The sequence below is a fragment of the Ailuropoda melanoleuca genome, chromosome 6 (assembly GCF_002007445.2).
Source record: "Ailuropoda melanoleuca isolate Jingjing chromosome 6, ASM200744v2, whole genome shotgun sequence".
NCBI lineage: Eukaryota > Metazoa > Chordata > Mammalia > Carnivora > Ursidae > Ailuropoda > Ailuropoda melanoleuca.
Window position 1 is genome coordinate 36,414,299 of NC_048223.1, and position 144,179 is coordinate 36,558,477.

The 144,179-nt window shown below is 41.8% G+C and overlaps 1 protein-coding gene across 1 annotated transcript; it reads left to right on the forward strand.

Moving 5' to 3' along the window:
- The first annotated feature begins 14,733 nt into the window (after positions 1–14,733).
- SCN11A (sodium voltage-gated channel alpha subunit 11) lies at positions 14,734–102,027 on the forward strand. Its single transcript, XM_002930005.4, has 26 exons — positions 14,734–15,000; positions 18,194–18,312; positions 19,381–19,482; positions 33,970–34,098; positions 35,383–35,486; positions 39,953–40,126; positions 40,882–40,945; positions 45,499–45,640; positions 46,199–46,396; positions 47,230–47,403; positions 50,083–50,212; positions 51,259–51,497; positions 55,115–55,297; positions 57,307–57,675; positions 59,394–59,783; positions 69,883–69,996; positions 71,050–71,164; positions 73,207–73,361; positions 76,301–76,474; positions 81,751–81,852; positions 82,320–82,589; positions 83,275–83,328; positions 86,009–86,150; positions 91,610–91,710; positions 97,164–97,434; positions 100,814–102,027. The coding sequence occupies exons 1-26, from the start codon at positions 14,734–14,736 to the stop codon at positions 101,842–101,844; spliced, it is 5,313 nt and encodes a 1,770-aa protein (XP_002930051.1). The 3' UTR covers positions 101,845–102,027.
- The last annotated feature ends 42,152 nt before the right edge of the window (positions 102,028–144,179 follow it).

The following is a 144,179-nucleotide window of genomic DNA, read 5'->3' on the forward strand; positions in this document are numbered from 1 at the left end:
TTCAGTTCACCATTAACAGCCATCTAGTGTTTCCTTTGCCCTTTTAAATGAGTCTCTGTTCTGGTGCTCAGCTCTTCTGTGTATTCCATAAGCTTTTAGTGAGCCCTTCCCTCCCTCTCTTTCCCTCTCTCCCGCCCTCCTCCTGCTTTCCTCGAGCTCTGAAGCACAAGTGTTTTTCTGGAAGCAGCTGAACCATCTCTCATCTAGCTTCCTTCATTCCATTTATTAGGGAGCTTGAATGTTAATTTATGAGCATGAACTCCAGGCTGGGTGCTGATTGATGCAAGGGAAGAAAACACAGTCTTTGCCCTGGACCAGCCTTCAGCCAAACTGGGGTAACGAGGCTTATCCAACATGAAATGGTCAGAGGAGGAAGTGGGGGACAGTCGATGTCACCAAAGTAAGACCTTGCTATGAGAAAAGTTCCCTAGAGGAGAGGACTTCAGTTGAGTTCTGAATGTCAGCGTGGATTCAGGGAGGAGGTAGGGGAGAGGGCAATCCATGCAGGGGCCTAGCAGGAGCACAGGTGTGGATTTGGGCACAAGCCTCCAAATGACATGAGAGTAGGTAAGTAAGGCCAGGGAAGTGAGCCTTAGCCAGGCCAGTGCCACTCAGGGTGGCCATTTGTCTGCCTGCTTGCTGGTTTGTCTCCTCTTTGGGATTACCAAGTCTGTGAGCCTCCCTTTCTTAGCTTCGTGGTGTTTGGGGTGTGGGGACCCCAAAAATACAGAAGAAATCAGGTAGTGGCCCCAATGAAACTTTAGGTTTTCTGGATCTAATTTCTTTCACATCTCTGTTCTGCTGGGTTTTCTCTCTCTCTCTCTCTCTATATATATATGTATGTATGAGTGAGTGTGAATGTATACCCGGGCTCTCAGGGACTCTCATCAGACACTTGTGTTCTGGATTTGGGCCTGGAGTGGTAATAATAAAATTGGGGCAACAGGGGCTATAGCTTTGAGTCACTGAGGCTGTGAGACCCTCAGCCCCCCACAGGGACCCTGATAGCAGCTCTGTCCTCATGTTGAGGTCTGTTGGGCTCCCTGATGGTGCAAGAGGTACCCAAAGATGTGGAGGTCGGGAAGCCTGGGCCTTCAGAGGGGCCGAAGGAGAGCCACACAAGCCCTTTCTCTTGTGCAAGGTCCCAGGGTTCTGGGAATACATTAAGGTCCCATGGTCAGGGTGCGCCTACTGCCCACTGACCTGACCCCCTCTACAAAGAAAATTCATGCTGGGTGCTGTGGGGGAGTGGTCTCACTGGCCTTAAGGGGCAGAGATGCTGATAGGTTGGACTGGTCAGGGCATAGATAATTCCAGAGAGTGGAGAGGAACAGAGGGGGAGAAGATGCAGAGGGGCCCCAATGGTCTGACTCTCCAAACATCTAGGAACCTGTATATACATACTCACTTCCTGGTGTCTTTTAAGACTAAACTGTCTTAAAAATAAAGCCTCAAAAATTAATTAAAGTTTCTGGTATCCATTTTAATTTCTAAAATAAAGTGTAGGGGCGCCTGGGTGGTACAGTCGTTAAGCGTCTGCCTTCGGCTCAGGGCGTGATCCCAGAGTTCTGGGATCGAGCCCCACGTCAGGCCCCTCTGCTAAGAGCCTGCTTCTTCCTCTCCCACTCCCCCTGCTTGTGTTCCCTCTCTCGCTGGCTGTCTCTCTCTGTCGAATAAATAAATACAATCTTTAAAAAAATAAAATAAAGTGTAAAATTTATAGCAAACAAAATAAGACAGTGTTACCTTTAATTCCAAATTATGGCAATCCAATCAGGTGGAGACATACTTCTTTACTAAAATTTCTTTTGCAGAGAACATATTATTTATTTAAAAGAAATACTCAGATAAATTGCTTGAGATGGCAGATGAGACCCAAGGGCATGCATTTAAAAAAATACGGAGCATCTTTCAAACTGTTATGCTCAAGGCATGGAAAGAAATTTGCCTCATTCTTGAGAGGAAAGATGGTAGGAAATTGAAATGAATAAAAAGAATTGAGGGCCCAGTGGGGCTGGGAGGAAGGGCAAGAGAGATTCTTCCAGGGCCAGAAGCAAGGGATAGCAGGAGTGGGTCCAGAGGGGCAGACAGCTAACATCTGTGCTATAGATGAAAGGATACAACTCTTTAGATGGCCACTGATGGCCACAGGGTTCAAGTACTCCCAGAGGTTTTGGTCAGGCCAACTTATACGGAGGCAGCCAGAGGAGCTCCTGTGCCCAAGATTTTAAAGAGAACTGAATATCATCAAGTTTAGGTTTTGGTGTGAAGCACTTAACCTGAGGCCAGGTGCTGCAGAGGACGAGAGTCTTCTGACTCCCCCTGTGACACCCAGTCATTCTGTTTCTGAACTTGAGCCTCAGAAGACCTTGTTTCTCTTCTGTACACATTGTGGATTCATTTCCAGATGGCTTTAAATTTGCTCCAGAAATACCAACATCCATATTCTGCTCAGTCAGGAAAAAGCACAGAAAAAGCTGAAATGACAAAACAACTAGGGCATCATGAGGCAAACCTGCCTGAATTCTTCAGGGGATACTCGGCTGCAGCCCTGAGACCATCTTCAGCCTCTTGGGGATTAAGGGCTGCGGGAGAGGAGGGTTGAGGAGGGGGTTGAGCAAGACAGCTTCATACGTCAGATGTATTTTTTCCTGTCACTACAGCTCAACTCTCTTCCTCTATGTATTCTCTGAGGAGTGGCTGCAGAGGTCTGATATCAGACAGGCCACTGAGTGTTTGTTCAAAGCGCAGACCAGTTCCTCCTGTTTACAGGTTTGGGAGCTGTCTCTTTAAGACTTTTCCTTGCCTTTTTCCCTTCCCTTCCTCCTCAACAAGGGCAAACCCAGAAGAATGAAGCCAGGGTATATTGAGAAAATATTTGAAACCTATTAAGTGTGGCTACAAGTTTATTGTGATTCTTAAGTTAATTATATCCTTTTTGACTTCCAGCCAGTCCCTTCACTGGGCTTCCATATAGACTTGGCCACCTATCCCAGCCTCAGCCTGGCGGCATGCCTGTCTGCCTGCCTTGTTCTCTCCCTCCCTCCCTTCCTTCTTCCACCTATTCCCCTCTCCCTCCTATGAAAATAAGCTAGCAATCTACTGTAGCTACTACTTGCTGGAGCTTAAATGTGGTAGGGGCTGTGGTGGGTATAAAGAATTTGTAGTGTGTGTATTTGTATCTGTGGGGGTGGGGTGGTAAGGACACTGTAGCTAGTGGGCGACCACATATGTAAACACCGACTCTTACCACAACCACTTACATTTATTTTAGCTTGTACTCTACAGTTCACAAAGTGGTATAATCCCCTGACCATTTAAATCTCATAAATGCCGTGGACAGTAGGTGTTACTAGTGCCATTTCTGGATGAATAAAACCAAGATTTAGAGAAATTTTAAAAAGAGATCACATGGCTTTTAGGTGGCACGACAAGGTAGGATTCAAGTCCAGATCTTTTGATTCTCAAAGAACCATGAAGTTGTATCTTTGTATAATATTTAGGAGTGTACAAAGAGAAGATCATACATGTTGTCTCATTTAATCCTTAAAACATTGTGATGTTGGTGCTATCCCCATTTGGGGGTTCTTTAGAACTGCTCCTCCTGGATCAATCCTTAGGTTGGCAGTGGGAGCTGCCTGACCTCCAGCTCCCTGACCTCTGTTGATTTGTTCAGAGTCAGGGCCTGGAGCCAAGTGCGATGATTCAGGTCCTTCCCCAGGGATTTTGTATCCTAGAATAAAAGGGCTTTGCATTTAAACACAGTGGTTGAGAATGGCCATTTTCTTTCAGGTCCACTAGGACCAGAAAAAACTAGTGCACAGTAGGGAAAAGGAGCATAGAGGCTGGGGAACAGCAATAGAAACAGGAGGTGAAGAGAGACAGAGCTTCCTGAGTTTCCTGCAGGTCTTCAGTTTTTGGTTCTATTCCATGAGGGTCCACAGCATTTCTTGCCCGTGGATTCTGTGTGACACCTGTGATCCTTGCCAATAAAGTTCTTTTCTGCTTATGCTGTATACTAGGGTTAGGATTTTGTTACTTGCAACCAAAGACTCCTCAATATTACATATCAGAAATGCACGTCATATCAGCATACATATCAGAAAGTGGAAACACAGTGAACTAAATGCTAAATGCAGGTGCCAGGAATGAACTGTGGAAGTTAGAGGATGGAACAGTCTTCACTCTTCTGTTGCAAGAGACCTCAGGAGCTGGACATTGAAACCTTTGCTCAGTCTCTACATGTATGTGCAAGCCTTTGGCTGACCCCATGGCATCAGGGGAAGGCAGAATATACAGGAACCAGCTTTTAGGAGGTTTCTGAGTAGAGCAGCTGCTTTTGTTACCACTGCTACATTTCCTCAGACCACCTCTGACTTCAGCTAAATCAGTCGCGGCCAGTTAGTTCCTTTTGGTTGGTTTGCTCCCTCCATATTTTCCCACAAGCGTTCCATTCACTTTGGCTGCCACACTTGCTATGGTGTATGTCACTACCCTCAGCGTTATCCATGAACATTGTTTACTTGCATGGATGTCTTATTGTCAGTGAGATACCAGTAGTCATGCACATCCCAGAAACAGAAGACTTGGTGGTTATATATTATCAGAAGCTTAAGATTATGCCAGTGCCATACCTGTGACTCAATACAAGTTCAAGTTCAAACTCCTTAGTGGTGTTCAAGTGGTATGCAAGGCCATGCAAAACCTCCTCTTCTTTTGTGCCCCTCTCTCTTTGTCACCTCTCCATCCTCATAGAACCATTTGAGATTCTCTACACATGTCCTGTCCTTCCAGGCCTGTGTGTCCTTGCTCAGGTTTTTCCTGGAAAGTTCATCCCTACTTGCTCTGGATATTGAGTTCTTCTTCATTGTCTCAGCCTCAGCTCAAATCCTACTTCCTCTTCGAAGCCTTCCCAAAATGAGTTGCTCCTTGCTCCCTTCTGTGGAGACCTCTGTTTGCATCTTTCTTGCAGCTCCTTGATGCCCTCTTTGTTGCTTATAGTTCTTTGCACATCTTTCTTTCTCATGCAGCAGACTGCATGCTCCTTAAGGACTCAGGTCTTCTTTTGGTATTTTCAGATGTTCTGAATAGTGGAGATTCAATGTCACCTTTGCTAAATAAACAGGTGGATGCATGGTTGCTGCTAAAGCTGATGATCCTGACTTGGGCACTGATGTCGAAGCTGGTCAGCTTATCAGATGGCAAGACTGAGATCAGCAGGGTCTTGCTGCCTGCTAGCTCCCAAGAGAGGTGACAATGCTGAATGGCTCCAGGAATGTAAATGTGGGGCATCCTGACCCTGTGTTGATGTTAACATCCTCTTATTATGAGGACTCAACACAGGGATTCTGCTTCAGATTTCAAATGCATGTTTGCCTTCCCCAAGCTCTCCATAGGAGAAGTGAGTCCGGGGAAAGTCCTGAATGCAAACCCCATACTGCTCAGGTGGCCTGTGTTGGTGTGTTACTCCTTAGAAATCCTTACATTTGGAATCATTTGTATTTACCTTGAAGATGAAGCTAGGATGTTCTCTGAACCTTCAGAGTGGGAAGTCAGAAAATGACTTAATAGCTTAGGAAAATAATATTTGCAAAGAGTTTATGTTTAAAAAGGCCAGGACCTTTTAAGATAATGGATTTAGAGACCTCCTTTACCTCTTCAGACACACACGTTTTTATCCATACAAAAACGCTTATTTATTCTCTAAGTACTTCTCCTAGTCTTTGGTCTTCTGTTATTCTGAGAATCACTCTGAAATCAGACAGGGGTTTAGAATTTCTGATCACTGCTTTAAAAAGTCAGGGCATATACATTGTGCCAAGCCTGGTACTAATCCCATGTCTGTGATTTCAGTTTCTCTACATGGGATCTAGGTGTTGAGTCAGTTGGGGGAGAAAAGCAACCAGGCCTTTTCCCTCTTAAAAATGAAGATACTTATATCCAGTGTTTGCAGAGTGTTTTTATAACTATCATCACATTTGCTTCTTAAGACTAAGGAGGTTTGAAAGAATTATCCCATTTTATGTAAAGAAAATTAAGGCTCAGAGAAACTAAGTGCTTCATCCAACACCATGCAGCTTTAGTGGTAGAGCTGGGATTTATGCCCAGTTCTTTTGACTAGCGTTCAGTGCCACTTCTGGCAGGACCCAAATCTGCCTGTAATTCTACTCCAACACTCCTCTAAACACCTACTTCCTGCCTTCTGCCTCCACGTAAACACCCATCTTGCATTGTTTATCCCTGTTGGCTGTCAGCTAGCCTCTGGAAGGTGACAATGGCTGAAAATAGCTTATGGTGTGACATTTCCAAAGAGATCTAAGTTGTCCTTAGATCAAAAGCTAACTTGGGGGAGTTTGGGGTGTGAGGACAGATCCATTATGGAGTTGTTTTGGAGGCCAAGGGATTTTCTTGGCGTGCCTTATGACAACCACATAGGTGTTTTCATAGGTGGGAACCCTCAGTGTTGATGGCACAAGAAAAAAGAAAGGAGGAGCAGCTGACTGGGTGCCTTATGAACAATTTCACGTTGTGGGCCTTAGTACGTCCTGGGTAGGGTGAAACCCCAGAGTGCCCAGGTTAGGTGGCCTACAGACTCAGCTGCTTGCAGAAGCCCAGCATGGCTTTTCAGATAGACTCTTCGCTGTTCTCTCACCCACTTGGATGAGGCCAAAGAAAAAAAACAACCTGTTTCTTTATTAATGATGCTTTCTGTAGAGTTAGATTAAGCGCTGATTAAAGGCAGATGCTTCCAAAGTATAAATGTAAGTACCATCTCAGTCACTTCTCCGGTTACAGGGTTTCCTACACGAGTCTTTAAAATCACTTTGGCCGTGTTCCCATTTGCCTTCCTCACGCTCTCCACCCAGCTTCCGAGCCGCCCCTCCCAGAAGGACTCCAACTGCCAGGAGTAGGAGCTCAGACTCTGAGAGACTTGCTCTGTGGAGAGCTTTGAGAGGTGCCACGGGTGCTGCTGTCTGGAACCACCTTACCAAGGCAGGTAAGTCCTCTGGGCTGGGGGCAGTCCTATTCTTTTTTTGTTCTGTGCTTTCCAGGCTAGACCTGTCACTATGGAACGTGCTCTGTTTATTCCATCAGGATGGGGTACAGGCATTTTTTAATCATTTCCTGCTCAAATCCAAGTCAGGAACCAAGTACAAGATGCATGGCTCAGGAGATGGGGTCCATGGGGGTGGTTTTCCTCCTTTCAAGTGCTCTGAGAAGGCCTGGGGCCATGGGGACAGGAGCCGGCTACCTGGCCTGATAGGTGCTCCCAACACTGGACTTCATGTCAGGAATTGGGTTTTTCTAGAAAAGATATGTTTAAGTCTTATATCCTGAGACTATCATGCAAATCCTCCAAATAGTTTCTGAGTTCTGTGACCAATTAACTTAATCAGAAATTAATGTACACTTAAATTTTTTTTTTCTGAAGAGCTAATCAATCTGGGATTGATTTTGGATTGAGATCGATTGTGTCAAAATCTGTTCATGTTAATTTGTTTTCTGATTTTCTTATGAGATATTATTTTCTGTAACCCACATTAATGGACATGGCTTCTGTGTCACCAAAGATAAGATCTTGTTGTTTAGATCACTACCCAAAATGGACAAAGGGGCATCTTATAAGGTACATTACCATTGGCTGTCTGGGTTGGGTGGATGGGAGGGTGTCATGGTGGGGGTGGTGGAATGCCTGTGGGAGTGACAGGTGAATGAGGAGATGGCAGTGAGGCTGATGTCCTGGGAAGCATATCACACAGTGAGGGTGTCACAGACCCCGCCCAGCCCAGCTGGAATCTGTGTGGCTTTCTCCTCCTGACTCCCTTCTCTCACCTCCTTGAGATGTCTTAGCTTGGAGTATGAAGAACTAGGCAGGTAGGTGGATTACGTGGTGGTGATTACTTGGGATTGAGATTCTCTAGCACTTCCTTATGGGATCATAGGCAAGTATCTCAATTTCTCTGAACCCTCATGTTTTCTTCTGTAGAATGCGGATGATATAACAATATCCACTTTGTAGATTTCCTGGGAAGTTAAGAGAGATTATGAGAGATAAGCCATTTAAAGTATTTGACCCAGTGCTTAGCCCATAGTTTATAGCTCTTATTAACCTCAGTGTGGTATTTCAGGTTGTGTGGACCACATCGAAATGTTTTGGGTGTACACTTACAAATCTCTGGTGACTACCCCTACTGGTTAGGGTAAATTGTGAAGATCGGGTTGTCCAATTTGGCTTCTTACTGACAGAGAAAATTGAAGAGAAACACTAAGAAGACATAAGGTTAAAACCCCTGCCTCTTAAGAGAAGGCACAAATAATTCACCTCCATTCCAGATGAATATTTCCTTTCAGAAACCCCTGAAGGATAATATTTATCTCACGAGATTGTTCTAAGGATTAAATGAGATAATGTAATGTTAACACACTTAAATTTTACCTGAAACAGGGTAAATGCCATTAAATGATAGCTATCATTGTAAAAATGGTTGTGGTATCACATTAACTGAAAAGTTCATGAGGTAAAACTGCATATGCATGACAATGCCAGCTATGTAAATATATGGACATAAAGATTGCTGAAAAGAAATATACCAAAATGTGAAAACTGGCATGTGCTAGGTGACTTTGGTTTGTGGGTGATCATTTCCTTTTCTTGTTTTTTAAATTTTATTTAATGGATGATTCCATCAGCCAGGGCCTTGGCAGGAAACAGATGGCACATTCAAACCGGGCATTTTATTAAAAGGGATAAAGAAAGGGGGGTAATCAGAATGGGGAATGAAACATGAGAGACTATTGAGTATGAGTAACAAATTAGGGGCTTCAGGGGGGAGGGGGGTGGGGGAATGGGATGGACTGGTGATGGGTGGTGGGGAGGGCACGTATTGCATGGTGCGCTGGGTGTTACACGCAACTAATGGAGCATCGAACTTTACATCAGAATCCGGGGATGTACTGTAAGGTGACTAACATAATATAATAAAAAATCATTAAAAAAAAAAAGTCACACAGTTAAAAAAAATAAATAAAGGGATATTTTTTAAACGCAGGCAGAGTTCAGTAACAGGAACCAGTGAGGATGCAGTTTTCAGGTGTGGTGAAAATGGGGTGCCATTACACCCACATCTGAAGGGACCAGGAGAGGGAAGTTTTACAGAACTGAAGACAGCCCTGTGGATGGGTCACCTGGCAGGAGCTGTGGTGCATGGTTGCCACTGGGCAGAGAGGTGGGGAGGAAAACCCTGACCTCACTCTCCACCATTCTCTGGGTCTTCTGCTGGTGCCTCCCATCGGCCAAACCCAACCAGAAGCCAGAGTTCAGGGGATCCCACTGAGGCGTCCATGTGAATCAGCTGCATAGGCACTGAGAAGGGAGGAGAAAGATGGGGAGAAGTCTGGTGGGCAAACTGCAGATGTGGGGCACAAAGTTACGCAACTTTTATAATGACTGGTAGAGTCATGAATAAGAAACAAAAGCCCTTTGCTGCCCTCAGTGTTTTCACACATGCGCACACCTCCTGTTGTCCTCCCAGCTCAATGATTTCTGATTCTTCATTACCACTGTGACCTCTGGGCTCCCACAGTACCTAAAATTCCCCCTAGTGCAGCCACACCCACTGTATGGTTTCGTCCTCCATCCCTGACTCACCTAATTCCCCACATCATTGTAAGAACCTCAAGGGCTGGGATGGTGTTTTAAATTATTTTGCATTTTCAGGCCTAGTGCATGAATGAGTGAGCAATTGGAATTCAGATCTAATGCCTCTATAAGGCTTGTAGATTGGAAGTAAAGCCTGGAGCTACCTAATCTTTTTTTCTTAATGATTTTTTATTATATTATGTTAGACACCATACAGTACATCCCCGGCTTCCGATGTAAATCTCGATGATTCATTAGTTGCGTATAACACCCAGTGCACCATGCAATACATGCCCTCCTTACTACCCATCACCAGCCTATCCCATTCCCCCACCCCCCTCCCCTCTGAGGCCCCCAGTTTTAATCTTAACTGTAAGTGAATTCTCAAGGAATTTTGGGTCTCTGCTTAGGAAAGTGAAGCCTCAGCCTTTTCCCCTGGATGAGTGCTTGTTTTCCGTCTATTCAGCGAGAGTGAGCCTGCTGAGGGCCAGTCCTCAGAGGAGCAAGAACAGAGCCCTCTCTGATGGGCAACTCCCCACCTCCCCTGTAGGTCTAGTGCATTACCTCAGGGAGGTCTGGCAGGGCCTCCCCATGGGCCTCCCAGTCTCTGTGGTTTCCCATGTGAAATCGTAATTCACATGTCGCTGGCCTCCCGGTTTGGACAGAAAGTTGAGATTATGCTTCCTTCCTTTATGACTCAAGGAGATTTAGAGCCTGTCATTGTACCCGATATTTTGACTGTTTATGTTAAATCAGAGGATGTTTGGAGCCCTGGAAAGATTTTTACAGTCCTTTTGCAAATCTATAAAAGTAACACATGCACATAATTCAAACAACTCAGAAGGAAGAAATGCTGGGAAGGGTATCACACAAAAAATAAAATGTCCCCACCTTCGGCTGTATCCTCAGTCCCCCTTTCAGTGCTTCAGTGTTCCGGTCATTGTCTGGCTAACTCTAATTGATTCTCTTATGCTTCTATTTTTTGATTCATCAGGATTAAGTAGCAGTTATCGAATTGTCTCTGTGCAAGATGAGGAATTTAGTGTACTGACAGTAATCCTTCTACTGTCCCCGTGGTTCCTTCAGTTTCTGCTACTTAGTATATTTTTCATTTGGTCTTGCCCTTGAATACCTGCATAATTTTAAGGGTTAGACTTACACTCAATTGCTTGATCCATCAACCTTCCATAGAATGTTTTGATTCTCCAGGTGTTTAAGATGAGGAAATTGGTAGCTCTGAGCCTCCCTTTGTCTTTGCTTTCCAATTCTAGCTTGCAATAACATTTTATAACACTTATATCATTTGAATTCTATTCTGTAATTGTAATTGATTCTGCTTTTACTATAGGATGTTTGTTAAAATTAAAAACTGTATATAACTTTTATGGTACAATGATTTTGTAGCTTCTAGTCTCTAAAACCAAGTACCATATTTAGACCCAGAGAAAAGGTAATGGACTCTGATGTCAGTGACCTTCTGTTGCATGAGGAAGAATGTCCTAAGTGTCAAGATCAAGTGGACTTTCTTTTTTTCCTCCTCTATCAGCTGCTCAAGCCATTTAATTGGCTTCATACGTAAAACATGACTTTCCAAAGAGCCATTGTTTTGATGGAACTTCTAATTGCCTTTCTTTTTTACTTATTAGGAAACCAGTTGCTTAATCATATTTTTTGTTACAGAGAATTTACTTTATTCTCGAAGGGTTTTTCTTAGGGCTCTCTGACTTCTAATTTTAGTTGGCTCAATTGCTTCTTTTAGCTGATTGTAGTGCAGTTACCCTGGAATTTTTTTTTTTTCCACTCTTGGGTTAGGTATACTGTGTTTGGGGTTTCAAGCATCTGCCATTTTTTGGATTCTCTTTTCATTGTTTGGAAGCATATACTCAAATAATTTTTTTTTTGTAAAGAGTCATTCAGTGTCTGAAAAATTTGCCATCATACTTGATTATTAGTGAAGCTTGGGAAAGAATTGTACTTTAGCCAGTTTAATTCTTCAAACAATTTTCCGTGCAATGCAGTCTATTTCTGTACAGATAAAAATTTCAGAATCAAGTGTTTGAGGTAGAAGTTTTACAACAAACATTTAAATCATTCCAAATTTTACCAATTATACCATATTGATTTTTATTAATTTAATTAATTTTGCATGCACAGCCTCTATTTCTACAGTCCAATTTTCCTGAGTCTGCTTTTATTAAAAATATTTCATTCTTTCATCAGTTTTTTCAGTTATTAAGAAAATTTTACTGCATGTGATTTTATTTTGTCAGATTTATTTGAGTTGATAATTTTTATAAAGTCCTCTTATTCCAAGTTCAATTTTTGTAATTTCCAATATTAACTTTAACACGTGATTCTTTAGTTATTTCAGCATCTATAACAAATTTTAATGTGCATGGTTTCTGGGGTTTTCAATTTTATTTGTGTTACTTATTTCCATCAAGCCTCTTTTCTACTAGAAATTGAGTGAATATCCCCAGGGTCAGAACAACAGGGGCAGAGTGTCCAGTTTCTTCTTTAATAGTCTCCTTATCATGATAGAAGCCCTGCACTGGATTCCTTGCTATAACTTAGCATGAGGTCTAGTTTTTACCATCCAGGGGCTTTCTAGGCTCACCTAACATTTTCTAGGATCAATCACCTAACATTCATATGATGTTGACTGCAGAGGACTTCCCTGTCTCAAATGTCTTTCATGAGCTCTAGAACCAAATACAGTAAAGCCTCATTGTTTTCCACTTCATTTATACCAATTCAATCATATATGTTTATGAGAGAGAGGGGAGTGGAATGGAAGGGAAGAGGAGTGGAGGGGTGGGAAGAGAAAGAATAATTTAAGTAGTGTGGCCAATTCCATCATCCAGGCACCTCCATAAAGAGCTTGACCCTGAATGAATGGAACAGAATGCAGTGAATCTAGATTCCCTGTGTCATCTCAGCTGACATATGACTCAGAATATGCACATCACATTACCCTTAGTGTGTTTAAAGACACATACGTTACCTTTATCATGGCCCTTAACACAAACTGACCAATTTGTGGATTAACTGAAGAAAGGGTGCTCTGTTCTGGCACTGGAAGAAAAATTGTCCGTATTGACCTTGTTGGCCGCTGAGTTGGGATGCCTCTTCAGTATGGTGCCTTCCTGAGGGATTTTCAAGAGAAGTTTGATTGTTTTTTTTTCTTATATGCTTTTTTTTTTTCAGAGGCTAACATGTGTAAGCTATGATTGCTCTGTATTCAAATGCCTCCTGGTTTTCTCTGTTTGCGGGTTCCACAAACAACTTCGACCTCATCTGTTTTAAATTCGCTTTATTCCCTCAAAGCCTCTTCCTTCCCTAGTGCTGTCTGTCTGCATGAGCGGCACTGTGTTGACCCAGCTCCCAAGCCAGGAACCTCAGCTCCTTCCTGTCCCTCAAATTTCTCCCTCCCCATAAATCACTTGTTAAGACTATTAAGTGACTATCAGATCCAACCACTCCATTAAGTCATCCTTAGTGGTTGTGATTGTTGCAATAATCTCTGCAGTTCCAGGTCCTCACCTCCTTCAGCCCCTCGCCCCAAGTCCTATCCAGTCTCATCAGTAAGAGGGATATTTTTTAAAAACCTGATATTGTTACTCCTCTGTAACAACAACAACGAAAACAACAACCCACTCTTTAGCAACTCCCCATTACCCTCAGGGTGAAATCCATGATATTTACTAAGGATTATCGGGCCCCCCACGCTCTCTCAATGCTGACTGGAGCCTTATCTGGCCATTCCATCCCACAAAATCTCCATCCCTGGCAGACAGAACCTGTTGATGGACACCATGTTCTTTTTCATCCATGGGACCCTGTACATACTGTTTGTTTCTCTTACCACATTCTAATGTTGTCCTCCTTTTTTTCTTGTCTATGTCTTACATCCTCTTCAGGTCTCAACTGGGACATTAAAGCTTTGGCAGATCATCCCTGATTCCCCAAGACCAGTTAGACACCTATCTCATGCACAGACATAGCACCCTCTACTTCTTCCTATGTTAGCATCTGTCATACTCTGTTGTAATTTCCCGTCTTTTATCTGTCTTCACCACTACTGCACCAGGGCAGCATAATTTGTAGGACTAGGAGGAGGGGCTATTGTTTCTTCTCCATTAGTGCCTAGCCATGTTCCTAGAACAGACACTGAGTACATGGTTGCTGAATGAGCAAACCAATGCTATGTTAGATTACCCATTTTAATTCTCTGGAGTGCCTTGGGAATCAATATTAGATTGGCATTCAGGTATATAAGAAAGGAAGAGGATGCCTAGCATGGGGAGTAAAGGTACTGAGCACTACTGCATTTTCTCACAGACTATTTTTAAATTTCAGGTTGTAGAGGAAGTCATTGTAGAAAGGGCTGTCAGGGATAGGGGCCAGTACAGCTATTATCCCATGGCAGAATTACCCTATTAGCTTTGGCAAATCCTTTCTGCTTTCTTGGGGTCTCATTTCTGCCAGATCAGGGTCTCAGAAGTAAGAGACTTGGCATAGAATCATAGGTGTTAGTATAAATGTTTGCACCTATGTTTCTAGCCTTTTTGTTTCCATTCCATCACATTTGAAGAACTTTGCTGACCAAACAATGAGAAGACGCATGCACCTATAGTTTTGATTTTGCAACCCATAGCTATGTCCCACTTAATTCCCTATCCTTTCTGTTCCTGTTCACACTGTGGCCACTGGGCCACCATCTGCAGTCCCCACTTCAGTAGTTTGGCGGGTTCAGTCTTACTGTCTTGCTCAATGCTTTGGTCTCAGTTTTAGATACTGGGCTTCTTCTGCTCATTGTTCCTGAACTTAACTTGTCACTTATACCCAGGTCCTCCAGGAATGATGGCCTGCTTTGGTCTTCCCTGTGCCCAAAATTCCTGCTGTATCCACAATGGTGGTCACCTCTTCTGACCTGCTCCACAGCCCATGAGCTCCCAAGCCCCCTCACTTTACTTAATTCTTATAGCCCCCCATGACACATCCTTGGAGAGTGGAATTCCAGGGCAGGCTGTGTGATTTCTACCTCAGAGCTCTCTGAGGATCTACTGCTTATCTCTGTCTCAAGGATGAAGATGGATGACAGGTGCTACCCAGTGATCTTTCCAGATGAGCGGAATTTCCGTCCCTTCACTTCCGACACTCTGGCTGCAATTGAGAAGAGGATTGCCATCCAAAATGAGAAAAAGAAGTGCAAAGACCAGACAACAGCAGAACCCCAGCCTCGGCCTCAGCTTGACCTAAAGGTCTCCAGGAAGTTGCCCAAACTCTATGGTGACATTCCCCATGAGCTGATAGCAAGGCCCCTGGAAGACTTGGACCCATTCTACAGAAATCATAAGGTAATTGAATGGGGGTCTGGGGTGTTCTAACCATGCAGTTATAATGACTGTTACAAGAATTCCCAAACACTGATCTTGGAGTTTGCAGGGATGTCTGTCCTCCTTTGTTATCACCACTTGTTGTTGTCTTCATACTCCTGAAAACCTCTTTCAGCCCTCATTTTCTCTCTGTAATATATGTTTTGGCAAGGAAGAGGAGGACTAGGAGTAGCAGGAAGGTTAAAAGGAAAACAGAAAAAACATAAATGGTGTCATGGAAAGAGGACTGGACTAACAGAAAGATTGGGTGTAAGCCATGTAAGTGATTGGCTTTTTGACTTTGGATAAACCACTTCACTAATCCTCATTTTTCTGATCTGTAAAATGGGGATCATGCCAGCTTCCTATAATATGGACATGATATGGAAGCACTTTATAAACTGTAAAGCATTAGGCCTATATGAAAGATGAATATTTCAGTAATAAGAGTTTTCCTCAGAAAACTCCTCAACTATAGGCTTTTTAGGCTACTAAATGAGATTTTTCGAGGCCTGAGCCATAGACCAACATGACACATAATAGAAGTTCAATAAATGAAGTCAAAGAATATGGAATGAACTGGGCATATGGAGATTTTATGTAAATCCCATGCTAATATATGATAGGCTTGCTGTTTAACCTACCTGAAGGTAGTTCTTGTAGGGAAATTCTAGTAAATTTCCTTAAAGGGGCTTCTGAGTGAGGAAATGTGAGCTCTGGGCTCTTCTAATGGCTGTTTCAAAGACTGGGGCGATGAGGACAGTCCTCCCCCTTCAGGAAAAGCTCAGAAGACCTTACCATCATCATCTCACTGTGTGATCCAGCTGAGAATGGAAAACCTACCTCACCAGACTTAGTTCAGAGAGGAAGAAAATTTGGGAAGCAGTCCTAAAAATATGAGATACTGAGACCATTCTCTGCTGGCAACCATAAGAAATTGAACTCTCCAGAGAAATGTTGCCTGGTATGTTCTTGTATTGGGAAAGACCTAGAGTTACCAGGCCAGATGGGAACTGTGTGTATAGAGGAAAGTGGGGTGTGAGTGAGAAGAACAAGAAAGGAGCTGAGAGATGAGGGAACAAAAACACTCCAGTATTTCTCCTTCTTATGCCCCAGAATTCCAGGGCCTTCTTGGAGGCAGAGTTGTTAAATGTGAGCTGACTGCTGGAGGTCTTCTGCCTCAGGGCCGGAGTAGGCAGCAGCTTGGTGCGCTGCAAATAGTCCTGGAAGGATAGGTTCTGTTCTAGAATCATCTCTTCTCAGGCTGGGCTCTCCCTTTAAATCAGAAGACATGATACTTTTTTAGAGCTCTGCACACCCACGACCCCATGTGGTCGGTACTCTCAGTAGTCAGGTGAGATATATGTGGTAGTTAGCACTCGACCTCGAAGATGAGGAATCCAACGACTAGATGGGGAAGTGGATTAGGCCAGGCCAATCAACTGGTAAGGAATGGAGTTGTGACTCAAACCCAGGGGCTCCTTCTGTAGTCTAAAGCTACTTCCTATCTTTAGAAATTTCCATTTTGAAGAGCTACAGAGAAAGCGGTGGAGTCAGCAAGCAGACAGAAGGAGATGGTACCTATCATTTTAATAATTAAAACCCTGGTGAGTGTAGTTAAATACACCATTAGTTGAAATATTTAAGGCAGTCAGAGATGGCATTAATAAAATATCAAGGGGTAAAGAGGCCGAGCCATATCATGCCACCTATTAATCTGGGGTGACCCACCTCAAGGAGAGGTTTGCTCTCTGCCCTAAAATTGTCTTTCTATCCAAAGGAAGAGCCCAGAATCCCTAAAGTGGGTCTTGGGCTCCTGAGATCATAGCTTTCAAAGAACTCTGTGGCCCATTTCCTTTTGTTATAGAGGCAACAGAAAATATCCTACTCCATTTTTTCCTGCAGCCAGATGGCCAGCAGACAAGTAAGTTCCAACAACTCAACGAAGGACAGTTGATGGTTGGCAGTGACTGAAGTTCTGGTACCTCAGCTAAGGCAGCATCCACCTGCTATATTGGGCCTGGGTGACAAGGCCTGTCTTTTCTGTATAAGAGCATACTGGATTACATGTCAAGTAGTACTTTTGCAAATCTTAAAGGAGCAGAGACATGGGGAAAAAGGAATGACCCTCATTCTGTGAAGGCTTTTGTAACTAACAACCTTAGGGACATGCAAGGGAATAGCCAGATTATGGCTAAATGGAAAGAAGGAGGTCTGGGTGTTGATGTTAGAAGCCTGTGAGTGATGGGTTGTTGTCCAGTGTCTGCTTCATTCCCAAAGCCCAGGAAGACATACTAGGAAGAAATGGGTGCATGTAAGGTATTCTTCAGTGGAGCCCAGTGGGCATTTTGGATGGGACAACATATCATTTAGCAGATCTGTCTCAGGTTTGGCATCCCTAGACCTATCCAATAAAGGCCAGTAGGGCCTTCAGTAATTGTGACAGACATTCAAAAACACCCACATGCATTTCCAGATGCCTTCTGTAGGTCCTTTCCCACCAGTTGGGAATCACGGTCAGATTTGCCTGAATGTCTGTGGGGAGAATGGGAGAGCAAGTCTGGGAAACTTGATGACTTGTTGATGATCCTCAAGGTTAGAATTGATTGACAGACTATCTCATGTAGAACTGCTCAGGTACGACAATATGGACTCTCTAGGTTCTTGACTATTCTAAGATTTGTTATGAAGTTTTCATTTGTAATCAAAATAATTTAATCTGCTGAATGTGAATGTTCAACACTACTTCCATCTCTCCAAGTTCCCTTCTAGTTCTTATCTCCATAGATACATACCATGGAGTACAATATGAAGGGTTTTGTTCTCCCCAGTTACTAGTCTCCACCCTTGTTTATCTGCAGGGACTATATGCTCCATTTCTGGAGTCTCCAGAGTATTCCACTGGTTGAACAGTCCACAGCTCAGTACTTATCTTGGGACTCTGAGTGAGACCTAGGCCACATAGTAGAACTGTTGGTGTCCAGAACCACAGTGTAGGCTGATCAGAAAGCACCTCGGACTTCAGAATGACAGCAGTCCAATTAGAAACTGTCATGATCATAATAAGCCAAGTGACACCTCAGTCTGGTTCCACTGAATTTTTTCTAAATGAACTCATGATAAATATTGTTTTGTCACTACATGTAATTCTTGTTGTGTTTGTTTGTTTTTGCAGACATTTATGGTGTTGAACAAAAAGAGAACAATCTACCGCTTCAGTGCCAAGCGTGCCTTATTCATTTTGGGGCCTTTCAATCCAATCCGAAGTTTAGCCATCAAAATCTCGGTCCATTCATATCTTTTCATTGCATCTTTTACTAAGTCAAGGTCATGTGAAAAGTGCAAGAGCCCCAGATTGTTCACATACTTGTTGAGTGGAATTAGCTCATTCTTGGAACAAATACTGGCTGAGTGCCTATTGCTGCACAGCGGGGGCTGTGCTAGTGCTGTGTGTGAACAAGACTTGGCCCAGCTCTGGGATCCTGTGGCCTCAGAAGGAGATGGGCCCAAAAGGCAGGTGATTTCGTTAGTGAGATGGACAGTTTGGGAGTGGTAGCTGTGCTTTGAGGGCATCCAGGATGACTTCCTGGAGAAAGGAACATCTAAGTTGAGACCCAAACAAAGGTTGCAAACTGTCAACCTGTGTTCTGTATTTAGCTGCTAAATGTGTTGTATTGGACCTACACGGTGTTTAAAATTTTATGGAAACACCTATAATGTTAAAAGTCCAGATTTCCAGCATCTTTTGAAGATGGAACCTCTGTAAAGACTAGGCCTGCATTCCTACCTGGCAAAAATTGGTGTAGTGAGGAACCACTGCCTCTTTCAGAGGGGCTGTGCAAACTCTGCTTTACCACATCTTCACCCCTCTCTGTGACCCAGCATCCGCCCATTTCACCCACTTAAATTACTCCCCAGACTCTTAAGACTTTGAGCTTCCAACCTCAGTCTTAAAGAGTAAAGAGTAAAGACATTCCTGATGTGTGCAGCAGGTAGTGGAAACACTAGGCAGTTTTAGACTGGGAGAGGTGAGAAAGACATAGACTGGTAGACATAATGAAGTACTGGGGGCATGGGAAGGAATAACTATTCAGGTTGGATTCCCTAGAAGCAGAGCCTGAGATGGGGATTCTTATTTAAGTGATTTAGTTGAGGAGTGCTCTCTGGAGAAGGAAAGAGGGAAGCAGGATGGAGTGGTTCCTCAGGGGAGGGGACAGCTATGAGTTGTTCTTCGCCAACACTCACAGTAAGCAGACAGATGCACCTGCAGAAAAGGAGACCTGGAGGTATGCCCACAGCCTTCATTATGATTGATGACATGTGCCACCCTGTAGTGTACCTGCCTTAACAGACAGCAGTCACGTTGTTCAGTATGTTCATCATCTGCACCGTCATCATTAACTGTGTGTTCATGGCCTCTGCCTTCGGGAAGGAAAACAATAATATAGATACCGACAATGCTGAGTAAGTGTTTGTCCTGCCCTCGTCCATCCTAAGGTTTTAAACAAATATACCTAAAAGACTTATGATTACATCAAAGTTCAGATATACAGAGAAAGACAAACACCCATAATCCCAGTTTCCCAACACAAATGCTGGCAGAGTCAATTCTAGTTTTGTATACATATTTTTAATAATTGTTTTTTGAAGACATTTTAAAATACTAAACAGTACACATACAAATTTTATGTCTAGCTTTTAAGTGGTTTTCTTTGTGCTTAGATAGGCTTTATAGGAATCTACTTTTATGGTTATATAATATTTTATCAGGTGAATAAACCATAATTTACTTAACCATTCTAGTGTTTTACTACTACAAATATTGCAACAAGCAACATTTTTACATATAGCTACTTCTTAAAAATTACTATTTTCTTAAGATAGAGTCTTAGAAATGGGTTTACTGGATTGAAAGGTACATTTTAATGCTTGAAAAAATATATGGTGACAAAATATTTTCCAAAAAGTTTGGAAAATTGTTAATTTATAGAGTTGAAAATATTTACATTTCCTTAATTTCTGGATGGGTTGGACATTTTGGTTTTAGTTTGTGAATTCTGTATTCCCATCTTTGCCCATGTATCACTTTTGCTTTTATCCTGGTGAGTTTGAGTGAGTTCTTTGCATAATTAAAATATTAACTTTTTGTAATATTTAGTTGGTTATTCAGACATACAAGTTAATTTCTCAACTTAGAAAGTTCTATATATATATATTTTTTATTTTATTATATTATGTTAATCACCATACAGTACATCCCCAGATTCCGATGTAAAGTTTGATGCTTCATTAGTTGCGTATAACACCCAGTGCACCATGCAATACGTGCCCTCCTTACTACCCATCACCAGTCTATCCCATTCCCCCACCCCCTCCCCTCTGAAGTCTTCAGTTTGTTTCTCATAGTCCATAGTCTCTCATGTTTCATTCCCCCTTCTGATTACCCCCCTTTTCTTTATCCCTTTCTTCCCCTACCGATCATCCTAGTTCTTATGTTCCATAGATGAGAGAAATCATATGATAATTGTCTTTCTCTGCTTGACTTATTTCACTTAGCATTATCTCCTCCAGTGCCGTCCATGTTGCAGCAAATGTTGAGAATTCGTTCTTTCTGATAGCTGAGTAATATTCCATTGTATATATGGACCACAGCTTCTTAATCCAGTCATCTGTTGAAGGGCATCTCGGCTCCTTCCATGATTTGGCTATTGTGGACAATGCAGCTATGAACATTGGGGTGCATATGGCCCTTCTCTTTACTACGTCTGTATCTTTGGGGTAAACACCCAGTAGTGCAATGGCTGGGTCATAGGGTAGTTCAATTTTTAACTTTTTAAGGGACCTCCACACTGTTTTCCAGAGTGGCTGTACCAACTTGCATTCCCACCAACAATGTAGGAGGGATCCCCTTTCTCCACATCCTCTCCAACAATTGTTGTTTCTTGCCTTGTCTATCTTTGCCATTCTAACTGGCGTAAGGTGGTATCTCAGTGTGGTTTTGATTTGAATTTCCCTGATGGCTAATGATTTTGAACATTTTTTCATGTGTCTGTTAGCCATTTGTATGTCTTCATTGGAAAAGTGTCTGTTCATATCTTCTGCCCATTTTATGATTTGTTTATTTGTTTCTCGTGTATTGAGTTTGAGAAGTTCTTTGTAGATCTTGGATACCAGTCCTTTATCTGTGGTGTCCTTTGCAAATATATTCTCCCATTCCGTGGGCTGTCTCTTAGTTTTTTTGACTGTTTCCTTGGCTGTGCAGAAGCTCTTTATCCTGATAAAGTCCCATAAGTTCATTTTATCTTTTATTTCTCTTGCCTTTGGAGATGTGTCGTGAAAAAGGTTGCTCTGGCCGATGTCATAGAAGTTGTTGCCTATGTTCTCCTCTAGAATTTTGATGGATTCCTGTCTCACATTGAGGTCTTTCATCCATTTGGAGTTTATTTTTGTGTATGGTGTGAGAGAGTGGTCAAGTTTCATTCTTTTGCATGTAGCTGTCCAATTTTCCCAGCACCATTTATTGAAGAGACTGTCTTTTTTCCACCGGATGTTTTTTCCTGCTTTATCAAAGATTAGTTGCCCAAAGAGCCGAGGGTCCATTTCTGGGTTCTCTATTCTGTTCCATTGGTCGATGTGTCTGTTTTTGTGCCAGTACCATGCTGTCTTTGTGATCACAGCTTTGTAGTACAGCTCGAAATCCGGCATTGTGATGCCCCCAGCTTTGTTTTTCCTTTTCAACAGTTCCTTGGAGATTCGGGGCCTTTTCTGGTTCCATACAAATTTAAGGACTATTTGTTCCAGTTCTTTGAAAAATGTCCTCGGTATTTTGATCGGGATAGCATTGAAAGTGTAGATTGCTCTGGGTAGTATGGACATTTTAACTATGTTAATTCTTCCAATCCATGAGCATGGAATATTTTTCCATCTTTTTATGTCTTCCTCAATATCTTTCAAAAGTGATCTATAGTTTCTAGCATATAGGTCCTTTACGTCTCTGGTTAAGTTAATTCCAAGGTAACGCATGGTTTTTGGTGTTATTGTAAATGGGATGGATTCCCTAATTTCTCTTTCTTCAGTCTCGTTATTCGTGTATAGAAATGCAACTGATTTCTGGGCATTGATTTTGTATCCTGCCACCTTACTGAATTGTTCTATAACTTCTAATAGTTTGGGAGTGGATTCCTTTGGGTTTTCCATATAGAGTATCATGTCATCTGCAAAGAGAGACAGTTTGACTTCTTCTTTGCCGATTTGGATACCTTTGATCCCTTTTTGTCTTCTGATTGCTGTTGCAAGGACTTCTAGTACTATGTTGAATAATAGTGGCGAGAGTGGGCATCCTTGTCGTGTTCCTGATCTTAAGGGAAAGGCTTCCAGCTTTTCCCCATTGAGAATAATGCTTGCAGTAGGCTTTTCATAGATGGCTTTTATGAGATTGAGAAATGTACCCTCTATTCCTACACTCTGAAGGGTTTTAATCAGGAAAGGATGCTGTATTTTGTCAAATGCTTTTTCTGCATCAATTGAGAGGATCATATGGTTCTTGAGTCTTTTCTTGTTGATATGATGTATCACATTGATTGATTTGCGAGTGTTGAACCATGCTTGCATCCCAGGTATGAATCCCACTTGGTCATGATGGATAATCCTTTTAATGTACTGTTGGATTCTATTAGCAAGGATCTTGTTGAGGATTTTGGCATCCATATTCATTAGAGAAATCGGTCTGTAATTCTCCTTTTTGAGGGGGTCTTTGCCTGGTTTGGGGATCAAGGTAATATTAGCCTCATAGAATGAGTTTGGTAGCTTTCCTTCTGTTTCTATTTTTTGAAATAGCTTTAGGAGAATAGGTATTATTTCTTCTTTGAATGTTTGGTAGAATTCCCCAGGAAAACCGTCTGGGCCTGGAGTTTTATTATTTGGAAGGTTGTTTATCACTGACTCAATTTCTTCATAGTTAATTGGCCTATTTAAGAAATCTATTTCTTCCTGTTTCAGTCTTGGTAGTTTATAGGTTTCCAGGAAGGCCTCCATCTCTTCCAGATTGTTTAGTTTTTTGGCATATAGCTGTTGATAAAAGTTTCTAATAATCCTTGCAATTTCAATGGTGCTGGTCGTGACCTCTCCCTTTTCAGTCATAATTTTAATAATCTCAGTCCTTTCTCTTTGTTTTTGGACAAGTTTTGCCAGTGGTCTATCAATTTTATGGATTCTCTCAAAGAACCAGCTTCTAGTCCTGTTGATCTGCTCTACTGTGGTTCTGGTCTCTAATTCATTGATTTCTGCTCTAATCTTGGTCAACTCCTTCCTTGTCAGTGGGTTAGGCCTGTCCCTCTGTTGCTGTTCCAGTTTCTTGAGGTGAGAATATAGAAACTGCATTTTAGATTTTTCTATTCTTTTGAGTGAGGCTTGGATGGCTATGTATTTCCCCCTTAGGACTGCCTTTGCAGTATCCCATAGGTTTTGGACCGTTGTGTATTCATTCTCGTTGGTCTCCATAAATTGTTTAATTTGTTTTTTGATTTCCTGGTTTATCGAGTCATTCTTGAGCAGGATGGTTCTTAGCCTCCAAGTGTTTGAGTTTCTTCCAGGTTTTTCCTTGTGGTTGAGTTCCAATTTCAGAGCGTTGTGGTCTGAGAATATGCAGGGGATAATTTCAATCTTTTGGTATTGGCTGAGACCTGTTTTGTGTCCCAGAGCATGATCTATTCTTGAGAATGTTCCATGGGCATTTGAATAGAATGAGTATTCTTTGGTTCTGGGGTGTAGTGTTCTATATATATCTATGAGGTCCAACTCGTCGAGTATGGCATTCAAAGCCTTTGATTCTTTGCTTAGTTTTTGCCAGGGTGTTCTGTCTATTTCTGATAGTGGGGTGTTGAGGTCCCCTACTATTACTGTGTTCTTATCTATATGTCTCTTTATTTTGGTTAAGAGTTGGCTTGTGTATCTTGCTGCTCCCCTGTTGGGGGCATATATATTAATAATTGTCATATCCACTTGTTGAATACTTCCTTTAAGAATAATATAGTGCCCTTCTGTATCTCTCTCTATGGCCTCTAGTTTAAAATCCAGTCTATCTGATATGAGAATTGCTACTCCAGCTTTCTTTTGAGGTCCATTTGCGTGGAAGATGGTACTCCATCCCCTTACTCTAAGTCTGAATGCATCTTTGGGTTCAAAATGAGTCTCTTGTAGACAGCAAATGGATGGGTCATGTCTTTTTATCCAATCTGCAACCCTGTGGCGTTTTATGGGAGAGTTTAAGCCATTTAGATTGATAGAGATTATTGACAGATATGATTTTAATGATGCCATTTCTCTTTAAAGTCTTTGTATCGGTTGTGACTTGCTGCTCTGTATCACTCTTGGGGCCTTTTTACCTTTATAGAGCCCCCCTTAATATCTCCTGTAGGGCTGGTTTCGTGGTTACGAAATTGGTTAATGATTGGCGATTTTGGAACGTCTTTATTTCTCCATCAATTCTGAATGACAGCTTTGCTGGATAAAGGATCCTTGGCTGCATGTTTTTCTCTGAAAGAGCTTTAAAAATGCCCCCCCAAGCCTTTCTCTCATTCCAGGTCTCTGTAGACAGGTCTGACGTAATCCTGATACCTTTGCCTTGGTACGTGAGAAATTTCTTTGCCCTGGCCGCTTTCAATACTGTATCCTTGGATCTAATATTTGCGAATTGCACTATGACATGCCGTGGCGTAGGTTTGTCCTGGTTGAGCTTGGATGGGGTCCTCTCTGCCTCTTGGACACGAATGCTTGTTTCCCTTGCTAGATTAGGGAAGTTTTCAGCTACAATTTGTTCAAATATCTCTTCTAGACCTCTGTTTTTCTCCACCCCTTCAGGGATGCCGATGATTCTGACATTGGATCGTTTCATAGAGTCAGTAATCTCCCGTAATCTACATTCGTGGGCGTGGATTTTTTTAAGACCAGCTTCTATTTTCGTTTTTTCTTCTACTAACCCATCCTCCAATTCGCTAACGCGTTCCTCTGCCTCGGTGACCCTGGCCGTCAGAGCCTCTAGTTTTGACTGTATTTGGCCCACTGAGTTTTTAATTTCTGTCAGATTCGCTCTCATTTCTGCCCTTAGGGATTCTATATTCTCAGCAACGCTTTCTCTGATGCTTTTTTCAAGTTTACTCATCATCTTGACCATTGTTGCTCTGAATTCCATTTCTGATAATTGGGATACATCCATATGTATTAATTCTGTGGCCGAGGCCAATTCTGTGGCAGAGGCCACAGACTCATTATCTTTTCTTTGCTGGGGGGGACTTCTCCTTCTCGTCATTCTGATGAAGAGAGATTGCAGGGTTGTCCAGAGCCCAAGTGTTGACTGGGACCCAGGCCGTGCGCCCTTGTTTTATAGAGATCTTAGGGATGTGGGCTTCTTCCTTAAAGAGTTTATTTATTTATTTGAGAGAGAGAGAGACAGTCAGCAAGAAAGGGAACCCAAGCAGAGGAGTGGGAGAGGAAGAAGCAGGTTCCCGGTGGAGAAGCCCGATGAAGGACTCCTTACGGAGCGTTGTGATCACACCCTAATCCGAAGACAGGTGCTTGGTGACTGCGCCACTCAGGCGCTCCGGGTTGTGGGCTTCTTGATTTTTCAGCCTGCCTTCTGGGGGAGGGGCCTGCCTGCCGGTACTCAGAAAACCCTGTTTGGGTAGAGTCTCTGTGTCCCTTGCGAGGGGGGATGGGGATGGGCACCCTGTGAGCCGGTATTTCCGGGCTTTTGTTCTCTGGCGGCTTTCCCTGGCGGTTTGCTATGCCTCTTCTGAGAGAGCAGCAGCGGCTGAAATTCAGCCTCTGTCTCAGAACAGAGGGATCGCGGATCGTTCTCCACTGATGTTCTGGCCACTTTAACTCTGTTTCTGTTGGTGCTGCTCAACCCTGCAGCATCCCGGGCTGTGCGCCCCACACCCGGCGTCCCAGCCCTCACTTCCAGGGCCGGCACGTCTCTGTCCTTTGTGTTTCCAACCCCGCCAGCCGCCAGCCGCCCCGCGCGGGCTCCCGGAGCTCCCCGTCTCAGTCTGGTGTCTCACGGGTGCTGACCGCGAGTCCGCCTGCTCCCCCGTGCAGGTGGCCCTCCAGCCGCCAGCCGCCCCGCGGACGCTCCCGGAGCTCCCGGTCTCAGCCTCGATCCAGTGAGCACACCGGAGCTCCGGAGCTCCGTGAGATGCTTGGTGGTGCACGCTCCCGGCTCACGGACTCAGTCTGCCGTTTCCAGAGTGCGGGTCCGCGGTCCGCCCGCTCCCCGGTGCAGGTGGCCCGCCAGCCGCCCTGCGCGCGCGCTCCTGGAGCTCGCGTTCTAAGTCTGTTGTCTCGCGGGTGCCGTCCGCGAGTCCGCCTGCTCCCCCGTGCAGGTGGCCCGCCAACCGCCAGCCGTCCCGCGTGCGCTCCCGGAGCTCCCTTCTCAGCCTGCTGTCTCAAGCGTGCGGGTCCGCGGTCTGTCCGCTCCCCCTTGCAGGTGGCTACCGCTTCCCGGCGCCCTGACACGGCGGCTCCCTCCCCCTTCTGTTTAGCTTCCGATATCTGTGCGCGGTTTCACGGCTCCCCGCTTCGTACCTCGATACTCAGCGCTGGAGATGTTCATTTGTAGAGATCCAGATGTATCTTCCTGCGTCTCAGGCTGATTCCGTGGATGTTCCTGGGTCTGGTACCTATCCAGCTCAACTCAGGGGACCAGCTGAAAAAGGGGTCCCCTACTCCTCCGCCATCTTAACCTCCTCCGCCTACAGCATCCTTTCTTGAAAAAAAACTCTGTAGGTTAATATAAATGCCTGTATTATTCTATTTTGGGCTTGTGACTTCTCTTTGTTTTCTTCGCCCTCTGAGTGCCTTAAAAAACCACCAACATTTCACTCTCCAAAACCGCCTCGGTTCAGAGCTCGGTGGGTCTCCGTGGATCTAAAGCTCATCCTGCGAAAGTTCTATATTTTGATAAATACCCTCTTTATGTTGTCTTAGTTTTTCTAACTTAACATATTTACTGCTTTAGTCTTTCAGGAATATATTGGGTAATAAATTGACAGAATAATCTCTTATTTTGATCACATATTTAACTATATGATAGAAACCACCACAATCAACATTACAGAACATTCCAGACACCCTTAAAGTTTCCTCGTGCCTCTTGGCAGTAAATCCCCTGACACAACTCCCAACGCCAGACTTGATCTGCTTTCTGTCACCCTAGGCTAGTCTTGCCTTTTCTAGAATTTCATATAATGGACTCATGTGGTATATATGATACCATACTTTCAAGTCTGGCTTCTTCCACTTAGCATGTTTTGAGATGCATCCATGTTCTTGTTTGTATCACTGGCTTTCCCCTTTGTTGTTGAGTTGTATTCCTTTGTATGGGTATACCACAATTTGTTTTCCCTTTCACCTGTTTATGGACGTGGGTTGTCTCTAGTTTTTGGTTATTATGAACAAACTTACTATGAACATTTCTATATAAAATTCTTTTTGTGGATATATGTTTGCATTTCGCTTGGATAAATACCTTGGAGTGGAACTGCTGTGTATTATATGATAAGTATATGAGTAACTTTTTAAGAAACCGCCAAACTTTTCCAACGTGGCTGCACTGTTTTATATTTCTGCTAGCAATATGTGAAAGTTTCAAAGTCTTTATTAATTACATCCTTCAATTTACTTTGAGTTTAATTTGCTCTTCTATATCTAGCTTCTTTAGGTAGAAACTTGGTTAGTTTGAGATCTTCTTTTCTTGAGCAATTGTATAAAGCTATAAATTTCCATCCATGCACTGCAAAAGCTTCATCCCACAGATGTTGATACATTGTGTTTTTATTCCCTTTTGGTTAAACATATTCCCTACTTCTTGTGATTTCTTATTTGTTCCATTTGTTATTCGGAAGTGTGGTTTTTTAATTTACAAATATTTTATATTTTTCTAGTTGTCTTATTGTTAATGATTCCCAATTTAATTCGGTTGTAGAGAATATACTCTGTAAGATTTCAATCTTTTGAAATTAGGAAAAACTTATTTTATGGTTCTACCCTGGGGAATGTTTCACATGCCCTTGAAAGAACGAAGGTTCTGCAGTTGTTTGGTGTGATATTCTGAAAATGGTCAGTTAGGTTAAGGTGGTTGATAGTGCCATTTAGATTTTATCTTTTAACCATTTCTATTAGTACTTCTATGAATTACCAAGGTGACACTTGAAGTCTCCATCTATGATTGTGAATTTGTCACTTCACAATTTTCACTTAGAAAAACCCAAGCTTTGCTTCATGTATTTTTGCTGCACTGTTATTAGGCATGTACAGATTGATGGTTATTATATCTTCCTAATGTATGCATTCTTTTATCATTATAAAATGTCTTTATTTCTAGTAGCATTCCTTTTACTATTTATTCCTTTTAGTATTATTTTGTCTGAGATTACTATAGCTATTCCACCTCCTTGTTTGTGTGGCATATCTTTTTCCACCCTTTTACTCTCAACCCCTTTTTGTAATAGTGTATTGTATTTTTGTATTTTAGTGTTTTTGTACTAATAGTGTTTCTTTTGTATTAATGGTGTATGTGTGTAAAGAGCACATAGTTGGTTCTTGTTTATTATGCAGTCTATTTTTTAATCTCTGCCTTTGATGGAATATTTATTTCATTTGCATTTAATATAATTATGAATATGCTTGAATTCAGGTCTCCTGTTTTTCTATCAGTTTTCTGTTGCTCTCATCTGTTTTTTGTTCCTTTGCTCTTCTGTTGTTCTTTCACTCCTGCCTTCTTTTTTGTTAATCAGGTATGTGTAGTACTTCATTTTAATTCTCTGCTGTTTTTTTGAGCTTTCCTTCTTTGCATTACTTTTTAGTGATTGCTGCTTCTCTGCTGGTAAGTGGGACTTGGGATCTAGTTAACACTCATGAGCTCAGGCCTGTGCCTTAGAACAAGGGGCATGGACACCCCTGGGAATAGAAACCATCCTGATAATATCACTGGGGAAAATGGTCTCCCCTCTAGAGAGTTGGCTATTCCATGTGAGGAGCTAACTGATAGTGCAGGGGCTGCTGCTCATTATTTATTGCAGTGTCTCTGGAAGCCTTTGGAGTCAACAAAGGGAGATCTATGGAGGAGGCAGATCCAGGAGTGGGGATTGCTCCATAGTAGTGGTCTGCCCTGCCAGCACTTCTGGTGAGATGCAATGAGTCTTCTTTTTCTATTAATAGAAAGCAGTGGTCCGATTGAATGCTAATCTGCTCAAAGGCCATTTTCACTACTAACAGACCCATAAGGCAGAGATATGAAAGAACACTTGTCTGGGCTGTAGGGAAGCTGCTGCTATCCCCTGGTGGCATTTGGACTGGCAATGGATTCATGAAAGTGGAGGTGGGACAAGGCTGTTGAAAATGGTTTTATAAAAGAACGCATGTAGCTGAGTTGTTAGGCCCATGGGGGAAGAGTTTCTTTAGTTTTGTCGGTGTCCTTTGGTTAGAAACCTTTTAAATGGGAATTTCTATTGTATATATGGAATATTACTCAGCTATAAGAAAGAACGAATTCTCAACATTTGCTGCAACATGGACGGCACTGGAGCAGGATAATGCTAAGTGAAATAAGTCAAGCAGAGAAAGACAATTATCATATGATTTCTCTCATCTATGGAACATAAGAACTAGGATGATTGGTAGGGGAAGAAAGGGATAAGAAAAGGGGGGTAATCAGAAGGGGGAATGAAACATGAGAGACTATGGACTATGAGAAACAAACTGAGGACTTCCGGGGGGGTGGGGGAATGGGATAGACTGGTGATGGATGGTAAGGAGGGCACGTATTGCATGGTACACTGGGTGTTATACGCAACTAATGGAGCATTGAACTTTACATCGGAATCTGGGGATGTACTGTATGGTGATTAACATAATATAATAAAAAATCATTAAAAAAAATGGGAAATTGATTCCAAGCTGATAGTTCTCAGAGAGTGAATGCCAGAGTGCCCTAGGATCAGGTCATAGTCTTCTGTTAACCTACCTGGACACCACCCATGGCCCTGACTGGATACTCTAACCATGCTTGAACTGATAGTGAAACATTCCAGAGGGCCTTATTTGCCTGGTGGCTTGGGGTTTCCCCATCATGGAGCTCCCAAGCCCTGTTCCTGGTGGTGGGCATGGCTCTACTCCATATCATATGTCATGTTGGTCTGCCTGTCCCTCTATTGGCCAGGCTTCTGCTGGAAAAGAGAGAATGGGGGGGATGGGAGGTGGGAGGCCAGGTGGTAGGGCAGAAATGGCAGTCAGAGGCTGTTGCCTCAATTGTCTGAGATCTAGATGGAGACTTGCAAAATCACACAAATCTGCAATTACAGCCTTTTCCCAAAATACCCTTAACTTTGTAAATTATACCTGAGTTTTAAAAATGGTATTTCAGGGCAGACATGAATTAATCTGCTGTGTTCATTTGTCACCTAAAAGGTGATCAGCTTTTAAAAAAAGACTGAAAGAGAGAGCTGCTCATAGCCATTTCTCCTCTTGGATTTGGTTACTTTGGATTTTTCAAGTTCCCAAGGCCTTAGTTCTTTAGCCTTGTGGGCTGACAGTGGCTGGATATTATACCAGAAAAGGTCCACTTCTTTTACTGTGAAATGACAGATTGTTTAGATTGTTTGAATTGATTGTTTCTGTCCCTAAAGGGGAACGTGTGTGTGTGTGTGTGTGTGTGTGTGTGTGTGTGTGTGTGTGCAGAACCAGCATTTTTGACAGCTAGGGATTATAACAAGAGAGATGGAATATTGTGGGGTTTCGTTGTTGTTTTTTATTTGCTTATCTTGTTTGTTTGTTTTTGAAGGAGGAAGGGGACAAAGGGAAATAAATTAGAGGATAGAACATGATGAAAGACTCAGGGAAGAGGATGGAAATAGGTTTTTCTTTTTAATTCCGGTAAAATACATGTTACATAAAATTTACCATCTTAACCATTTTTTTCTATGTTTAATTTTTTTATTTTAATGTTTTATTATTATATTATGTTAGTCACCATACAGTACATCCCTGGTTTCTGATGTAAAGTTCGATGAATCATTAGTTGCGTATAACACCCAGTGCACCATGCAATATGTGCCCTCCTTACTACCCAACACCAGTCTATCCCATTCCCCCACCCCCCTTCCCTCTGAAGCCCTCAGTTTGTTTCTCATAGTCCATAGTCTCTCATGCTTCATTCCCCCTTCTGAACCCCCCCTTTCTTTATCCCTTTCTTCCCCTACCGATCTTCCTAGTTCTTATGTTCCATAGATGAGAGAAATCACCATCGTAACCATTTTTAAGTGGTATTGAGTATATTCGCAGAGTTGTGCAACCAATTACCACCATCTATCTCCAGAACTCTTTCCATTTTGTAAAACTGAAATTCTGTGCCCATTAAACACTAACTCCCCTCCAGTCCCTGGCAACCACCATTCTATGTTGGGTTGCTATGTATTTGACTGCTCTAGGTGCCTCATTTAAGTGGAATCATACAGTATTTGTCTTTTTGTGATGGGTTCATTTCCCTTAGCAGAATGACTTCAGGGTTCATCTATGTTGTAGCATGTGTCACAGTTTCCTTCCTTTTTAAGGCTAAATAAGTCTAGTTACCATACAAAATTTTTACAATATTATTGACTGTATTCCCTATGCTGTACATTACATCCCCCTGTCTTATTTCTTTTATAACTGAATGATTGCACTTCTTAATCCTCTTCACCTATTTCATCCATCCCCCATCTCCCATCCCCTTCCCCTCTGGCAACCATCAGTTTGTTCTCTGTTTCTAGGCGTCTATTTTTGTTTTGTTTATTTTGCCTTTCAGATTCCACATATAAGTGAAATCCTACAGTATTTGTCTTTCTTTGTCTAATTTTACTTAGCATAATTCCCTCTGGTCTATCTTTCTTGTCATGAATGGCAAGATTTCATTCTTTTTTATGGTGGAGTAATATTCTATTGTGCATATATACTACATCTTCTTTATCCATTTATCTGTTGATGGACACTTAGATTGCTTCCATATGTTAGCTATTGTAAATAATGCTGCATTGAATGTAACGGTATGCATTCTTTTCAAATTGGTGTTTTCATTTTCTTTGCATAAATACCCAAAAGTGGAATTGCTGGATCATATGGTACTTCTATTTTTAATTTCTAAAGAAACTGGTGATGGGTATTAAGGAGGGCACATATTGCATGGTGCACTGGGTGTTATACGCAAATAATGAACCATGGAACATTGCATCAAAAACTAAGGATATACTGTATGGTGACTAACATAACATAATAAAAAATTATTATAAAAAAATAAAGGAACCTCTATACTGTTTTCCATTGTGGCTGAACGAATTTACATTTCCATTAACAGTGCACGAGCGTTCCCTTTTCTCTGCATCCTTGCTAACACTTGCTTCTTGTCTTTTTGATAATATTCATTGTGATAAGTGAGAGGTGATATCTCACTGTGGTCTTGGTTTGCATTTTCTTCATTATTAGTGACCTTAAGTGTCTTTTCATGTGCTTGTTGGCCATCTGCATATCTTCTCTGGAAAAATATCTATTTGGGTCTTCTGCCCATTTTTAATAAGATTGTTTGCTTGATATTGAGTTGTATAAGTTTTTTATATATTTTAGATGTTATCCCATAGGGGGCTATGGGATATAGTATTTGCAAACCTCTCTGTTTAGTAGATTGCCTTTTCATTTTGTTGATGGTTTCCTTTGGTGTGCAAAAGCTTTTCACTTTGATGTAGTTTCATTTGTTTATTTTTGCTTTTGTTGCCTTTGTCTGGGGATACAGATCCAAACAAATATTGCTAAGACCGATGTCAAAGAGCTTACTGCCTAAGTTTTCATCTAGGAATTTTATGGTTTGGGTTCTTACATTTAAGTCTTTAATACATTTTAAGTTTGTTTTTGTATATGGTGTGATTTTTTTTGTTGTTAAGTTGTATGTTCTGGGTATTAACTTCTCATCGGATACATGATTTGCAAATATTTTCTAGAAGTTGTATAGTTTCTGCTTTTGCACTTAGGATTTAATCCATTTGGAGTTAATTTTTGTACATGGTGTAAGGTAGGGGTCCAACTTCATTTTTTTGCATGTGGATATTGAGCTTTCCCAGCACCATTTGTTGAAAAGACTGTCCTTTTCCCACTGAATAGTCTTGGCATCTTTTTTGAAAATCATCTATCCATATATGTTAGGGCTTATTTCTGGTCTTTCTATTCTATTCCAGTGGTCTATATGTCTGTCTTTATACCAGCTCCACACTGTTTTGATTACTTTAGCTTTGTGATATATTTTGATGTGAGAAAGTATGAGACCTTCACCTTTTTCTTTTTCAAGATTGTTTTGGCTATTCAGGGTCCCTTGAAATTCCATATGAATTTCAGGATAGATGTTTTAATTCTACAAAGACTGTCATTACGATTTTGATAGGAATTGCGCTGAATCTGTAGATGACTTTGAGTAGTATGAACATCTTAATAGTATTAAGTCTTCTGATCCATGAACATGGGATATGGAAAGATCCAGTTTTTAGCCTTGTCATCTATTCTCTTTGTTCCTTTGCCACCGTCCTCTTCTGTACATCAAAATGACAATGCTAGAATAGTGGTGATAAAATAGCAGTAACAACCCCTAGTCCTAAGGTCCCATGTTGGCTAAAACGACTCTCAAAAATATGGCTGTAGAGCTAGTCATTGAACAGCAGCTTTGCAATTTTATCTGCGGGCCTGTTTCTCAGATATTCTAACTACTAGAACTTGCGTAAGGAACCTACCACTCTGAACTCTGGTTTGCTGAAAATAAGAATGTTAAATGTCACATTGAAATGGAATAAAACTGCATAATGGCCAGATAAGACGGATGGGCTCTCTGCTTTTCACATCACTTATCATGTTCCTACTTGTTCTGAATGATTTGCTTTATAGGTATGTCTTCACTGGGATTTATATTTTTGAAGCTTTGATAAAAATATTGGCAAGAGGTTTTATTCTGGATGAGTTTTCTTTCCTTCGAGATCCATGGAACTGGCTGGACTCCATTGTCATTGTAACAGCGTAAGAATGTCAAAGATGTTTATTGAGGAAACTCAGGGTGGGAAAGAATCTCCTTGGCTTCCACCAGGGCTTTGTGGGGGTCCACGTGAGTAACTGTGTCCTAATAATGCCTAGAGCTCTGAGTGCAGTGTTGGTTGGCCCTGAACAGCACCATGCAGCCAACTGGCCAGAGGCCACCAGTATGAATCCATTTCGGGCCACATTCATGCTCTCATTCCTTCAGCCATTCACTTCCCAAACACTGGCCTATTATGGGCCAAGTTTTGTGCAAGATACAGGGGTTGTGATAATGCAAACAAAACAAAACAAATAGACATGGTTCTCACCCTCTTGAAGCTCACAGTCCAGATGGGAAGAGAGAAAATTAACAACCATCACAGTCTGGTAGGGTGAGTGCTAGGACAGGAATTGAGCATATATTGGGCTGCCAGAATGTGTAGGAGGAAACACAGAGTCTTAAAAATCTTTGGCTACTGCAAGCTCTCAAGGAGTTTTTTGTTTTTTCTTTTTCATTTTCTCCTAGAAGTTTTATACACTTGGATTTTATGTTGAAGTCCGTGGTCCATTTTGAGTTAATTATTATGTATGTCGTATAAGACATGAGGTGAGAGTTGAAGTTCTTCCTGAAGGAAAAGACATCAGTTTGGCATCTGAATGATGAAACAGAGTCAGCAAAATAAAGAACAAGAAGAGCCATGGCCCATTGCCAGCACAATAATAATAAACCTAACATTACTTAGTTTGTGCCAGCCATTGTTTTAAGCACTTTGCATATGCTTTCCTATTTAATATTCACGAAAGCCCTTTGAAGTAGATGCTATTAATATCGGAGTTTTACACTTGAAATTCAATGATTGGGTGCTCCTGGCTATTGAAAGGTAGTGTAGTGCAGTGATGAGGGCTCTGGAGACTGCCTGGGTTTCTTCAGGGCTTGGCCACATGGTGAGACCTTAGGGAAGTGCACTGGGCCTGGAACTTGATCGTTAATAAGTGTTTCGATTGATTTCTGTTATCAATGGATGTAGCCACAACTGCATACTATTTCAAGAAATCCTCATCTATGTCCAAATATAAAAATTAGCAAGCATCCTGTGCAATCTGTAGTCCACAGCAACAGAGAATGATATTACCAGACCCTGAGATGAAGGTGAGGCTGATAAGGCAAAGCCCCAGATTTCACCATGGTAGGTACAGGGCCCATGTTTATTTGTGGCCTTTGTGGAGATATACAGCATGGCTGTAGGACTGAGTAGGCCCAGACTTTTCCTGTGCTTTGTCTTATAGGTTTGCAACATACGTACCAGAAGTCAGGGAAAGCGGCTTCAGTCTGTCATCCCTGCGTACCTTCCGAGTGTTCAGAGCTTTGAAAGCAATTTCAGTGGTTTCGGGTAAGTCACTCTGACTTTCAACATTGCCTCTTAGCAGGAGGAATGTTCTTTTATATTTAAAATTTTCTCAAAATGTCATATAAACCAAAACCAAACAAATTCTGCTTTACTCATTTATTTGATCATTCAGCAAATGTGTGTTTGAGCATATGTCTAGACACTGTGCTAGCTGCTTGGAGTGTATCATAAGAGTGAGTGAATAGACAGAGGTCTCTGCCCTCGTGGAGTTTACATTCTGGGTTGGGGTGGGGAGACAGACACTAAGCAATAACTATAATTAAAAGGTAACTATCTATCCCGTTTAGAAAATGATATGTGCCATGGAAAAATAAAAAGGAAAAGTAAACATGAGGGCTACTGGAAGTCGCAGGGGTCCAGGGATGCAGGATGCAGTTTTCAAGAGAGTAGTCAGAATAGGTGTCATTGGGGAGGGGAGATGAGAGTGGATTTGAAGGCAGTGAGGGAGTTTCATAAGTAGATATATGGGGAAGAGTGTTCTGCACACAGGCAACAGCCAGTAGTGCAGGGACATAGGAATAGAAAAAATATAGATGGGGCTGAGTAGACAGAATGAGAGGCCAGGTGGTAGAGGTGGGACCACATGGGAAAAGGGAAGGCACATAACCACTAGGAGCACTTGAACTTTGCTCTGAGATAAATGGACGCCAGGTGAGGGCTTTGAGAAGAGGAGTCACATGATCTGGCAGGGGTTTTGTTTTTATTTGTTTTTATGGAAGTAGAGGTGACACACAATGTTACATCAGTTTCAGGTGTACAACATAGTGATTTAACAATTCTATAAACTATGCTGTGCTTACCACAATTGTAGCTACCATCTGTCACCATATGATGCTATTACAATACCATTGACTATATTCCCTATGCTGTAGCTTTTGCCCCCCATGACTTGTTCATTCCAAAACTGGAAGCCTCTGCCTCCCACCCCCCTTCACCCTTTTGCTCAACCCCCTCCTCTTATCCCCCTGGCAATCACCAGTTTATTCTCTGTATTTATGGTTTCCATTTTGTTTTGTTTGTTCATTTGTTTTGTTTTTGAGATTCCACATGTAAGTAAAATCATGCAGTATTTGTCTTTCTCTGTCTGACTTATTTCACTAAGCATAATACCCTCTAGGTCTATCCATGTTGTTGCAAATGGCAACATCTCATTCTTTTTTATGGCTGAGTATATATATATATTATATACATATTATGTATATATAATATATATATAATACACTATATATATATATATATATATATATTATATATATATATATATAAAATACACCACATCTTCTTTATCCATTCATCTAATCGGACAGGTTTTAAATGGACTACTCTGGCTGTTGCATGGAGAATAGAATGCGGGGGAGCAAAGGTGGAAGCAGAAAGATCAGATAGGAGCCATGGTGATCACCACGGAAATGTGCCACTCAGATCTCCTGCTGCAGGGAGCATAGCTGACTGATGATCCCAGCTGCCACATCTCTAGATTCACAACTGCATACATGTTCATGCCAAGATCACACTTTCTCTGCATGTCAGGGAGATTAGAGCAGGCCCATTCCTAAAGGATAAAGTCCTGAAGGACTGTAGCTCAGGGGCTCCTCAAGAGCCTGGTTGAGACTCTCTCACAGTGGCACTACAGTCTGAGTCTCTTCTTGCCCAGTCCTGCTTCCTTACCTCTCTCCTTTCCCAGGTGCCAGTCCTGTGTCATAGTCTGAGGCTCTCCCTGCCAGCTGTACTAGCTTCCCCTTCTTCTTCACAGGCATGTCACCCAACAGATCTCTTGCACTTCTGGTTCCAGAGTATCTGCTTCTCAGAGAACCCAAAATGACACAAGAGGCCACTGTCATAATCTAAGAAAAAAGATGGTTGTGCTCTCAGATCAGATGGTGGTAGAGGATTTGGTAAACAGTGGTCTGACTTTATGAATTTGAAGGTAGAAACAATAGGATTTCCTGATAGGCTGATTGTGTGATGTGAACAAAAGAGAAGAGTCAAGGATGAGTCATGTTTTTTGGCCTGAGTGACTGGAAGGATGGAGTCATCACAGACTGACATAGGGAAGGTTGTGAGAGGAGCAGGTCTGGGGGTCAGATGAGGAGTTAGTATCAAATGGAAGTATCAAGTAGGTAATGAGGTTTACAAGTCTGGAGTTCCAGGCAGCAGCTTGGGCTGTAGATAACATTTTGGAAATCAGGAGCCTATAGATGATATTTGGAGCCATGAAATCTGATGAGATCACCAAGAGAGTGAGCTTAGATAAAAAATAGAAGAGGGCCAAGAACTGAGTCCCAGGGCACTACCACCTTAAAGGTGAAGGGAGAAGGGGAGAAACCAGCAAAAGGGATGAGCAGGAGATACCAGAACATAAGAGGGAAAGGTGGATCCTGGAAGCTATGTAAGGAAGGTGTTCTGTGAATCAGGATGAAGCTAAGATGGGTTGTGAGTATGAACTGGAGTTTATAAAAAATGAGGTTATTATGGCATACCTTCTTCTCTCCTTCCTCTTTCCATTACATTAAAACAACTTTATTAAAAAATATTCCCTCTCTGGAGTTCATTCCCCCCTTCTTCTTCTCTTCCCTTCTAATCTCTTCTATCAATTCTTAGCTCCACTACCAAAACTCTAGGCAATTTGGATTCTTTAAGAGGCAGTGGGTTATTTTTTGAGGCCTCAGAAAAATAACTGCATGGTGATAAACTGGCAGCCAAGGACACTTTATGTAGAATTTGTCCCTCTCCTCCTTTCCTTCCTCTTTTGCAAGTTGGACCTTGGTTTCCCAGGTAAAGTTAGGGCCTTTGTGCCTTGTGTTTCCAATGGGCAAAATATACATCAGGCAGTCACTTAGCAGCTGTAGTGTTTCCTTCTTCAACTCTAAGCAGGTGAACATAGTCTCCATTTTGACCCATGAAACACATGAGATCCCTGGATACATTTGGAAGTAAGGATGTGAGGTCTGATCTTTAAAGGGACTTTGGAAAAATTATTCAGGAATCAGAACCTTCTTTCATCCAGATCCTCTCGCTTTGGAGAAGACTCAAGCATGTTGCTATAGATGAGAGTCGGGTGTAGATGAGGTTGAAGCATCTGCTTGTTTGGCTGCAGCTTGGACACAGTGAATATCCCAGCTTATCCTGAAGCCTCCTCCTTATGTGGCACCGCACTTTGTGGAAGGGTCATTTGCTGCAGGTTTGGACTCCCAATTAGGTGTCACTTTCTGTTCTCAAGTCTACCAGTCATGGTTTACACTGATTAGTTGAAATGATACCACTTTGTGTCATCTCACACATTGTAAGTCATATCTGGTTGTTTATCTCTCCAGCTGTGCTGAGAGCAGAGCCCCTGACTCAGTGGTGTACTGGAGCTGACTTCTTCTGGCTCCTCAGCAGCAGATTGTGCATGTCCTTTTCCAGCTTTGCATCCAGGGATGTCATGTGTTAGCTTGAAACCATCAGGGTGAGAGGGCTTTATGGAGGGAGAAAAGGGATCTACACTACATAATTCAACAAAGAAATCTGTAAATGCTATAGATGGGACTTTCTCTGCACACACACTCCTCCCCACACACAGAAAGCTGATTTTTAAAAAAAGGCTATTTATTTGAGAGAGAGAGAGCGGGGGTGGGGGAAGGGGCAGGGGAAGTGCTGAGGGAGAGAAAGAGAGAGAGAATCCCAAGCAGACTCCATGCTGAGTGCAGAGCCCGACACGGGGCTTGATCTCATGACCCTGAGCAGAAATCTAGAGTCAGATGCTTAACTGACTGCACCATCCCAGCAACCCCAGAAAGTTGATTTTAAACATTTACCATTGTACCACAAGGTTATGTCTTTCTTATATTGTAACTTGGCAGCCTAGCAGTGTGCCATGGACACAGTAGGTGCTTAGTAAATATTTCTTGAATTAAAAAAAACCTATTATAAGTAGTAATCTGAGTTTTTTTTTTTTACCTAGAATATTCTCATTATCTGGGTCCAGACAAAGCTCCTCCTTCTAGCTCTCTGCCCCCCAATTTAGCACTGTTTCATGGCACTTTGCATACCTTGTAGTAGGTAGTGACTACTGAATGTTAAATACAGGTCTATCTCCTCTAGGGTGGCCTCATTTTGGCTGTGGTGCTGCATGAAACTCCCAGCTGTGAGGTGTCTGCACAACTGTAATCAAGTTGTTTGTATAGGATGTTTCTACTCAGAGTTTTCCCACTAGCTCTTCAGAGCAACCCTGTGGCAGACACAGGGCAGAATGAAGAGGCTGAGCTCTAGACTGAGGGACTACTCAGTATCATACAACTTCTCAGGAAGAGTTAGAACCAGAACCCATGGCATCAGAATCCTAGGCCAGGCCAGTTTCTGATTCCAGCCTGCAGTCGGGTGACGTTTGATACCTTGGTTTTTCCCTCCCTGCTCCTTGCCTGTGTCTGCTGTGTGTGTGAGTGGGGACTTGTCCTTCTCCTCCCCAGGTCTGAAGGTCATTGTTGGGGCCTTGCTGCGCTCTGTGAAGAAGCTTGTTGACGTGATGATCCTGACCCTCTTTTGCCTCAGCATCTTCGCCCTGGTAGGTCAGCAGCTCTTCATGGGAAGTCTGAACCAGAGATGTATCCATAATGACTGTAAGAATATGGATAACCTTGATGGTAAATATTCCACCTTTCATGCCTTGGTCTGTGCATGGTTAACTTTTATTGTCATCACTCATACTATCTATAGATCTGCATTACAGAGTCTCTTAGGAGCAAGGATGACTTCATCCATTCAGGGTTCTCATGCAGGCAGATGTGTTTCTTAGAGAACTGCCTCATTCTTTGGGTTTCCATGGAGAAGGCAAAGCCTGCAGCCATATCCACACAGGTGGTGTCAGCTCCTATCCGTTCCCCTGTGGATCTGCCCACTTCTTTGTCATGTTTTGCAGAAGTCTTCAGAATGCCTGTATTGGTCCAGCAACTTCCCAGCCCTCCTCTTTGGGTATTTTCTCCAATGATACTACTTCTTTTTCTGCTGCATCCTCTCCACACTGAGGTCAACCCTACAGCAATTTCATGTGTCTGGGACCTCATGTGGCTAACCCCTCTCCATGTCTGTCTTGGTTTATGAGCTTCTTATGGGCTGAGTCTGTGTCCAGCTTCCCCCGGGCATGGACTCTGGTTCAGTTTTATGCACTGAGAAGCCTGGGGGACATGTTGGTGTCACCGCTTCCTCCTCCACCTTCTTCCTTTCCCTCCTTTCCTCTTGCTCCTTCCTGAAGGCTTGCGCTCTGGTTCCTCTCTGGCAGTCCACTTTGATCATTTCAGAGGGTTCCAAGTCATTTGTTTCAAGCAAATCTGGCATATTTGCTATTCTCTTTCCTTTCAGTTTTTTTTTAAACCTGAATTTATGATTCATTCCTTCTCAGACAATTGCTTTGAAAAGAAAAATTCCTCTGAATTCAGAATATGTGGCACCTGGATGGGTAACAGGTAAGAGGTTCATATATCCATTTTCCTCCCAAGCACAGCACTGGTGGACCTTTTGGGGTAATGTGGCAAACAGTCTTCATCTAATGACTTGTGGAAGCGGTGATGGCAGTAGGCAAACAGTACTGATTATTTCATGTGTCTAGGTGTCTAGTTTAGATGTGCATTATTAAGTTATTAATAATTCACGATTATGATTATTAATGATAAAATTAACCAATTAATTTTAAAATTAGTAATAAAATGACACACTTAATTATAACTAATATTATAATAATTATTTCCAAGTGTTTAGAGCAACTTTCTCCCCCAAGTTATGTTGAATTTGTAGCTGAAAAAACCTACTGAAAATGTGATATTTTGACTTTGTGCAGTGGGTATTCAAGACTTTCAAAGGGTAGGAAGAATGTTATGACTGAGAGCCCCAGGGAGTCCTTATTTCCTGTCCAGTGGCATGGACCTGATGCAAGACTATCTGAGCATCTTCCTCTGTTTGCTCATGTGTTGATCACCACTGCCTCTAATTTCATATACAGTTGTATGTGTGTCCATACACATTCACCCTAGCGGCTCATAGCTCTCTGGCCCTTTAGGGATACCCTTCTTTCTTCCAGAGTATCAGTGCTCTCTGGTGAGAAATTCAATTCAGGATGATTTAGTGAGTGTATTTCAAATTAAGGTGATATACTAGTCACTCTGATAAAATAGGCTAAACTTGTTCCTCAATAACAAATATGTATCAAAGGCTGATAGCATGCCAAATTCTGTGCTATGCCCAAAGAATGCAATTATGAACTAGAGATCACTTCCCTCTTGAATCTGGTATCTCACAGGAAGGAGAGAAAGTGTGTTTGACTCCTTGAAAGTGTGATAAGTGTTTTAAGAGAGACATGTAAGTACTGGGAGAAACTGAACAGAGGGCGTAACCCCGTCTGTAAAATGAGGGACGTGTCCTCTAAAGCCACCTGGGATGCTCATAAGTTCAGATTTAGTCAAACTCACAAGACATCATAGTCTTTAATCTAATACAAGGATTACTGGGTTCTATAAAATGATCCACGACAGGACGCACTGCATCTACAGTGCTTTCATTTAATGAGGGGACCAATAGCTGTTACATACAGTGCTTCCTTCACCCCACACAAGTGGTTGCTGTAGGCAAAATCCAAGGTGAGGTGGGCCACTTGGATACAAAGACACAGGAGCCTTGGCTTCCAGCTGTTCCTTATTGTGTCCTTATCTCTCTAAGCTTGTGTGCTGATCATAGCTCTCTAGTCTTGGCATAGTCTCAAAGCTCAGGAGTTTTATAGAAGACTGGCTCCTAGTACATGACCTTCCCCATTGATCATAACACAGTAGTTTCCAAGGAGATGGCAAGTCTGAGGTCACCTTCAGGGGCAGCTCTCTGTCTGTCCAGGGCCCAGGCCTAGTTTTCAGTCTTTACTCGCTGCCTCCTTTCCTGAGAACCAACTGACTGGTGACCACAATGTGGATATAAAGCATGAGTAGGAGGTTCGGGTAGGTAAGGAGGTAGAGTGAACAATTTAGGTCCATAAAATAGTAAGGGTGAAGGCTTTGGGCCTGAGGACATGAGATCGGGTGCAGTAAGAAGCCCAGCAGCTTGTTAGACAGAGAGGCAGGAGACAAGAACTAACACCGTAAGACCTGGTAGCCCATCAGTGCCAAGGATTTTGACATTGATCATGAAGGAAACAAGACTTGAGCAGATTAGTTGTTTGTAAAAGTCACTATGGCTGCTACGTGGAGAATGGATGCTTAGAGTAGATGAGGCAGCCACTTAGAAGACTAGGTTGATACAGATGAAAGTCACGAAGTAGTGCAGTGGAGATGATGAGAAATAGGTGGATGAATTCCAAAGACATTTAGGAGACAGAAAGAACAAGATTGCAAATTGAAGAGGGGGGTTGGCATGTACACTATGCATAAGTGCATGTGTGGGAGGATGATGGGAAGTGTTGAGGGGAGAAAACTGTTAGAGGTATTTCTTTTGCTTCCGGGGTGAGTGACTGGTGATGTCTTTGTCAAGATGGGAACACTGGAGGAGAGACTTAATCACCTGTATAGGTTGACAGGAAGGTATATCCAGACAGGGGGATATTGGACAAAACAAGCTAATATTTTGAATGGTGACTAGGAAGTAAGATAAATCAAGTATGTTAGGTTCATCCCCAATAGATTCCTGGAAGATAAGGGTGCTGGGACTTCAGGGTTTCATGGAGTTCTGGTAGGGAAGAGGGCACAGTGGATGTCTTCCTTCTGAGTCACCCTAACGCCAAGCCTACCACTCACTGAGTACTACTTTGCCCACCAAGCAAACTCCCAATCAACTTGTCAGGACCTCTGATTAAATGTAACCGAACAACCCAGGCTCACCAGATAGCTGAAGAAAGACTTTGGCATAAAGGGGGTCGAGATAAAGAAACAGGAAAAATGAACATTATCGTAGTTCAGGCAGCTGTATAAAATGGTACAGACTTATAGACAACAGAAATTTATTTCTCACCACTCTGGAGGCTGGATGTCCAAGATCAGGGCACTAGCTTGGTTGGGTTCTAATGAGGGCCCTCTTCTGGATGTAGGTGGTAGTCTTCTCTGTTGTGTCCTCATATGGCAGAAAGGGAGCTCTCTGTTGTCTTTTTTATGAGTGTGCGAATCCCATCATTAGGGCTCCGCCCTCCAGCCCTAATCACCACCCATAGTCCTCACCTCCCAACAGCATCACACTGGAGATTAGGATTGCAATCATGAATTTTGGGAGGAACCAAACATTCAGGCCATAAGAGCCGTGGACAAAACAAGAGTTCAGAGAGAACCAAAAAGGACTTTTAAAACTTTAGATAGGGTCCTCAGTGAAATTAAGAGAAATATTGTATACATAAAAATGAAAATAGCTCATTATGAAAAAGGAACAGTCACTGAACAAGAAAGATTTTTTTTTTTTGGTAACGTGATTACGAAAAATCAATAATAGAATTAAGACATCAAGTAGAGGTAATAGTCCAGAAAGTAGCAACAAAAAACAGAGACAGAAAATATGAGAATAAATATCAATCCAGAAGTCCCAACATTTGACTAAACAGAAATTCCTGAAATAGGGCACAGAAAAAACAAAAGGGAGAAAATTAGCAATGCCACAATACAGAGGGTTTTCCTGAGCTTGAGGATTCAAGTCCCTCAGCGTCCCATAAGGTGCCCAACACAATGAATGAAGAAGGTCCATGCCAAGTGCATTATTGTGGCCTTTCAGGGAAAAGACTCTAAAACCAAAAAGAAAAAGTTCACCCACAAAGGAACAAAAATCAAAATGGCATCAGAATTCTCAATAGCAACACAGGATAACAACTGCACAGTGCCTTCATATTTCTAAGGAAAAATTATTTTCAAACCAGATTTCTACTTCTGGCCAAACTATCAATCAACTGTAAAGGTAGAATAAAGATTTACGCACATATGCAAAGATCACCCAGTCTTCTTAAGAAGTCACTTGAGATTTGCACCAGAAAAAACGAGAAAGTAAAACTTGGAAAAAGCAACACACAAGAGCCAAGAAAAACATATCCAACCCCAGAGAGCCATTGACACAGGCCGCAGTATTTTTCTGGAAAAGGGATATAAGTAGTGATGAAGTGAGATAGGATGTTGAGGAGCTAACCCTCATCTTAGCAGGAACTTAGTCACCAAGGACTAAAGTTGGTATATATCAGCATAAACATTACCTTTAGAGATATGTACATAAAAGAGTTGAAAGCTGTTGACTTTGCAGTGTGTAAATGATAGCTAAAGAATGATGGAATGGTTTTCATCTCGAGCCTCTTGGTGCCACATGATTTTTAAACCTCATGCATGTATTACTTTGATCAAAATACTGTATTTATCAAAAATGGAGAAAGTGCATGACCTTAGTATTATCTGGTAGATACATTTAATGATGTGTGCCTTGGTGATTTGGGCAAAGACCTATGTGCAAGAGATATGTTTGTAAAGTAAGACCCAAATGTTTATAAGAACAAAAGACTGTTAACAACTGAAACCCTAAATCTTCACCATTAGCAGAGCAATTAAATAAATCATAGAACTATAAGACATGAAAAGAAATATTTTCTTGTATGCTTGTGTGGAAAGACCTCCGAGCTATATTGTCCCATGAAAAATGCAAGGCACAAGAGAATAGTCAAAGAACATTCCCAATATGTATTGCAAAAGAGGTGCACTGGTACATACGTGCTTCTCTTGCCCTTTATTACCACTAATTGTTCACTGTATCATTGCACTTAATTTTTAATGAAAAACTGCTAATATGAGCTTACTAATCAATCCATCTGAAAAGAGTCAGTGAGTGCCCCCAGTAAGGGATAGGCTGGAAGGCTTGGCAGGTGGGGCATGGCTCCTCTACAAATACTCTGCACTCAGGACTTCCCCGTATGAGTCCGTGGCCCTCAGAAGAGCCGGTGCCTTGGCTGGGATGAGTAGGTGGTGGGAGGGAAGCTGGCCTGCAGGGAATGTAATTCCTCCTCTGTTCCCTTGTTTCCCTCTAGTGCCTGTTCTGAAAATTTTCAATGCAAACACACCAAAAGGAATCCTGACTATAATTATACCAATTTTGACAACTTTGGTTGGTCTTTTCTTGCCATGTTTCGGCTTATGACCCAAGATTCCTGGGAGAAACTTTATCAACAGGTTATCTAATTATTCTCTCTCGTTCTCCTCCCCCACTCCCTCTTCCCCCTCCCTTCTCCCACCCTCACCCCTCCACTCCTTCCTCCCTCTCTATTGCTCATCTATCCTTCTGTCATTTATTCATAACTTACCATCTATTCTTTGTCATCAGTTTGTCATCCTCAATAGTTGTACTGTTAACTTCTACCTTAGATATTCTGTTAGAAACATCAAAAACCATCTCCTCTCCCTAGAAATATTAGCCCTCTCCGGTGCTTCAGTCTTCACAAAGCATTCCTTTCTCACCTGCCTTTTAAATTCTAAAATGCAACTACCCTTGAAAAAATCATAACAAAATACCACATCTTACATGGGAATGCAGAGATGGCATCTGATCCCTGATGGGCACCAGGAGTCACTGGGTGATGGGTGATGGGAGGCTGTAGACGATGCTGTGGGCAGCTGACCCAAGTAGTGCTGGGGAGGACTGGTTGCTACTGTATCATGTCTGCTTGAGGTGACAGTCACCCCTTCGTAGAAAAAAGTTTTAGAGGCAAGTGTGTGCTCTGTTCTTTGCAGACCTTGCGTACCTCAGGGCTCTACTCAGTCTTCTTCTTTGTGGTGGTCATCTTCCTGGGCTCTTTCTATCTGATTAACTTAACCCTGGCTGTTGTCACCATGGCTTATGAGGAACAGAACAGAAATGTAGCTGCTGAGACAGAGGCCAAGGAGAAGATGTTCCAGGAAGCCCAGCGGCTGCTGAAGGAGGAGAAGGAGGTAAGGGCACACAGTGTCAGAAAGTGGGGTCTGCTTTGGGGTGGGGCTGCAAAGGCCATGAGATTTGTTCTCAGAGCTTTCTCTACTGGTGCTTTTCGGAGAATTTAAGCCCCGTGAAGACTGGCTCTGCTGCTGTCTCTCACTACGATATCCAGGCACAGAGCTCTTGAGAACAGGGGACCCTAGATTTTCTGAAACCCAGGCTTTCTAGGGCAGACCCCAGACTGCAGGCTAGAGGATAAAATGTATATATATGTAAACTAAGGCTCTGCTGCAGGATTTCTTATGGGAATCTGGGAATGTATGTGTTCAGGGCCTTTGCTTGGGAGGGTTTGGGAAAGCAGTAATGGTGCTCTAAGGACAACAGCTGTGGTCACCTCTCCCTTCCTGAAATTCCTTTCATATTTATAGCCCATTTTCATTGCTTCCTTGATATCATTTTCCCAATTCTAAGATTTCAGGAACATGTTTTATACTCTTTCTCATCCTCCATAGAGATTTGTCAGTGGGGAGCCCAGCATGTTTAATATCTGCATCATCAGGCACAAACATTTATTGAGTGCCTAGCACATACTGGACTCTGTGCTAAGGGTTAGTGGTAGAGATATGAAAGAGTTAACCTTGCTTTTGAGACCACAGTTTCTGTGGATAAACAGAATATGTTCCTCTGATAAATAGTAACAAAGCTAGCATATTCCAAGTAGGTGTTGAGCAATCTCAATGGTATGATGCTTCCAGAACAGAGAAGAGAATGCTCACGAAAGTCAGGTCATTTGCAGCGTTCTATGGGGAGGTATAATCTGTTTATTAATTGCTTTTGTTCACTTTCTAAGGCTCTGGTTGCCATGGGAATTGACAGAAGTTCACTTAATTCCCTTGAAGCATCATCTTTTTCCCCAAAGAAGAGAAAGCTTTTTGGTAAAAGGAAAAGAAAGTCCTTTTTTTTGAGAAACTCTGGGAAAGACCAGCCTCCAGGATCAGATTCTGATGAAGATTTCACAAAAAAGGCAAGTCTTGGCCCAGGAATTAATGATACTATAGCACTGTTAGGGGAACAGGTCAAGTTGTCAGTCTACTTGAAAGGATTCATTCATACATTAATCATTTACCCGTTCATTTATTTGTGCATACTTTCCCACATCCATGTGTCTATTCAACTACCCATTTATTACAAGCTTCTATTTGAAGGGTTGACAGTGTTTACTCTCTGCTTGGCACTGGGGTAAGTACTGGGGGTAAATGAGATGTATGAAACAGACAACTATTGATGAAGACACACTAAAAAGGAGGCAGTAATTGTTTAGTGTGATGACTGACATGATTGTTATGGGAGAACAGAGAAGGAGCATTGTCTTAGTGGGGGTTCCCTCCAAAGGAAACCCTGAGACATTAGAGTGCAAGTAGATTATTTGGGAAGTTATCCCAGGAAGCACCAAGAGGAGAGGGAAGAAAGATACATGGAAGAGAAGGTGGCCAATTAAGGTTCATTATCAAGCCAGTTACACTGAAGGTGGTTGAAATTTAATCTCCACAGAGTGAGGGCACTAGAGTATTTATACACCAACTTTAGTCCATCATTGGTTCCAGACTGCTGGGTTCCAGAGATAATCATTTTCCTGGATTTCTGACTTGGCGTGCATTAGGGCAGAGGGTGGTCAAGTCACCAGAGAAAGCCCTTAGGTAGGACCCAGGGACATACAGATTCAGCCAACAGCAGCATCTGCTTCAGACAAGCAACCCAGACTTGGTGGGAGTGGGAGAAGAGCCATACATCAGAAGAGTTCTCAGAGGAAGAAGTGTCTGCGCCGAGAGGGTGAATTAATATTTCATCCTCTGGTAAGAAGTGAATGGAGCATCACAGATAGAGGGAACAGCACATACAAAGGCATGGAGGCAAAGGAGAGCAGTAGAACATGATCCAGTGGAACACTTGGGAGTGTGTGTGCTCACGCACATGTGTGTATGTGATGCAGCTGGAGGGTGGGTGGTGAGAGACTATAGCAGCAAGATGGGGTCATCACAAAAGGCCTTGAAGCCAGCTCAGGGGTTCACCAGAGAGCAAGGGCTAAGCACTATTGAAAGCTTTTAAGCAAGAGTGACAACCAGGTTGACAGTTTTGAAATCCTAGATGCATTGAAGAGACAGGAAGGGACTAGGACAGAATTGGAGGCAACCAGTTAAGAAGAAGCTGTGGCAGTAATCCAAGAGGCGACAGGGGCTTAAACTGTGGTTAGGGCAGGAGGATAAAGAGAGCATTACAGGGTGTAGTGATCTCCAGAGGATAAGATTCAGCAGTCGACTAGATGTACAGGGTGGGGAAGATACCTGTTTGATGGCTTGGGTAGCCAACTTGATAGGGGGTAGTTTACTGAGACAGGAAAGGAACATGTCCTGGAGGTGGGTAAGAGGGCAAGTTTAGTTTCAGACGGGGCAAGTTTGAAATGCCTGTTGGACATCCTAGCAGGGATACCGAGTAGGCCATAGGATATGCAGAAATGAAGCTATGGGGGATGTGCAGTAGGAAAAAAGTGTTGTTGTTGTTTTTTTAATCATTGAGGTGGGGGATGTTCAAACCTGTTTTAACTGTGGAGAGACACTTCAGAGGAGAGGAAAATGTTGAATATACAGACCATGGAATAATGTCTAGATCCACCTTCCTGAGATGGAAGGAGGAGTTGAAGTGGTCAGAAGGGGGCTCTGCACATCTGAGGCTAGGGTGGGAGAAGGGGGTCTGGGGGTCTTTGCAAAAGTAGGTGGACAGACCTCATACACTACTGTGAGCAGTTCTATGACGGAGTGACATGGACGGATCTCTTGGTTTAGAGGCTTCTTTAATGTCAGGTCATAGCATATGAAGAGAATGCAAATATTTTTTAATATTTCGAGGGTTTTTCGTCATTTCACAAAACAATAGACCAAGACCAGACAGCTATTAAGAAGACTTTTACCTAAACCAAAAGAGAAATAGCTACAGAAAGACTATAGGTTGCCTTTAAAATAGCTTATCACAAGGGATAGTTCTCTCTGAGGCCCTGGTTGGTCAGAACTTTGGGGAAATTAGTCATTACGGATAGTTTCCTAGGTATCTGAAGATTTATGTCTGTTCACCTCCAGAGACTTTGGAATTGCAGGTAAGGTGAGAGTCGAGCTCCTGGGCACAGCCTGAAAGAGTGCTTGAGGGTTACTGTATAGATTTTGTTGTATTTATTTTGGCTGTTCTTTTTAGTTACTGACTGTTTCAAAATCAGTTTAGGCAGCCATTCAAGGTATTTCACTATCTGGCCCCAAACCACACTTCTAAATGTATCCCCCACTTCTGCCACTCAAAAACATCGTTTCTAAATTCAACTTTTTATTGCTTTTGTCCCCTGAACAGTTGCTCATTAGTTTTTGTAAAATTTTGTTTGCCCTTTGTTGACAATGAATAAATCACAGAGAAAGAAAATTTTCTGTAGCTGGGACCCTGGAAATATGCATATGTAAGAAATGTCAAACTATATTGTACTTATCTACTATATATGAAATACAAAAACTGAACCTTCAGCGTGCCATGAAATGGGAGTGGACCTGTATAAGATACAAAGTGTCTTTGAGGCATGTGGCATTGAAACAAAGTAGCTTGTGAAGTTTTGAGGAAAGGCAGCCCCTTTGCTTTGAAGGTCTACCATGCCTGCCTTCTCTTACAGCCACACATCCTAGAGCAAACCAAACGACTATCCCAGAATCTGTCAGTGGATTACTTTGATGAGCACGGAGACCCCTTCCAAAGACAGAGGGCCCTGAGCGCTGTCAGCATTCTCACCATCACCATGCAGGGTAAGCTCTGTCTCCCAGCCCCAGGGAGAGCTGAACTGCAGTGATGTCCCTCCATTCTCCTCTCCTCCCCCAGAAGCCTTCTGAAGCCCCCTGTACTTCTTGTAGAGTCACTTCTTGTGCTGCATTGGAGCATGTGAGCTAAGTGACTTGGAAGAAGTGAGCCCACCCTGAGTTGGCCCTTGGGTAGTGGTGGGAACTAGTTAGCCTTGGGATGGCACTTGGGACTAAGAATACAGACAGGACCTCCCAATCAGTCCAGGCAGTCACAGGAGGTAGCAGTGACAAAGATAGTGACCAAAGAAGAGAAGACACAGAAGTTTCCAGAGGTGACAATTGTCATTGAAGTTAGAGTTAGGAATCTGGCATGGACAATGGAACACCTATGTAGATAGGCTGGAACCGTCTGATGGACCTCATTAACAGTAGGTAACCAGGACCCAGCTAAGGGGTTGGTGTTCAAAGGCAGGACTCAAGTCCTTACAAGGATGGGGTCAGATTGATCCTTAGCACTTTTGAGCCCGTTGTATCACCTCATTTGGTTTGCATGAGACCCTGAAATGGTTCCAGGGAAATCAGGGGTCCAGCGGCCATATTGCCTGAACTCAACCAGCTGGAGAGCACGTTTTCTTTCAAAGCATGTAGATGCCCCTGCCTGAACACCTCTCCTTCCCTTGAGCCCTGGTGGCTCTGTGTACCTCTGTTATAGCTGTCACCATGGTCTGCCTTGAATGAACATAACTTGACCTTATATTTCTCTCTCTTATGGGTTCACATCCAGTGTTGGCTTCCATATCTGTTATCTCTAGCAGTGCAACCCAGCTCCCAGATGCCTAATACATGTATAAAGACTAGATGTACATGGCTATACCACATGGAAGTTGTATATGGGAAACCTTTCCAGCTACACCCATCAGTGCCCTTCTTGGCTAATCAGGTTGTTCATAGGAGACCCTAAGGAAGTGGGAGGAAGGAATGCACTCAGGCCAAGAGCAGCCAGATGGATTCAGAGCTAACTACTCAACTGCTCTTTCATTCTCCTTCTCCAGAACAAGAAAAATCACAGGAGCCTTGCCTCCCATGTGGGGGAAACCTGGCATCCAGATACCTCGTGTGGAACTGTAGCCCCCAGTGGCTGTGCATTAAGAAAGCCCTAAGAACCGTAATGACTGACCCCTTTACTGAGCTGGCCATCACCATCTGCATCATCATCAACACTATCTTCTTGGCCATGGATCATTACAACATGGACCAGAGTTTTGAGTCTATGTTGTATATAGGGAATTTGGTAACTTTAGGCTTTTTAAAATATAAAATATTTCAAACTGTGAATTATAATTCTTTCAAAGTCTAAACATGATGTGAGTGGCCTAACCTAGTCTAGGTCTTTGGTCCCATTAAGTAGAGTAGAGGGAAAAGACAACTGTTAGGATTTTGTTTTTCCCCAGTTCAGTAATTATCCATGGGCCCTGTGTTGGCCCTCTGGTATGATAAGACATTGCTTTAGTCATCCAGTGGGAAGCCAGAAGCCTGCAGACGTCTTAAAAGTTCAGCCATTTGGGATGATCGAGAAAATATTAACCATATCCAGAGACCCTGGTAATGTGTCCCATGGTCCCCGGTGATATGGATGACATCATTTGAAACAAAATAATGTGACTGCCATTACTAGGCGTTATTCCTCCTGGAAAGGCAGGTCAGGGCCTGGCAGCTGTGGGGTGTACTTTCCTAGGAGGAGTTGTGCAGAGCTTATGGAGTGGTAATGGGGCCTCCAGACTTGAGCCTGCTTCAGTATGTTTCTCATTGGATGGATCTAGTCCCAGTTAAATTGGGAAAACAAAGATAGGAGAGCAGACTTCCCATGAACTGTTCAATTTATTGTTCCTGGAGAAGGCATTCCCCCCCCCACACCAAGGATTAATTAGTCTCCCAAATATCAGAAATAACAAAAAATTACCCACTAAATGTTCTACCCTAATTAGCTAATGAGTTAATCTTACCAGAGTATCTAACTTTATTCTTCAAGTTTTATTTTATTTTTCCAACTTAAGAAGCAATACATGCTTTTTTTAATTTTAAAAATAAGGAAAAGTACAAATAAGGGAAATACAAAGAAGAAACTCAGTTCCTATGGTCCTATTAGCAAAGATGATCATTTTTAGCTTTGCAGAGGATTTCTAGTCCATATGTATGCATGTGTTTTTTAATGAATTATTTTACACTGATCAGAACCCACTATACCTATTGAATCAGAAGTTGGTCCACAGAGCTGCTTCTATGCAACATGTTGGAGGTCACCCTCAATTCCACATCCTTCTCAGGAGAAGCAGGGATACAGCGGGATCACAGTGCAAGGCCAGAGTGGTTCTCCTTACAGACAGCCTGCATTTAAGTTTCTTCCCCAAACTGCCCTTGGGAAGAAGTGCTCTGTAGGTGTGTGTGGGTCAGATTAGATTTCATGCTACATGATAAACCTAACACACATGGCACCTTTAACAGGCTGGTATCTTCTGGGCTCCAGGCCAGGGTATTCAGCTATCTCCCGATGATGTATCCCAGAAATGGGTTGACAGTGTTGTTTCACTTGGAGGCAGAAAGCTGTGACTGCAGGTTCCTGTCTCAGCAGTCAGCAGACCCATCTTTCAGCACCTCCTGGTAGATGGAGTTATTAGATAAGTTCCAGAGAATACCCAAAGAACCCAGAGTCATATCCCTAGGCAGGGCTTCCCAGTTTGCAAAAGTGGTTGGTCCATCCCCTTCATTTACTGATCCAGTCGTGGGAAATGACAAAAGCCACCCTCTCAGATTTCCCACTGACTAGATGTTCTGAGTGTTGACATGAAGCTGCATTTTGCAGTCAGAAGCTGGATAATTAAGTGACATTCTTCTTCACTCTCCCCAGAAGTGGTACAGAAGGAGGCACAGGGACATTGTTGGTGTCTGAGTTCGCAGGCAGCGGCTGTGCCCCAGCCCCTGAAAACTGACAAGAAACGGGGAGAACTGGCCTTGTAGCCTGTGCTTCCATTCCATGTGCCCCATTCCCTAAACACACAATACGTTGGGGTGCCTGGGTGGCTCAGTTGGTTAAGTAGCTGCATTCAGCTCAGGTTGTGATCCCAGGGAACCCTGCGTCAGACTCCCTGTTCAGCGGGAAGTCTGCTTCTCCCTCTCGCTCTGCTCCTCCTCCAGCTCATTCTCTCTCACTCTCTCTCTCTCAAATAAATAAAATCTTTAAAAAAATAAATTAACACAATACAAAGGTGGCAGCCACCTCATCTACTGTAACCCCATAGCAAAGGTTGAGGGAGGATTTGGAGCCTTGAGGTCCAAAGAACACATCCAAACCTCCCTCCTCTGACAGGTGGACCAGGATTCAACTGGCCTGTGCAGTTCTGTTGGACTGGACATGAAAATAAACTCTCTAGGCTTTGGTATTGCTTGACTCAGGGGAGTACATTGAGCTCCCAAGAAGCCATGAATAGCAGTTGAATTGGATTGCAAAACCAATGATTCCAAGGCATGTAGGGTTTTGCTGTAGGGCTAGACACCTAAAGCTTGAAGGAGACAGGAGGGGGAGGAGGAGCTCAAAAGGGGACAGGGATCAGTCCAGCATAATTAACTACAATAGGTTATACTTCATGCTTTTAGACACTGGTTGTGGCTCAGGGCAGAGGTAGATAACAATATTTAAAAGGAAGAGATAGATACAAGCTTTGGGTTTTCCTTGACACCTTGATTTCTTTTCTCTTTGTCTATCTTGGATTTGTCTTTGCCTATCCTTTTTTAACTTGTGTCACTTTATTTTAGGGATTTTTAAAATAAATAGTAAGTCATCGAATTATTTATAAAAACGGATCATCTGTTACTTTTAATAAGGAGATTTAAAAATCATTTGAGTTGTTTTTCTTTTCCAGAACTATAGAGGAGAGTCTTATCACTGACAATCTTTTTATATTACCTTATTATTTTCATACTGTTGTTTTCTCATATCTATTTAGTTGTGTCTGTGTTAGAATGTGCTGTTTGCTATGAAGAAATGCTTTGTTTTATCTTCTACAAAGATGTAGATGATAGATTTAGTTTTGAATTTGGCTACCACTTATTCAACATTATGCAATGTTTTTAAGACTGTATTTATCTAATTTTCAAAGACAAAAACAAAAACACTTATTTGTGCCCACAGAAATCATATAGTTTAGCACTTTCTTAACTCTTGCCCTTCCTTTTAATTCTTTGGTATTTTGTTCTGGAATAATGAACCCTGCATTCTGTGAGTGAATTATAGGATTTAAGATTATATTCCAACTCATTAACCCTCCTTTCAACCATAACCAATCTAGGGTTTATCCCAAGATATTCATCATATAGGGTATGCCTATATATTGAGTTGCTTAAAGATGTTTTCCAGTTCCTAGCAGTGTTTTTCAATTCTTTGCTCTGGGCCCCTTGTAAATGTTTTCTTTTTTCTTTCTTTCTTTCTTTTTTTTTTCTGATCAAGGTGTTGAGAGTAAGTGGTTAGGTGAACTCCTCTTGATTCTGCTTTATGGAGGATATTTATCTCCAGGTTTCAGAGCTGTTAAGTATCTTGCCCCTTCCCTCATAGGGGAGTTTTTATTGGCATTTTAAAGGGAACTTAGAGGAGGAACTGCTTAACACTTTCTACCACTCTGTCCTCTATCAAGAAGCCAGTTGTGCCTTGGGAAATAATATTTATTCTCCACCCTGATGTCTGTGAGCTTGGTAATATTGTAATGGGCACTATTGTGGGGAGTGGGAAGAGGAGCACAGTAAATGAAAGTGCACTTTATTTCTTTGTAACCTCTGCAATTCCCTTGGACCCTTCTTAGAAGTGTATCTTCAAGGAGAGGTAGCTTCATTTTCTCATTCTTCCCTGTTTCACTGTAGGTTTTCGCTGGCATTTTCATGGCAGAAATGTGCCTAAAAATTATTGCGCTTGATCCCTACAACTACTTTCGCCGAGGCTGGAACATTTTTGACAGCATCGTTGCTCTTCTGAGTTTTGCAGATGTGATGAACAGTATAGTTGTAGGGAAAAAAAGTCTGCTGTTTTTCCGTCCCTTAAGAGTGGTAAGGCACTTACTGTTTTATTTTACTGAATACCTTAGCTGCCAGGATTGACAAGAGTCTTGACTGAGTTCAGTGGCTATTTTGCATTACTTTAACTCAACTTAACCTGAGAATCAAAATTGTGCTCCTCCTCCCACCCAGGTTTTTCATACTCTTGGGAGTCCCAGGAGGTCTCCTCCCAGCTGAACCCCCATTTCCCCTATCCCAAGATGACCCCTTAGGCAGTCTGACTCAACATGGTGTTTTCTGGTGTCAACGTTCTGCTCTTTGCTTAGTGTAACCCCCTCCCATGATCTCTTCACCACCACTCACCCCTGAGCTCTGAGCCAGGCACCCTCACATCTGGGATCACCAAGGGGGTGAAGACTGCAGAGTCCAGGAGGGGGCCGGGTGCTGCTGGCAGACGCTGTCTCTGTAGGTTCTCCTTACTGCTTCCAGTGCCACATTCCCATCCTGTTGTCTGTCCTCCATCCATTGACCATGGAGGCATTCTGGTGACTTTTGCAGAGGCACTTAAGAGGAGCTGACCTGAAGGAGCGCTCAAAGACGAGGAAAGTACTGTCTTCAAGGAGTTTGCCATCTAGAGATGAGACAAGACAGGGCCAGAAATGAGGCAAAGTAGAGTGTGTGACAAACCCCATGAGAGATATAGATAAAAAGCTATAGGGAATCCACATCTGACCGGGGGATTGGGAAGCCATAAAAGGTGACTTTGGTCCTCTTTCAGAGCTTTACTTTTTCTTTTGGCAGGGATAGGATTTCTAAGCCTACAGAGTAAAACATTTGTTTCAGTTACCTAAGCCTACATTTTGTATTTGAGATATGTTAGGTGATCACACTGCTCAAAGTCAGACGTTATTAAGTTGCTCTCCTAAAGTTTCATTGGCACTCAGGTGAGCAAAATTACATTTGCTCTATGATTGTTTAGGCTTATTACAGCCATGCTCTGAGGGGAGGCATTCTGTGGAATTGTCTGGGTATAACAGACTGTGATTTCTCCCTGAGGTGGCCCAAGCTACCTTCTGAGGACACAGTGCTATTCCTTCTCTTGGGCCATAGGTCTCACTGACCTGCAGTATTTCCCCCAAATAGTAGATACTTAACAGGATTGTACTTTGGAGTGAAACCATTGGTTTATGCTGGAAATTAATATAAGAAATAACCTATGAAACTAGTTGTTGTGTGGTCTCCCACAGGGTCTGTAAAATTCCATGGAAAAAACTTGTTTTCGAAAGAAGTGTGTGTATGTTTTGTGTAGCTGATTGCCTTTTCTCTCCTGGTTATAGAACACTGTATTCCTCTTATCACTCTTAGAAAGTTTAGATTCAAACTTGTGCCCTGAATTATATAATGCAGGAGTTAGCAATTTTTTCTGTAAAAGGTCAGATGGTAAATATTTTGTATTTTCATACAAGCTGTACGGTCTCTGTTGAAATCACTCAACTCTGCTGTTGTAGCACAGAAGTAGCCACAGACATTGGAGAACAAATGGGTGTGGCTGTGTTCCAGCAGAACTTTATTTACAGATGCAAAAGTTTGAACTTCATACAGCTTTCATGTGTGATGAAATATCCTTCTTTGGATTATTTTCCAACCATTTAAAAATGTAAAACTTTCTTACCCCTCAGGCCATACAAAAACAGGCAATGGGCTAGATTTGGCCCTCAGGCCATAGTTTTTTGACCGTTGGCATTTTATATAGGATTTCAAAACATTCACTTTATGCAATAAACATGTATGCTTAATTTCATCATCATGACTTCAAAGTCTTAATCATTTAACAAAAATTAGAACAAAATATTTCTATTTCTAAAACAAAAAGTAGATATAGGTATAATCATGGGCCAGAGAGTTGATGATTATGTTTAGGACGGATTTGACCTTGAAAAGATTTTTGAAAATCATGAATGCTATGGTTTGGGAGCATGTCATTTACTATGTAGCTGAACAAATGGAATTTGTCTTTAACTGGCTTTTCTTCCACTTTTGCTTATTGTCCGTTTTTACAGCTGAGGGTCTTCAAGTTAGCCAAATCGTGGCCAACTTTGAACACATTGATAAAGATAATTGGCCACTCCGTTGGAGCCCTGGGAAACCTGACTGTGGTCCTGGCTATTGTGGTCTTTATTTTCTCAGTGGTTGGCATGCAGGTTTTTGGCTCTAAATTCAATTCTGTGAAGAGCAATAAAACATCCTGTGGCCCTACAGTCCCATGTTTACGACGCTGGCATATGGGCGATTTCTACCATTCCTTTCTGGTGGTATTCCGCATCCTCTGTGGGGAATGGATTGAAAACATGTGGGAATGTATGCAAGAAACAAATCAAGCACTGTGCATTGTCGTCTTTCTGTTGATCATGGTGATAGGAAAACTTGTGGTGAGTGTCTTAGATTTTTTTTTTTTAATATATGGGCTACACAAATGTATTAGCTTCTTTTGTAACACGTCACTGGTAATTATTATTCTAAATATAATATTATACATTTAATGTTTTATGATATTAAAAATCTGCATTTGAATTTGACTCGAGGAAAATAGAAAAAGCACGAAACAAAACCTCCTTGTCACATAGTGCTCGTATTGACTGATGCCCCAATATCTATTCTATTCCAGGTGATTATTCTAAGATAATTGTATTCTCTTTGTCAGTGAATGGCTGAAGTAGGGGTTTGTGACTTAATTTGGTCAATAAGTTGTAAAGGGACATCTAGTGAAAAAGGTTTCTTGTTCTTAAGAAAAAAAAAAGAAGGGAATGAGCTAAAAAACAATGGTCCTTTTACTTTCTCTGGGCCTTTTTATGACTATGATTCCTGGTAGAACTGCAAACATTATGTAAGCATAAGAATTAGCCTAAGGCAAAGCCAGCACTGAGAAAGGTAGAGGGAAAAGGGGGAACAGACCTATATTCATGTCATAATTGGTCCTTCTGTTTTATTTTCAAACTTCTTAAGTTACATTTTCTTATTGTGTAAGTTGCTTTGAGTCTGTCACTTGCAGCTGGAAACATAGATATTATTAGCTAATTGGGTACCCAGTAAGGGTATGAAAAGACAGAAGACACACAGGATACCTGAGCACAAGGTCTTCCGAGTCAAGTTGGAGTTATCATGCAAATATACTGAACCATCCACACGCACACAATGGCTTTATCCTATGTGCCTGATCAGCAATGTTAGATAGACAGTGATACAAAAGTTCAGAAGAGCAGAATATAACGAATGGAAGTGGGAAGAAAGTGTTAACAAAGGATATGTGGAAGATACAGTACTTGAGAAGGGCACTAAAGAGGCAAGGAGGACTTGGCAAATAAAGGAAAGCTTGAGCAAACATCCACAGCTGGAATTCTTGTGGTGAAGCTGTGGGAGACTGACTAGACCCATTCACACTCATAAGATACTCCTCCTCAAAGGCTGTATATTTTTGAGCTGGTGACAGCCACAACCAAAGGAGTTTGAGGAGGTGAAGATGATGAACTGGAGGGTATGTAAATGTAAGCAAAAAAAAAAAAAAAACCCAAGTAGGAAGCTGATGAGATGATCTGAATTTAAAGTGATCCTTGCTTCAACAGAAGAGTTGCAGATTTGATCCAAACTCCTCCAGTTCAGCTCCAATACTGTGTTGTGGTTTGGGCAACAGGGCCTAAAGAGCCTGCACAAATCACATTATCTCTCAAACTGTGCCAACAGGGGAGGAACCCACAGCAGTATTAGACATCAGACCCATATCCCATTCCAGCAAAGCCAAGCTCGCTATCCGACTGTTCTCAAGGAATATACATTTTTTATTTTGCCAGTGGTCACACAGTTCTTTACCCTGGCCAGAGTTTACAACACGTGTTGCTTGTATGTGGACAAACTGGTATTGGTTGTTGGCACCCTTTCACTTCAATTTTTCTTTCATCTTATCTTGCTGTCTTCCTCAATCTTGTCTCCTTTTGTTCATATTATAGATGAACTTTCTCAAGAGACAGAAGGGCATAACATCCTATTTGACTTAGTTTTGGGTCTTGGGGAAAAGTTGTTCTGGAAACCTACTGTATCTTTCCCCTTGTTAAACTTTCCATTCTCCTTGTGTGTTCCCCCCACCCCATCCCAGGTACTCAACCTCTTCATTGCCTTGCTGCTCAATTCCTTCAGTAATGAGGAGAGAGATGGAAACTTGGATGGAGAGTCCAAAAAAACCAAAGTCCAGTTAGCCCTGGATCGGTTCCAACGGGCTTTTTGCTTTGTAATACATACTCTTCAGCATTTTTGTCACAAGTGGTGCAGGAGTCGAAACTTACCAAGGCAAAAAGAGGTGACAGGAGGCCCTGCTGTCAAAAGCAAAGACATCATTCCACTGGTCACAGAGATGAAAAAGGGCCCAGAGATGAGGGAGGAGCATGATCAGACTTGGTTAGCCCCACTTGCAGAGGAAGAGGATGGTTTTGAATCTTCTGGTGAAAATAATGTCCAGCACGTCACACAACCTAAGGCTGGAAAACAGGTATGAAGGTTCATACGTAGACATGGAGGTCACATGAAGCTAGAGCTGCCATGAGACACTGGTTGCCTGCCCTGTTCTGAGCACCATGAAGGGATAATAAGGGTAGAAAATGTGAAGGCTGCCCTTCATTACTCATGTGCATATTCCAGTGCTGGTTCTAATCATGGTCTTGCACATATGGAGGTTGAAGATGGCAGAGGAGTTCAGAGGGGAGCAAGATCAGAGTGGGCCGGGCCAACAGGGAAATCAAGTGACTTTGTTTGACCCTTAAAGGAAGTATAAAGTTTAGATTAGCTGAAAGGTAAGGAAAGTGAACTGAACAGCATAGAAAAGGAGACAGTGGTGGGAACAAACTTAGCCTCTGAAGGGACCAGTGGATGAGGAGTGGTGGGAGATGAGGGCTTTCAGAGAGTGGCAGTGTAATAGATACCCCAAATAAACAACTTCAGACTTCATTCAGGATGCAGAATGGCTGTCTGTATACTCTTGAGTTTTCTGCAATGGTTGTAACATATTGCATTCCCCCAGCAGTAATTTTAATCATTCTAATGGGTTTGTGGTGGTGCCTTGTTGTGGTTTCAGGTTTTATTTCACTGATAAATAATGATGTTGCCTAATATATCTTCCTTGGTAAAATGTCTATTCCCCATTTTTATTGAGGGGTTTCTTATGATTGAGGTGTAAGAGTTTATTACACATTTTGATACAAGTCCTTTGGCATGTGCACTGCACATATTTCCTAACTATGACTTATCTTTTACTTTCTTAATGGTATCTTAAGGAGCAGAAATTTTTAATTTTGTTGAAGTATAATTTATCAATTATTGTTCCTATGGTTCATGTGTTTTGTTTCCATTCTAGGAAATCTTTGTATAATCCAAAACTGCAAAAGTTTTCTCATGTTTTCTTCGAGAATTTTATAGGTTTACCTCTCAGCATCAAGTCCACCATCCATTTCAATTTAATTCAATGAGTTGTGTCATTTTTTCCCTGTATATGTAGCTAAGTGATTCTAGTATTATATATTGAAAAGACTGTTTTTATGCCACTGAATCAACTTGATATCTTTGTCAGAATCAAATTGGCTCTATCTATCTATCTATCTATCTATCTATCTATCTATCTATCTATCATCTATCTATCTATCAATCTATTAGGACTTTTTCTGTATTCTTTATTCTGTTTCATTGATATATGTATCTGTTTTATACCAATACCACACTCTCTTGATTATGGTAGCTTTATAATAAGTTTTGAAAGTATAATTTTGTTCTTTATCAAACTTGTTTTGGCTATCGTAGGCCCTTTACATTTCCTTATGCATTTTAGAATTAGTGTGTTACCTTTCCATAAAAAAGATTGTTAGGATTTTGTTTGGTGCTGTACTGACTATTTTGTAAATAATTGGTATCTTTACAACATTGAGTTTTCTGATTCATGAACACGTATTTTTCTCCACCTATTTAGATCTTCTCTAATTTTTCTTAGCAATGTTTTGTAGTTTTCAGTGTATAAGTCTTGACGTATTTGGTTACATTTATCCCTAAGAAGTCAATATTTTTATGCTATTGTAAAAGTAATTTTTAAATTTCCCATTTCCAAATGTTTACTATTAGTACATAGAAATGAATGGGCTTTTGTATTTTGACTTGTATCCTACAATGTTGGTAAACTGACTTATTAATTCCAATAGCTTTTTTGTAGATTCCTTAGAATTTTCTACACATGTAATTATTTTATCTGTAAATAAAAACAGGTGTTTTTTTTTTAATTTGTATTTTTTTTTCTTGCCTTATTACATTGGTTAGGACCTTTCATATAATGTTGAATAGGAATCATGAGAGTGTATTCCTTGCCTTGCTCCTGATCTTAGGGAGAAACATAAAGCCTTTCCCCATTAAGTAAGAACTTAGTTGAGGAAGTTCCCTTTATTCCCAGTTTTCTAGGAGGTTTTATTGTTCTTCTAAATTAGGAATATATATTGATTTTTCTGAAATGCATTTCCTAGATTTATTGGGATAATCATGTAATTTATTTTGAATGTTAAATCCCTTATGCATTCCTTGGATTATCCCTATTTGGTCATGGTATGTTATCCTTTTATATATATTTGGATCCAACTTGCTAATACTTCGTTAAAGATTTTGCATCCCTAGCTTTTTCCCTTATAATGTGTCTGCTTTGTTTTGGTATCAGGTTAATATGGGCCTCATTAAATGAGTTGAGAGGTCTTCCTCCTCTTCTATTTCTATTCTTTTTACCTTTAGCTTTATGAGATATAATTGGCATATAACATTGTAGAAGTTTAAGGTATACAACACATTGATTTGATATATTTATATTTTACAATATGATTACCACCATAGCATTAACTAACACCTCCAGCATGTCACATAATTATTTCTTTATTGTGGTAAGAATATATAAGGTTTACTCTCTTAGCAACTTTCAACTATATAACACAGTATTATTAACTATAATCACAAAGCTGTACATTATATCCTATGAACTTACTCATCTTCTTACTGAAAGTTTGTATTTTTCGACCAACATCTCCCTACTCCACCTACCCCCCAGCCCCTGTTAACTACCATTCTACTCTCTGTCTCTGCAAATCTGGCTTTTTCAGATTTCACACGTAAGTGATATCACACTGTATTTGTTTTTCTCTGACTTGTTTCACTTGACCACAATGTCCTCAGGATCCATCCAAATATTTTCAATTATAATTGACCTAAAATATTGCATGGAAAATTCCCAGTCATTACTGTTCCAAATATTTGTTCTGTTTTTTTTTTTCTCTTCTCCTTCTGGCATCCTTATTACATGTATGTTTCACCTGTGTAGTTGCCCCACGGGTCTTGAGTATTCTATTCTGTCTCTTTTTTTCCATACTTTTTTCTCTTTTTCAGTTTTGGAGGTTTCTATTGAGATAGCCTCAAGCAGAGATTCTTTCCTGTCTACTAATAAGCCCATCAATGGCATTCTTCATTTCTGTTACAATGTGTTACGTCTCTAGCATTTTTTTGTCCTTTCTTAGAATTTCCATCTCTGCTCACATTGCCTGTGTGTTCTTGCATGCTGTCTACTTTATCCATTAGTATTTTAATCACAGTTATTTTAAATTCTTGGTTTGACATTTTCAACAACTTTACGGTATTGAATGTGGTTCTGATGCTGGCTCTGTCTCTTCAAACTATATTTTTGCCTTTATAATGCCTTCTCATTTTTTCTTTAGAGTCAGACATGATGTACTGGGTAGATGGAAGTGCTCTAAATAGGTCTTTATTTATGTGTTGGTGAGGTGTGAGGGGAATGAAGAAGCTCTGTGGTCCTATGAGTAGGTCTCAGGCTTTTAGTGAGCCTGTGCTTCTGGATTGTGAACAGTGCTTCTCAGAATGGCTAGTGTGAGCTGGAGTTGGATATCTGCCTCCCTCCAGGTGGAGATCTAGAGCTGGCTAGATTTGGGTATTTCCCACCCCACAGGTCAGTCAAGTCCTGATAGAACCCCAGCAGGTTAGGCTCTGGTTAATTAGTTTCTCTTGAGGGAAGGCCTTGTGAAGAACAGAATGTATGTGCCTGTTTCAAAATGGTTCCTTTTACTCTCCCCTTGCTGGAAGCAAGTGGAGATTTTCCTCCCATACTCTGTGAGAACCTGTAGAGCTCTAAGAGATAAAACTCTCAAAAATGTGGGGGCCCCTATTGACTGGGTTCCGCCAAGCATTTGTCTCTTAGACTTGTCCTCACTGAGCCTCCAGGAGTTTGCCAATTATAGTTCAGGTTTCCTTACTCTGGAATTGGTTCCGACAGAGGTTTTTGCTCCTGGGTTTCTGCTTTGCTAAATTGTAATTCTCTGTATCAGTCTTTCTCCCTAATTTGGGGGGCAGCAGTTTGTGCTGGACCTCACTGCTCTTATGGCTCTTCTAAGAAGAGTTATTGGTTTTCCAGTTTGTTTAGCTTTGTACATGTTGGGATGGAGTGGAAACCTCCTGGCTTCTTATAGGTCAGACCAGAAACTGGAAGTTTCTGTGGGAAGTTTTTAAATTACAAATTCAATTTGTTTACTTATAGGGATTACAAGGCTATTCAGATTTCTCTCCTTCTTCTTGAGTCTGTTTTGGCAGTTTTTGTATTTCTAGGAACAGGTCCATTTTACTGAAGCTGTCTAATTTGTTGACATACAGTTATTCATAGTATTTCTTTGGAAATCTTTTAATTTCTGCAAGGCTGATAGCAATGTTCCCTCTTTCCTGATTTTAGTAATTTGATTTTTCATTTTCTCTTGGTCAGTCCTTTTGAAGTTTTGTCAATGTTGTTGCTCTTTTAAAATAATCAGGTTTTTATTTTGTTGATCCTATTATTTTGTTAATCTCTGCTCATGTAATTACTGTATCCTTATTTCTGCTTGTTTTGAGTTTCATTTTCTCTTCCTCTCCTAGTGCCTTAACATGGAAGTTTAGATTATTGATCTGAGACTTTTTTTATTGTAGGTATTTATAGCTATAAATTTCCCTCTACATCCAAAAAATTTTTGCATATTATATTTTTATTTCCATTTATCTTAAAGTCTTTTCTAATTTCTTTTGTAATTTATTCTTTGACTTGTTGGTTATTTAAGACCATTTTGTTTAATTTCCACCTATTTGTGAGTTCTTCAGATTTTTTTTGTACTTCTAATTTTATTCCATCACGATCAGACAACACACTTTATGTACAGTTTCAATCCATGTATATGTGTTCTGTTGTTTGGAGTTGAGGGTTCTGCAGGTGTCTTTTAGGTATAATTGATAGATAATATTGTTCAAGCCTTCTATTTGTACCTTCTACTTAGTTGTTATATTCATTTTTGAAAACACGTTATTGAAGCCTCCAACTATTATTGTTGAATTGTCTATTTCTCCCTTCAATTCTGTCAGTTTTTGCTTCATATATTCTGTGGCTCTTATATTAGGTGCATTAATGTTTATAAATGTTATCTTTCTGATATATTGATGTTTTTGTTATTGTGAAATGTCCCTCTTTATTTCTAGTAAATTTTTTTGTTTCAAAGTCTATTTTGTCTGGGACACCTGGGTGGCTCAGTCAGTTGAGTATCCAACTCTTGATTTCGGCTCAGGTCTGATCTCTGGGTCATGAGATTGTGCCCTGTCTCAGGATCTGCATTGGGCATGGGGCCTGCTTAAGATTCCCGCCCTTGTGTGCTCTCTCTCTCTAAAAAACAAAAAACAAGAAAACTCAATGTCTATTTTTTCTGACATTAATATAGTCACTCCAGCTTTCTTATGGTTTCTGCTTGTATGATAGCTTCTTCCATTCTTTTCCTTTAAACTATTTGTGTCTTTGAATCCAAAATGTATTTCCTGTAGACAGTACATAATTGGCTCTTGTTTTCTTATCCAGCCTGACAATTTCTGCCATTTTGCTAGATTGTTTAATAATTAATATTATTATTGATCTAGTTTTTTTATTTCTCATATTTTATGTTTCTATGTGTTTTATGTGTTATTCCTCTTTTCTTCCTTCATTGCCTTACTTTGCATTGTTTGAATATTTTTTTTTAAAGATTTTATTTATTTAAAGATTTTATTTTATTTATTTATTTTTTTATTTGACAGAGACAGCCAGCGAGAGAGGGAACACAAGCAGGGGGAGTGGGAGAGGAAGAAGCAGGCTCATAGCAGAGGAGCCTGATGTGGGGCTCGATCCTCTAACGCCGGGATCACGCCCTGAGCCGAAGGCAGACGCTTAATGACTGCGCTACCCAGGCGCCCCTGCTTGAATATTTTCTAATGTAACATCTTAATTCCTTTAATGATTTTTCACCACTTTTTAAAGTTATTTTCTTACTGATTGCTCTAGGGGTTGCCACATACATCTAACTTATCAGAGTTGATGTCTGGTAAGTTAATTATAGTGAGATATAGAAACATTACTCATGTATAGCTCTATTCCCTCTCCCACATTTTTGTGCTATTCTTTATTATACATATTACATCCATATATGTTAAAACCCAACAATACATTTTTATTATCCCTTCATCTATGTTTACTAATGAAGCTGAGAAAAGAAAGCAAGTATGTATTTACAGAGTTTATTTTATTAATCTTCTTATTTACCATTTCCAGCTTTCCTCATTTGTTTCTGTGAATTTGAGGAAACTTCAGGTGTCATTTCCTTACGATGACTTTGCTTCCATTCGCCTCTTTGGTGCTGTTATTACCCCGTATATTTTATTTTTATATATTACGTGTCCAACAATACATTAATTTTTAACTGTTTTAGACAACTTCTTTTGAAGTCAGCTATAGAGAAGAAAGGAAAATAAATATGAATTTTTCTCATCTTTTATAATTACAGACTTACCTTTACCTGTGCTCTTTGCTCTTTTTGTGTGGACTTTTATTACCATTTAGGATCATTTACTTTCAGGATGGAGGATCTTCTTCAGTATTTTTTGTAAGGTGGGTCAGCTAGCAAAGAATTTTCTGTTTTTGTTTATGTGCTATTCTATTTCACCTTCATTTTTGAAAGATAGTTTTTCTAGATAATAAAATCATGGTTCACATTTGTTTTTTAATTTCAGCACTCCTAGTATCTCCTTCCACTGCTTTTTAGTCTCCATTGTTTCTAATAAGAGGTCAGCTGTTGGGGTGCCTGACTGGCTCAGTTGGTAGAGCACATGGCTTGTAATCTCAGGGTCATGAGCTCAAGCCCCATGTTGGGCACAGAGCCTACTTAAAAAAAGAAAGAGGTCAGCTGTTAATTTTGTTGAGATCCCCTTGTATGCAATGAACAACTTTGTTCTTGTTACTTTCAATATTTTCTCTGTCTTTGGCTTTCAGCATTTTTACTATGATATATCTAGGTTTGGATCTCTTCGTGTTTATCCTACTTTGAGTTTTATGAGCTTCTTTGAGGTGTAGATTAATGCTTTCAGTCAAAATTGGGAAGTTTTCAGCCCTTATTCTGCTTGCCCTTCTCTTTTCTTTCTGGTTGGTATGCTTCATGGTGTTTTACATTCCTTTGAGCTTCCTTTAAGTTTTCATTCTTCCTTCTTTCCTGTGCTCTTTGGATTGCATACTCTTTCCTGATCTCTCTTCAAGTCCACGGATTCTTTCTTCTGTCAGTTCAGATATATTGTTGCTCCACTTAGTGAATTTTTCATTTCAGTTATCACACATTTCAACTCCAGAATTTTTATTAGTTTTTTAAATAACTTCTATCTCTTCACTGATACTCTATATTTGATTATACATTGTTATCATAGTGTCCTTTATTTATTAAATTTTTAAAAATTCTTTGAACATATTTATAATGACTGCTTTGCATTCTTTCTTAATTAACTCTGGCATCCAGGCCCCCTCACAGGCAGTGTATGTTACCTGCTTTCTTCCTAAGTGTGGGTCATACTTTCCTGGGTTTTCCCATGTTCTATTATTTTTGTTTAAAATCGGACATTTTAAGTAATATATTGCAGCAGATCTGGAACTGATTCCCTTTTCTCCTCTCTGGAGCTTGTTTGGTGACTTGGCTAGACTATTCTAGTGAAGTCTATTTTCCCTCTTTCCTCTGCCTACTCTCGCCACACACACACAAATGTGAAGTCTTTGGTGTCACTCCTCAGAGGACACACCCTTGGGTTTGCAGACAGTCACTGCAGGATGACAGTTATCTTAGCAGGGCTTTCTTTGACTATCTCTTTCCATGTTCTCTCTATTAATCTGTCTGCCTTCTTTGGTATCACACCCAGATTTTGGGCTGAACTAATTGCTGGCTAATTGCTCTGTTGTTTTTGACAATACCACAGGGCATTAATTCCTCCACAATCTGATCTAATTAATTTCAAGGAGGGATATTTATAAGGCCATCTTGGAGATTTGTTCTGACCCCAGAGAGATTCTTCTTAGCTGTCTCTTTCCATGGTTCTCTGTAGTGAACTTGCTGACCTGTGGTTTAATTTGTTGTTTTTAATGAAGAAGAGGCTACCAGTCTCTTCTTATTTGCTTTCCATCAAAGTCTCCATTGTTTTCAAGAATACGCTTAGACTTGAACCCTCCCCCTAACGGCCCCCCCCCACATTGTTCCACATAAAGTCAGTTCTTTTGGGGGGAGCATCAGAGTTCTTGTTTCTTATGGAATGCTTCCTGCCACAAGCAAAATTTCTTAGCTATAATCCAAGTACTTGGGGGGGCAGTAGCCTCTCATCTTCTCGCTTCCTTCTTTCTGCATGGAACCTCTTCCCTATAAACTAGTTGGGGTGAGGGTGATGAGGACCCCAGTATGCTCAAGCTGCTGAATCTGGAATAAAGTCTCTGTCCTATGAGTAGAGGCTGGATGGAAAAAGAGAGCCCAATTTCTTGGCCATATTCATGAGGAATGTAGCCTCTTCAACTCAGAGTTGGAGAGAATGAGAAAAGCTGGTGATCTACACCTCCTGCTAAGATACATATCTCTTGATTGGGGGCTGAGGGTAGAGGGAGCACCATCTTCTTGATCACAGCTGCCTAGAGAAGGGCTTCCATCAACTGAGCTGGAGGGTGGGGAAAGAGAGGGAAGCTCATGTTTCAGTTGCCATGAATTCCTGCTACTATTACTGAATTCTGAAAAAAAAATTTGAATATGAGTTTCTTCATTTGCTGTATGCCTTAGGACAATTTCCAGAGACTTTAAATGATTTTTTAAAAATATTTTCACCACTTATGCTTATTCTTATTTCTTTGGAGATTATGTCCATGGAACGCCTTACACTGCCATCCAGAAAGCGAAACTCTATATATCTTTTTCATTAAATCCTAAACTTATTCGTTTCAATGACACTTTCAGATTATTCGTTTTTTTTTTTCTGAAGTAGATTTACCTCTTAGTAGTTCATTTTTAGGCCACTTATTTTGTTTGTCTCCTCCTATATTTTGGAGTGTTAGTTTCAATTTCTCTTTAGTGAGAGGATCTGTCACTCTCTTTGTGCTGTCCAGGTTCTGTGCTGTCTTTAATAGACCCTCCTAGGGCAGCCACTGCAGAACCAAGTCTCACATTGACAATTTGGGATTCTTGTCTAATAGTGATACTAGGTGTATTTCAGATCCAGTGGGTACCTTTACCCAGATTCTATTTCTGAAGCTGTACTTCCTCCTGCCTACATAGATATGCAGCTGTGTATGATTATAATTCCAAGCATTGGCCACAACTTGTTTTGGCTTTCTCTCTTAAGTGCAAGAACTTCATCCCAGTCCAAAGTTTCAAGCCTTGAACATAGCTGTGGTTGCTTTCCTCACATGGGGTACCTTTAGTGATCATTACCTGCTACATGCTCTAAATTGTCACTACTTCATATTTCTGTTCTGTGTCTGGTTCATAGCTATATTTACTTGTTTCTCACACACGTGTGTGTGTGTTGTGTGTGTTTGTAATATATCGATGCATGTGTTCAAATAGGAGAAGAGTTCTTAAATTATGACCTTACAGTGTCAGAGTCACAGGAACACTCACATAGATTTTAGGATGAAACCCTCACCTAAGGCATGACTTTACACATCTTTCTTGGATATACCCGCAGGTCATAAGACAAAATTTATTTTTTATTTTTATCTATAATACATTTTCACTTTTCTCTTTAATGCTCTTTTCTGTTTCACTAAGCCAACCCTCTGTACCCCAAAGAATAAAAAAATTATTTTCCAAATTATTCTAACATTTTTACTCATCTATTTTTATATCAGTATATCAAGTCATTATGAATTTTATTCTTTACCGTATTCTGGCATTATATTATATTTTCAGAGATAATTAATTATACCACTACACTTATTAAATAACTTATTATTTAGTCATTGAAGTGAAAAGATACAGTAAGTTTCATCTCTGAATTATTTGGTGAATTTTGTACCAAAACCATATCGTTCGATCATATGACTTCTGAGTAAGTTTCATTACCTGTTTCCTATAGTAGTTTTCCCAGAATTATTTTATGTTGAGTTTCTCCAGGAGCAGTTTTAACAAGTAAGAAGAAAAAAAGTAATAATGTCACAATTCAAACTTGTTTTATCTCAAGTGAGATGCCCAGGAAGAATATTAATCTTACTCTGTGCTTTTTGGTGTCAGGACTTTGAACTCCACCAGACGACCAAGAAGTCCATCAGCCCAGGAACTCAAAGTGTGGAAATTGAGGTGTTCTCTGAAGATGACATATGTTTGTCAGAACAGGATCCCCAAAAGGTAATTTTCCCAGGGTGTTCCAAAAGGAACACGTAGCTTATCCATACACATTCTCCAACCTAGCCACTATGGCTATCAAGATTAAAATATCAGGATTAATGCAGAGCAAACTGCCAGAATCAGATCTTAAGCAAAGGCCAGGGTTTCTTAACCTCTCCACTATGAAGTTTGGGGCATGATAATCCCTCCTTGTGCTGGGCTGTTCTGTCTGTTGTAGGGTGTTTAGCAGCATCCATGACATCTACCCACTCGATGTCGATAGTATCCCCCAGTTGTGAAATCGAAAGTGTCTTTAGACATTGTCAGCATGTCTCCTGGAGGGCAAAATAATGAGAACCACCAAAACAATGAGTCTAGACTCATTCGGCTCTGGAGTCTAGACCTATTATTCCAGGAATTGAAAGAGCTAAAAATTAGTCTCAGTCAAATAGCCTTCACCTCATCACCCAGCCTTCCTATCTGGAGTTAGGTAGTATCAGAGATATGATTTGTAGGGAGGAAAAAGTTGAGATATTGTGTCTTTATATATCTCACCTTTTTTCAGCCAGGGGAGAGCAGTTAGAGAATTCTATCCTAAAATCAGAGCTAGTCAGAGTATTTTATTTATTTATTTTAAATTTTTTATTATGTTATGTTAGTCACCATACAGTACATCATTAGTTTTTGATGTAGTGTTCCATGCTTCATTGTTTGGATATAACACCCAGTGCTCCATGCAATATGTGCCCTCCTTAATACCTATCACCGGCCTGTCCCAATCCCCCACCCCCCTCCCCTCTGAAGCCCTCAGTTTGTTTCCCAGACTCCATAGTCTCTCGTGGTTCGTTACCCCTTCTGTTTACCCCAACCCCTTCATTCTTCCCTTCCTGCTATTTCTTAGAGCATTTTAAAAAGCACTCAGTGAGAGGGATACTTTCTAGATACACTAATACCTAGAATCCTTTGCCCAGCTAGCTTCATGCCTAAAAAGTTATACACTAAGGTATTAGGTGCTACCATTGTGAGAGTCAGTCTTGGTAAATGATTCCCATTTTCCTTTGTTCTGTTGTCCAGAAGTGTGATACTACCAGTGTGCTCTCAGAATGTAGCACCATTGATCCACAGGATCCCTTTGGGCGGGTACCTGAAATGGTTCCCAAAAAAGAACCGGAGAGATGTTTTCCCAAAGGTAAGTGGCAGTATTCCTGCATCCAGTTCACAGAACATTTGGATGAGATTCTGTTGTTCTTGGAAGCGCTATGATTTTGATAGATGCCTTCTTTCTACTTCTACTGGAGACAGAAGTGAAGAGAGGGCATCTATAGGTTCTTGGGGCCATTATCAGATCCAGGCAAAGGAGATTTCAGAAATTCTTGATTAAGGTGGGCTTAACTAACACAGCCTAACAATCAGAGCAGAAACTGTAGAAAACTTTCCTCTAGAAAACTCTTCTCACTGGGCCAATATGTCTGCCACTTTCTATAGCCCCCAGTACATCTGTTGTCAAGATGTAGTTGAGGTGGTAGTCCAAGGGAAGCTGACCATAAGTCCAGGGTTGAATGGAGCCCTGCCAGACCCTCAATACATCCCTCAAGATTTTTTTCTGGAAGAAGGATAATATTGTAGTTAGGAGCTTTGGCTCTGAGCTCAGTTCTGGCCTCCTTATTTACTAGCTGTATGGCTTGTTCAATTTACTTAGCTTCTCTATGCTTTATTTATAAAATGGCTATAATAGTATATACTGGAAAGAATTATTGTTGGTCTTAAATGAGTGAATGTAAATCACCTAGAAGAATATCTGGCTCATAATAAGCAATCAATAAATGCAGTCTTTCCTGATTCCTTGAGTGGATATAGTGGTTCCTTTCTATGTGTCTTTATTATTTCCTATATTCATTGTGGGAAATTTATTTGTTTCTGTCTCTCTTGTGAGGTCCTTAGAAACTTAGGCACTGATTTAATCAATATTGTATCTCTAGTGTAAGAATGGAATCTTGCCCAGATTATGGGCTCAACATAGATAGAGACTTGAATGAATGAATGAATCTAAAATTAAAATTTCTTTTTAAAATTTTTATTTATATTTATTTATTTTTAATGATTTTTTATTATATTATGTTAGTCACCATACAGTAAGTTTGACACTAGATTGGTCTCAGAATGGACACCAAGAATGAGTTTCAAACTTATTCCAGGTTGTTTGACAACCCCCCAACTGCCCATGGGGTCAGTGGTCAGGCTGGGGATAAACTACTGTTAGTTATCCTGACTTACATTTGGATGCTTGAGGTGTGTACAGGACGTCAACAGTGAGGTTGGAGAAGAAAGGTTGGTTTCTAGAAGAAGGGAGGAATGGCATAAAAGACAGGAAAGAAAGCCTTTTAGGGAGATTAACCTATTGATGTTCTGAACGGTGGAAGAGGGCAGGGACAGACTGAGGAAACCTCATAGTAGCTTAGGAAGATGATGTGGAAAGGAGTGGAATGTTGTGATCACCATGAAATTAACCTCCATGGAACTTGGAGGATGGGTGAAGGAGACAAGGTGAGAAGGGTGATGTAATTCATGCTGAAGGCTAGTGTAAACGCCTTAGCTATGTGTAAATTCCTTGACAATTGATCAGATTGTGTGGTTTGGGTTGTTCATAGAGCCTGTGCCCATCCTTGCCTCATTCCCCTCAGTCCTTAGGACACTGTTTACTGTTGCCAAAAGAAATTGCTGCATGACAAACAGCCATGAAGTCTCAGTGGCACACAATAATAAACATGTGTCTACATGACTCCACTCATCAAGGCTGGTTATTTCTACTGATTTTGGCTGGCTTTATTCATATGAGTGATAATGACTGGGAGTTGTCCAATCTGGCCTGGGCTTAACTGGGCCCCTTGGCTTAACTGTGTCCCTTGGCTCTGTACCACATGTCCATTCTCCTTCTCCTGAAACCAGTGGACTGGCGCAAATATTCCTCTCTTTACGGAGATGGTGCCAGAGAGCAAGTGGCCTTTCAAGGCCAAAGCTCAGAACTGGTGTGTATGATTCTCACTCTGCTCTATTGGCTAAATCAAGTTACATGGCTGAGCCCAGATTCAGAGGTTGCAAAATGACTCCACCTCTTCAGTGGGAAGAATTGCAGAGGTAAGGGACATGCATAAAGGGAGGGGTGAAGAGTTAGGGTTATCAGTGCAGTTCTTTACAGACACTAAGATTAATGCTACTGCTCATTCTTTGCAGGCCTGGGTCACTGCTTCCCATGCTGTGCCATAGACAAGAGAAAGTCCCCCTGGATCATTTGGTGGAACCTGCGGAAAACTTGCTACCAAATAGTGAAACACAGCTGGTTTGAGAGTTTTATTATCTTTGTGATTCTGCTGAGCAGTGGGGCACTGGTAAATTATCACAGTCTTGTGGGGACATTGGGCATCAGGTGGCTAGGCAACATTCTGACATGGGGCTGTGAATATGGGGAGGCAGAAGTGGGATCTTTGCTGCTGGTTCCCCTTGAGGGCAGGATTTTGTGCAACTTCTGGAGTCCAGCTCCACCTGGGAAGTCCCAAGCCAAAGACACTTTACTTATGGGGAAGCATGATTCAAATCAACACTTTAAAGTGGCTACTGGAGTCTGGCCCTGAACCCCATGCCTGACCCTCATTCTTGGAGAATTTCTAGACATTTTCACTCTATTCTACATGTTTCTTCCTCTAGACAGCAATATTCTTACCTCTCCTTCCTGGAAAACCATAATGCTGGTTTCCTAAAGGTAGAACATTAGGAGGAGAAGGCTACGGGTCCAGATTTGGACATAATAATTTGTCTTGGTATTGTCCATCAGTCATGGTCCCTTGAGAGGAGAGACAAACAGATACTGCTTTATTCACATAGCAGCTCCTTCCAGATCGAGGTGTAGTGGTCCCAGTAAGGTTTGGAAATAACTAAATCCATGCCTCCAATAGCATGTAGTCATAAACTCCTTCCTGCTCTCTCTCCTCACCTTTTGGTCCTTCTTGCCTCCCTTACTTGAGTAATTGCATATTCTTTCTTATCACCTACATGTTTCTCTCTTTTTCTCTCCCCCTTCTACTTTATATTTTCCCTTAAAATGGCCATAATATAGAATCAAACTCTCTTACTATTTGTTGTGTAAGTGAATGGAGTCTTAGGTTCCCCCTTATCGATTTAGAATCACAGAACATTTCATAGTAAGTCACTAGCAATTAGAAGGGACATGGAAATGTCTTGCTTCTTCACTATTGCCGTCCTGGTTAGTGCTTTACACTTATGTGATCTCTGGGTGAAAGGAGATGAGCACACATTGGGGCCCACCAGAGCCTATGATCAGCACACATCTCCATTTATCTACTTACTACAGTATAAATTATTTCTCAAGCTAAAGAACAGTAAATTTTTCTAAACCATGCCAGAGAACTCTCTTAATTATTTTTATTGCTTATCCTTGGTCTAGGATTCCTTGTCGCCTTCTGGTGCTCACATTTGCACTGGCTGTTTACTCTTATTCAAGTAATAGGGTTCTTTAATTTATTCCACAAATGATAATTGGTGTCTACCAAGCCCTGTGTTTGTAAGTGGGAAAGCATGGTGTTGTCAGAAGGTCAAGGACACATGATACCATCCTCCTAGTTCTCATCTGCCTTCTGATGAGGCAAGTGTAGGTTGGGCAGAGCAAGACTGAACACACAATGCAGAGGGTTCGAGGAGAAGGACTCAGGTCCTGTTTCACTTTACAGATTTGTAGACAAATGGAGACAAGAAGCATCTAGTCCCTTGCCACTGCCTGTGGCATATGGATCAGCAGTCTCAGTATCACTTGGAAGCTTGCTAGAAATGCAGTCTTGGGCCCACCACAGACCCGCTGAATCAGAACCTAAGTGCTTTGGGACTCATTAGAGTTTGAGAAGCTCTTGTCTGAGCAACTGGGTAATATTGGGAGCTTTCTGGACAAGGAAATGGCCTCATTATAATGTGGGAGGCTCCAAAGTTCAGTTGCTGATATTGACCTAGTCTTTGATTGAGCAAAGTCCAATCTGCTGAGCCAGGTTGTTGCTCAGCTTCCAAAATGAGAGAGGAAATAAGCTTCCAGTACTATTCAGATTTGTCTCTCTTCAGGAGGCACAAAGACAAGTCCCTGACTTCCAGGAGCGTGAAGTCTAGTATGGAAGACAGATGGGGTCCAAGCAGTTATAGACCAAGGCCATAGTGACACTCAGAGAAGCAGTGGATGACATGGGGCCATGCAGAACAGGCACCTAATTGTCTTGGTGGAAGAAGGACAGTTTCCAAAGAAAATATCAACTGAAATGAGACTTTAACAATGATGAGGAGCCAGCAGAGGACAGGAAGCCCACTTAGGAGTTAGAAGTCAGATTGTTTTATTCTTTTGCATTCTTTTTCCCCAGGGCCATGGGACTATGAGATTATCTTAGTACCCAACAGCAGGACCAATTTTTTTCTTACCTTCAGTGTTTGCCCAAATGTCATGACAGGTTAAGTACCAGGGAGACTTATCTTCTTTTTTTCATTCTCAGTAATTCTATAAAGGCCAAAAGGACTGCTTCTACTCTAGTTATATAGACCCCAGAGTATCACATACACATTTCAGTTGAGGGGGATGTTTGGATGTAGCATGAAAAGGGGTCTCTCCAGAGGCTAGGATGTCTCACTTTCATGATCACACTCAACAAATGTTTAATATTCAGGGTAATTTACACTGGAAGCTCTAGCTCAGAGCTTCCCAAACTTTTGCATGTCTTGGTACACAAAAAATGGGCACATACATTGGGAGCCCTGGGGTAAGTCATAAGGCTGTTTGTTGTAGATTGTTGGCCTCAGAGTTGGCAAAATATATAGTGTAGACTAAGGTGTTTGGAACTAAGGTGTTACGAGCAATGGAGAGCCTCTATATAGAGCCACTAAGGTAACTAAGAGGATGAAAGAGATGGAATATGCCATTGGGTGGTTCTGGAAAAGTTGGCAAGATATCCTTAGCAAGAGTTGAAAGATCAAGAAGACCAGGAAATTGTGTGGTGATCTATTAGGAAAATATTTTCATATTTCAGGGATCAGTGATGAGAGCCTAGGGAGCTATTGTGGCAATAGGAGTCTAGAAATAGAATTTCCCTTCTTCCAGTTTTATTTACTCAAGGAATTTATTCCACTGGGAAATTTCAATCTTAATACTTTTTGAGCAAAACCTTGTCACCAAAAGAGATTCTAGTTTATTCAAATAAGGAAGAAAAATTAAAAAGTAAGGTCAGCGAGTAGTTCTAAGCAAATACTCAACCTGGCCTATGGCTATGCTTTATCATTTCAGGTATTTGAAGATGTTCACCTTGAGAAACGACCCAATATCCAAGCATTACTAAATTGTACTGACCATATTTTCACATACATTTTTATCCTGGAGATGGGTCTAAAATGGGTGGCCTTTGGATTTGGGAAGTATTTCACCAGTGTCTGGTGCTGGCTTGATTTCATCATTGTGATTGTAAGTTTACCATCTCTGTGTTCCATGCAGCAGGGGTTGGGGTAGGGGAGGGGAAGATACCATAAGGAAGCTGCTTTTCCTGTGTGCCTTATTTGGGTACCCCTCCAAAATATTTTTCTTCACAGTACTTGTAGGTAGTTGTCATTTATCCATCAGCAGTCCTGTTTGTCCTGGATCTTATTCCTCACACTGCACTTCATATTCTCACTACCCCAATACTTTCCATGATGGCACTCATCCACTTCTCTCCATAAGCACTGCTTATGTCTGATGTATACATAGAATAACTTTGAGTGTCCCACCCTTCTTCCAACTTTCTATTTTCTCTCAAAACTTCTCAAAGCAGGTGAGCAGCCAACAGACTAGGCTGGTCTCCATCTTAATTGCCAAGCAACATAAGAGGATTATTCACATACATTCTTTCATTTAATCTGCACAACAATGTTCTGAGTTAAGCAGAGTCATACATTACCTACCACATTACAGATAAGGAAACTTGAAGCTCAGATGGTCAGCAACTTGTTTCAGATGAAACTGGAATTCACACCTTGGTCTGTGTTATGCTAAGGCTAATAATAATACATCACATTTATCGAGTGCTTTCTCTATGCCAGGTACTCTGCCATATGCTTCATAAGCATTCTTTCTTTTAGTTATCACAACCACTCCATATGGTAGGTACTATTATTTTTTCTCATATACACAAGGAGAAACTAAGTAATAGAGAGGTTAAGAAACATGTCAAAAATTGGCCTGCTAGAAGTGTTGGAGATGAAACTCAAACCCAGTAAGCCTTACTCCGAAGCCCTTGATTTTAACATCTATATTCTTTCTACCATGTGCTATTAGTTAGACTTTGTCCCTGCTATTTAAAGAAGTAGACATGACAAATGCATAAGCATAAGCCATGTGGTCAACATAGCAACTGGAGAAACATAATGTTGTTAATGTTGTTGTTGGACACAAGTAGGCATGTGATTCAGGCATTTTAAAAAAGCATCAGTAACATGGGAGCTCCAACAGCAATAATAAAAAAGAATAAAAATATCCACATGTCTGTAAACCCTATCAGTTTGCAAGGTGACTGCACCCATTATCTTATAGTATAGTGAAGAACCCATAAGACAGTGGACAGATAATTGGTATCTCCATTCTACGGACCTGTGGTCTACTGACCTAAACTCAGGAAACTGATCCTAAAGTTATCTTGTCTGTTCTCTTTCTGTGTAACCTTAGGCAAAGTACTTCCCCCTTTTGATAAGTCTTCACCTTAATGAAAATGAGAGTATAGACTACAAATTGCCCAAATTAGACCAGATACAAATAGAAAACATAACTCTAACAATAACCATTTAAAATATCAAAACAGTAGTTCAATACCACACTGTCAAAAAAGGGCACCAGGCACAGATGGTTTTACAGGCAAGTTTTACCAAACTTTCAAGGAATAGTGCTATATACTGAAATGTTTGCATCCCCTAAAATTCGTATGTTGAAACCTAACCACCGATGTATTCGTATTTGGAGGTGGTACCTTTGGGAGGTGATTAGGTTATGAGGGCAGTGCCCTCATGAATGGGGCTAGTGATGTTATCAAAGAGACCCCACAGAGCTTCCTCACCCCTTCTGCCATGTGAAGACATAGGGAGAAGAAAACTATCTATGAGTCAGGATGTGCTCTCTCACAAGACCCTGAATCTGCTGGCACCTTGATCTTGGACTACCTAGACTCTAGACTGTGAGAAGTAAATTTCTGTTATTTACAAGCAGCCCAGGCTTTGATATTCTGTTATTGCAGGCTGAACTAAGATAAATAGTTAACCCCAACCTTATTCAAATTGTTACAAAGAATTAAGAAAGAGGAAGCTTGCAAACTTTATTGGATAAGTATAATCTTGGTAACAAAATGAATGGAACAAAGATGAGTAGAACAAGAAAAGAAATAATCTTGTAAATATTTATTTTTATAAATCCCAAAGTACTTGATAAGTATGGTCTACCATTACTATTATTAGCATTAGTATCATATAAACCAAGTTGTGAATCCCAGTTCCACCAGAAACAAGTTGCCAATCATCTGAGCTTCAACTTTCTTTGTCTGAAACATGGTAAGTGATATATAATGCTACTTAATTCAGAACATTATTGTGCAGATTAAATAAGAGAAAGTATGTAAATAATCCTTTTTAAAATTTTTTAAAAAAAATTTAGAGACAGCATGCAAGTGGGGGGTGGGGAAGGGACAGAGGGAGAGGGAGAAAGAGAATCCTAGCAGACTCCACACTCAGCACAGAGCCCATCACGGGTCTTGATCTTACAACCCTGAGATCATGACCTGAGCCGAAGTCAAGAGTCAGATGCTCAACTGACTGAGCCACCCAGGTACTCTGTGAATAATCCTTTTATGTTGCTCATTAATCAACATTATATAAAATGACCTTTATAGTTTTGAAGTAGAAAATATAAACACGGTCACAAAAAATATATATCTAAATTCAACTATATCAAAATGTAAAACTTTTGGTTTTTTTTCAATAGAATTGTAATTATAAAGACAGGCTAGAGCCTGGAGACAGACTTGCCATATGCATAACAGAAAATTATTATGCATAGTATATAAAGACTCTCTACAGATCAACAAGAAAAAGACAACTTAATGTAAGAATGGGAGAAGGATGCAAACAGGTAATTCACATAAGGAACACAAATTACAAATAAATATATGAAGAAATACACACTAGCTTTTTCACCAGTTAGCATAGATGCGCATATTGAAATAAGAGACTTTGTATTATTTGTCAGACTGACAAAAATTTTAAAGTTGGATAATCTCTAATACTGAGAAGGATATAAGAAAATGGAATTTCTAATCACTGCTAACAATTTAATTGGTAACAGTTATTTTAGGGAAAATTTTGCACATTAAGTAAAATTACAAATGCACCCAATTTATTATCCAGAAATACTATGTCTAGTTATACATCTATGGAGAACTCTTGTGTATGTATGCAAGAAAAATGCACACATCTGTCCAGTTTGTTGTTCATAATAGCAAAGAATTGGAAATAACCTAGATATACACCAAGGGGGAATGGATCCATAAAATATGAATATTTTTATCCTGTAATATTTTATAACAGTTAAAAGGAACAAACCACAAGAATATGTATATCAAAATGGTGAATGTCATAACAGTTCAGAGTAATAAATGCAAGTTAGATAGAAAAAAAGATAGAACCAGCAGAAGAGTTCCCACCTTAAGAGTACTATAGAGTGGGAAATAATGTGAGCATTTTTATGTCTGCATGTCTCATCAATGCTTCCCAATTTGGTGGAATAGCCTAAGGATAACCTTATCAGCTGAAAAGGTGTACAGTGTCCCTCTAGAGACCCTTCTTCCCCACCTGCGATAACAGTTATTTGGTAAAGTCAGAAGAACTGCTGAACTGTGCCATCCTTTTCCCTCTGGCTAGGAACAAGGAAATATTTGTGGAAAATCTGCTGAAATAACTTTCCCAACAGGCAGCGCTACTACAAACAAGAGAACAAACAAAATGCCTATTTTAGAAAACCTTTATAAAGAGTTTATTTAGGGGCGCCTGGGTGGCACAGTGGTTAAGCGTCTGCCTTCAGCTCAGGGGCGTGATCCTGGCGTTCCGGGATCGAGCCCCACATCAGGCTCCTCTGCTATGAGCCTGCTTCTTCCTCTCCCACTCCCCCTGCTTGTGTTCCCTCTCTCGCTGGCTGTCTCTATCTCTGTCCAATAAATAAAATCTTAAAAAAAAAAAAGAGTTTATTTATTTATTTGACNTCCCCCTGCTTGTGTTCCCTCTCTCGCTGGCTGTCTCTATCTCTGTCCAATAAATAAAATCTTAAAAAAAAAGAGTTTATTTATTTATTTGATAGAGAGAGAGAGAAAGAGAGCATAAGCAGGCGGAGGGGCAGGCAGAGGGAGAGGGAGAAGCAGGTTCCCCGCTGAACAGAGAGCCCAACGTGCGGCTCGATCCCAAGATCCTGGGATCGTGACCTGAGCCAAAGGCAGGCACTAAACTGACTGAGCCACCCAGGCACCCCTGGAAAACCTTTATAAATAAAAGCATTTTGAATTTATGGTGATTTTTTTTTAAAAAAATGATTACACATTTTAAAATTTTGTTATTCTGCCATATTAACTCACTTAATTTCTCCCAATTTGCTAGTATTTTACTACGACAATGAGATTGGTAGGGGACTGATTTTAGATAATCATGAACTCTGATATCAGCATGGTCAGTCATATGATAATTCACTTCCTGTCCTGCTGAGCAACCCTTCTTTCAAGTTCAACCTCTGAAGGCTCTGCATTATCAGTAAGAATGACTAGAATCTGTGAATAGCGGTCTTCAATTTAAGCTCATTATAGTTAAGTTTCAATTTAGTGTGTTTGCAGAGCTTTCCACTCCTTAGTTCTGACCCATTGGGAAGAAGTATGTTGGGAGAGAAAATTGGATTTAATTCCTCCAAAGGAGGCATTTGAGTGAGGGGAAATATTCGCAAACAGTTTATTATTTTCTTGTAACTTTTTATTATATCATTTTAAACTTAAAGAAAAGTTGCAAGAAATAGTGTAAAGAACCCCTTATACTCTTTCCCCAGGTTCATGAATTATTAACATTTCACCCCATTTGCTTTGCCATTTTCTCTCCATTTTTCATTCTAAATTGCTTGAGATTAGGTTGCAGGCACCACACTTCTTTACCCCTGAACATTCCAGTGTGTATTTCCTAAGAAAAAGGTTATTGTCTCGCAGTTACAGCACAATTATCAAAGTTAGGAAACTTAACATGACTCAATAGCAAAACCCATATCCATTTTCAAATTTTGTCAATTGTTTCAACAAGGTCCTTTATGGATAATTCTTTCTATCCATCCACCTTGGCTCCCCTCACCTCCCCCCAAGCCAGGATCCAATTCAGGACCCCAACTGACACAACATTGTCATGTCCCTTTGGTTTCCTTTAACTCACAACAATTTCTCAGCTTTTCTTTGTCTTTCATTAAATAAATAATGTAAATGCATTGTCCTCACCTGTATGGGCTGTAGCTTTGGCAAGCAAGGAGAAAAATAGCCTCTTCACTTGCCCTCCCACTTCCAGCAGGGGCTGACTGCTTTCTGTTTCTGGATAATCCACTGAAGACACCGTGTGTCTGCCTCTCAGAATGAGGGCTGCCAGTCCCTGACTGGCTTCCCTGGAAACCAAGTCAGGTACACTACCTGTGGCTTCTCTTCTCACCAGGTCTCTGTGACCAGTCTCATTGACTTAAAGAGCTTGAAGTCCTTCCGGACCCTAAGAGCCCTGAGGCCCCTACGAACATTGTCCCAGTTCGAAGGAATGAAGGTACATTCTTCAGATAGATGGGAGGAAGTTCAGGGAGAGGTGGAAGAGCCAACTGCTCTTCTTGGGCTGGGCTTCCATTAAATTGCCAAGCTTTTCCTGGGCTCCTTCCCATCCAGTCCACTGCTTAGAATTTGAGAGATGGAGGAGAATTTAAGATATAGTATCCATTCTGTGGTAGCCAAGATGGGCTCTGATTTCCTTTCAATCCTAGGGCAGGTGTCCCATAAGCCTGTAACACTGTCATCAAAGGACACTTCTCGTGATCCTCAGTGATAAAGAAAGACCCTTTATGTATGGAGCTGAGAGCAGGGCTTGTCATAGGATACAGGGCTGGGGGAGTTGGAGGTAGAAATTAAAGACAGAGCTCCAAGAAGTCCAGTCCCACATATCAGGCCCATCTTGAGATCCACAGCTTGGTGAATCCCATGCATCTGTTATGTTTTTCTTCTTCTTTTTTTTTTTTTAAGGTTGTAGTCAATGCTCTCATAGGTGCCATACCTGCCATTCTGAATGTTTTGCTTGTCTGCCTCATTTTCTGGCTGATATTTTGTATCCTGGGAGTAAACTTCTTTTCTGGAAAATTTGGAAGATGCATTAATAGAACAGATATAAACTCAGTTATAAATCACAGCACTGTTGCAAGCAAAACTCAGTGTGAAAGTGGAAATTTATCTTGGGTCACCCTTCCAGTCAACTTTGACAATGTGGGAATGGCTTACCTTGCCCTGCTGCAAGTGGTAAGTGCTGTTGGTATGTTTTTCACTGTGAGGAGAGAAACCTTAAAAGAAGCATAAATCATTTCTCAGTTTAATAAAAATACACTGACTCCATTGAGATAGTAGAATCAAATCCCAATTTCCCATGTGGAAGACGATGCCCTCTGGAATTGTTCCCCATTGAGCATCTCCAACTTTACTGTCTACTGAGCCTCAACCTCCAAGCAATGCTCTTTTACATCTCACCCTGTCCTATATGGTTCCTTACTCTCCAGACCTCCAGACAAAGAGGACTGGAGACTCAGATGCAAAGCCACACCATTAGTAGCACTTCTCTGTTGGAAGTCAGTCCCCTGGTCAAACCACAGTTGTCAGGTCTTAGGCAGACAGTGCAAACATGTGGCATCAGGAAAGCCTCAGCCAGGCTCTTTCCAGCAATTGTTACACAGCCTCTCTAGAAAATTTTAAAGCAGAAATTCCTTTAAAAAAAACTTTTTATCTTGTACAAATGAAGAAGAAAAAAAACCCAAGATACCCATTTTTTTAGTTCCCTTCTACTGTTCTTTTATCTGGACATTCTGTCCTGGACATTCGGTCCTGTCCATCTATATACATCTGCCCAGCGGGCCTTGCTTGCTGTTGTATGGCACTTGTCTGTTGATAGCAAGTCTATAATTATGTTCATGTTTATTTGCTTTTGTTACAGGCAACATTTAAGGGCTGGATGGATATTATGTATGCAGCTGTTGATTCCAGAGGGGTGAGCTTTTGTTCTACCATGTTCTAGAGAGCTAAGGTCAAATCAGGGATATCATGACTGCACACACAGTCTAGAACTTCCCACATCATATTTCCACCAGCAAGCGTTCTGTGCCTTGTTTTCCTTGGGACAATGACTATGACATAGGGGTAAAAGAGGTTCTTACTCATCTTACATCCCATCTTGCTCCAAAGTCCAGTCCTGTTTCTCCATAGCGACCAGGGAGAAACCTCTCATGAGAAACCTCTCATGGAGGAGCCAGAAACAATAGAATCACAGAATGCCTTGATTTTCCTCTCTGGCTTCTTTTTCAACTGGGTATTCAGGCAGAAACCAAATTTCAAAAGGCACTAGCCCTGAACTGTTGGAAAACCTTACAGCTGGACTACGGTCTGATAAGAGAGACCTTCTCATGGTTCATTTCCATGTTCCAGCTGGGAAAATTGAGAATTGGAAAGGAAGAGTGTTGCCCAAAGCCATGGAGTGAGCAAATGGTTGAATCAAGAATGGAATCAGCATTGTTTATTTTTTTCCTGTAATCACACACGTGTTGTTGCTCTGAGAATCCGCAGAGTTGATGCCTGACACATAGTAGGTTTGTGAGCCTTTAGTGGCAGTGGAGGTGGTATGAGAAGTGGGTTATTTATTTTTTTTAAATGTAGGCTCCATGCCCAGTGTGGAGTCCAACATGGGGCTTGAACTCATGACCCTGAGATCGAGACCTGGGCTGAGATCAAGAGTCAGATGTTTGACTGAGCCACTCATGCATGCCAAGAAATGTTATAGTAGTAGTAATGGAGGCAATTTATAACTAAGACAGTATTTTAAAATATTAATGTGCTTTTTTTTTTTTTTTGGTCTCTTGAATACATGACCTTCACCTTAGTTTAACTTAGGCATCCATGTGCCTTGAGGTGGAGATGGGAGATGGGGAGGAAATCTTATGCAGATGTATGTAGGAAGAGGTGTGTGACTTACATGTTCTCTGAATGAATGATATGTGAGTGGAGGTGTATGGAGGGATTCCCATCCTGATGCTGGTCCTGGGACATTATAGCTGGTGTGTATGTACTGGCTTCTAGCATGATGATGCCCTTGTCTGTGTGATCACAGAGAATCTTGTTGGTCTCAAATATTGGTGAAACCATGGGCCTTTCTCCCCACTCAATTCCTCCTGGCCTCAAACACTGACTCTCTGCCATGTCCTCTACATGGTCCCCGGGCCCAGCAGTCTACTCCCATCTCTTGCCAAAAGCCCATCATGGCAGGCTTTGGACATCAACTCCATGTCCAAGCCTCATGAAAACTGAAAAATTTGAGGGACTTTCTCTGTCTAATTATGCTACTCTAGCCTCTTAAGTCATCCTGCCTGTGCAGTGTATCCCAGGCCTTCCCAGCAGCAGCTTCCTCTTAGAAAAATACAGAATTTGAGCAAGAATATCCTCTTTATATCCCCATGTTATCTTCAGTTTACTGAGTCCCAAGTCCCTTCTCCAACCTAAAGAGGGTGAATAAGGACACACATCTCATGGCTCTGATGTTCTCTGTCTCTCTCTTTCTTTTTCTGACAATTCCCTAGGTACAAGAGGGGTGATCTTTTGTCTTTCTTCTTCCTATATGAATCTCTCTTTGCAGGATAGTCTGCTATATAATCCTATTTTAAATGTCAGATGCTGACAGTGATTCTTTCTTTTCACTGTATTGTTTCTGTACTAATGCCTACCCCTAGTTCAAACAAATGGACATCTCAAGCCAACTGACACTAAGGTCATGTACTCTTCAAGGCAAAAGAAAAATATTTTCAAATACTACCTTCATTACATTAGTCTGTGAGTGTTGAATAACAAATATCATAAAAACATTCAACAGGTGATAGAGCTATCAACACTCATAGCTATATCTTTGAACGTGATCTGGAGAAAGAAAAGAGAAATTGTCCTGCCACCTATGTCCAAACTGCATAAAGCCAATGACAATGTGAAGAACTTGGATGAAAGGGATTTTGTATGCTTTCGGTCATACTCTGAGTTGGGGGAACTTGGTTGTAGTCCATTTTTGTGTCTGTTCTATAGCTTGACTATTCATTCATTCATCCATCCATCCATCCATCCATCCATCCATCCATCCATCCAAACATTCATTCAATGTGTATTGAGAATCTACATGTCACAAAGTATACTAGGCCCTAGGAATTCAAGAGGGACAGGACACAACCACAGACTAAATACAACAGTGGGCTATAATATGAAGGATGTTATCATTCATCAAGAGCTGGTAGTCAGTCATCTGCGCCTGATGGGACTCTGCCCCTTCTCCAGTGGCCTCCTCTCCAGTCTGGCTCCCTCCAGTTATGTGTCCATATACACATCCTAGACACCTTCTCAAAGGACACATGTGATCACACCATTTCCCTCTCTTACGACCCTTTCATGGTTCTCCATTGCATAGAAGAAAAAACCTAACCCTCTTGTCACATCCTCTCCCCATTGCATGGTACCAGTCAAGCTTCTCTAGGGGAAACTGAAAGAGGGTTTCCCTGGAGAGGCCATGGCTGTTCAAGGGCCTGAATAGTTAATGCTACTGCTGAGAAACACTTTGGACTTCTAGATAAGGCAGTTAAGATGGCTTATAATTTTCTCCAGTAATTGTTTTCTTTTCTTGTTTAAAAAATCCCTAACAGAAAGAACTACAGCCAGGGTTTGAGGAACAACCAGAGAACTACCTTTTCTTCGTGGCTTTTATCATCTTTGGTTCATTCTTTACTCTGAATCTTTTTATTGGTGTTATTATTGACAACTTCAACCAACAGCAGAAAAAGATAAGTATGGGAGTTGTCCTGATTTGGTATTTTCACCTCTCTTTTCCAAAGGCTTGGATGGAACACAGTTCTAATCTAGATTGTTGTGCAAAGTAACCTTTATCATCTGCATGGGAACAAAGCCACCTGGAGAAGATTCTTGAAGATACGACTGAAAAGAGACTGAGCACAGCTGGGTTTTATTAAATCATTATTTTTACTTTTCATTCTACCCTCTTAAATGGAGGGCATTGTTAAACCCCAACAGAAAAACAAGTACGGGATTAGTATTTATGACACTGTAGTCATACTTAAGTACCTTTCAAGTGTACCTTGTTATCCAGGATGAAAAGAAAAAATCTCCTCTTCCAGCAAACTTGTGTCTTAGCTTCCAGCATATAAGTCTCAGCAGATTTATTGAACTTGGAAAGAAGATGTTTGAGGAAGTGGCAGGTTTTTTTAGGGAGATCTTTTTCTTCATGCATTGTAATAAACAGATGTTTATTTTTTTTCTGATTCCATAATTCATAGGGGATGTGTGGTAAATGTGGAAAATAAAGAAAGATTTAAAAAAAATTTTAACCACCCATAAGGTGACTACCAAATGATAACAATTTTAGATTAAGCTTCATCATTTTGACAATCTCTTCCAGTTATTTTCTCACTAAATATGTATGTATTTCTTGTACATGGTTGCAATTACATGATACTTTTAATTTTGTACCTTCCCCTCCTCCCCATTAGTTATGAGGCCATGTGATGAAATCATCTTTGTTATAAGAATTTTCAGGGCTAAATTGCATCCCATATTATGGATAAATAATAATTTATCTAAATCATTCCTTTCTTTTTCTGACATTAGATCATTTCCAAATTTCTTGCTCTTCTAAAACAATCATGAGCATTCTTGAAATTCTCTCTGTATCTGTGATTATTTCTTCAGGATAAGTTTCTAGAATTTAAGGCATTAAAGATATATTATCAAATAACCTTTTGGAAATGCTATGCTGGGTACTCTCCTTTTGCAAGATGTAAATATGCCTGTTTGCTCTGTTCTCACCATTCTTATTTTTATACTTTTTTTTAATAAAAAATTTTTATTATGTTATGTTAGTCACCATACAGTACATCCCAATTTTTTGATGTAAAGTTCCATGATTCATTACTTGCATATAACAACCAGTGCACCATGCAATACGTGCCCTCCTTACTACCCATCACCAGCATATCCCAGTCCCCCACCCCCCCTCCCCTCTAAAGCCCTCAGTTTGTTTCCCAGAGTCCATGGTCTCTCATGCTTCATTCCCCCTTCTTTTTACCCCCCTTCCTTCTTATACTTTTTATCATCTTTTCCAGCTTGATGGTAAAAGTATTATCTCATTGATTTATATTCATTTATTTGGTCATTTGTAAGGTTATACATTTTTTTCACAGATTGATGGCTGTACGTATTTCTCCCTTTGCCTCTTTTTTGAAGTCAAGATTGTCATCTTTTTCTTATGTTTTCAAATATTAAGTCTAATTTGTGACTTCTTATATTTCTATAATGACATTTTTAAATTTATAGACATTTAGTGTTTTTGTGGAGCCAGATTCCCAATCTTGTCCTTTTTGGCTTCTTCTCTTGCATGTAGGAACTGAATCCCAAAATCCTAAAACAGGGTAACTAAATATTCACCTTTGGTTTTCCTAATTATTTTTATGGATCTTCTTAATTTTTTTGAACTCTTGCAATCTATCCAAAATGTATCCTGATACTGATCAGCCTTCTTAGTATCTGCTGGGAGAGTCACTCATTGTCCTTCTGTAACTACATTGCTGCTGGTATTTGGAAGTGTGCTGTGTGGAGTCACCTCTGTAATATGCAGCTTGATTGCAATCAATCCTGGCAATTTGGATGTCAGACCTTGTGATTTTAGAGGGAAGCTTACATTTGAAATCACTCTTTTGATCAGGCCATGGCATTTTGTTTTGTTTTGCTCTACTTTTTATTATAGAAAATTTCTACTATGCACAAGAGTATACTTAAATGAACCTAAAAGATCCATCACCCAACACGTTTATTCACTTAAGAACATCTTTATGGCATCTGTGCCTTATCCAATCCTGTCACCAGATTTTTTTAATAAAACAAATGACATCACACTGTTTCAACCACAGATATTTCAAAACATATCTCTTTTTAAAGATAACCCAATTCCATTACCACACCTAAAAAGTTTAACATGAGTTCTCTAAATTTGTCAAATATCCAGCCAACATTCAAATTTCTTTGAGTCTCTCATTTTCATAAAATATTTATTCATTTATTCATTCTTTGATCGATTAATATTCTTTTTAAGTTAGGATTGAAATCAGGTCTTCCCATTTGATAGATTCCTTGCTCTCTGGAATGACAAGATATTCCAGGGCTAAATCATACCACTTTTGTGCCAGATCAAGAATCAGCCACTTCTCTAAGGAATCCTGGGTTTTTTTGGGGGGGGGGGAAGGTGGTATTCTGAGATCACAACCTGAGATGCTCATCGTCATTGCTTCAATGTTTTCTCAGTGGACAGTGCTTCTTCAAATTTAGGACTTCAAGGAAATGTATTTGGAAATAGGAATGCTAGTCATTCAAGTTCAGAACTACAAGGTTTTCACTTAACTTCTTCTCTAATAATAATCTGTATCTCCTCTTTTCCACACTGAGAAAACTGATTCTCATGGGCACAGGAAATAATAGAATTAAAAATTTCCATAATTACTCATTTTTGTTTTATCCCCCAACACACACATAGGACAGTCTCAGAATAATAGTATTAATACATACTACCATGATGAATGTAATTACTGAAGGCACTTGTATCTGCCAGGCATCCTGAAACAACCTGGTTAACTTCTAGTCACAACAACCAGACAAGAAAAATAAATGAGTCATCCATATTGTTAAAGAAGAAGTTACACCATCACTATTTGCAGATGACATGATACTATACATACAAAATCCTAGACTCCACCAAAAAACTACTAGAAGTAATAAGTGAGTTCAGTAAAGCTGCAGGACACATAATTAATATCCAGAAATTGGTAGCACTTCTATACACTAATTATGAAGTAGCAGAAAGAGAAACTAAGAAAACAATTCCATTTACAATTGTACTTAAAAGAATAAAATACCTAGGAATAAATTTAACCAAAGAGGTGAAAGACCCATACTCTGAAAACTAAAACATGGATGAAAGAAATTGAAGATGACACAAACAAATGGAAAGATATTCCATGCTTATGGATTAGAAGAATTAATATTATTTAAATGTCCATACTACCCAAAGCAATCTACAGATTCAATGCAATCCCTATCAAAATACTAGCAGCATTTTTTCACAGAGCTAGAACAAATAACACTAAAATTTGTATGGAACTGCAGAAGACCCTAAATAATCAAAGCAATCTTGAGAAAAGAGGAACAAAGCTGGAGGTATCACAGTTCCAGATTTTATACTACAAGGCTGTCATAATCAAACAGTATGGTACTGGCACAAAAATAGACACATAGATCCATGACAGAATAGAGAGGCCAAAAATAAACTCATACTTACATAGTGAATTAATCTATGACAAAAGAGGCAAGAATGTGTAATGGGTAAAGAACAGTCTCTTCAATAAATGGTGCTGGGAAAACTGGACAACAACATGTAAAAGAATGAAACTGAACCACTTTCTAACACCATATACAAAAATAAACTCAAACAGATTAAAGACCTAAATGTGAAACCTGAAACCATAAACATTCTAGAAGAGAACACAGATAGTAATTTTTCTGACATTGGCTGTTACTGTTGTTAAATTTTAGGAGTTTTCCATGTATTCTGATTAATCCCTTATCAGATACATGATATATAAGTATTTTTCCCCATTCTGTGGGTTGCCTTTTTACTCCACTGATAGTATCTTTTGATGCACGTAATTTTAAAATTTTCATGAAGTCCAATTTGTCTTTTTGTTGTTGTTGTTATCTGTGCCTTTGGTGTCATATGCAAGAAATCATTGCCAGATCTAGTGTTGTGAAGCTTTTGCCTTATGATTTCTTCTAAGAGTTTTGTTGTTTTAGATCTTACATTTATGTCTTTGGTGTATTTTGAGTTATTTTTTGTGTGTGGTTTTAAGTAAGAATTTAAATTTATTCTTTTGCATGTGGATATCCAGTTTCCCCAGCACCATTGTTGAAAAGACTCTCCTAGGGCTGTATATTTTTGGTCCATACTGGTAGTGGTGAAAATTCAAATCCCACACCTTCATCAAGGCAGGCCTGGATTCACAGATTGACAGGGAAGACTGGTTTTTATCCATAGTCCAGACTAAGATAGTTTCCTACTTGTCTTCCACTGCCTATTGACAGTTTCTGTTTTCTTCTTCACCCTTTCATCGACAGCACTTAAGGAGTCTCGGATTCATGCAGGAAACTTGGCATAAACCCACAGCCTTTTCCCCATGACTCCTTGTAGTTATTAAGGCCCAAGATTCTAGTTTTTCAGAGATTAGCAAATGCTCTTAGGCCAACAATGGCTTAAGGCTAATTTACTACTCTTTGATCACTGTTAATTTTCAGACCCCAGAGATTTTCCTTACTTTTGTGCAAGTTTAGCTATACATTTTAAAAGAATTCTGTTCTAATTTACCAGCATTTCTAGATATTTTATTTCCTCCTAAAATTTCCAGAAGTGAAAATTCTTGCTCATATTTCTTTTTTTAAAATTATGATATGTTAGTCACCATACAGTATATCATTAGTTTCTGATGTAGTGTTCCATGATTAATTGTTTGCATATGACACCCAGTGCTCCATGCGATATGTACCCTCCTTAATACCCATCACCAGGCTAGCCCATCCTCCCACCCCTCTCCCTTCTAAAACCCTCAGTTTGTTTCCTGGAGTCCATAGTCTCTTGCAGTTCATTTCTCCCTCTGTTTACCCCCCTTTCATCTTTCTTGTTCATATTTCTATTTGTTCTTGTTCAGTAGTGAGAACATTTAAAGCTCTATAATTTTTTTTTCCTGAGAATGGGTCTGGGAAATTTATGAAATTTTATTAATAGTGATATATGCATTTATTCATTTATTTAGGAGATATTTAATTGCCATTTGTGAGATTTTTGTTTAAATTTTTGTTACTAATATCTATTTTTCTTGCACTGTGATTTGACTTATGCAACCTAAAACATACTCAATTTTTTTAAAGATGTGGTGGATGTTTGCAAAGAGTATGTAATCTTTGTTCATATTCTAAAAAGATATAGCTGATAAAAGTAACATTTTTTTCCTTTCCTTAACTTAAATCTTGTTTCAGTCCTCTTATAGAGTCCAGCTTCTTTTGCTTCCCATGGGAATTTTAGGAATTATTGATAGAATGTAATGTAACTTTGAAACTATTTCTGAAAATTCAGAACTTGTTTCCAAAAAAACTGTTATGATAATTAGCTCTCATCTTCTCTATATACTTAGGTGGTGAAGACATTTTTATGACGGAAGAACAGAAGAAATACTATAATGCAATGAAAAAATTAGGATCCAAAAAACCTCAAAAGCCCATTCCAAGACCTCTGGTGAGAGCAATTGATTCATTCTAAATACCTAGATCCATTAAGTAGTCTTGAGCTCAGATTTCTGCAGTGCTGTTCTCCTTTATTTTTTAAGTTTACAGACATTATCTAAGAACTCAACAAAGCCCCAGATACACTGGTGTCTGGCTCAAGTCCTAAGGAAAATTAGACATTCAAACTCAATAATAAGAACTTGAACAACAACTGTCATTTGCTTTTTAGTGAGCACACAGTAGGTGCTTAGTATATACTCATTGCAATGATGTAAATGTAATAGTTCGTTTTAACTAAATCTTTTTTAAAAATTTTAAAGTCCAGGGGCGCCTGGGTGGCACAGCGGTTGAGCGTCTGCCTTCGGCTCAGGGCGTGATCCCGGCGTTGTGGGATCGGGCCCCACATCGGGCTCCTCTGCTGTGAGCCTGCTTCTTCCTCTCCCACTCCCCCTGCTTGTGTTCCCTCTCTCGCTGGCTGTCTCTATCTCTGTCAAATAAATAAATAAAATATTAAAAAAAAATTTTAAAGTCCAGTATAGTTAACATACAGTGTTATATTAGTTTCAGGTGTACAATGTAGTGATTCAACACTTCCATACATGTGCTCATCACAGCAAGTCACTCCTTCATCCCCATCACCTATTTACCTTCCCTCCACCACCTCCCCTCTGGTAACCATCAGTTCTCTATAGTTAAGAGTCTGTCTCTTTGTTTGCCTCTCTCTTCCCCTCTCCCCTACTTTGTTCATTTGTTCAGTTTCTCAAATTCCACATATGAGTAAAATCATATGCCATTTGCCTTTCTCTGACTTATTTCACTTAGCATTATTCTCTCTAACTCTATCCATGTCATTGCCAATGGTAAGATATCATTCTTTTTTGTGGCTGAATAATATTCCATTATATATATATACACACACACACACACACACACACACACACACACACATATATACACCCCACATCTTCTTTACCCATTCATCAGTTGATGGACACTTGGGCTGTTTCCATAATTTGTCTATTGTAGATAATGCTGCTATAAATATCAGGGTGAATGTATCCCTTTGAATTAGTATTTTTGTATTATTTGGGTAAATACCCAGTAGTGTGATTGCTGGATCTTAAGGTAGTTCTATTTTTGAGTTTTTGAGGAAACTCCATACTGTTTTCTACCAGTTTGCATTCCCACCAAGAGTACGTGAGTGGTCCTTTTTCTCCACATCCTCACCTACACCCTTTGTTTCTTATGTTGTTGATTTTAGCCATTCTGACATGTGTGAGAATGATGACAGGTGATATCTCGTTATAGTTTTGACTAAATCTTGACCAATTTAAAATGTATTTATAGTATCTTTTACCAGTCTTTTCTGGTATGAAGTCTAGGTCATACATACTGACTTCCACTTCACCAGTATTTATGATAAAATTTCTATTTCGGGAGTTGGCAAAAAAAAGGGCCAGATAGTAAATATTGCACGTTTTGCAGGCCACGTGGTCTCTGCCACCACTATTCAGCTCTGCCATGTAACAAAAAGCAGCCATAGACAGTATAGAACAAATGTGTATGGCTGTGTTCTAGAGCAACTTGACTTATAGACACTAAAACTTGGATTTCTTTAATTTTCACATGCCAAATTTTATTTTCCTTTTGAGTTTTTCCCCAAATATTAAAAAATGTAAGACTATTCTGAGCTCATGGGCTATACAAAAACCAGTAGTGGGCCGGATCTGGCCTACAGGATATAGTTTGCTGACCGTTGCTCTCGATGAATCTTGCTTTATCAGATACTCCAGAGATGCTTCGTGTTTGCAATCTAATTGAGGAGCTAGAACTTGAGCGCATTATGATAATAAAGCAATACACTAGGCATAGTTGGTAGCTCTGACAAGTAAGTTCGAAGGTTTTTAAGGCAGGTCAGTGGGAAAGTTCAGGAAAGCAGTATGAGGGGCTTGATATTTGAAGCATGTATAGGATTTGGAGATTTTCACTGGAACACAAGACCCCAAGTTACCAAAGGTATGTTTAGTTTACTGCTATTCCCATGACTCAGAAAAGAGCCTGGGTTAAAGTGTATTCTCAGTAATTATTAATTGAATGAAAGAGTATGTTTTAGGGTACACACAGAGTCCATCTCACTAGGATTAAATATATGTGTTGCACTAAAAATATCTGGGAATGTTAGGGCAAAGTGTGTAGAATTTATACAATGAAGAATTTTTTACAGAGAGGTTAATGATACAATTATATTTGGAAAGGTTCTTATTTGAACTTGAGCCAACAAAAAAGACAAAGAGAATTTTTATTTATATGTGCATGCTGTGCAACCACTGACTCAATACCAGTCGGTCCTAGATTTGAAATTAACTAAAAGAATCATGAGACACAATAGGTTCCCACATATTTACCTGTTTATTTCATAAAGAATATGAAATCAAGCAAGGCAGCACATAGCCAAACAGAAGTTGCAATGACACAGCTGCTCTGGGCATGCTAAGCTTCAAGTGGGCAAGGACTACTTTACCTGAGGCAAGCTTCCACCTCCATGCTTTAACTATGTCTTCTGGCATGTTCATCACATGGTTCATTTGGGAATAGGTGTCATGCCATAGCCCTCCCTGTGTAGTTAGGGCTTCACAAGGAGTAATTCCAGTTCGGGCTTCACAAGGAGTAATTCCAACAAGCAGGTATCATCTCCCCAGTTAATGCATCCCATTTACCTTAACTTCTATATTCCAGAGAGCAGTGTTGCATGAGATAAATACATATTCCAGATGTCCCTGAATTTGACTTAAGACTTTTAAATCAGCTGTTAACCCTTAACTCACAACTTTATCTCCCCACAGATTTTTTTTTATCTCTGAAATCTAAATATTATTTTGACCTTTGAAACAAACGAATAGCAATTGCATGGGGATGGGGGGTTTGGAATCTAGCTGTTTTAACCTGAGTAGAGATGCATTTTGTTTTTAACAGTAGAGGAAGGGATCTGGAATAATTTCTGATTCTTTCTGAACCATCCATACAGGGGGGCTTCATTACTGATTTAAAAATGATACTGAGGTGTAGGATTCCCTGTACATTCTAAAGTGATATCGAATGCTTTTTGATATCTTGCAGTTTAGGTAACTTGTATCCTTGATCTCCTCTGTTTCTCTAAGTATTAGAGTTAAACTATTAGGTCTAGGCTTACTCTCCCTCACTGTTATTCTTGCCACTCACTGTGATTCTCTGGAGAGCACCCTTAAAAGTATCTTTTCTCCAGGTCCTTTCTGACTTCCTAGACGTGTTCTCACACAGCAAATGCAATTGACTTTCAAGTTTCTTCTCCAGACTCCTTGATAAAAGCTTTAATGATTCTGGGACAAAATTTGGAAGACACCAACTTAAATGTAGTATCCCTTCAGTGCTGTCCCTACCCTCTCTCTTCTCATCGCCCTTGCTCTGCCTGACTGTTATCATCCACTCTCATGGTTTTAATTCATGTCAGTATTGGTGCCATTGAATTCTTTTTCTTTCTATTTTTTTATTTAAATTTTATTATTATATTATGTTAGTCACCATACAGTACATCCCCGGATTCCGATGCAAAGTTCGATGCTTCATTAGTTGCGTATAACACCCAGTGCACCATGCAATACGTGCCCTCCTTACTACCCATCACCAGTCTATCCCATTCCCCCACCCCCCTCCCCTCTGAAGTCCTCAGTTTGTTTCTCACAGTCCATAGTCTCTCATGTTTCATTCCCCCTTCTGATTACCCCCCCTTTCTTTATCCCTTTCTTTCCCTACTGTTCATCCTAGTTCTTATGTTCCATAGATGAGAGAAACCATATGATACTTGTCTTTCTCTGCTTGACTTATTTCACTTAGCATTATCTCCTCCAGTGCCGTCCATGTTGCAGCAAATGTTGAGAATTCGTTCTTTCTGATAGCTGAGTAATATTCCATTGTATATATGGACCACAGCTTCTTAATCCAGTCATCTGTTGAAGGGCATCTCGGTTCCTTCCACGATTTAGCTATTGTGGACAATGCTGCTATGAACACTGGGGTGCATATGGCCCTTCTCTTCACTACGTCTGTATCTTTGGGGTAAACACCCAGCAGTGCAAGTGCCATTGAATTCTATACCTGCATTCCAGCTCGATCCTGAACTCCAAACCCATACCTTTACCTGCCCAAGGCCCTCAGATTCCCCACTGGCCCCTCAAACTCAATGTTCTCAGGACAGAGCTTATCATTTCCCTCCAAACGCCTCATTCTCTGTTCTCTTGAATGGCTCCACCAACCAAAAATTACAGCCTCAGCCTATCATTTTCCCATAGCCACCTCCATTCAAACACTGTCTGATTCCTTCTACATCTACTTCCATATTAGCTCTTAAGCCTAAATGCTTACATCTCTCTCCACTATTACTACCACAAACCAACGTCAACTTTTGCCTGATTACCATAACAGACACCTAGGTTCTAAAAATGATTCTCAGCAGTTTATGAGTTTTCTAAATAGACTAGTGTATGTATATTTTGATTAGATTATAATATAATATAAAATACCTTAATGTATACATATATTGTAAAACAATCAATTTATAGTCAAGAATACCATACAATATTAATGTCTGAGTTTGTGTTTAAGAATAGTTTTCCACTAAGTAAAGAGAAGTAGTGCTTCACAGCTCTTAGATTACAGAAAATGTAGTGAGACAATTGAGCCATTTCATTGTACTTGGTGGATTAGGCATGCGAACTTGAGCTAGAACCTGTACTGGAGCAATTAACATAGACTTACTTTGTGAGCAGTATGACCATCTAGGTACCAGCCAATATGTAAGTTCACCATCAATAATAAAATGAAATAATCTATTTTTCTATCTCTGTTTTTAGTATTCATTACCTCACAATCCCATTTATCCAGCCTTATTTTCAAGTGAACCATATTTAGAAAATTGGCATTCAAGAACTGCTTGAATACAGAGTTTTGGTTAAGTATACTTAGGTCTGATTATTCTGAATTAACAAATGGAGGCTTGGGGATGTTAATTCCATTTCGTCCAACATAATTATGTGAGTAGGTATCTGCATTAATATTATTGAAGCCCAAATAAAGGAAAAGATGAAATACAGAAACCAAAGTTCATCTTTTTATTATTAAATCCAACATGAGCTGTTTTATTTCAGCAAAACATCATCCATCAAATCAAAGTTATGTCATTACCAAACATTTTCTTCGTTTTAAAATGGAATTAAAGCTATAAGCCTACAACTTCAAAAGTTATGTAATTGAATTTAAATGAAAATGTAAATGTAAGAATTTCTTGTTTTAAAAGGGTATGCATTTTTTCAAGAAACTGCTCCAGTTGTAAGAGAGGACAAATTCTGTTGTATGTGCCTTTTTTATGTATATGATTTCATTCTTACAATGCAAAATGATCTAAGATTCCTTTTTTCTTTTCCCTCTCAGAATAAATGCCAGGGTCTCATGTTTGACCTAGTCACAAGCCAGGTCTTTGACATCATCATCATCATCCTCATTTTCCTCAACATGCTTAGCATGATGGCTGAATCAAATGACCAGCCTGAAGCCACGAAAATCATCCTTGAGCGTCTCAACCTGGCCTTTGTGGTTATCTTTACAATTGAGTGTCTCATCAAAATCTTTGCTTTGAGGCAATACTACTTCACCATTGGCTGGAATTTATTTGATTGTGTGATCGTGGTTCTTTCTATTGTTAGTAAGTAATACCAGAAGCCTGAGGGTCTTTAATCTGAGAGCTACTAGTAAATCTTTTCATTTGGAAGTATGTCCAAACTATCCGCAAAGCAACAAATTAGGCTTAATGTGGTTTCTGAAAAAAAAAAACAGGTATGCTGATGCCATTCTCTACTGGGAAATTGCTAGGAGATTCAGGGCAATTTTCATTCCCTCGACTGTTTACACAACTGAAATAGAGAGTTAAATAATTGCGTGGATCCAGTTATTCAATGGAGACAGACAAAATTAAGATGACCTTAAAGTGTTTGTGGGGGTATCTGGTAAATCTAGGTAACTGAGTCAAAGTTCTACCTTTCCAGTCCAACTATAAGCTCTCATGAGCATCTTTTAGTTTTAAGGATTTGGTACTTAGTTCCCACGGTTTTCCTTAGTTCAAAATCCATGTGGCTATCAGATCACAATTATTACACCCCTGTGATATTGCTAAGCCTTCTCTGGCCTTCTAGATAGGACCTCTATGGCCCAGCCTAGACTGTACTTCCAACAGTGTGTCATGAGGACAAGCAGTGCTTTCTTTTTATTCTGCATCTTATGTTAACTTAAACCACAGCATGAGCTATGCTTGTCTCAACTGCTAGGACCCCCTTCACCAACCAGTCTTACTCTATAATGAGTATATTTTTCTTTTTTTTTTTAAAGATTTTATTTATTTATTTGACAGAGATAGAGACAGCCAGCGAGAGAGGGAACACAAGCAGGGGGAGTGGGAGAGGAAGAAGCAGGCTCATAGTGGAGGAGCCTGATGTGGGGCTCGATCCCATAACGCCAGGATCACGCCCTGAGCCGAAGGCAGATGCCCAACCGCTGTGCCACCCAGGCGCCCCTATAATGAGTATATTTTTCTTAACACAGGCAGCATTAACTATAAGATTCGTGGAAGAAGAATAGAGAAAAAAAGGGTTGTTGCCATACACCTTTTTATAAAACACACACACACACACACACACACAAACTTTGAAATTAAATTCTCCATGGCTAAACCGTAAGAGTTTACACTCTGCGTTTTTGCAGTTTGCTTTTAACTAAACTGATAATTCGACTTTTTATAATTGTGTGCAAACACCCAGGGGCCGTTCTCATAGTTCAAAAAGCAATGAAGACAATGAAAACTGATTTCACTAGTGGAAGCTTTTGTACTATTTCGGAAATTATGTGTTAAACAGATATGTGAGATCAAAATATTTTGGTTCCTATCACTACAGCAGCAATGCAGATGTTTCCAAGAACAAGAAAATGGTACAGTTCATAGTCTGTTCTGGTTTCTAAGCCATGAAGTTTATGTAGGTAAAGTTTAGCAATAGATCTTTCCGCACACCTCCAGTGAAATAGACTGCTAATCTTTATCAGTCAATTCCAGTTCCAAGTCCTGGTGAAACTGACAGCAGAAATAATGTCAGAAAATGATGGTAGAATGACTCTGGCACAGCCCTCTGAGAACTTGAAGAGCCCATTCCTCCACTATGCAGAGAGCAGCTCATTTATTCCACTACTTACTGAACTCCTTCCAGGCAGTGCCAGCTATCGTGCAGGTTGTGGAGATATCTCTTACTTCCGTCCTTTGAACAGCTGCTAGGCAATTGCAGTTACACAGCAGAGCACTGTAAAGCATTTTGCTCCAGTGGATGAGAAAATCCACACATTGAGCCAAATCCTACTCACCAATGTGGGCAGCATTTTATATGCCTTTGCCAGTAAATCTGCCACCCAACACGAAGCCTTTGCACTTTCCCAACGTCTTTTCTAAGCTTTTAGAGAAATACAAAATAAGTGTGAGCCAAAGTGAATCCCTCTCGAGGAGTTAACAATGCAGTTTAAGTATTAAGACTTACTCACCTTAGAGTCAGAAAAAGATAGAGAAATTAACTGCACACCAAACCCCATGGTACACAGAGGAACTGAGCTCAGATAAAGGATAGATTACTATGGGCTCCGTTAGTCAAAGAAATATTTGTGAAGGAGGTAGCCTTAAATAGTGGACCTCCTTCAGTTGTTGTTAAGTTGGAACTTAATAAATTCCACATCTCACCAGTGTTGACTGCCCAGTTAACCTATGAATTTAGCTTTTTTGACATGATTGGGCAGTTGGTGAAATATATTATGAACTAGTTCTCTTTAGTCATTAAGTGATAGCAGACAATTTTGGCTGCCCATCACCCCTAATGACTTTGAGGACCCCCCAGAGCAAGAGCAAGGCCATGTCTACACAAGGCCATCATGTCCCAGTCATTCCATAGTATTTGAGCCAAAATGTGAATTGTTTCAAATCTTGTATCACTTGCTTACAGAATAGGCAATGAGAGAACAGGATGACATTCTAGACCAAATATTCCACTGTTTGCAGACACCTCTGCTTGAGATGTTATTTTTGGAGGTGTCTATAACAATAAGGAAAGTACCTCCAACTTAGTCCCTTAAGCTTTTTGAGTGGACCTCAGGAGTCCTTCCTTGGGATGAGCATATTGACAAATATGAGAACTCTGCGGCAGCTTCCACAAGAGTTGAGCATCCCAACATCACCATCTTCCTCCAGTCCTGTCCTGTATTCACCTGTAGCAGGTTGTATTCAAATTCCCCTATACAAATTAGAACCTGCCTTTTTAAGGAGCTTTGGGGTTAGAAGTTCCACAATTTCCACTGACAGCTCAAGTTCAAGCCAACCATCAATCAGTATCAGAAGTTTTTCCTGGGGCGCCTGGGTGGCACAGCGGTTAAGCGTCTGCCTTCGGCTCAGGGCATGATCCCGGCGTAATGGGATCGAGCCCCACATCAGGCTCCTCTGCTATGAGCCTGCTTCTCCCTCTCCCACTCCGCCTGCTTGTGTTCCCTCTCTCGCTGGCTGTCTCTATCTCTGTCAAATAAATAAATAAAATCTTTAAAAAAAAAAGAAGTTTTTCCTTACACTAATCTGAAGGAATCCATCCTTAGTTTATCTGCTTTCCATTCTATGTATCCAATAAATATGGAAAACTATTAGATTTTTTATCCCATGAGTGACTTTCAATGCCCAACATAGATAATGTACTTCAAGTGTATAAGTCACAAAATAGCCTTTCATAAACTGCACTCTCTTTCCTTTCCTTGGGTGTCTTCAATATTATAGACATCCTATTTCATCTAAAGTCCCATCTAAAGTTGTACCGTGCTTGGTAATTATTTTCCAAGTTAAGGCACAGATAGATATTTTCCCCAATACTGATAAAGTTCTTAATTTGTTCAGTGCATAAATTACAAAGTGCTGATAAAAGTTGGTCCCACTAAGATTCCAAGGCAGGAGAGACAGGTTGGATCTGAAAGCAGGTGCCTGCTGGAAATTAATTGCCCTACCTCCTTCTCTTAAGGTACAATGGTTTCTGCCTTGGAGAACCAGGAGCACATTCCTTTCCCTCCAACACTCTTCAGGATTGTCCGCTTGGCTCGGATTGGTCGGATCCTGAGACTTGTTCGGGCAGCACGAGGAATTAGGACTCTCCTTTTTGCTCTGATGATGTCTCTTCCTTCTCTATTCAACATCGGTCTTCTACTTTTTCTGGTTATGTTTATTTATGCCATTTTTGGTATGAGCTGTTTTTGCAGAGTGAAGGAGGAGCATGGAATTGATGACATATTCAACTTCAAAACTTTCGTTGGCAGCATACTCTGTCTCTTCCAGATCACCACCTCAGCAGGCTGGGATGCTCTCCTCAAGCCCATGCTGCAATCAAAGGATTCATGCAACCCCAACTTAGACAGCCGTCACTTCCCTGCCATAGCCATCACCTACTTTGTCAGTTACATCATCATCTCCTTTCTCATCGTTGTCAACATGTACATTGCTGTGATTTTAGAGAACTTCAACACAGCCACTGAAGAAAGTGAGGACCCTTTGGGTGAAGATGACTTTGAGATATTCTATGAAGTCTGGGAAAAGTTTGACCCAGAAGCAACACAGTTCATCAAATATTCTGTTCTTTCTGACTTTGCTGATGCTCTTCCTGAGCCTTTGCGTGTGGCAAAGCCAAATAAATTTCAATTTCTCATGATGGACTTGCCCATGGTGAGTGGAGATCGTCTCCACTGCCTGGATATTCTCTTCGCATTCACCACTAGGGTACTTGGTGACTCTGGTGGCCTGGACAGCATGAAGGTGATGATGGAGGAGAAGTTCATGGAAGCCAACCCTTCCAAGAAGTTATATGAACCCATAGTCACCACCACCAAGAGGAAGGAAGAGGAAAGATGTGCTGCTGTTATTCAAAAGGCCTTTCGAAAATACAGGCTGAAGATGTCCACAGGTGCCTTGGAAAACAGGCCCCATTCACCACTCCACACACTCTGCAATGGAGACCTGTCCAGCTCTGGGGTGACCGAGGGCAAGGTCCACTATGACTGAGCCCCTACTTCCACTCCTACCTCATAGCCTCACAACCTGGCCTCTGGTGTCTCAGCTCCAGGGGTCCACAGCTCAGCATGTGAACAAGGAGTTGACTCCCCTAGTCAACTAGGATGACTAGCCATCCCATTTTTTTTCTGCCTAAAAGAAATAATATTTCAATGTTTATTTCAAACAGGTCTTACAGGGATAGAAGATAAGGCTGCCTGACTATGAATCACTGGTACAGTTTTACCAAGGAAAAAGACACTGGAAGGTCTGTAGAGGACACACCAATGTTAGGATTGAAACACAGTTCAAATCACATCAAAAGAAAAAAAAAGAATAAGAAACAACATGTTAAAAATTTAGATAGTGTTTTTCCATATTGTTTCTACGTACATTGTTCAATACCTTTGTTCAATGATTTCCCCAATGCAAGTATGTGGCTTATCACATATAACTCTCTTGCATGCTGAGTAAAAATTCAAAACCTGCCAATAAATAAATAGCTTATTACAGATATTTTTACCAACATTAGTATTTTGGGTTTATTTCGAACAAAAGGTGTGATCTTGACTTGTCATTTACCACCCTTTCACCAACTGCAGTCTCCGTTATCTACATTTGGAAAAAAATAAATAAATTGGACTTTCAGTTTGTATTTTCATTCAGATGGTACATTCATTCAGATGTATTTCATTTAGGTGGTACATTTCATTCAAAAAATCTTTGGTGGCTGCGTAAGCAGCCATTCAAAAGTGGTGCTTTGCTTGAAATTGAGATGGGAGCCCATCATATGCTGATAAGTGTATAACGATTGGCTCTTCAGGAAAAAAAAAGTGCCACGATTTGTAACATGTATTGATTTCTGTGGTGACTACTCCCATCAGGACTGAGTTCAGGCTACCACCATGATAATCCTGAATGTGAAGGTGTGAAGAGATGCCCAGTCAGTTCTTATGAGCTGGCCCTAGCTGGTTCCAGCACACCACTGGCTGGAACCAATAAGAACGCCTCATTTAAAATATCTGTGGTGGCCACCTTGGACTGAGAGAGCACCTTCTTAGCCACACCTGGACCTTGGGGTCAGAGAGCCAGAGAATGTACTGGTTAGCCAGAAATCTTAGCTTGATGACCTCTGTATTCAGTTCTGGCTGAAAGTCTGCGTGAAATGCAGTCCAGAGAACAAGCCAGGCCTATCAAAAGGCCCAGGACTTCCCTAAAAACTGGAGATGCCCAGAGACCAAACAAGACATCAGTCCTGGAAAGAGGCTGCCCTGGGGGTGGAGAACTTACATCGTGATAATTGAAGTGTGGAGGAAAACCATGTGTGAACCAGTCCCACAGATAGGCTGGAGGGGCTGGCATGCCATCAGAGGCCCAACGTCTGAGGCCTGAGCCTCCAAGCCTCTGACCTGCTCTGCCTTGTCTAGCACTGGGTGCTCCGGTACACTGAACCAGTGATTATTTTCAGTGTGTATTCATATCCAGGACTTGAATTTTATGAGTTTTGTAGGCAGCCTTATGCTCTGGAGCTTTGGCAAAATAGCAACACTATCCTTATCTAATCTTTATCAATACCTGATTTTTACTTAGTGGTTGTTGTGCATCAGGCACTGGCTGAGGATTTGTCATGAATAATCTCAGTTGTACCTCCCAGTAACCCAGTGAGTGTGCGGTCACTCACCTGGTGGAGCCTGAGCCTTTGTGCCATGCTGGGGAAGGGGAGTGGGTCGTCCCAGAGCCAGGAAAGCTTTGAGATAGGGCCACAAGGGCTCCCAGGAAAGCTTTGAGATAGGGCCACAAGGGCTCCCCTACAGGGCTGCAAGGGCCTTGTAGAAATCACCAGTTCCAAAGTCATGGCCAGTTCCACTTGAGGCACCGTGGATGCCTGATGACTTCCCTAAAAGATGCCTCTGATTATGAACACTGGGTGTTTTACAGATGCCTACCAAGTTTTCTGAACATGGGGGTTGGCCATCATTCCAGAAGGGATACCCAGTAGGGGAGGTTCTAGAAGGATGTGGTCTTGCCCATCCAAGATTACAGTTTAGGGGCCTGGGTGTGATCTGTTCTGTGCAGAGGTTTCACCTTTTCCATACACCCCTGTCCATCCTCAGATGGTCCCCTTTTGCCAAGGCTGGCTTCCTGAAGCCAGCTTTCAGGGACAGCACAGGATCTGCTTAGCTTTAGCAAGAAACTGAGCCACACTTCCTTCACTAGATGGCAGCAAATGCCCAACATGCTTTTTTTCTGAGGACTTCTCAGTATCCATGTGAGCCTGGCCCTCCAAGAGCCAGAGGGCTAAGGGAGGAAAGTCAAGGAAGGAAGTGGTGAATTATCTAAATCATGGATGGTTGCTAGAAAGCTCTCTCCCTTGAGCTTTCTCTCACTGTGTGAGGATCCAGGACACCCCCAAGACTCAGAGATGATAGTCTGAGCTCCATCCTCCTGGGGCCATGCTGAATGTCCAGGGCAAACAAGGCACAAGAAGCCAGCTGTCTTGTCTTCTGAGTCTTATTTCCTGGCAGATCTGCCCCTGCTTAATTCAACCAACAGACATGTTCCTGAGGGCCAGTGCAGTGGCACCCTGTATAAACTCCTTTCAATCAATGGCCCTTAACCTCAAGAGCATATATGCTGATTGGAAAGAGTATTAGACAAGCATTTATGTGATGATAATACAATGCAACATAACAGGTGCAGTAAACCAGGGACACCCCTCTGCTCTGAGAGTGTCACTGTAGGCAGGCTCCTGGGAAGGCTTCATGAGAGAGAGAGTGGGGACCTGAGATGAGACTGATAGATGTACAGAATTGTGATGGAGGGGGATTTGTTTGGGAAGATGTTTGAAGTGGAGGGGACAGCAGAGTGTAAGGAGTATAAGGAGAAAGTGTAAGGAAGTACCAGCTATCCAAGTGACCAACTGAGACTTAAGAGTATGGTTAGTGGAACAACCCCAACAGAATCGTAGAAATGGGCTGTTTAGTGGAGAGCCTTAAATGCCAGAGTGAGGAGTTATATTTAGGTAATAGGGAACCACTAAAGGTATTGGAAAGGGGGAGAAAAATTAATCAGAGTATGCAGGGTGGAATGCAGTGGAAAACGAGCAGAATACTGGTCCTGGAGGAGAAGAGGCACTGAGTGAGGAGAGAGGCAGGGGCAATCAAGTGTGACCCTAGGACGTTTGTGCCAACTAAATGGCCATGGCAGAAGGATAGGGGAAACCTTAGTACTTTTGTCAGGGTGACAAGGTAGATGGCAGTACAAGTTACCAAGTTAATGAGTATAGGAGGGCAAAGGTTTGTTTGGTTTCATGGTTATGGCAGAGGAAAATTTTTAAATTAATTCAGTTTGGAACATTTTGAAGGTTTAAGATGCCAGTTCCAAGTGACAGAATCCAGCCAGGAACTTGAGGATACGCCATGAACAGGAGTCCTCAGCACAGGGATGACATTTGAAACAGCAGGAGCAGATGAAATTATGGGGGAGTGGAGCACACACAGATCTGGAAGGAGGCAGAGGACTCGTCCTGGGGGCATGCTTTCAGAGAGTAAAGATAAAGAGGAGAGACAGTTCAGGGAAGGGTGCGAGGGAGGGAGGTGAAGGTAAACACCATGACATGCAGTTTGGGCATGGAGCAGACTTCATGAGAAATTCACAGCCAACGAGATGAGTGACATGGTCCCACCTTTTCATCCCTTCCACCAAGAAGCAAGCAAGGAGCCAGGACACAGAGTAGCTGTGTTCCAGGGAAGGATCCCAATCCCTACTCTTCTCCCTTTTTATTGAGCAAGCATGAGAGCTATTCTTATAAACAATCCAGGCTCAGGAGCCAGCTGTTCTGGGGAGCTGTCTTGGAATGTTAGCTACTAGTGCTCAGTGCCCTTGGGAAAGGTGAAATCCTGTACAGCTCCTCCTGCTCAAGGAGGGGGAGCCCCCGGTCCCAGATAGCTTGTTACCTGGCAACCCACAGAGAAGCTCCAGGGTCGTTCACTGGCAAATCCTGTCCATCGCTGCACAAGGAGTAATCATAGAGGCGGTGAGAAAACAGGTGCTAACATTTCCTGAGCACTTATTCTGGACTTGGCTGCCACTTTAGCAGGATTACCCCACTTAATCTGCATGACAGCGTTATTAGACATAAACTATTTTTAATCTTCATTGTTCTGATGAGAAGACTGAGGCATGTGGAGGAAGTAAGAGGCTAGTTCAAACCCAAGCAGTCTGGCCACAGAGCTCAAGCTATCCACCACTGCATCACACTGGCCAGACACAAAGGGATAGTGTGACTGCAACTGAAGGAGGACACAGTTTCCCTGGTAACGTTCTGTGAACGTCTCACCATCCATCTCCTCTCCTCTGGAGATGATGCATGTTTTCGAAGTTCTTCCATCATGGAAGCATCCACTACATGGGGAGATGCAGATGCTGTGCCCACTCTGCAAATTCCGCATCCTCAGTTCTGTCAATGTGCTCAGTTCCCTAATATTTTGACCTAGTTTTCCATCCTTTTATCATTCTCTTCCTCCTCCAGGCAAACTCTTCTAGCAGCTGGTGGAAAGAGAGCAGAATACTGGTCCCCTCTAGCAAGGGGCAGGAGCAGATTCCCCCCACTTTTTGGACAACATATGTACAGTAATTAACGCAGGCTTCAAGTGTGCTAATGTAATGGTGGTGGTACAAGGAGTAGGGTGGCCATTCTGATTTAGTCTGCCTTAATCTCCATCAGTCCCCCAACCCAAGCCACCCGCGAGGAGCATACAGTCCACCAAAAACCACTGTGTCTGCTGAGCCATTGCAACTTCAAGTGCCTGTACCTCTTCAAAGCTCTTTCTACATTTATTTATTTATTTATTTATTCATTCAGTCATTTATTTAAAGATTTTATTTATTTATTTGACAGAGACAGCCAGCGTGAGAGAGAACACAAGCAGGGGGAGTGGGAGAGGAAGAAGCAGGCTCCCAGCAGAGGAGCCAGATGTGGGGCTCGATCCCAGGACTCCGGGTCACACCCTAAGCTGAAGGCAGACGCTTAATGACTGCGCCACCCAGGCGCCCCTCTTTCTACATTTAAAAGTCACTTTTGAATCCAAATCACACTGATGGCATGTACTCTATTTTTTCCCCAGCTTTATCGAGGTATAAAAATTGTATATATTTAAGGTATACAACATGATGGTTTGATATATGTATACATTGTGAAATGATTACCACAATCAAGCTAATTCACAAATCCATCACCTCTGTTTCCTTTTTGGGGGGGGCATGCTGAGAAAACATAAGATCTACTCTCTTAGCAAATTTCTAGTATACAATACAGTATTATTAACTATAGTCACCTTGCTGTACATTCAATTCCCAGAACTTATACATCTTATACCTTTATATACCATCTTGTACCCTTTAACCAACATATCTGTTTCCCTCACTCCCCCCAAACCCCCCAAGCTCCTGATAACCACCTTTCTACTTTCCAGTTCTATGAATTTGACATATTTTATATTTCATATATAAGTGAGGTCATGCAGTATTTGACTTACTGTGTCTGGGTTATTTCAGTTAACATAATGCCCTCCAGTTTCTTCTGTGTTGTCACAAACGGCAAGATTTCCTTCTTTTTTCATGGCTACATGGTATTCCATTACCATTCCAAATGATATTCCATTCACATTTTAAAAACCTGTTTATCTGTTGATGGACATAGGTGGTTTTCACATCTTGGTGGCTATGAATAATGCTGCAATGATAATTGAAGTGCAGATACCTCTTTGAGATAGTAATTTCATTTCCTTCCATTCCTGGATATATATCCAGGAATGAGCTTGCTGGATTGTGCGGTTAGTTATGTTTTGAATTTTTTGAGGAACTTCCATACTGTTTTCCACAATAGCTGTACCAATTTACATTCCCACCAACAGTATACAAGGCTTCCCTTTATGCCACACCTTTATTGACATTTGTTATGTATTATCTTTTCGATAATAGCCATTCTAACAGGTGTGAGGTGATATTTATAGTTTTGATTTTCAGTTCCCTGATTATTAGTGATACTGAGTACCTTTTAATGTTCTTGTTAGGTATTTGTATATCTTCTTTGGAAAAATGTCTACTTAGGTTCTTTGTGCATTTTTTAATTGGGCTACTTGGGCTTTTTGCTATTGAGTTGTATGAGTCCCTTATATATTTTGGATATTAACCCCATATCTGATATATGCTTTGCAAATATTTTCTTCCATTCCATAGGTTGTCTTTTCCTTTTGTTGATGGTTTCCTTTGCTGTGCTGGAGCTTTTTAGTTTGATGTAGTCCAACCTGTTTATTTTTGCTTTGTTGTGCTTTTGGTGTCATATCTAAAAAATCATTGTCACGATCAATGTCTAAGAGCTTTTCCCCTATGTTATCTTCTTAGAGTTTTATGGTGTCAGGTCTTACATCTCTGGATTGGAGAATTTAATACATTTGCACTTAAAGTAATTATTGATAAGTAAGGACTTATTATCACCATTTTGTTGTTTTCTGCCTGCTTATAGTTCCTTTCCTCCTCTCGTTTTGTTCCTTTGTTATTTATTTTTCAGAGTGGTGTACTTTAATTCCTTTCTTTTTATCTTTTGTGTATCTACTGGAGGTATTGTGTGTGTGTGTGTGTATGTGTGTGTGGTTATTACCATGAGACTTACATAAAACATCTTCTAGCTGTAGCAGTCTATTTAAAACTAATAAAAAAAACTTACATTCAATCACATACAAAAACTCTATACCTTTACTTCCCCTCTCTCCACATTTCATGATATTGATGCTATACTTTACATCTTTTTATGTCATGCATCCATTAACAAATTATTGTAGCTACATTTTTTATAACTTGAAGGCTGTTTATTAAATTGTTCATCACAATAAAGCGAATTGAGTAAACATGATTATTAAATAAAGGAAAAAATGCCACACTAATCTCTGACTCACTGTATCTGAATATACGTCCAAGGTATTGTTTGTTTTTTTAACATTTTTAAAATTTTAATTCAATTAATTAACATATAATGTATTATTGGTTTCAGAGGTACAGGTCTGTGATTGGTCAATGTTATATAGTATCCAGTGCTCATTACATAACATGCCTTCCTTCATGTCCATCACCCAGTTACCCCATCCCTCCAACCCTTTCCCCTCCAGCAACCCTCAGTTTGTTTCCTATGATTAAAAGTCTCATGGTTTGTCTCCCTCTCTGGTTCATCTTGTTTTATGTTTTCCTCTCTTCCCTTATGATCCTCTGTTTTGTTCCATATATCAGTGAGATCATATGATAATTGTTTTTCTCTGGTTGACTTATTTTGCTTAGCATAATACGCTTTAGTTCCATCCATGTCATTGCAAAATGCAAGATTGTTTTGATGGCTGAGTAATTGTCCATTGTGTATATATATATACCACATCTTTTTTATCCATTCATCTGTCAGTGGACATCTGGGCTCTTTCCATAGTTGGGCTATTGAGGACATTGCTGCTATAAACATTGGGGTGGGGTGCCCCTTCAGATCACTGCATTTGTTATCTTTGGCGTAAATACCCAGTAGTGTAGCTACATTAGTTTTAATACTATTGACTTTAAACTTTTATACTAGAGATAAAAGTGATTTGTGCACCACCATTATAATGTTAGAGTATTCTGATTTTGACAAGTGGATTTTATACTTTCATGTTTTCCTGTTGGCCCTTAGCATCCCTCCATTTCAACCTGAGAACTTTGTTTAGCATTTCTTATAGCAGGTCTGGGGGAGAACTTCTCTAGCTTTTGTTTGTGCCTTCATTTCTCCTTCATTTCTGAAGAACAGTTTTGTTGGATATAGTATTTCTGGACTTCAGACTTAAACACATTTGTTCTTAAAAGACACTGTTAAAAAAATGAAAAGGCAAGCCACAGACTGGGAGAAAATATTTGAAAAATATATACCAGACAAAGGACTTGTATCTAGAATATACAAAGGGTTCTTGCAACTCAATAATAAGAAGAAAAGCAATCTAAAAAAAAAGGGATGAATGATTTTGAAGAACTGATAAGAAAGTACATGAAAAGATGCCCAACATCATTAGTCAATAGGCAAATGCAAATTAAAATCTCAGTGAGATACCACCTCACATTTATTGGAAAAGAGAAAAGAAGGGAGAAAGTCTGCACCCAGTTTTGGCGAGGATGTGGAGTAATGGGAACTGTCACATGCTACTGGTAGGAGTGGAAAGCAGTGCACACACTTGGGAAAATAGCTTGATTATTTCTTATGAAGTTAAACATAAACCTGTTACACAACAGGCATTCCAGTCTTGGAAACTTACCTAATAGAAATTAAGGCATATGTCCACACAAAGACTTATTTACAAATATTAATAGTGGCTTTATTTTTAATAGCCCCAAAGGACAAACAAGTCAAATGTCCATTAACAGCTGAATGGATAAATAAATTGTGGTACATCCATCCAAGGCTATACTACTTGGTACAAAGGAGTGAACTATTTATACAAGTGACGACATGAATGATACTCAAAAGAATTTTTCTAGGTGAAATAAACTGGATAAAAGCAGATAAGCACTGTATGTTTCCATTTATATGAAACTCTAAGAAATATAAACTGAGCTATGGTGACAGAAAGTAAATCAGTGGTGACCTGGGGCTAGGGGAAGAAGGGTTGGTAAAAGGGTGGATAAAGGCTCATGAGGAAACTTTGGGGGATAATAGATATATTCACTATTTTGATTGTGATGATGATTTTATAAGTGAATAATACATATCAAAATTTATTAAATTGTACACTTTAAAAATGTGCAATTAATAGTATGTCAATTACATGTCAATAAGTTTGCTTTCAAAAAAAAAGGGCTCTTGAGTTTTTTGGATCTAAATGGAAATAAATGTCCATAAGCCTCTGGATCTTTATTTTAGCCCTAAAGTCTGAAGGGAGTGGCTGCTGTTGTTCAGGGATGGCTGCTAAGCCTTGGCACTGGAATATCAAAGGTGACACCCTGCCTGGGGGGAAGAAGCCGCTGCATAGAAGCTCTTAGGATAAGAGCTTGGATAACTACCTTACTAAGAAACGACAAAGCTCAAAAAAACTTCCAGATATCATCTTGACCAACTCGTCATTACTGTCTGTACGTAAGAAAACCGTTGCCCTGAGATTGGTAGTGATCCAACTCAAGGTCCATGATTGATGGTGGAACAGGTTGACGGATAAAATGGTAGGTGAGCATGGTCAGGGGAGGGAGGGGTGCTCCCTGTGAGCAGGGACTGAGTTACCTATCTCTTCTACCCTACCCTGCAGTAGGCACTCGTGGCCTAGGCAGGACTGCTTGGGGGCTGTTGGGTGGGTACTGAACTCCCATCCTCCCTTCCTCCCCTAGAGTTAATGAGAACCACTAGGCCACAGAACCTCGCATCCTGGTCTGAATTCTCTCTCTCTTCTCCCTCCCAGGGGAGGGCTCCATACTGCAGCCCCGAGGCTGAGCTTTTCTGCACCCCAGACGCTGCCCCAAGAGGCAGGAAATGCCAGGCACTTTCCTTCTCCCTAAAGACCTTGTGAGCTCATTCTGGTAAAAATTTAATGCCTAAAAGTCAATTACACTTAAGAATGCTCTGATGAGCCCCACAGCAGCCTTTTCTCACAGCCACTGGGGCCTGCAGCTGCTTTCCCGCTCCCTCTACACGATGCTGAGAAAACCTCCCTGCCCTTCCTCACAGTGCAGCAGGGTTCTGACCTCTGCTTTGCCACCAACTTGCTATGTGACCTTGAGCAAGGCCCATCCGCTCTGTGGGCCTAACTTTGAAGTGAGTAAAAAGGAAGGGCTGCCTCGGATGCTCTCTGAGGCATGTGCTCACCTGGTCATTCTCACAGTCCCCCATCGCTGGATGAGCAGAGCAAGAACAGGAGGACACATCAGGTTAGAGATCTGGAAGGGGAAGGCCAGGGGCAGAAATGCCACAAAACAGAAGTGTTGGAAAGGGAGAGAAATTCTGGATGGGTTTCTGTTCTTTTCAAGGGTAAATACATTACAATTAACATGCAGAGATTTATGCAAAGCACAGTCCAGGTTACAGTGTCCTGGCCTCCTTTCCTGTATGGCATTCAACCTCCTGTGCCATTCCAGACATCTCATCAGCTGGCCCCAGATGTGCCACAGCTGGCTTCGGGTATGAGCTACATGTCTCAGGCAGGCTCCAGGGCCTGGGTCTTCCTGTGCCGACCAGGATGAGGAATTTACCTCTAATCTACCCACTCATTACTTCCTGTTCATGCCCTGCCATCCCTCAGTTGGTCTTTGCATAATCCTGGTGGTTCCTGCCCTCCCCATCCACTTCCCCTCAATCCCCTCCCCTGGAATGCCTTCCCCCTCTTGTTCCCTTCCAAAGCAGCTCTGGGCTCCACCTCAGAAAACTGCTCTGCCTAACTTCACTCCGAGATGCCCTAGAAGATTCCTATCCTTAAACTCTACGTATGCCATCACTATGCAGGGAACAGCTCAGACGCGGTGTGCAGGAGGTTCTGTCTGGAGACATACTTTATCTGCTCTCCCATCACACCACTGGGGCCCCACACTGCACGACAAAAAATGGATAAAATGCTGGTGACCCTGAGAGATTCATTCCATGTGTTAAAGGCAGCTCTTTTGAGCCGCGGAGCCCTTCCCCATGGGACCCAAGAGCCTGAATCTGCTCTGGGTTCAGGCTGCTTCAGAAATGTGGGACAGTGTGTGAACCGGAGGCTCCCCCTTTTCTAGACAGAACTCCTTCATATAACTCTCCTTGGGCCATCATTCTCTGCTTTGGTTTAAATTATTTCCTTTGCTGTCTGTTCTGATCAGAGGTGGTATTCAAAATATTTAAACTGGTAAGACTTGGGCACTGACCAGATAGAATAGATGTCACTAAGTACTGGAGGGTCCTTGAGAGTGGCCAGTGTGCAGGTAGTGAGTGTGGGGATTAGGCCTAGGGCCAGTGTAGCCCTTGAACTGTTGGATCACAGGACCTAATTGGGGTTGGCGGTCACAGGGAAGAAACCAGGGCACTGAGGTGGCCAGAGAACACTTGGGGGTGCTGGTTAGAATCCATTTATCCACATGCTCACCTTAGATCATTCTCTGCATCCTTCTATGATCCTTTCAGGCTGCATCAGTTGGACTCACTTGCCACCTGATTTCCAGTTGGGTTCACTTCATTGGAGGCACCAGGAGGAGACTGAAAGGAAGGAAGAGGAAGAAATCAGTCTATTTCCCCTGCTTCCTGCTTGCTCCAGGCTGTGTTTCCAGCAGTGGCTGTGTCCTGCTATGTGCTCCTCTTCCACAGGTCTAGCTTCACTTTATACCTTTGGTTACCCCTTTGGGTACCCCTTTGGGTCTGAGGGTAGGAAAGCATCCTGCCATTGCTGGGCTCTGAGTGCTTCAACATCCTTAATGCTTGCAGGACCCGGCCTCCAGGATGGCCCCAGTGATCTTTCCCTTCTGGTACTCATTGCCTTGAGTGCCTCCCACCCACACCGTGCCAGGTTTGTGTTGTATGGGCAGTGGAATAAGCAGAAGTGATGATATGCCTCTTTGGGGAATAGGCTATGAAAGACTGCAGGTTTCTGTCTTGGGTACCCTCTGTCTTGCACGCTCTTTGTCACTCATTCTGGGGGAGGCAGGCCACCAGGCCATGAGCAACCCTAGGGAGAGGGCCACATGGTCTTACTAATAGCCAGCAAGGAACTGTGGCTTGCCAATAGACAATCCCCTGAGTGAGCCCAGCCGTGGACCCTGCAGCCCCAGGCACGTGTTGAGATGACTGCAGACCTTGCAAACAGCTTGGATGCCACCTCATGAGACACCCTGAGCCAGAACCACCCAGCTAAGCCACTCCCAGGTTCTCATCCTTCAGAAACTTTGTAAGCTCATAAATGTTCATTGGCTTAAGCTGTGAAATGTGAGGTAATTTCACGTTTCCTGAATCTGAGGTGGAGTCTGCTTTCTGGCTAATACAGAGGCTTAAGGCAGTAACCATTTAACAACTGGCATGGAAAACATTCAATATCTTAACAATGCTGTGGTTGTACCAGCGTGTTCCATCTGAATATCTTCCTCTCCATTCATCACATGAGATCTGGAAGTCTGGGGTAGAGCCATTATCCACAGTGAGGACCTTGGACAAGGCAAGCCTAGGGACTGAGGCAGGAATAGGACAAGGGGGAGAAAGGATGGTGGAAAAGGGGTAGATGACAGAAGATTCAGGCCTGAGTTAGTCCACAAGAAAATAGGAGAGCCATCTCCTTGTCTCCACCTGCTCATCAAATAGGATCAAGGTGAGAGCCAAAGAGAGTCTACTACAGGTAAGAGTGTGGGCTGACAGCTTGGTGTGGTTAGTTTAGCATTATTTCTAGGTGAGTTTTCTTGAAGCAACAAATGCTGCCTGTGTTGGCTCTCAGCCTCACATGTTGCTCTGTCTCTGTGGACCAGCATGCCAGCAGTTCCCAGGCCCCACACACAGACCCAGCCTAGAGAAGACAACATGGGCACGGGCACACACACACACACACACACACACACACACGTGGGCGGGCAGGGCACCTTCCTCCTGCAGCTGCCAGCAGCCTCACTTACTGCGCAGGGGGCCCCTTTGTAGAGTGAAGCTGCCTCGGGGTGCCCTCTGTGAGTCATTTCCTGTTATTCTCCCCAGAGAAGTCCTGCCATTCTTTAAAGCAAGGTTTGACATTTTTACAGGACTAACTTCTGGGGCCTTCTGGTCAAGAAAAAGCAGGGATCTTTTCTTTTATATTTACAAAGCCATAATCGGCTTCTTTATAAAATTAGACTCCATTATAAGCTCAAATGGAGTGGGAGCACAGCTTTATTTAGTCCCAAATATCAAACAGTCTTAAAGGATTCTTTTTAATAACCGAGTGTTGAGTGGCAACAAGACTGGCAAGGTACGCTCCTCTTCCTTCTGCTGCTGAAAGCCAGCGGCATTGACTCAATGGTGTGCACACTGCCCACCCATACACCTCGGCTGTGCCACCTACTCTGGAGAGAGAGAAGGGGAAGAGGGAGGCATGGTTCAGAGCCATCTCCAGAGTCCTCCCTGCAGCTCCTGCCTTGATTTCCAGGTACCCATCCAGCTCCAGAGGAGAAACAGCAGATGAGGAACCCCCAGCTGATCCTGCTCCAGACGTAGCCCAGGCATCTATCTACAGTACCAGTGGTGGGGATCCCTCCATTCCCTGACCCTGTAGTCTGCCAGTCACTGAGCTTTCAGAGGGAGTTTATCTGCGCTCAGCCCAACCTGTGCAACTGAGGGAATCAGTGGTCTCTCATCATCCACATCAGTCCAGGCCCCTGGGATCACTTGCCTACATTACTTTGATTTCTCTCACTTCAGGGCACATAGAGCACCTAGTGCGGGGTTTCTCAAACTTGAATGGACAGACGCAGTATCTAGGGAGGTTGCCAAAATGCAGATGACTTATTCCATCACTCCAGGGTGCGGTCAGAGATTGTGCATTTCTTTTTTTTTTTTTAAATAAACTTTTATTTATTTATGTGACAGAGAGACAGCCAGCGAGAGAGGGAACACAGCAGGGAAGTGGGAGAGGAAGAAGCAGGCTCCTAGAGGAAGAGCCCGATGTGGGACTCGATCCCATAACGCCGGGATCACGCCCTGAGCCGAAGGCAGCCGCTTAACGACTGTGCCACCCAGGCGCCCCAGAGATTGTGCATTTCTAACAGTGATGCTGATGCTGTTGGTCCAAGACCATACTTCAAGGAGCAAGGGTCTGATACATACCACTGCTATAATAGGCAGGATGAGCCCAAATGGGGAAAGTGACACTCCCAAGATACTTCATCAGGCTTGAGGAAGTGTCCTGGGTGAACTGACTTGTTTCCTGTCACCTGCCTCCCTTAGGAGACAAGCCCTCAACTCTTGAGGAGAAGTGCTTCTTAAGCTTAAATACGCACCTCACCCGGGATCTTGTTAAAATGCAGATTCTGGCTCATTAAGGCTGGAGTGAAGCTGAGAATTTTCATTTCTGGCACACTCCCAGGTGGTGCCAATGCTGTTGGTTCTTAGACCCCATTTAGTAGTGCAGTCCTGGACAACGGTAGTACTTCATATCATATGAGGTGCTGCTATGTGCATTAGCTCCCCTGAGACTTATAGCAGCCACAGGGCATAGCCAAAACAAATGTAATTTTTCTCCATATATAGGTGCTTTCCTACCTGAGGTTAACCCAGAGACAGGCTGGGCTATTGAGGATGCTGTTAGGAAGAGTTGAGAGCTGGCCAGGCTCATCTCAAAGTTTCTGATGGTCAAGCCACTTACAGCTTAGTCTTTGTAAAAAGGCTTCTCAGGGCTGTCCTTGACTGTCGTAACCTGAGTCAGGCCAAGGCAAATTAAAGTTATAGCAGAGGGTGTAAGGGGCTCACCCAATATCCACTCTCTTCTTTTCTTAGTAAAAGAAATCAGATTTTATTAGTGCACCAAAGCGCCCACCTTAAAACAAATACAGTTCCAATCCACCCTTAAGCTAAGAGTGGACTTGCACTAAGTTCTGGCCAATGAAGTGTAAGTGACCATTACTGGATGAGGCTTTCAGAAAAGCTCTTTTAAGAAGGGGACTAACTCAGTTGATATGTGTTTTTATCCTTTCCCATCTCCTCCTTCTTCCTGCCTGGAATACAGATGTGATGGTGTGGCTCTAATAGCCATCTTGTGACTTTGAGGCACCCTAAAGAATGGAAGTTACATTCTGCTATACTCAGAACCACCTACTTCTGTGCATCACATTATGTTAGAGAAAAAGATCCACATTTCTTCAAGCCGCTCTTTAGTGAATCTCTGTTTCAAGCAGTTGTGGGGATTTTCTAACTGATACAACGGTTCTGTCATCAACCCTGAAGGGTAATACAACATTTCCTATGTATTCCATTCCCAGAACAAAATAATGGAGTTTAAATTGGATTTAAAATGACCAGATCCTGAGGCAAGGGAAACAAAAGCAAAAATAAACTATTGGGACTACATCAAAATAAAAAGCTTCTGCACAGTGAAGGAAACAATCAGCAAAACTAAAAGGCAGCCTACGGAATGCGAGAAGATATTTGCAAGTGACATATCCGACAAAGGATTGGTGTCTAAAATATACAAACAGCTTACAAAACTCAACACCCAAGAAACAAATACTGAAATTAAAAACTGGGCAGAAGACATGAACAGACATTTCTCCAAAGAAGACATCCGGATGGCCAACTGACACATGCAAAGATGCTCAACATCACTCATCATCAGGGAACTGAAAATGAAAACCACAATGAGACTTCACCTCACACCTGTCAGAATGGCTGAGATCAACAACACACGAAAGATCAAGTGTTGGCAAGGATGTGGAGCAAAAGGAACGCTTGTGCACTGTTGGTGGGAAAGCAAACTGGTGCAGCCAGTGGAAAACAATATGGAGGTTCTTCAAAAAGTTAAAAATAGAACTACTTTATGATCCAGCAATTGCACTACTAGGTAGTTACCCAAAGAATACAAGAACATTAATTCAAAGGGATACACACATCCCTCTGTTTATTGCAGTGTTATTTATAATAGCCAAGATATGGAAGCAGCCCAAGTGTCCATCGACAGATGAATGGATAAAGAAGATGTGGTAGATACATACAATGGAGTATTACTCAGCTATAAAAAAGAATGAAATCTTAACCGTTTTCAATGACATAGATGGAGCTGGAGAGTATAATGCTAAGCAAAATGTCAGAGAAAGACAAATACCATATGATCTCACTCATCTGTGGAATTTAAGAAACAAAACAAACAAGCAAAGGAAAAAAAAATAGAGACAAATCAAGAAACAGACTCTTAATGATAGAGAACAAACTGATGGTTACCAGAGGGGGGAGCATGGGGAGTGGGGCAAATAGGTGATGGGGACTAAGAAGTGCACCAGGTACTATATGGAAGTATCGAATCACCATATTGTGCTCCTGAAACTAATGTAACACTGTATGTTAACTAACTGGAATTAAAACAAAAACTTAAAAAGTAAAATAAAATGACCAGAAATGGATAAATTTGGGTGGAGTGAGCTAGAGAGGGTGCCACTGGGTCTGTGAGTGTTGTCTGCCTCCAACCCTACACCATCCTCAGTGCAAGGACAGTGAGTGGCATTAAAATGGGAAAGATAAAGCATCTAGGCTCTCAGGGCTGCTGTCAGAACTCAGTGATGCTTTTAGGTGAGGAGGTTGAGCATGCTGGCTGTCACCTAGGATGATGGTCTGTGTCTGCTCTCCCTCTGCTGAGTCTGGCCCCACTTTGGATCTCCTTCTCTACTCCTCTCTGACTGAGGGGTCAGCCTGCCAGCCCCACCTGCTGCTTCCCTGAGGGCTGGCCATGGAGAACTGGAGTAGGCTCGCTGGTGCTGGGCCTGGGGGAGCACAAGGAGGGGGAGCTGCCTAAATAACTATGGCTAACGGACACTTACCCCACTAAGGGAGTCACATGCTCTGCAAGGCAGTGAGGGCAGTGGCTGCCTCTGACATCTGACTCTCTGAGATCTGTCTGACTAACCCGAGCTGCTTTCCAGAGAAACAACTGGACCAAGTGAGCCTTTCTTCCGCTGCTTTCCGAAAGCTGCCTCCTTCTGTCCTCTACCTCCCACTGGTTGCCTCTCCTGGCAGCAGCAGGTCAGGAAGAAGTCAGTGGATACCAGGAGGAGGGAGAACATGGTGCCGGGGGCCAGAATTAGACAGGGCAGGGGTCCCGAGAGCAGCCTCCTTCGCTTGCTCCCTTTCCACCCTTGCTGTGGATCTGTGGCCGGCAGAACACAGACACACTTGCTTTCACTACCTGGGGTCACTCCCAGCTAATGGCCGAAGAGTTCAGGGCTAAGTTCAGGGAAGACCCAGAACTCACTTAGCATATTTTACCAGAGGATCTTGGCAGTTATCCTAGCTCCTCCCTCTCCCTTGTGCTCCATGTTGATCCAGCAGCGAGCCCTGGCAATCCCAGCCTTCCCAAAGTCCCTCATCAAGCCCCCTCTCTTCACCTGCTGCTCCCCCACCTTGTCCACACTCATTCTGGGACTGAAATGAGATGATCCGTGTGAGGCCCTTGGCACATAAGCACCAACAACGGTCAACCCGTGCCATTGCTAGCATTAGTGCTGTCCTCCCTCACTCTCACCATCCTTCATGGTCAGAACAGCTCGCTGCAGAGGGTCAGCGCTGATTAAGGAATCTGGAGCTGCACCCAGGTCCCCTTCCCACCTTACTTCAGTGGCAGCATGCCCAGATCAGGATGCAGTCCTGCCAGATCTCAAATGCAGTAAGGGGCTCCCCACTTTTCTGATGGCCCATGGACTCTCGGCCATGCATAGTGGGTTTAGCACTCCTCAAAGGGAGTCTCTGGATCTTCTCCCCCGACTCTGTGGTCTGGTTGTGGTCCCTTTATGGACACCCATTCCCATTCTGAGCTTGGTGAAAGCAGGATGCAGCATCCACACTCTACATTAGTGGAGCAAATGTGAAAGCTCTCTGCCCTAGCTGCGTGCCAGAGCTCTGGGCTGGATGTTTTGCCCATGTTCTGGAAAAACAAGTGTCCTTGTGCTAACAGGGATTACCTTGGAGTGGTGGAGTATATGCATATATGAGTGTGCATGTTTCACGTGAGCTTGTGTGGGCATGGGTGCACGTGTCCCTAGGGCTTCTAGAAGTACTGCAGATTTTCTGATGAAGCACCTGGCAATGTTATGGTTAGCAAAACTAGGTAAATTATAAGACTTGGTTGGAGCAGAGGAATCAGACCCATACCAGATGAGAAGGAGAAGAGCAGGGCCAGAGTAAAGGGGGTCTTAGGGATCTACTCCTTCCCTGGAACTAGCCATTTGTGTAACCTTAGGTAGGTCCCTTCCTCTCTTTGGGCCTCTGTTCCTCATTTCCAAAACAAGGAGACTGATGAAGTGAGCTCTCAGTTCTCTCTCTGCACTGATGTTCAATGATCTGCTCATTCTTGTGGAGACATTCTTGTGGATCTCTTTTGGTCACATTACTTTTCAGACAGGAGATATGCCCCCTGGTCTCCCCTGCCTTCCAGGCCTGAGTGATCCTGCATATACATACCACAGGGAAGCTGTATTCCAGGCCCTGGGTGCCTCAGCCCTGGGAGAAGATGTCCCATCAGGCAGGGCACCAAGCATCCACCTAGCACCTCTGAGAGACCATGCAGGTTTAGATGATAAGCATGGCCGCTGTGACAGATGTGTCACCAAGGCAGAGCACCTTCCTCAGGTGTTTTGGACCTTGTAAGGAGGCCTGGAGAGCTTCACTCAGTCCTGGGAGGATGTAGAGAGAGGAAGAGCCCCAGGGATGACTGAGATGGGGTTCTCATTTCCTGGATGGATGGCAGTTCACAGACACAGGGCATTTAATTTTAGAAAACTAATGTAGCATTACTTGTCCCTGAACATTGTAGTGCAGTAAAACCCCTGCTTGCTGCACACAGATTCCCCATGATCTGAGACAGCCTTGACATCACACTCCCGCTTGCACAAGATCCTTTACCAGAATCTTGGTCCTTGTCACTGAGTATCCCCCACCATCCTCTACCAGGCAGTCAGGCCCCACTATTCTATGGAATGGCACATGCTATGGACTGAATCGTGCCCCAGCCCACCCCCCAATTCATAGTCTGAAAATCTGACTCCCCATGTGACTGTGTTTAGAGATAGAAGGTAATTAAGAAGATAATTCAGGTTAAATGAGGTCATAAGGATGGGGCCCTCGCCTGATAGGACTGTGTCCTTATAAGAAGAGCACAAGACACCAGAGATTGTGTGTAGACTGGAAAGGCCATGTGAGGACACTGTGACAAGGTGGCTGTCGTCAGGCCAAGAAGAGAGGTCTCACCAGAAGCCCAACCCTGCCAGACTTAATCTGGGACTTTTCAGCCTCCAGAACTATAAGCAAATAAATTTCTGTTGTTTAATCCACCTAGCCTGTGGTATTTTATGACAGCCCACACTAATATAATATCTGAAATGTAATGCCGGACATCCTGCTCCAGAATCATCCACGGTACTTGGAATCCACTCCAAACCTACAAAGAAAAGAAACCAGAGAAAAAGGGAAAAAGAGAGAGAAAAGAAAAAAAGAGAAAAAAAAATATCTCTAGGAATGGGGCTCTGGACTATTCTTGGAATCCACTCCAAACCTACAAAGAAAAGAAACTAGAGAAAAAGGGAAAAAGAGAGAGAAAAGAAAAAAAGAGAAAAAAAATATCTCTAGGAATGGGGCTCTGGACTATACATTTAGGATCACCCAAGGGAATTCCTAAGGTTGACAGGTGTTTCTGGACAGGATATTCCTGCGAGTGGCTTTTGGCCACCCTCTGCCCATCCATTGTTGGGTCTCCCCCTGCTCCCATCCTACCTCTCCACCCTCCCCATATGGAGGAGCCCTGCCCCTTCCAGGAAGGCTCCAGCCCACCCTGACCTACCTCCAGTGAAATGCTCAGATGAATTATCTGCTCTGAGTGCCAGGAAGCATACCCTTGGGAGATCTAAAATGGTTTACCATGTTGCAGTCATTTCTAACCAGAGAAAGAAGTCGTGGGCCAAGATGCACACTTCTCCTTTGCTTTAATAGCAGTTTCTGAGTACACACAGTCTCCACCCACATGCTAGCCGTCCTTCTTCAACTTCAGATGGCACTGCCATCTTTACTGGCCCCAGGCACAAATTGTTCTAGAATTACATGTGCCCAGCCCATGAACCTTCACAGTCCAAACCGTGGGCTTACTGAGGGAGAGGCCATCTGAGTGTCCTCCCCTGAAATACCAACTCTGTGCACAACTTTTGACGTACAGAGACTCGGGCCCAGCTGGTTCACTGCCCCAGTCTTGCTGCCCAGTGTTTGAGTTCATCTTTCACCCCGTGGTTGCTTCATGAGCCAGGACGGGCTGGGAGGGCAGACATCCACCGACCCCCTCAGGAAACTCTCCCCTGAGAGAACAGACTCCTAACCAACTTCCCACACAACATTCTAATCTTATTCTAATTATCAAAGTAATATCTTTTCACCATAGAAAACTTGGAAAGCACAGGAAATTAACTGCATTATTAAAGTCCATTTTCAAGAACTTCTGACAATTTCAACTTCATTCATTCATTTAATCAATCATTCATTCAGCTAATACTTGAGCTAAGAGTTCTCTCCCAAAATAAGCATTAGAGAGTGAGAAAATAAAGGTCACAGAGCAATTCCTACTCTGCATGGAATTGCTAACATCATTTTGATTTAAGATATGTAGTTTGTTTCAATTAAATATATATTATATTGAAATGCTCCTTGGACTCCTATTTCATCTTTGGCTGAGATATCCATTAACAGCCATTCCGTATTTCCTTTGTCCATTTAGATGAAGTTGTATTCCGAGCTCCCGATTCTCCTGGGCATGGCATAGCTCTTAGAGTGCACCCTGCTCCTTCCAGCCCATCTCTGAATTTTTCCTCCAGTCAAGGGCTAAGATATTTGAGATCCCATATGTATTCTCTTCTTCTAAAAATCTCTTTGGCCAACTTCTCCTGAATCCACACCAGGCAATGCCTTTTCCTTTGAATGGCACTCTGTCAGAGGAGATGCTATTGTCTCGCCATGGCACCTTCAGCTTTCTCTGCCACTGCTCATGTAGGCACCTTTTCTTCCACCTATTTTTTTCTCTCACTTTGAAGTTATAAAAACAGGTATCAATTATGACTCTAAAACAATTGTCATTTAAACGAATGTGAATCTATTTCAAAGATAATGTGAGTAATAGTGCATCTGTCCTGCACCACCCCCATCCAATCCTATTGTAACAAGGAGCTTGAGATAGAAAATAAAACCACATCTCTTTTAGTATTCAAATTCGTAGAACTCCAGGCCCCATTCTGTTCCCTGTGAGAGTGTCTTTCTTCCCTAGTATGGCCTGCTCAGGCACAGTTCAAGAATCTGAATGATGTTTACTATTCTTGGTCTATTCGTGTCCTGGTAGGTTGGAGCCACGAGGGGGAAAGGCCATGGTATCATTCCATCTCCTTCCAGAAGACTCCCTGACCACTGTGCAGTGTCCCTCTTTCACTCCAGTGACCTTCCTGTCTCAGGAGTTTGGGGTGGGAGGTGTTTCAATGAATCTCATGCCTACAGAGCCCCAGGCTTCTCAAACGAGTGTCTTTTTATGTCCTCCCTGAGAGCAATGGGCATTCTAGGTCGTGGTAGGTCTTGGATGAGTCCCTGTAGTGTCTATGCCTCATGCCCTCAGGTCTCAGCTAAGCTCCAGGATTTAATCTTGGCTCTAGCACTTGCTGGCCCTGTGAACTCTGGGAACTCCAGGCTTACTATCTGTAAAGTTGGCATCAAAAGCATCTACCCAGGGATCCCCTTTCTCCACATCCTCTCCAACAATTGTTGTTTCTTGCCTTGTCAATTTTTGCCATTCTAACTGGCATTAAGGTGGTATCTCAGTGTGGTTTTGATTTGAATTTCCCTGATGGCTAATGATTTTGAACATTTTTTCATGTGTCTGTTAGCCATTTGTATGTCTTCATTGGAAAAGTGTCTATTCATATCTTCTGCGCATTTTATGATTTGTTTATTTGTTTCTTGTGTATTGAGTTCAAGAAGTTCTTTGTAGATCTTGGATACCAGTCTTTTACCTGTAGTGTCATTTGCAAATATATTCTTCCATTTCGTGGGCTGCCTCTTAGTTTTTTTGACTGTTTCTTTGGCTGTGCAGAAGCTTTTTATCTACATTGTTGGTGGGAATGCAAGTTGGTACAGCCACTATGGAAAACAGTGTGGAGGTCCCTTAAAAAGTTAAAAATTGAGCTACCCTATGTTCCAGCAATTGCACTACTGGGTATTTTCCCCAAAGATACAGACATAGTGAAGAGAAGGGCCATATGCACCCCAATGTTCATAGCAGCATTGTCCACAATAGCTAAATCATGGAAGGACCCAAGATGCCCTTCAACAGATGACTGGATTAAGAAGATGTGGTCCATATATACAATGGAATATTACTCAGCTATCAAAAAGAACAATTTCTCAACATTTGCTGCAACATGGACAGCACTGGAGGAGATAATGCAAAGTGAAATAAGTCAAGCAGAGAAAGACAATTATATGGTTTCTCTCATCTATGGAACATAAAAACTAGGAAGATCGGTAGGAGAAGAAAGGGATAAAGAAAGGCGGGTAATCAGAAGGGGGAATGAAGCATGAGAGAATATGGACTCTGAGAAACAAACTGAGGGCTTCAGAGGGAGGGAGGTGGGGGAATGGGATAGGCTGGTGATGGGTAGTAAGGAGGGCACGTATTGCATGGTGCACTGGGTGTTACACGCAACTAATGAATCATCGAACTTTACATCAAAAACCAGGGATGTTCTGTATGGTGACTAACAATATAATAAAATAATAATAATAATAATAATAAAAGAACAGCGACATACATGCATATATAAATAAAAACAAGACAAAACAAAACAAAAAAGCATTTACCCAATGGCGGCCACTCTCAATCATGGCTCCTGGAGCAACAGGGGCCCCTTCTCCCCTGCCTGAGTCAGCAGGGGCCATCCTTAGGGAGAGGGCAGCTTCTGGGGAAGCCCATTGCAGAATCTCAGGAAGCTGGATGCCAGGGTTAACAGGAGCCCACAGAGGCCATCACACCTGTGTTCCCCACCGTGGAGTCAGGACCTGAGCATCGGCATCTGCTGCACTTGTTAGGAATAGGGAACCTCACCCTGCCCCCCACCCTCAATGTCTGGAGACAGGATCACTGGGTGAGTCCAGGAATCTGTTTTAATAAGCTCTCCAGGTGATGCTAATGCACACTGAAGTCTGATAACCACTTCTCTAAACCATTCTATCTCATCTTTCCCCACCTTCCCCACCCTCCCTACCCCTCAGGCGTTTCTACATCAAGGAACCCTGAGACCCAGACACGAGAGACCAGGTCTCTTGCATCCCCAGTTGATTGTCATTCAGCACTGCCTTTTAAAGGCCCTCCCAAGTCTCCTTGCCACACTCACCAAGCCAGCTCACCTACACTGCCTTTTTTTCACAACTTTGAATCCCAAGATGCTACTTCAGGATCCCCTTTGTCATTACTCCCAGAACAACCAGCCCCCACCTCCCTCTGGCCCCTCTTGACTTCCCCTCCTTCCTGCTGTAGCCCACAGACCATGTTTTCCATCCTCTGCAGTGCAAGTCCCTTCATTCAGACCTTCTCTTGATCCCCGGCCTCACGGTTGTGCAGACAGACTAGTCCAGAGTCAAGGTTTGCCCCACCATGGCCACATGATCCAGACAAGTGACATAACCCATCTGAGCCTCAATTTCCTCCTCTGCAAGGTAGAGAGGCTAACACCTGCCTCCCAGGGCTGACCTGAGGGTCAGAGGAGGTCCTGGTGCATGCCTGGCAAGTTCAGCTGCCCAGGGAATGAGGGTGAGTGTCTTACACCTTCGGGAGGTGGAGAGGGAAAAACAAAGTCCACCTCAGGGGCATTACTTTCACTGAACGGATTTCTGCCTAGAAACCAGACACGTGCATTTCTCAAGACTGAGGGCACTGTCTTTTCTTCTTGTGTCACTTCTCCATCCCTGAGTCCCTGAGGACAGTTCCAGGCCCTAGACATGGATGCTTCATTAGGCAGTGGGTAGGTGGAAGAAGGGGGTGCTGTCAGCCTCATCCCCAAAACATGAGGATCCTGGCAAGTAAAGACACCTTGCTGACTGATCCATACTTATATAACAGTCACATATTCATCCCTTAAATCTTCCTGCAACTCCAGGGCCCCATCTGCAGCAGCCTCTGGCACAGTGGCTGCAGCATTGAGGAGCTGACATACTTGGCGCTAGGGACAGATTCTGCCACCTGGGTGCTGAGGGCCTAGGTGCTTATTTCCCCTGTCTGACCCCTGCATTCTCCTCTAGAAAATAGGATAATACATGTATTTGTCTCACAGGTTGAAACAAGATGATATTGAGTAAAATATGAAGGCCTAGAGTCCATGTGTATAGTAGGCACCCAGCACATGATAGCTATTTTTGCTATTATTATTAACTCCCTGACATTAGAGGCATACAAAATTAGAATCAAGCCTGAGAGGACTTTCTAGACCAAATAATCCAGACCCATCAATTTTCCAGCTGGGAGAGCTTCCCAGGACCCCATGCAAGCAGGGAGAATTTGTGGATATGGTGGATATACTAGGAACCGTGCCAGATTCCCTTCAGCTAGGACTCTCTGCCCAGCTCTGGGAATGCTGGAGGCAGACTTCACCTGCAGCCTCCCAGGGAAGCCTCAGCTGCTGGCAGCTGCATCCCTGAATCATATCCTTCTGGGGATGGTCCACATCTGATGACCAATTGAAGAAGGGTCATAAAGGCCTGGTCATCCCACCCAATGCAGCACAGCTCTGACAGGCCCCTCAGCACCTGAGCTGTCTGTGGGGTCGGTCAAGTCTCCATAAGGCCTGCACGATGATTGACTTCTCCCCTGCCCTATCCTGCCACCAGCCCACTCCCTTCACAGGTGTTGACCCAACGGCTCTCCCTATTAAACCTCTGTAGGCTAACTTCCCCCTCTGAGAGTCTTCCTGTAAACCTGACACATGACAGCAGCTGGGTGAGGCATTGACAGCAAACAGCTAGATCTCCTGGCTCCTGGTTCCTGCCATTTCCACACAAAGGGCACAGAATCAATGCCCTTGGCCATACCTCACATGGAAGCAGGCCCCTGACCCAGAGAGATTAGTCACCAGTCTTGAGTCCTCCCCAGGATATCTACAGCCACCTCACTGTCCTCCCCACCCTTCATCCCCTCTTTAAACCAGTCTCTTCCCAGCCTCTGTGGTGACCTTTCTAATTCACACTAATCCAGCCATGCTGCTTTCCTGTGTGAAATGACTCCTCTTTTCCCATGGGACACAGCCCAAGCTCTGCAGCCCTCCATGGGGGAGGTTTGCACATTCTCCCAGCCCCACCTCCACCTTCCCCTCTTCCTATAGCATACAAATTTTGTTATCTCACAGAACATATTCTTTCTGTGCTTGGAATGCCTCCTTCTCCCCCTCTGAAACTTCCCCAGAATGGTCAGTCCCTCCTGTTTCTTGTTCCTAGTTCCACTGTTGCCAGGCCAAGCTGCAGTGTAATTACCAGCCCCACGGGCCATTGTTCTTGCCCCTTCTTAAGGGTGGGGACTATGCCTCTGACATCTTGGTGCCCCTAGGCCCTGGCGTGGGGAAATGCCCCCATGCATGGCAAAGAAAACCCTACTGTGCCATGTACTTAAATATACTTATGGTTGGGGGACAGGGGTACCTGAAACTCAGTCTTTCTTCCATAGGCTCTGAGCAGGAGCTGCTTGAACTGCAGGGCAGTTTTGATCTGGGGATCTGACCACAGGGAGCATGTGCCCACAGCCGTCCCCATGGGAACCATGTCAGGCAAAGCTCCAGCTCAGAATGAACAGCTGCCTCAGGCCTGAACCCGGTGGGGGCTGACGTGGGCACAGGGCTTGCCCAGGCCACCCGCAACCCCCGCCTCAAGGGCCCGAGAGGGGCTGCAGCTGCAGGGACCAGGTGGGCAGGTTGCCATGGAAACTAAGCTGTTCGCCTTTCCTGGTGCTTGGAGTTCCGACAAGGAGGCCAGACTCCACAGAACACCCTCACCCCGGGCTCCCCCTCGCCCACACAACTTGTGTCCAGGGCACATCACAGGCACAGAGATGGATGACAAGAGCTCAGAGGAGCAGGGAAAGCAGAGGAACCAAGACACTGGCAATGATTCTCTCCCTTCCACGCATCAGACCACTGCCATTATTCCAGTTACTGCCCGAAAAGAGTTGGCTTGCCCCAGGAGCAGTAATCAAAGGAGACAAGAGTCACATCTGGGAAATCTATGTTGCCAAGAGCCTTGGAGTAGGAAACTTTGAAATCTCCTTGTCTTCATACTGCATGGCCTGGTGTTGCTTGTGAAGCCCCTTAACCGCTCTCAACCCAGTTTCCCCACATAATATAAAATAAGGACCATTTGATTCACCATACATCATCAGGTATTATTATACAAAAGTAAAGTGTAAGCTATAAAGCCCCTTTACAGATAAGAGATTGTTGCTACAGCAGGCTAAAACCATAACCTGTATTCAAAAGAATGAGATAAACGCATGCACAGCAAATAGCTGATGAATTAAAAAAGAACAATTCCTTTTAAGTATTAACTGGGTACCTCTCTAGACAGGCATGGTGCCAGGTGCTGGGGACCCAGGCATTAAGTCAAGGGCCCTTACCAGGAGGGAGTCCCAGCAGCACAGAAGGTTTCCTTCTTGGTGCATTGCGCACCTAGCATTGTGAGGTGTGCGAGAATAGGCATGGACACGCTTTTCTCAAGGAGCGCAAAGAGAACTAAGGGAGGTGAACACAAGACATACACTTACAAGACACAGAGGGGTGCTGTAACTTACTGGGGAAAAAGACTTTCAAGGGTGTCTTTACTAGGGACAGGAAGGTCTCTAGGCTGAAGCACAGGAAAAGATTGGGTAAAAGGAAGTAAAATGGGTCTGTATCACCAAATAATTCTGTGGTTTTCTGGGGCAGAAGAAATCTTCACAAAATATGTTGCTTTCTGGAAAATTATTCTTTTCCTTTAATATACTAAGATTGTCATGAGCTCCCAATTTCAACAACTGGGTGTGTGTGTGTTGGGGGGGCTCCCTCACATCCAACAAGCAAGCCTCCAACACTAGCTGGGTATCCCACAGTTCAGCTCGGGTCTGACAGTATCTGGGGTTGGCAGCAGATTCCACAGCTCAGGGGTCAGACCCCCAAGACTGATGTTAAATAACAAAAATTCAACTGAGTCAATTTAAAGATCTAATTGGCTTTATGCAACAGTTCACAAGTAAAGCAGCATCCCACCTCACAAAAAGAAAGGATCTCCACTGCCCTATCCTGCCACCACCACTACCCCCTCCACCAGAAGCGTTTTTAAAGGCAACAAGGGGAGCGGAAAATGGAAATTATTAGCAAAGAATGCATTGTTTCCGGCAAGGTCAACTTCCTAAGGGGAACAGAAGGGGTCTATCTGGCAGATTGTCTCACTAGTGCTGACCAGGTAATTCCATGTTGACTGGCTAAAGGTTACATTCCTGAGGGGCTGAAATTGCAGTGAGGTTAGGTGTTAAGTCTTGGCTTGCTGGTGTGGAATTTAGCAAAAACGACTCCATTATAGGCCTCCTGTCTCCTTTTTAACACTGTCCTCTGCTTTAGACGCCAATCATGATCCCAGGTTGTCATCTGTGCTTCTGATGGACCAGCTATAAACCAAAGGTTCCCACAAACCCCTCCTTTTTAGAGTGGCTCACAGAACTCAAGAAAACTGTTTATTCACTAGATTACCAGCTTATTATAAAAGGCTATTCCGCAGGAACAGCCAGATGGAAGAGCTGCATAGGGCAGAGTTCATGAAAGCAAGAAAAAAGCATGGAGATCCCACCCCCTCACCTAGCACACCACTCTCCCAAAATCTCCACATGTTCACCAACCCAAAAGACCCCCAACCTCGTTCTTTTGGGTTTTATGAAAACTTCATTACGTGGGCACGATTGATTAAATCACTGGCCTTTAAATCACTGTCAAGTGGTTCGACCTCCAGTTTCCATCCCTTCCCCAGAGGTCAGGGGGTGGGACAGAAATTCCCACCCTCCACTCATTGGTAGGTTCTCCTGGTAACCAGCTCCCATCTTGGGGAGTTCTAAAAGACAGGTTATTATTTTTTTTATGATTTTCTAGGACTTTATTATATAAAGACAGTAAATTCATCTGATCCCCAATTCAGTACTTTTTTTAATAATATTTTTTATATATTATGTTAGTCACCATACAGTACATCCCTAGTTTTTGATGTAAAGTTCCATGATTCATTACTTGCGTATAACACCCAGTGCAAAAGACATGTTATTAACATGATAACAGACTCTCGTCACTAGAAATTCCAAGGATTTCAGGAGCTCTGTGCCAGAAACAGGGGAAGACCATGTATGTATTTCTTCTAAACCACATCGCATATGTGTTTATTAAGTTTTCTCTGAATACAATTTTTAAAATTTTTGTTTTAATGAGAAACAAGCCTCCTTCTGTGAATGTAGGCTTGATGATTGAAATAACTGTCCTGGTTGCAGTTGTCTGGCATTAACACCATAGTATTTTGACTTCGCATTCATTAATTTTTTTTAAAGATTTTATTTATTTATTTGACAGAGATAGAGACAGCCAGCGAGAGAGGGAACACAAGCAGGGGGAGTGGGAGAGGAAGAAGCAGGCTCATAGCGGAGGAGCCTGATGTGGGGCTCAATCCCATAACGCTGGGATCACGCCCTGAGCCGAAGGCAGACGCTTAACCGCTGTGCCACCCAGGCGCCCCCATTCATTAATTTTTTAATTGCTTATTTTCTACCTCCCTTTCTAGAATGTAAGCTCCACGAGAGGGGAACTTCACCCTTTCATTTTTGTATCCTCAGCACTCAGCATGGACATGGAGTAGGTTCTTCTTAAGCACTAGTTAAATAAGTAAATAGTAGGGAAGATAGACATTAAACAAATAGCTTGCAGATGTGCTTTATATCCTCGGTCATATAAACAGTTCATTCCCTTTTCTTTTTCCTGTTGTAACTTGTTGCACGGTAGAGTCCTGCCATAATGCCTTAAGTGAGGCCCAAAAAGTCCATTCATGTCAGATGTGTGATGCATTATCATGAGGCTTATGAGCCAGCTGCTAAGAATGAGAGCCAATCACCTGATGCTGTCTGAATTTGCATTATTATGGATAAGTCATCACAAGACACACTGTCATGGTCATTATGAGAACTATTTGTTCAATATCTCTCTCCCACACTAGACTGCGTGTTTAAGTTTTAGAACACAGGTGAGGTTCGGTGGTGTGAGGTCCAGGGTGATGACCAAGAAAGAATTCTTAAGACATCTCTGGCTCAAAAAAAGTGACTTTACTAAAGCACGGGGACAGGACCTGTGGGCAGAAAGAGCTGCTGCACTGCGGTCCTGAGGAGTGGCTGATTATATACTCAGGAGTTGGGGAGGTGAGGACAAAGGGGGTGTCCAGAAGGACTGTCATATGCTAAAGAAGGTTCTCAGGATACTGGAGTCCTGGTTATTGTCAAGCCAACGCTGTTTTCTCTCTAATGAGACACTAACAGGAAGACAGTTGTGAGTTTCCTAGAGGAATGCTACATTCCTTCTATCACAAGTCCCGGTCAATGGGCTTCAGGTTTAGAAGGAATTCAATTTTATTTACATTTCCTTCCACCTCAGCCTCCCCCCAATTTTATGGATGGGAGGGTGATGTTAGGGCTTCAGAAAACTGAGTTATGGGTCTTTGGAACGTAGGCTATAGATAAGAAAGCTTCTTCCTTGTAAATCACTGGGACATTTGTAAACTGAGGGAGACTCCTGTCCTGCAGGACTGTGATCTCCATCAGTTAACCACTTGCTTTTCCTTTAAGGCAGTCAGGAGTGCCTGAGGAATTTCACATATATCACATGGGGAGGGGAGGTGCTGTAGGGTGCCAGCTTCTGCTTTGTCCTCAGCTAGCTTTCTGCTCCCTCATCATGTGGGCTCTTGGCACATAGATGGCTCTCAATAAAAATGTGTTGAATGAATGAAAGAATGAATTAATGTGAGGGTGTAACATGAGTATCTACCCTGGTTTGGAGGATCAGGGAATGTATTCTCAAGGGAGTGATGTTTAGTCCGAGGAGTGAAGGATAACCAGTTATTAGTAAGTAAAGGAAAGGGGAGGAAATTAAATGCAAGGAAACAAGAGAGAGAACAACATCTGCAAGAACTCCTGAGTTGGAAGGCAGCGTTGTGTGTTTATGTGTCCAAAAGCAGCCCAGTATCACTAGGGCATGGAGATGGGGTGGGTGGGCCATTGTTACCACTAAGCTAAGAGAAGGCAGAGAGTTCACAAGCTATGTCTGGGATCTGGGATTTCATTGTAATAGCAATGGCCTGTATTCAGGAGATTCCTGCAGAGGTGACTTCTGATCGGACGTCTGTTAACAGAGAACATTCTAGCTGCGGTGTGGAGAGTGTATTGGAAGGTGAGAAGTGGTAGTGGGGAAAATGAGGCCCAGAGAACTCAGGTGACTTGTCCCAGGACACAAAACCTCCCTGACATTAATCCCAAGGCTGTTTCCTTTAAGGATGTCACCCCTGAGAATGCTGAAGATGCTCTCCCATAGTGATGACAGGGTCTAGCACACATCTCAGGGCGCTCAGGAAACACCCCCTAAATGCAAGGTTCTCCTTCTCCCAGCCAGCGTTCCCAGCATCCTCTCCCTCCTACCCACCAGAACAGGACTTGCAGAGCGGAGATCCTGGGAGCTGGAGACCTAACCATGCTCTTTATATATTGTCTGTAATTACCATATTTATTGTGGAAAAAAGGTTAAAAAAGGAAAAATTTTAAATCACTCCTAATCCCACCTTATATATACAAACAAATAAACTTTTGGTGTTTTTCCTTCCAGATAATATTTTCTGCAGATAGGTAGAGTATTTGTTCATAAAGTTCATGATCACTATAGTGTCATAATCCACTTTTCATGTAACAGCCTAGACTGAATGCCTTTGCATGAACATCAGGTTTTAAAAACTTTGTTGTAGAAATTCAAGCATCCACCAAAGTGGTGAGAACAGTGTGATAAATCCTTACCTACTCCAATTCCACAATTATCTACTCATGGCCAATCTTGTTTCATTTTCACCCTACCCTACCCGGTACCCTTAGATTATTCTGCAGCAAATCGCAGATAGCATGTCATTCCATCATAAATACAGTGGACCCTTGATCAACACAGGTTTGAACTGTGTGGGTCCACTTATACACAGAATTTTTTTTTAGGTAAATACAGTACAGCACTGTAAATGTATTTTTCTCTTCCTTATGATTTTCTTTTTTTTATAATAATATTTTTATTATATTATGTTATTCACCATACAGTACATCCCTGGTTTTTGATGTAAAGTTCGATGATCCCTTATGATTTTCTTAATAACATTTTCTTTTCTCTAGATTACTTTATTGTAAGGAATATAGTATACAACGCATATAACATGCAAAATACGTGTCAGTGGTCTGTTTATGCTATTGGGAAGGCTTCAGGTCAGGCTATTAACAGTTAAGTTTGGGGGGAGTAAAAAATTGTACTTAGCTTTTCAACTTCAAGAGGGGGTGTCAAGCACCCTTAACCCTCTGCGCTGTTCAAGGATCAACTGTATTTCAGAAGCATCATCTTTGGAGGCACTGCAGATTCCATTGCTTGGGTGGACCACAAGAAGAAGTGTCTTGAGGAGGTTGCAGGGAGCAGGTGGCAAGGAAGCACCATCCTCCCTCCACTCCCTCCCATGATGGTGTCCCAACACCCAAACCCTCCAGCCTCCACCCTTTCTACTGAGCTCTGCCTTGGAGCGGAGATATTGGCCCTCCTTGGCCTGACCCTCTGAAAGTTGTGGTCCCTGCAGAGAGAGATCGACATTTCATGTGATCTGAATCCTGACCTGAAGAAGCTGCTTTTTGTTTGATTTGGGAGATTTTGAATAAATGGAGTTGAAATACATTAAAGCATCCAGTTAGGCTTCTGTGATATAGACTGGCATTGAGGGACACTTACCGTGCCAGCCCACATTGCACCAGGCAGACACAGTGGGGTCAGGATGGGCTGTGACTTTCTGCATCACCTCCCATCCCTCTTGGCCCCATGGCCATGTGTACAGGTCATTTTCTCTTGCTCTTTTCTTCTATTAGATCTGGGGTTTGAAACCTTTCCTACAATTTCATTTCAAACTATTGTTTCATATGACCTGGTCTATTACTGAGCATGCATGAAGAATATGAAAATCACTCAAACTCTTTTTTCAATTAAATTTTCCCAAAATGCAAAAAAAATACATTTTTTTAAGGTTTTGGTTTGAGAAGGGGAACAACATTTTAATAAACATGAGTGTTTGTTCTGGACCAAGGACCTAGAGGCAAGGAAGGCACTGTATGAATGGGCGCAGCTCTGCTCTTTTGGGTCGGTGGTGGGAAAGAGCCCATCCAGTTCTCTTAGGCAGCCGTGCTCTGGGCTGGGAGTCTGTTGTGCATGCTGGAGGCATCCGTATCTAAGTGCAGCCTCTTTGCTTCCTCGGGTTTCAGCGTTTCCCATGAGACCGTTTAAAATCACATTTGTTACTTTACCATCTAATCACACATAAGCTTCTCCCCGCACCCCTCCCCCACCCCCGCCCTGCTTCCGTCCAAGGAGTGCACTTTCTGGAGCACCAGCAGCCAGGGTGGGACTCGTGACGGGAAATGGGAATGGCACCCAGGGAAGCCTGAGTCCTTGCAGTTCCCTGAACACCAGGGAGGTTCCTATCAGAAAGGCCGGAGCACGTTCACTGAAGGCACAAACAAGTGTAAGTCTTTGCAAAGCTGGGGGGTCTTTGACTCACTTCCCCTACCAGAGCTGCTCACTAGCCTCTCCGGCAGAAGAGGCATCTGATGGACGGAGTTTCTTCTTGCTCTGACTGAATATTAAGCTGAACGTGTGTTCCAGGAGCTCATGGATTCCAGTGGAGGAGAGCTGGGATAGAACAGAGGATCTCTTACCTAGAAGACAAGCAAGATTGAGCCAGCAAAGGTTTGGCTGTGGGACTCGGGGGCCAATCTATGGCTAATGGTGTAAAGATATATGCTTGGGGTTATATGGGAAGAATTACAGGTTTTACCCATGGGCCAAAAATGAAGCACAGTTGTGGGTTGTTTGAATAAACGACTTCCCAAAACACCCACAGTTCTTAGAAAACTAGTATTATTAATCTATTTCTATAGAAGACTCCCATTATTTTCCATCCTCTGAAAGCTAAGGGGAAAAATTATAGCCAAATCCAAAATCTAGCAGTCTCTACATGCCAGATCAATGTCAAGTTTATGTTCTTCAAAGAGTCATATTGATACAAAGAGATGTTTTATTAGCAGATGGGATTTCAGAAATTTTACCAAAGCTGTGGTAACAGAGGCTAAATATTCTAGAAGTATTGAGGAAAATGTTACAGCTATATAAAAATGGACATAGAAAGCAAAGAACCCATAGTCTGCAGGTAGGAGGTGATACACTCCTTCAGAGATAAGTTTTGCCTCAAACTCAAAGCAAAAGTACTGTTAGAAAAGTGTGGGTAAGGTTGAACGCAGTAGTTCCCACTCTGGGTCACACATCAGAATATATTGGAGAACCTTTTAGAGACACAGGCTCTGGGACCCCACTCTAAGCCTCCTGAATCTAAATGTCCAGAGGTGACAGCCAGGAATCTACGTTTTTTTCAATGTTTCCCCAAAACTCTAATGGGCAACAAGGTTGAGGGCCTCCTGTTTAAAGATATTATGATGAAACAATACAAATCCAGGTGACCAAGGGTGTTTTCCAACCTGCAGGGAGCATTTATTCATGTCCAGAAAGTTGACAACAGGTAGGGCCAAAGCTATCTATCCTTTGTTTTTAGCCCAATTCTGAAATCCAGAAGAATGATTCATTGAGAGATGAGATTTCTGTGGTTCCGGCTTTTCCCCCCATAGCTCAAGTGCACTTAGTATAAATTGATTCCTGATCATGATTTTGCTCTTTGAGATTACCTGATTGGATCAGTGCCAGAAAAAGAAAAGTCTGCTATGATTTTTTAAATGTAGCTTTAGTCACCTTCCCTGGACTTGCAAAATGAAGCAGATAGAGTCAACTGCACTTATGTATTTTGAGTGGCAGAAGCCAAAAGGTTGGGCTTTCTAGCCACATGGTGTGGAAAGAAGGTGGAAATGACGCAAAGAAATGAATTGCTTTTAGTCTGATGGAAAAATTTGTTTTGAAATGGCATAAAGTTGGTTTGTAATGTTAGGAAGAATTTAGAGTGGTCTTAAAAAGCAATTTCTTAGTTTCCTGTCCACTCACTTAGCAGTCAACTAATGCTGATAATAATGATAATAATAATGAACAGCAATTGAAAGTGAACACTGACATATGAAAGAACATATATGCGAAAAGATAGTTTTGAGAAAATCATCATCAAAAGGAAATGGAAAAGGACCGTGAGGATGTTCTGTAATCATAAATAGTGGATAAAGAGTCTTTCACAAATAAATATTGCCAAGGAAATGCTATTCTAGGAGGAGGAAAACCAGTGACCATTGACTCTGGGCAGATGCACGGCCATGCCTTCCCTTATATCAGAAGCCCATCATGTCCAGAAGATTCCTGAAACCCCAGCTCCTTCAAGAGCAGCAGCCCCATGTTTCCCATTCTCTCTCCTTCCCTCCCAGAGTCCCTAGAGTCCTGGGGTCCCACATAAAAACCAATACCATGAGCTTAGAGTCCATGCCTCCTGAGCTTGTGAAAGACATTTTCCCTTCCCCTCTGGGGCTGCTGTATCCTTTCTCATACATCCTTCACCCACTGGGCTCACACTTTCTGCATAGTCACTTCCTGCCCAGACCTTACCTGTCCTTCAAGGTCCTGGAGAGACCTTGTTCTCCCACAAGACCTCATGTCCCCTCTCCCTTCTCTGCCTTGGCATCACCTCTTCATCTATGTTTGTGTGTATAAGCACATCTCCCATTAGAGTGGAGCTCCTGCTAGTGTCTGTCCCCACCAAACTGAACTTATGAGTGACAGAGGCTCAGCTTCCTTGATTATTTTATCTCCATCAAAATTTTGTACACATTAGCAGTTCAGTAAGTGTTTCCTGAGTAAAAATCATGACTTGGTGTCCTAGATCATATGGGAAGGAGTTTCAGATATGACAGACAGCACCTTCTCTCACCTCCCCCTTCAAGCAAAGGTGGTCTCTCCCTTCCCTCACTGACAACAATTCTGAGAGACTCGGAACTCTGTCCTGAGTCAAGATGTCACTCTGGTCCATCTTGCCAATTAGAGTCCATGGTCACTGTTCTTATTTGCTACTTGCTGTTGTGCTTTCTCTGGCTCTCCAAAGACAACTAGAGCCATGTTTTATGAACTGGTTCACAAGAGCAGGAAGAAGTGGCAGTCACCATCACCAGGTAGGTGTAAAGTACCGTGACAAGAACACAGGTGCTTGTGGGCTGGGCCGCGCCTTGGTTAACATCCCAGCTTTGCTTTTTATTAACCCCTTAGGCAACTTCCCCCCAATCCTTTTGTTTTCTCAACTGCAAAATGGCCATAGTAATACCTAGTTCATAATACAAGAGATTTAAACCAGGGGATGTATAAAGGGCTTAGCCCAGCCAATTAGTTACTATTCCCATTATTATTTAGTCTGATGCCCTCATTTTATACATAAAGAAACTTTGAGACTTAGAGGTTCAGTTCCAGTGAGTTAGTCAAGGTCACATAGCTGGTTCCTGGTACAAGGAGCAGGAACCCTGGTCCCCTGCCCATGGTGGGAGACATTCACCCCTGCCCAGTCCCACCCTGAACACTATGTGGCACTGACTGACTCCTGGGTGACAAGAGGAAGGCCTGTTGGAGATGCCTTGTTCACATTCTGTAGGGAGGGGCCAAGGCATGAAGCTCTGCATGAATGCATCAGCTGTAAACTTGACCTTGCATTAGACACAGACCTAGGCAAAAGCAGGTGGAGTGAATTGTGATATTATAATTATTATTAATTATTATTATTATTTTGAGGTCTTTTCAGAGCTGACCAGGAGGACAAATCAGAGGATCCTTCAGGGAAGTCTTGAACAATGGGTGGGCTTTAGAGAGATGGAGTAGAGAGGGGAGGTTGCTGTGCCCTGGGTGTGGTGACATGGTCAAAGGTTCAGAGACACCTACAAAATGCTGGCTCTAATGACAGCTGTCACAATAGTGGTACTCTCCAGGCAGGGCCGGAGTAGCCACTGGGAAAGCATCAAACTCTAAATTTAAGATTAGTGCACCTCATTTATTTTGTATATGTATAGTCTCCCTCTATTTAAAAAAAATCACCAATAATATGACTCCCAAAGAATAATCTATGTCCATATTTTTATTCTTTACCTTCTGGACAGAAGAGATAAGAATGATGACTTAGATATCCAATAGGCTATGACCTTGGCTAAGCCAGCCTCAAGGCATTGTGCTTCATCTGTGGAAATGGGTTAATAATAGGTAGACTTCCTAGGATCCTGTGAGGATTAAATGACACAATGTATGTGAAATACACAGCACTGTGCCTGGCATATAGAAAGCAAACACTAAGACATGTTTATTAATAAGACCATCATCTTTGTTCAATTTTTCAATAAATAAAGTTTGATTAATTTTTTTTAACTACTGGCTGGCTCAGTGGGGTGATCACAGGTCGAGTGTGGGTCAGCATTATTCAGAGGCTGCATTCAGAGTGCCTCAGAGCTCATCGGCAGGCAGGCATGCACAGATCAGGGCACTCAGAAATTATTAGCTGATTCTTGGCTCAGTGCCCAGCTGTAACCAAGTGAGGGGAGAGGAGGGACTCAGCATGTCCTGCTTGATCCACTGGTTCAGTGCTCATCCAGACACTGCACTGTGTCCCCTGCTCCAATGGATTCCAATACCAGCTTTGTGGGAAATCAGGATGAGGGTAGGAAAAAGGGAATCCTGAGACGACTGATAGCATTGATACTGGAATATGGAAAGTACTAGAAAATCTGGGTTGTTGTCCCAGCTCTGCCTTTTTTTAGCTGAAGTCCTTGAATACGATCCATCGTCCACCTGGGTCATAGCTTCTTCATAGGTGGATTGGAGATAGTTACACTCCAGGAAGACTGTATGTGTGGTTGATGTGAAATCAAACTGATTGTGTGACACTTCAGGGTCAACTTCTTTTTTTTTTTAAGATTTTATTTTTATTTATTCGACAGAGATAGAGACAGCCAGCGAGAGAGGGAACACAAGCAGGGGGAGTGGGAGAGGAAGAAGCAGGCTCATAGCAGAGGAGCCTGATGTGGGGCTCGAACCCACAATGCCAGGATCATGCCCTGAGCCGAAGGCAGACGCTTAACCACTGTGCCACCCAGGCGCCCCTCAGGGTCAACTTCTTAATCATCACGTTCCCTTGGGAAAAAATAATATTAGCAGCAAAATTAATATAATGCTTTCAATGTTGTGGGCATTGTTCTAAGCATTCATTTCTTTCTGATGACCACCTCATAGTACTATTATTATGCCTGTTTTATGGATGAGAAAATCAAGAACAGAGAACTTACATGAACTTTCCAATGTCCCACAGCTAGTAATTTGTGGTGGTGGTTTAAGCACAGATGGTCTGGATCCAGAATCCAGGAGCTTAACCATTACACTCTGTTGCCACTATACACTTTGATTTCTTTCTTTCTTTTTTTTTTTAAGATTTTATTTATTTATTTGACAGAGAGAGGCAGCCAGCGAGAGAGGGAACACAAGCAGGGTGAGTGGGAGAGGAAGAAGCAGGCTCCCAGCGGAGGAGCCTGATGTGGGGCTTGATCCCAGAACACTGGGATCACGCCCTGAGCCCAAGGCAGGTGCTTAACGACTGCACCACCCAGGTGCCCCTACACTTTGATTTCTTAACCAGTGGAAAATAGTTTGTTGTATTGGGAGACAGATAAGTGCAAAAAATGTGTAAAAAAATGTAGAGGATGGAAATATTAGGTGCAATTGCACGATGCATTTTGAAAGGTCTGAAACATAAGCATATGCTACATGATCTGAAACATGTGACTATTTCACTGAGACCCCACTTTTACCTAATAACAATATTTCGTGCTGTACATGGTACCAAACACTGGGGACACAGAGCTATGGACAGAAGAAATTTTGTTTCTGTCCTCATAGGTCTAGTGGTGCAGATACATATTAAATAAACACACAAATAAATATAATTATAAACTGTGACAAGTGTCAGGAAAGACCTGGATTCTTTGGGAGATCATCTTAAAGTCTCCTAATTTAGAAAAGCAAGATCAAGGAAGGCCTCTCTGAGGAAGTGACATTTAAGTGGAGGACTAAAATGAAATACACTATTTTTGTCAGAATTTGCCGTTTGGAAGCAGATTTTGAGGACCAAATCACAATGTGATTTGTGGACAAAAGACGGATTCCTTCAATGTCGGGAGCTGGGCAGCAGCAATGGATTTTCTGAGTACCCTTTGCTTCCCAGGAATAAACTGATGGGCTTCATTATATTGGTTGGCATTTACATAATATTCACAGTGCTCTTGCCTTAGAACCTTGTCCAAAACCCATTTCTACCTGTCAGAATTTGCATATTTTTTCTTAAGAAACTTAGCAAGGAGAAAGGAAGATTATTGTTCATGAGAAACATATTTGGCTCTAAAATAATTAATGTTTAAGAAGATTAACAGCCATAGAATTTCCTCACGAAAAGAAGCCTCATATAGGTGCCTCTGCTTTTAAGAGGTTTTCAGCCCTGGCCAGAAAGTGCCCCAGAGGGAGCATTCAGCATACCCAGTGGGTATGCAATTGCATATTCTTCAGGGTTCCTGACCCAGAGTATACTTAATGCCTCTCAAGCTAGAACATGTGGATTCATACTGTGAAACATACAATCATAAAGATGCTCTACGAACAACTTCCTCCAGGAAGGCTTCACCGAGCTTCTCTTACCTATTTTGGCCTCTCCCTTCTTCAAAACTTTGAGACATTTGTCTTTATTGCTTGAAACCCATGGTCAGAACCGCACAATGTAGCCCTCATTTACTTTTCTAATTATTCACTTTCCTTTCTTTAGAGAGAGAGAAAGAGAGTGCACACATGTGCACAGGGGTGGTGGAGGGGCAAAGAGAGAAGGAGAGAGAATCTCAAACAGGCTCCAGGCTTAGCACAGAGCCCAACACTCATGACCCTGAGATCATGACCTGAGCTGAAATCAAGAGTCAGATGCTTAACCGACTGAGCCACCCAGGTGCCTCTGTCATAAAGGTTTCCTTTCTCCCTGAGAAGACTCAGAGATCTCCAAAACAAGAAGCATAGCTTCTTGTCGAAATGAAAGGGCCTCAGTATACCGCTAGACCAATCCCCTCATTGTACAGGTGGCCAAATTGAAGTCCAGAGACAGAAAATACCCAAAGACCGAACGTGGTTTATTACAGACCCATGGCTGGGACTCCAGTCTTCTGGCCCACTGCTCTTCTTTCTACACCACACCATCTTCCACAACACCTAATAGTGCTAAATGCACACAGTGAGCCCTCAGCAATTACTGAGAATGAAAGAATTTCTGAATATTTGACAGAATGAGGGAGAGCTAAGTGTTCTTGACTCACCCTGCAACCTCTGGCAGCTCAACTGGACGCTTCCAGGCTGTGGCAGTTTGAAAAGAGAAGCATCTGAAACTTACAGGCCCATATTTGAATGTAGCTAAGAGAACACAGTTCTGTTGCTTCTCCTTCCCTAGGGAGTTAAGAATCAAAATAAATATGAAGGGCAATTCTCTTATTCTTTCAGGAGTTGCAACCAGTAGGCAACTGAAGGGGCCAATCATGTGAGGGAGAAATACTTATTCCAGGTCATGATCAAACCCAGTCCTGCTGCTGGGAAGTCAATCCATCTTCATGGAAACTACCTAGTCCTTCATTAAACAAAACCTAGTTTCCTCACAAGATCAGAATCAGGATGAGTCAAAGCCATAGCATTTCTTCCAGGTTCATAAGGCACCAGAGCTCACAAACGATGCCTCTGAGTACTTCCTCATCTTCCTGTATGGTAACTGCTTCCCAGATACAAAACAAACAAAACATATGCAACATGAGAAAGCAAGTCAGCAGAAGGACCAAAGGTGAACCCAGGTCTCCTCACTCCCTTCAGTTCTTTCCACTGCATCACAAGGACTTCCTCTTAGTAAATGTCACTGAATTCTCCTTCAGTCATCTTTTCCCCCATTTCAGTTTTCTTGCATCCACGGACAGCTCCAGGATTCCTGTCCTATACCAGAGAAGCTCCATCACTGGGGGACAATGAGAATAATTTTTTTTTCACTCTAAGGTCAAATCAGGTACGCTGACAACAGAAACACTAGACTGAACAATCACAGGTCATATTCATGATGTTCCTCTAACATAGTTTGCCTCTGAGAGCCACCATCATTCATTCATATATTCCTTTATTCAACAAATACTTATCAAAAACTTACATGTGTCATAAATGAAAGTACAGGCTTCCATGCAAAAGAATAACAAAGGAAACTAGTCTAGTCTGGAGGGTCAGGAAAGACTGCTCTGAGAAAGCGATATTTAAAATAAACTGAAGGAAAAATAGAAGCCAATCAGGGGAAAGGGGTAGAAAAGGCATTATTGAGAGAGAAAAAAATGCATGTGTGAAGCTACTGAAGCAGAAAGGAACTTGATAAATTTGAGAAACTGGAAGAAAACCAGAGTAACTACTAGGAAAAAGCAAGGGAAAAGGGGATGTAGATGGAGGAGATGGGCAGGGACCAGATCGTGCCAAGACTTATGTGGCATGGCAATGAATTTAGGCATTGTAAGAAGAGCTTGGGAAGCCTTTGAAAAGCATAATCAGAGTAATGATATGATCATATTTACATTTTTAAAAGATTGTGTTGGTTGGTATGTAAATAGGGAAAACAGAATATACAGATAGACCTGTTAATAAGCAAGCGCAGAAGTCAGGTAAGAGTTGGCTGAGGCTTGGCGGTTGAGGCACATGTGAACAGTGAAGGAGAGGGAGAGTCTATGGGTTTATGGTGTAAGCAACCATAAAGGTGCTTGATGGTGCCATTTAACAAAATAGGGAATAGGAAATAAGCCAATTTAGGTGAAGGAAATATATATATATAAACAGGCAGGTAGTCGGGTCCGGCACAGAAGAGAGGTTTGAGTGGAAGTTAAAACTATGGGAGAGGATTAGATTTCCATGAGAAGGGATGTAGGAGAGGGTTAGGACAGAACCCAAAGAAGCTCAGTATTTAGTAGCCAGATTGAAAAGAAAGCTTCAATGATGTCTCAGATGTAACAAAGAGAGACAATTTCAAGAAAAATGCAATGGTCAACTGTGTCAAATCCTGTTAAGAAGTCAAATAAGTAGAAATCTAAAAGTTTCTCTGGATTTGGCACACCAGAGGTCATTTTCGACTTAATAAAAGCTTTGATGAAGAGTGCTGGGAGAGACATATTAGAGCGTATTGAGGTATAATGATGTGTATTAAAGAATGCATTTGTCACGCATGTCCTTTGCAATATCATGTCATCCAGTTAAATCTAATGCTAGAAACTTCCAGCAACCCTAAAAATATTAATCAATTATAAACTTGATTGCCCAAATTCTACTGTCCATCAAGGTTTTACAGTGGCAAAAAATTGTCTAAATGGTGATTCAAATATTCTTGTTAAATCAAGCTTGCACTTTATCCTTACAAAATGGTTGGCTTACTTGAATATACCTGGGCACAGTTAAGCCACAGTTTTAAAAAATTATAAGAAACTCACATGCCAGGCCCCCTTCTGCAAGAATTCTGAAGGTCTGTTAGTGATATATTCTGATAGGGTCCTGTTGAATAGGACAGGAATTCTGTTGGGGGAGAGAATTAAAAATAGGGTAAAGGAAGTATATTCTATATGTTTTAAATAAAAAATTTTATCCACACCATAAATCCCCTTCAAATTCTTGAGTCTATTGTAATTTGTATTACCCCATTAAATAAACACTTTTATTTAGGGCAGCAGAACCATATTCAAAAGTATTCACACATTAAAGACGGGAGATAGAGAAATAAAGCAGCAACATTATGAGTTCTTTATACTGCTTAATTGTAAATGATCCCACGTGTTTATTTCATAATATGCTGAGAGCTAGTGGTGTCAAATTGAAACAGGTTAAGTGGCTATTGGCTATTAAATAGCATGTGTAATGGGAAATATTTAAGTCTATATTGTGCATTTGTACAGCACTTAGCTTACAAAATGCTTTCACATACATTATTTGATTCTCCCAACAACAGTGTCAAATTAGCAGGGCAGATGTTATTATCACCAGTTTACAAATCATAGAAATGAGAGAGACAATTCAGAGACCTAGTTAGTGTCAGAACTAAAGTTTTCTGTCCCCAAGCCCAGTGCTATTTTGACAAAACCACACTACCTTTCTGGGTTTCTTGAATAATTATAACTCAAAGTCTCTAAAGCTGACTCAATCCACCATCCTGAGTTTCTAAGTCCACAACACTGCCAGGAACTTGTGATGTGATAAGCAACTTGTTTTCTTCCTTAATGATGAAAATCTTTTTCCTCCTTGTAATC

Bases quoted from the DNA above. Each gene is read 5' to 3' on its own strand.
- SCN11A (XM_002930005.4), top strand. From the start codon at position 14,734: ATGGATGACAGGTGCTACCCAGTGATCTTTCCAGATGAGCGGAATTTC. The intron at 69,997-71,049 runs GTAATTTTCCCA...TCTGTTGTCCAG, and splicing joins CAGAACAGGATCCCCAAAAG to AAGTGTGATACTACCAGTGT. The intron at 91,711-97,163 runs GTGAGAGCAATT...TTTCCCTCTCAG, and splicing joins AGCCCATTCCAAGACCTCTG to AATAAATGCCAGGGTCTCAT.